Source organism: Petromyzon marinus, unplaced genomic scaffold (assembly GCF_048934315.1).
Source record: "Petromyzon marinus isolate PM22_M1 ecotype Great Lakes invasive population unplaced genomic scaffold, UKy_Petmar_22M1.pri1.0 PM_Scaffold_17, whole genome shotgun sequence".
Lineage (NCBI taxonomy): Eukaryota > Metazoa > Chordata > Hyperoartia > Petromyzontiformes > Petromyzontidae > Petromyzon > Petromyzon marinus.
Window position 1 is genome coordinate 805,935 of NW_027423135.1, and position 144,179 is coordinate 950,113.

Here is a 144,179-nt window from a genome sequence, read left to right on the forward strand (position 1 = left end):
TGTTGTTGATGTCGTTGTCGTTGTTGTTGTTGATGTCGTTGTTGTTGATGTCGTTGTTGTTGTTGTTGATGTCGTTGTTGTTGTTGATGTCGTTGTTGTTGTTGATGTCGTTGTTGTTGTTGTCGTCGTGCGCGTGTCTCGGTCCAGGTCCTGCGGCTGCAGGAGACGGTGCGGCGAGAGTGTGAGGAGCGCTTCCTCCTCACCGAGGCGCTGCACCACGCGCAGGGGCGGCGCGACCGGGCCACTCGCGACCCCTCACCGTGAAACACGCAGAGGGCCGCTGCTGGGCCACCGCTGGGCCACCGCTGGGCCACACGTCTTGACCACCGCTGGGCCACACGTCTTGACCACCGCTGGGCCACACGTCTTGACCACCGCTGGGCCACTGCTGGGCCATCTCTTGACCACCGCTGGGCCACACGTCTTGACCACCGCTGGGCCACCGCTGGGCCACACGTCTTGACCACCGCTGGGCCACACGTCTTGACCACCGCTGGGCCACCGCTGGGCCACCGCTGGGCCACACGTCTTGACCACCGCTAGGCCACACGTCTTGACCACCGCTGGGCCACACGTCTTGACCACCGCTGGGCCACCGCTGGGCCACACGTCTTGACCACCGCTAGGCCACACGTCTTGACCACCGCTAGGCCACACGTCTTGACTACTGCTGGAGCTCCGCTGGGCCACCGCTGGGCCACCGCCGGGCCACATGTCTTGACCACAGCTGGGCCACCGCTGGGGCCATGTCTTGTCCACTGCTGGAGCTCCGCTGGGCCACCGCTGGGACACGTCTTGACCACCGCTGGGCCACTGCTGGGCCATCTCTAAGCTACCGCTGAGTCACCGAAGGGCCGTTTAATCGGCCCCCAGATGAGAACTCAAGTAAACCCGTAGACTCGTAGAGATACACAGAGACCCATAGAGATATGGGTCTCTGTGGGTCTCTGTGTGAGTCGGTATGTGTCTGTGTATCAGTGTGAATGTGTGGGTCTCTGTGCGAGTCTGTGGGTCTCTGTGCGAGTATGTGGGTATTTGTATGAGTCTGTGGGTCTCTGTGTGAGTTGGTATTTGTCTGGGCGAGTCTGTGGGTCTCTGTGCGAGTCTGTATGTATCTGTGTATCAGTGTGAGTCTACGGGTCTCTGTGTGAGACTGCCCCAACAGTCTGTTAAGGCCACACGGTGGATCTCCGTCTTAGGCAGCGGTGGTCTCGAGGCATAGAAGACGAAACACTGGGTTGATTTAGACAGGTACTGTGTTTGATTTAAAGAGGCACGGGCGCAGCCCTGCAAGTGCTGGCTCACGGACGATGCCACCGGCCTTAATCAAGTCAACGGGACTTAGATGTGATCAGTCTGTACAGCAGGAGGGTTGTGGTGTGATGAGGAGGGTGGTGGCACCTGACGAATGCGATGGTGCGTGAAATAAACGATGGTGAGGGTGACGGTGAGTGGTCAGTGATCGGTGAGCGCCGAGATGTTCACTGCAGTGCCTGGGCATGGATCCCATGGAAGGTATATGGGCCCATGTTAAGAGATAGGGAACCGGTTCCCATAGAAAGTCTATGGTTTAAAGCTTTCGTGACTGCAATGATTCATCTTCTTTGGTTCTTTCGGTAAAGTCACGTAGAATGAGAATAAAATAATAAATTGATAAAATAAAATAACACAATAATATTCTCACGACGTTTCGGCCACAACACAAAGGCCGCTTGTGTTGTGGCCGAAACGTCGTGAGAATATTATTGTGTTATTTTATTTTATCAATTTATTATTTTATTCTCATTCTACGTGACTTTACCGAAAGAACCAAAGAAGAAAAGTCTATGGTCCCATGTTAAGAGATGGGGAACCGGTTCCCATAGAAAGCGTATGGTCCCATGTTAAGAGATAGGGAACCGGTTCCCATAGAAAATCTATGGCCCCATGTTAAGAGATGGGGAACCGGTTCCCATAGAGGCATATGATCCCATGTTAAGAGATAGGGAACCGGTTCCCATATAAGGTCTATGGGGCCCATGTTAAGAGATAGGGAACCGGTTCCCATAGAAAATGTATGGCCCCATGTTAAGAGATGGGGAACCGGTTCCCATAGAGGCCTATGGTCCCATGTTAAGAGATAGGGAACCGGTTCCCATATAAGGTCTATGGGCCCATGTTAAGAGATAGGGAACCGGTTTCCATAGAAAGTCTATAGCCCCCATGTTAGGAGATAGGGAACCGGTTCCCATAGAAAGTCTATGGCCCCATGTTAAGAGATAGGGAACCGATTCCTGTAGAAGGTATATGGTCCCATGTTAAGAGATAGGGAACCGGTTCCCATGTAAGGTCTATGGGCCCATGTTAAGAGATAGGGAACCGGTTTCCATAGAAAGTCTGTGGCCCCCATGTTAAGAGATAGGGAACCGGTTCCCATAGAAAGTCTGTGGCCCCTATGTTAAAAGATAGGGAACCGGTTCCCATAGAAAGTCTATGGCCCCATGTTAAGAGATGGGGAACCGGTTCCCATAGAAGGTCTATGGCCCCATGTTAAGAGATAGGGAAACCGGTTCCCATAGAAGGTCTATGGGCCCATGTTAAGAGATAGGGAACCGGTTCCTGTAGAAAGTCTATGGGCCCATGTTAAGAGATAGGGAACCGGTTCCCATAGAAGGTCTATAGCCCCATGTTAAGAGATAGGGAACCGGTTCCCATAGAAGGCCTATGGCCCCATGTTAAGAGATAGGGAACCGGTTCCTATGGAAGGTCTATGGGCCCATGTTAAGAGATAGGGAACCGGTTCCCATAGAAGGCCTATGGCCCCATGTTAAGAGATGGGGGACCGGTTCCCATAGAAGGCCTATGGCCCTATGTTTAGAGATAGGGAACCGGTTCCCATAGAAAGTCTATGGCCCCATGTTAAGAGATAGGGAACCGGTTTCCATAGAAAGTCTATGGCCCCCATGTTAAGAGATAGGGAACCGGTTCCCATAGAAAGTCTATGGCCCTATGTTTAGAGATAGGGAACCGGTTCCCATAGAAAGTCTATGGCCCCATGTTAAGAGATAGGGAACCGGTTTCCATAGAAAGTCTATGGCCCCATGTTAAGAGATAGGGGAACCGGTTCCCATAGAAGGTCTATGGCCCTATGTTAAGAGATAGGGAACCGGTTCCCATAGAAGGTCCTATGGCCTTTTGGCGTCCTCTGGCTCAGAGGCTCAAAAGAAAGCTGTCTGGTGTGGACCAATCAGCTTCAAGGACAATGCATCATATTATCAGAGTATGTTGTTTTGTTTGCATTCTGACCGCAAGTATTGTGGTTAATGCAGTTTCATGATTCCCTGTAAAAGGTTTCAGTTTGGTGTTTTAACATCTTAACGCAGCTGCTTTGTTGCCAGAAAAAAAGGGTTAAAAAAACCTATTATCATATTTTGGTACTGGCAAAGGAGGTCCCATAACGGTATTGATGAATCGATAGGTGCTGTGGCTGGGCATGGATGAAGGCAGGTGATGGGTCGTGTAAAAGGGCAGAGGCCTCGTGGCCAGATATCACAGCGCCCAGAGAATCAGAAGATATACTTTTCGATTTAAAGCTTTCGTGACTGCAATGATTCATCTTCTTTGGTTCTTTCGGTAAAGTCACGTAGAATGAGAATAAAATAATAAATTGATAAAATAAAATAACACAATAATATTCTCAGGACGTTTCGGCCACTTGTGTTGTGGCCGAAACGTCGTGAGAATATTATTGTGTTATTTTATTTTATCAATTTATTATTTTATTCTCATTCTACGTGACTTTACCGAAAGAACCAAAGAAGATATTTATACTGTGTAGGAACCTCCTGGTTACTACACCACCAGCAGCCCACAGGGGATGATTATTGTGGCTGTCCGTCCGTCGTGCATCCAAGAATGGGAGGGGTAGGGGTGGCGCTGGGTGGGGAGGGGAGGGGCTGGGTGGGGAGGGAGGGGAGGGGCTGGGTGGGGAGGGGCTGGGTGGGGAGGGAGGGGAGGGGCTGGGTGGGGAGGGGCTGGGTGGGGAGGGGCTGGGTGGGGAGGGTGGGGCTGGGTGGGGAGGGGCTGGGTGGGGAGGGGCTGGATGGGGAGGGGCTGGGTGGGGAGGGGCTGGATGGGGAGGGGCTGGGTGGGGAGGGGCTGGGTGGGGAGGGGCTGGGTGGAGAGGGAGGGTGGGGAGGGGCTGGGTGGGGAGGGGCTGGGTGGGCTGGATGGGGAGGGGCTGGGTGGGGAGGGGCTGGGTGGGGAGGGGCTGAGTGGGGAGGGGCTGGGTGGGGAGGGACCGGTCACCCCGTGGTGCCCCCCTTATAAAACTCAACGTTTCACCAACTCACGCCGGCTTGTGCCCGCCCTCACAGTCGGGCATATTGTTGCGGAACACACCACGTGGTGGTGCCGCCATTGTTGTTGACCCTGGCCATTGACCGAGCAACCCGACGTTCCTACCAGCTCCCTCCCGCAGGAGGAGGAATCCCATCGCTGTCAACCCATACGGTTTTATAGGGGCCACTTTTTTAAAATTTTCTTGTTGTGGTTTTCACACCTGATGATGATTGCTTGTATTGCAGTCGAAACGTCGTGATAATTTTTATTGTTCTATATTTTTATTGTTTTATTGTTTCCCTTCAACGTGACTTTACCGAAAGAACCAAGAATATTTTGATTTAAAGCTTTCGTGACTCCAGTAATTCATATTCTTAGTTCTTTCGGTAAAGTCACGTTGAAGGGAAACAATAAAATAATAAAATATATATAAAACAATAAAAATTCTCACGACGTTTCAACCATAACACAAACGGTCGTCATCAGGTGTGTCGGTTTGCATTAATTTATTTGTGTTATGGTCGAAACGTCGTGAGAATTTTTATTGTTTTATATATATTTTATTATTTTATTGTTTCCCTTCAACGTGACTTTACCGAAAGAACTAAGAATATGAACCAAGAATATGCTGAACTCAGCCCTCCCACCCACCCACCCACTTTCCTTTCTGGCTCCCACCCCCCCTAACCTAGATATAAACCAGATCGTCTGTGTACTCGACACAGATATTCTTCTGTGACTGTTCCACCTGAAGACGGAAGCTTGTGTTGCCTCCGAAACGTCGTGATTTTATTTTTTTATTTTGGCTTATTTTGTTTTATTTGTTACCTACTACGTGACTTTACCGAATGAAACCAAAGAGTATGAATCCTTGCGGTCAAGAAAGCTTCAAATCTATAAATTTCCCAAATACGCCTTTAAAGATCAGACCACCTTCTAGATTTAAAGCTTTCGTGACTGCAAGGATCCATACTCTTTGGTTCTATTCGGTAAAGTCACGTAGTAGGTAAAAAATAAGACGACAAAAATCACGACGTTTCGGCCACAAACACAAGTGGCCTTCATCAGGTGAAGGGGACCGTACTGTCACGAGGACAGCGCTGGAGTGAAGACAGTCCAGCCCAGGCCGAAACGTCGTGAATTTTGTTGTTTTATTTTTTTACCTACTACGTGACTTTACCGAATAGAACCAAAGAGTATCAGACCACCTGTTAGCCATCGTTGTCAACGCGTTGCCCAGAACCTTCTCCAGAGGGCACATCTCCCGTGGTTATCGATGCAAATTCTCCAAAGTGTTAACATTTTTTTGAAACACACTAACATTTTAATTCTGAAACGACAGCACGACGTCACCGCGCGTTTGTGGTGACGTCACCACGCACGTCGACTCCGCAAACCCCCCCTCTCCCGCCCCACCGATGTAACCGTGCGTGGTGACGTCACCGCGCTGTGTGACCGTGCGCGCTGACGTCACCGCGCACGTCTGACCTTGGCCGGTGGAGGGGGGGGGTAAGGGGGCCGCGCACCAGGGTGCGCGCTGACGTCATCACACGCAGAGTTCTCTGTCCCGGTTTTACGTGATGATGTCATGTGGTCGCGTCACCCACATGCGGCGGGGGGCGGCGGTTTCGCTTAAGTGCAGTGACGTCATCGCGCGTTGGTGATGACGCAACCACGCACGTCGGCTCCGGCCCCCTCCCCCACCACCAAGGTCGGACGTGCGCGGTGACGTTCACGCGCTATGGACGTGGCGCTGACGTCACCGCGCACAAGAGTTGTCCGTCCTGGCTTACGTGATGACGTAGATAGTCGCGTTGCCCAATAGCGGCGGGGGGCGGTTTCGCTTAAGTGTAGTGACGTCATCGCGCGTTAGTGATGACGTAGCCACGCACATCGGCTCCGCCAACCCCCCCCCACCAAGGTCGGGACGTGCGTGGTGACGTCACGCGCAGGCTCAAGAGACGCGCTCCCATTGGCCGGCGAGGACACACCTCCCGGCGGGTTACGTCATTGCGTCGCTTGTCAATGTCTGCCCAGGCGATGTTCGCGTCTCTGTGGAGGTGAACACCACCACAACCACCTCCACCACAACCACCACCACCTCCACCACAACCACCTCCACCACAACCACCTCCACCACAACAACCACCACCACCACAACCACCTCCACCACAACAACCACAACAACCACTATCACCACAACCACTATCACCACAACCACCTCCACCACAACAACCACCTCCACCACAACAACCACAACCACCTCCACCACAACAACCACTATCACCACAACAACAACCACCACAACAACAACCACCACCACTACTACCAACACCACTATCACCACCACAACAACCACCACAACCACCACAACAACCACCACCACTACTACCACCACCACTATCGCCACCACAACAACCACCACTACCACAGCTACCACCACTACCACAACCACCACTACCACCAGCACAACCACCATTATCACTACCACCACTACCACCACAACCACCACTACCACCACAACCACCACTACCACCACAACCACCACCACCACTACTAGCCACTACCACAACCACCACCACCACTACCACCAGCACAACCACCATTATCACTACCACCACAACCACCACTACCACCACAACCACCACCACCACTACTAGCCACTACCACCACCACTACTACCACCACTACCCACCACTACCACAACTACCACCACTATGTATGGCGTATTAGTTGTGGTGTGTGTAGTGCATAGTGTACTAGTTGTGGTGTGTTTGTGTAGTGTATTAAGCGTGGTGGTGTGTAGTGTACAGCGTGTGTAGTGTATGGTGTGTAGTGTGTGTGGTGTATAATGTGGTGGTGTGTGTGGTGTATAGTGTGTGTAGTGTGTGTGGTGTATAGTGTGTGTGGTGTGTAATGTATAGTGTGTGTGTAGTGTATAGTGTGTAGTGTATAGTGTGTGTGGTGTGTAGTGTATTAGTGTGTGTGTAGTGTATTAGTGTGTGTGTAGTGTATAGTGTGTGTGTAGTGTATTAGTTGTGTGTATAGTGTGTGTGTAGTGTATTAGTGTGTGTGTAGTGTATTAGTTGTGTGTGTAGTGTATAGTGTGTGTGTAGTGTATTAGTTGTGTGTGTAGTGTATAGTGTGTGTGTAGTGTATTAGTTGTCTGTGTGGTGTATTAGTTGTGTGTGTGGTGTATTAGTTGTGTGTGTAGTGTATTAGTGTGTGTGTAGTGTATTAGTTGTGTGTGTGTGGTGTATTAGTGTGTGTGTAGTGTAGAGTGTGTGTGTAGTATATTAGTTGTGTGTGTAGTGTATAGTGTGTGTGTAGTGTATAGTGTGTGTGTAGTGTATTAGTTGTGTGTGTGTGGTGTATTAGTTGTGTGTGTGTGGTGTATTAGTTGTGTGTGTGTGGTGTATAGTGTGTGTGTAGTGTATTAGTGTGTGTGTAGTGTATTAGTGTGTGTGTAGTGTATTAGTGTGTGTGTAGTGTATTAGTTGTGTGTGTAGTGTATTAGTGTGTGTGTAGTGTATTAGTGTGTGTGTAGTGTATAGTGTGTGTGTAGTGTATTAGTGTGTGTATAGTGTGTGTGTGTAGTGTATTAGTGTGGTGTATAGTGTATAATGTGTGTGGTGTATAGTGTATAATGTGTGTGGTGTATAGTGTATAATGTGTGTGGTGTATAGTGTATAATGTGTGTGGTGTATAGTGTATAATGTGTGTGGTGTATAGTGTATAATGTGTGTGGTGTATAGTGTATAATGTGTGTGGTTAGTGTATAGTGTGTATAGTGTATAGTGTGTGTGTAGTGTATAGTGTGTGTGTAGTGTATTAGTGTGTGTGTAGTGTATAGTGTGTGTGTAGTGTATTAGTGTGTGTGTAGTGTATTGTGTGTGTGGTGTATTAGTTGTGTGTGTAGTGTATTAGTGTGTGTGTGGTGTATAGTGTGTGTGTTGTGTATTAGTTGTGTGTGTAGTGTATAGTGTGTGTGTAGTGTATAGTGTGTGTATAGTGTATAGTGTACTAGTTGTGGTGTGTGTGTAGTGTATTAAGTGTAGTGTGTGTATAGTGTGTAGTGTATTAGTTGTGTGTAGTGTGTGTGGTGTGTAGTGTATAGTGTGTGTGTGTGTAGTGTATAGTGTGTGTGGTGTGTAGTGTATAGTGTGTGTGGTGTATAGTGATATAGTGTGTTGGTGTTAGTGTGTAGTGTGTGTGGTGTATGGTGTATAGTGTGTGTGGTGTATAGTGTATTGTGTGTGTAGTGTATAGTGTATTAATTGTAGTGTATAGTGTATGTGTAGTGTATAGTGTGTGTGTGTGGGGTATAGTGTATAGTGTGTGTGGTGTATAGTGTATAGTGTGTTGTAGTGTTATTGTGTGTAGTGTATAGTGTGTATAGTGTATAGAGTGTGTGGTGTGTAGTGTATAGTGTGTGTGGTGTATGGTGTATAGTGTGTGTTGGTGTATAGTTTTTGTGTGTGTAGTGTATAGTGTGTAGTGTATTAATTTGTAGTGTATAGTGTGTGTAGTGTATAGTGTGTGGTGTATAGAGTGTGTGGTGTGTATTGTATAGTGTGGTGTGTAGTGTATAGTGTGGTGTGTGTGTATAGGTATATAGTGTGTGTGGTGTATAGTGTATAGTGTGTGTAGTGTATAGTGTGTGTGGTGTGTAGTATGTGTGGTGTATATTGCGTGTGGTGTAAGTGTGTGTGTGTGTATGTGTGTAGTGTGTGTAGTGTATAGGGATGTGGATGTGTAGTGTATTAGTGTAGTGTATAGTGTGTGTAGTGTATTAATTGTAGTGTATAGTGTGTGTAGTGTATTAGTTGTGGCGTGTGTGGTGTGACGCGTGATGTGTTGTGCTGTGTTGCTGCGTTGTGCTGCAGGGGTTGGGCCAGGCGTAATGCAGTCCCATCAAGAGTTCTCTACTCCTCCTCTCCCCATTCCGGTGATGGCTCCACATCACCACTATCACCACCGCCACCAGTATCATCATCACCATCATCTACAGCATGACTACATCATCATCACCATCACCACCACCACCGCCACCAGTATCATCATCATCATCTACAGCATGACTACATCACCACCATCACCATCACCACCACCAGTATCATGATCACCATCATCTACAGCATGACTACATCATCACCATCATCACCATCACCGCCACCAGTATCATCATCACCATCACCACCATCACCACCATCACCGCCACCAGTATCATCATCACCATCATCTACAGCATGGCTACATCACCATCACCACCACCATCACCACCACCAGCATCATGATCACCGTAATCTACAGCATGACTACATCATCATCACCACCATCACCACCACCAGTATCATGATCACCATCATCTACAGCATAACTACATCATCACTATCACCACCACCACCACCAGTATCATGATCACCATCATCTACAGCATGACTACATCATCACCATCACCAGTGTAATGATCACCATCATCTACAGCATGACTACATCATTATCACCATCACCACCATCACACCACCACCAGTATCATGATCACTAACATCTACAGCATGGCTACATCATCACCATCACCACCACCATCATCATCACCGCCACCAGTATGATCATCACCATCATCTACAGCATGACTACATCATTATCACCATCACCACCATCACCACCACCAGTATCATGATCACTAACATCTACAGCATGGCTACATCATCACCATCACCACCACCATCATCATCACCGCCACCAGTATGATCATCACCATCATCTACAGCATGACTACATCATCATCACCATCACCGCCACCACCATCACCGCCACCAGTATCATCATCACCATCATCTACAGCATGACTACATCATCATCACCATCACCGCCACCACCATCACCGCCACCAGTATCATCATCACCATCATCTACAGCATGACTACATCATCACCATCATCACCATCATCACCACCATCACCGCCACCAGTATCATCATCACCATCATCTACAGCATGACTACATCATCACCACTGTCACCATCATCACCGCCACCACCATCACCACCACCACCACCATGACCGTCACCAGTATCATGATCACCATCACCTACAGCAGGGGTGGGGAACATTTTTTTCTGCCAAGGGCCATTTGGATATTTACATAACATCATCCGCGGGCCATACAAGATTATCAACTTAAAAATTAGCCCGTTAGATTTGGTCAAACATTTAATTAAGTCGCCCCTAATGCCATGGGCTGGAACTGCTTCTCTTTGGCGAGGCATAGTGTGATGATGATGATGGTGATGTTAGCCGGCTATTGACGACGATGTTGCCGCTACTCGCAACTGCTTTTCCACGTTTTGCTCTCCTAGATTTGTTGAATTTGGAGTCCCGCCTGCGGTTGCCTTGGCAGCTCCAGAGACCCAAATGATTCCGCGGTGCCTCAGACGGCCCCCACCCCTGATCTACAGCATGGCTACATCAGCTCCACGTGGAGAACGCGTTTCCCCGTGACCACGTGACCACGTGACCCAGTGACCCCTGGTCTCCGCAGGATCGACTCGGCGTTGGTGGCGAACCGGGGAGAGATTGCGTGACCCCGTGACCCCGTGACCCAGGCAGGATCGACTCGGTGTTGGTGGCGAACCGGGGAGAGATTGCGTGACCCCGTGACCCCGTGACCCAGGCAGGATCGACTCGGTGTTGGTGGCGAACCGGGGAGAGATTGCGTGACCCCGTGACCCCGTGACCCAGGCAGGATCGACTCGGTGTTGGTGGCGAACCGGGGAGAGATTGCATGACCCCGTGACCCCGTGACCCAGGCAGGATCGACTCGGTGTTGGTGGTGAACCGGGGAGAGATTGCGTGACCCCGTGACCCCGTGACCCCGTGACCCAGGCAGGATCGACTCGGTGTTGATGGTGAACCGGGGAGAGATTGCGTGACCCCGTGACCCCGTGACCCAGGCAGGATCGACTCGGTGTTGGTGGCGAACCGGGGAGAGATTGCGTGACCCCGTGACCCCGTGACCCCGTGACCCAGGCAGGATCGACTCGGTGTTGGTGGCGAACCGGGGAGAGATTGCGTGACCCCGTGACCCCGTGACCCCGTGACCCCGTGACCCAGGCAGGATCGACTCGGTGTTGGTGGCGAATCGGGGAGAGATTGCGTGACCCCGTGACCCCGTGACCCCGTGACCCAGGCAGGATCGACTCGGTGTTGGTGGCGAACCGGGGAGAGATTGCGTGACCCCGTGACCCCGTGACCCCGTGACCCAGGCAGGATCGACTCGGTGTTGGTGGCGAACCGGGGAGAGATTGCGTGCCGCGTCATCCGTTCGGCGAGGGCCATGGGGGTGCGGAGCGTGGCGGTGTTCAGCGACCCCGACGCTACAGCCATGCACGTCGCCATGGTAACCACAGCTGTGGCGGCGGCGGCAACAGTAACCGTGGCAACCGCCACCACGACCGCCGCAGCCACCACCGCAACAACCACCACCATACCAACAACAACCACCACCACCATACCAACAACAACCACCACCACCATACCAACAACAACCACCACCATACCAACAACCACCACCACCATACCAACAACAACCACCACCATACCAACAACCACCACCATACCAACAACAGCCACCACCATACCAACAACAACCACCACCACCATACCAACAACCACCACCACCATACCAACAACAACCACCACCATACCAACAACCACCACCACCATACCAACAACAACCACCACTATACCAACAACCACCACCACCATACCAACAACAACCACCACCACCATACCAACAACCACCACCATACCAACAACCACCACCACCATACCAACAACAACCACCACCACCATACCAACAACCACCACCACCATACCAACAACAACCACCAACATACCAACAACCACCACCATACCAACAACCACCACCATACCAACAACCACCACCATAACAACAACCACCACCATACCAACAACAACCACCACCATACCAACAACAACCACCACCATACCAACAACAACCACCACCATACCAACAACAACCACCATACCAACAACAACAACCACCATACCAACAACAACCACCACCATACCAACAACAACCACCATACCAACAACCACCACCACCATAACAACAACCACCACCATACCAACAACCACCACCACCATACCAACAACAACCACCACCATACCAACAACAACCACCATACCAACAACAACCACCACCATACCAAAACAACCACCACCATACCAACAACCACCACCACCCCCATACCAACAACCACCACCACCATACCAACAACCACCATACCAACAACCACCATACCAACAACAACAACCACCCCCATACCAACAACCACCACCACCATACCAACAACAACCACCACCATACCAACAACAACCACCACCATACCAACAACAACCACCACCATACCAACAACAACCACCCCCATACCAACAACAACCACCACCATACCAACAACAACCACCACCATACCAACAACAACCACCATACCAACAACCACCACCACCATACCAACAACAACCACCACCATACCAACAACCACCACCACCATACCAACAACAACCACCACCATACCAACAACAACCACCACCATACCAACAACAACCACCACCATACCAACAACAACCACCAACATACCAACAACCACCACCATACCAACAACCACCACCATACCAACAACCACCACCATAACAACAACAACCACCACCATACCAACAACCACCACCATACCAACAACAACCACCACCATACCAACAACCACCACCACCTTACCAACAACCACCACCATACCAACAACAACCACCATACCAACAACCACCACCACCATACCAACAACCACCACCATACCAACAACCACCACCATACCATCAACCACCACCATACCAACAACAACCACCACCATACCAACAACCACCACCACTATACTAACAACCACTACCACCATACTAACAACCACCACCACCATACCAACAACAACCACCATACCAACAACAACCACCATACCAACAACCACCACCATAACAACAACCACCACCATACCAACAACCACCACCATACCAACAACAACCACCACCATACCAACAACCACCACCACCATACCAACAACCACCACCACCATACCAACAACCACCACCACCATACCAACAACCACCATACCAACAACCACCACCACCATACCAACAACCACCACCATAACAACAACCACCACCACCATACCAACAACAACCACCATACCAACAACCACCACCATACCAACAACCACCCCCATACCAACAACACCCACCACCATACCAACAACCACCACCACCATACCAACCACCACCACCATACCAACAACCTCCACCACCATACCAACAACCACCACCACCATACCAACAACCACCACCACCATACCAACAACAACCACCATACCAACAACAACCACCACCATACCAACAACCACCACCACCATACCAACAACAACCACCATACCAACAACAACCACCATACCAACAACAACCACCATACCAACAACAACCACCACCATACCAACAACCACCACCATACCAACAACCACCACCACTTTGTGGCAGTTGTTGTTGTTGTTGGAGCGATGTTGTTGTTGTGACGTCACCACCACTTGGTTGTTGTTGTTGGAGCGATGTTGTTGTGACGTCACCACCACTTGGTGGTTGTTGTTGTTGGAGCGATGTTGTTGTTGTGACGTCACCACCACTTGGTTGTTGTTGTTGTAGCGATGTTGTGACGTCACCACCACTTGGTTGTTGTTGTTGTTGTCGTTGGAGCGATGTTGTTGTTGTGACGTCACCACCACTTGGTTGTTGTTGGAGCGATGTTGTTGTTGTTGTGACGTCACCACCACTTGGTTGTTGGAGCGATGTTGTTGTTGTTGTGACGTCACCACCACTTGGTTGTTGTTGTTGTAGCGATGTTGTGACGTCACCACCACTTGGTTGTTGTTGTCGTTGGAGCGATGTTGTTGTTGTGACGTCACCACCACTTGGTTGTTGTTGGAGCGATGTTGTTGTTGTTGTGACGTCACCACCACTTGGTTGTTGTTGGAGCGATGTTGTTGTTGTTGTGACGTCCCACCACTTGGTTGTTGTTGTTGTAGCGATGTTGTGACGTCACCACCACTTGGTTGTTGTTGTTGTTGTCGTTGGAGCGATGTTGTTGTTGTGACGTCACCACCACTTGGTTGTTGTTGGAGCGATGTTGTTGTTGTTGTGACGTCACCACCACTTGGTTGTTGTTGGAGCGATGTTGTTGTTGTGACGTCACCACCACTTGGTTGTTGTTGTTGTAGCGATGTTGTGACGTCACCACCACTTGGTTGTTGTTGTTGTTGTCGTTGGAGCGATGTTGTTGTTGTGACGTCACCACCACTTTGTTGTTGTTGGAGCGATGTTGTTGTTGTTGTGACGTCACCACCACTTTGTTGTTGTTGTAGCGATGTTAATGTTGTGACGTCACCACCACTTTGTTGTTGTTGTTGTAGCGATGTTGTTGTTGTGACGTCGCCACCACTTGGTTGTTGTTGTTGTAGCGATGTTGTTGTTGTTGTTGTAGCGATGTTGTTGTTGTAGCGATGTTGTTGTTGTTGTAGCGATGTTGTTGTTGGTGTTGTGACGTCACAGGCGACGAGGCACACCACATTGGTTGTTGTTGTTGTGACGTCACAGGCGGACGAGGCACACCACATTGGTTGTTGTTGTTGTGACGTCACAGGCGGACGAGGCACACCACATTGGTTGTTGTTGTTGTGACGTCACAGGCGGACGAGGCACACCACATTGGTTGTTGTTGTTGTGACGTCACAGGCGGACGAGGCACACCACATTGGCCCAGCGGCGTCACAGCTGAGCTACCTGAACATGGACAGAATCCTGGACGTGGCACGGCACTCCGGGTGTCAGGTGAGGGGAGGGGCACGTGGGGGGAGGGGCACGGGGGGGGGAGGGGCACGTGGGGGGGAGGGGCACGTGGGGGGGAGGGGCACGTGGGGGGAGGGGCACGTGGGGGGAGGGGCACGTGGGGGGAGGGGCACGTGGGGGGAGGGGCACGTGGGGGCGAGGGCACGAGGGGGCGAGGGGGAGCACGTGGGGGAGGGGGAGCACGTGGGGGAGGGGCACGTGGGGGGGAGGGGCACGTGGGGGGGGAGGGGCACGGGGGGGGAGGGGCACGTGGGGGGAGGGGCACGAGGGGGAGGGGAGCACGTGGGGGAGGGGCACGTGGGGGGGAGGGGCACGTGGGGGGAGGGGGCACGTGGGGGGGAGGGGCACGAGGGGGGAGGGGCACGAGGGGGGAGGGGCACACTGATTGCTACTCTTCTTCACTGTCTCACCCTTGTTCACACGTCTCACCCCCACGTGACCCCCCCACGTGACCCCCCCACGTGACCCCCCCCACGTGACCCCCCCCCACGTGACCCCCCCCCCACGTGACCCCCCCCCACGTGACCCCCCCCCACGTGACCCCCCCCACGTGACCCCCCCCCACGTGACCCCCCCCCACGTGACCCCCCCCCCACGTGACCCCCCCCCACGTGACCCCCCCCAGGCAGTGCACCCAGGCTACGGGTTTTTTGTCGGAGTCTGCGGAGTTTGCTGAGCGGTGCCACGCGGCCGGAGTTGTCTTCGTTGGGCCACCTGCCTCCGCCATCAGAGACATGGGGTTCAAGAGGTCACCACTCAACACTCACCACTCACTCACCACTCAACACTCACTCACCACTCAACACTCACCACTCACTCACCACCCGCCTCCGCCATCAGAGACATGGGGTTCAAGAGGTCACCACTCAACACTCACCACTCACTCACCACTCAACACTCACCACTCACCACTCACTCACCACTCACTCACCACTCACTCACCACTCACTCACCACTCACTCACCACCCGCCTCCGCCATCAGAGACATGGGGTTCAAGAGGTCACCACTCAACACTCACCACTCAACACTCACCACTCAACACTCACTCACCACTCACACTCACCACTCACTCACCACCCGCCTCCGCCATCAGAGACATGGGGTTCAAGAGGTCACCACTCAACACTCACCACTCACACTCACCACTCAACACTCACACTCACCACTCAACTCACCAACTCACTCACCACCCGCCTCCGCCATCAGAGACATGGGGTTCAAGAGGTCACCACTCAACACTCACCACTCAACACTCACCCCCACCACTCAACACTCACTCACCACTCACCTCTCCTCCACTCACCACTCACTCACCACCCGCCTCCGCCATCAGAGACATGGGGTTCAAGAGGTCACCACTCAACACTCACCACTCACTCACCACTCAACACTCACCACTCACCACTCACTCACCACTCACTCACCACTCACTCACCACTCACTCACCACTCACTCACCACCCGCCTCCGCCATCAGAGACATGGGGTTCAAGAGGTCACCACTCAACACTCACCACCTCACTCACTCCACTCACCACTCAACACTCACCATCACTCACTCACCACTCACTCACCACTCACTCACCACCCGCCTCCGCCATCAGAGACATGGGGTTCAAGAGGTCACCAACTCAGGACACTCACCACCCACTCACCACTCACCACTCACTCACCACTCACTCACCACTCACTCACCACTCACTCACCACCCGCCTCCGCCATCAGAGACATGGGGTTCAAGAGGTCACCACTCAACACTCACTCACCACTCACTCACCACTCACTCACCACTCACTCACCACTCACTCACCACCCGCCTCCGCCATCAGAGACATGGGGTTCAAGAGGTCACCACTCAACACTCACCACTCAACACTCAACACTCACTCACCACTCAACACTCACCACTCACTCACCACCCGCCTCCGCCATCAGAGACATGGGGTTCAAGAGGTCACCACTCAACACTCACCACTCACTCACCACTCAACACTCACCACTCACCACTCACTCACCACTCACTCACCACTCACTCACCACTCACTCACCACCCGCCTCCGCCATCAGAGACATGGGGTTCAAGAGGTCACCACTCAACACTCACCACTCAACACTCACCACTCAACACTCACCACTCACTCACCACTCACTCACCACTCACTCACCACCCGCCTCCGCCATCAGAGACATGGGGTTCAAGAGGTCACCACTCAACACTCACCACTCACTCACCACTCAACACTCACCACTCACTCACCACTCACTCACCACTCACTCACCACTCACTCACCACCCGCCTCCGCCATCAGAGACATGGGGTTCAAGAGGTCACCACTCAACACTCACCACTCACTCACCACTCAACACTCACCACTCACTCACCACTCACTCACCACTCACTCACCACTCACTCACCACTCACTCACCACCCGCCTCCGCCATCAGAGACATGGGGTTCAAGAGGTCACCACTCAACACTCACCACTCAACACTCAACACTCACTCACCACTCAACACTCACCACTCACTCACCACCCGCCTCCGCCATCAGAGACATGGGGTTCAAGAGGTCACCACTCAACACTCACCACTCACCTTGCTCACCACTCAACACTCACTCACCACTCAACACTCACCACTCACTCACCACCCGCCTCCGCCATCAGAGACATGGGGTTCAAGAGGTCAACACTCAACACTCACCACTCACTCACCACTCAACACTCACCACTCACCACTCACTCACCACTCACTCACCACTCACTCACCACTCACTCACCACCCGCCTCCGCCATCAGAGACATGGGGTTCAAGAGGTCACCACTCAACACTCACCACTCAACACTCACCACTCAACACTCACCACTCACTCACCACTCACTCACCACTCACTCACCACTCACTCACCACCCGCCTCCGCCATCAGAGACATGGGGTTCAAGAGGTCACCACTCAACACTCACCACTCACTCACCACTCAACACTCACCACTCACCACTCACTCACCACTCACTCACCACTCACTCACCACTCACTCACCACCCGCCTCCGCCATCAGAGACATGGGGTTCAAGAGGTCACCACTCAACACTCACCACTCACTCACCACTCAACACTCACCACTCACTCACCACTCACTCACCACTCACTCACCACTCACTCACCACCCGCCTCCGCCATCAGAGACATGGGGTTCAAGAGGTCACCACTCAACACTCACCACTCAACACTCACCACTCAACACTCACCACTCACTCACCACTCACTCACCACTCACTCACCACTCACTCACCACCCGCCTCCGCCATCAGAGACATGGGGTTCAAGAGGTCACCACTCAACACTCACCACTCACTCACCACTCAACACTCACCACTCACCACTCACTCACCACTCACTCACCACTCACTCACCACTCACTCACCACCCGCCTCCGCCATCAGAGACATGGGGTTCAAGAGGTCACCACTCAACACTCACCACTCAACACTCACCACTCAACACTCACCACTCAACACTCACCACTCACTCACCACTCACTCACCACTCACTCACCACTCACTCACCACCCGCCTCCGCCATCAGAGACATGGGGTTCAAGAGGTCACCACTCAACACTCACCACTCACTCACCACTCAACACTCACCACTCACCACTCACTCACCACTCACTCACCACTCACTCACCACTCACTCACCACCCGCCTCCGCCATCAGAGACATGGGGTTCAAGAGGTCACCACTCAACACTCACCACTCAACACTCACCACTCAACACTCACCACTCACTCACCACTCACTCACCACTCACTCACCACTCACTCACCACTCACTCACCACCCGCCTCCGCCATCAGAGACATGGGGTTCAAGAGGTCACCACTCAACACTCACCACTCAACACTCACCACTCACTCACCACTCACTCACCACTCACTCACCACTCACTCACCACCCGCCTCCGCCATCAGAGACATGGGGTTCAAGAGGTCACCACTCAACACTCACCACTCACCACTCAACACTCACGACTCAACACTCACCACTCACCACTCACTCACCACTCACTCACCACTCACTCACCACTCACTCACCACCCGCCTCCGCCATCAGAGACATGGGGTTCAAGAGGTCACCACTCAACACTCAACACTCACTCACTCACCACTCAACACTCACCACTCAACACTCACCACTCAACACTCACTCAACACTCACCACTCAACACTCACCACTCACTCACCACTCACTCACCACTCACTCACCACTCACTCACCACTCACTCACCACCCGCCTCCGCCATCAGAGACATGGGGTTCAAGAGGTCACCACTCAACACTCACCACTCAACACTCACCACTCAACACTCACCACTCACTCACCACTCACTCACCACTCACTCACCACTCACTCACCACCCGCCTCCGCCATCAGAGACATGGGGTTCAAGAGGTCACCACTCAACACTCACCACTCACTCACCACTCAACACTCACCACTCACCACTCACTCACCACTCACTCACCACTCACTCACCACTCACTCACCACCCGCCTCCGCCATCAGAGACATGGGGTTCAAGAGGTCACCACTCAACACTCACCACTCACCACTCAACACTCACCACTCAACACTCACCACTCACCACTCACTCACCACTCACTCACCACTCACTCACCACTCACTCACCACCCGCCTCCGCCATCAGAGACATGGGGTTCAAGAGGTCACCACTCAACACTCAACACTCACTCACTCACCACTCAACACTCACCACTCAACACTCACTCAACACTCACCACTCAACACTCACCACTCAACACTCACCACTCACTCACCACTCACTCACCACTCACTCACCACTCACTCACCACTCACTCACCACCCGCCTCCGCCATCAGAGACATGGGGTTCAAGAGGTCACCACTCAACACTCAACACTCACTCACCTAGCTCACCACTCACTCACCACTCAACACTCACCACTCAACACTCACTCACCACTCAACACTCACCACTCACTCACCTAGCTCACCACTCACTCACCACTCAACACTCACCACTCACTCACCACTCAACACTCAACACTCACTCACCACTCACTCACTCACCACTCAACACTCACTCACCTAGCTCACCACTCACTCACCACCCGCCTCCGCCATCAGAGACATGGGGTTCAAGAGGTCACCACTCAACACTCACCACTCAACACTCACTCACCACTCAACACTCACCACTCAACACTCACCTAGCTCACCACTCACCACTCAACACTCACTCACCACTCACTCACCACCGCCTCCGCCATCAGAGACATGGGGTTCAAGAGGTCACCACTCAACACTCAACACTCACTCACTCACTCACCACTCCACTCACCACTCAACACTCACCACTCAACACTCACCACTCAACACTCACCTTGCTCACCACTCAACACTCACCACTCAACACTCACCTTGCTCACCACTCAACACTCACCACTCACACTCAACACTCACCACTCAACACTCACCTTGCACACCACTCAACACTCAACACTCACCTAGCTCACCACTCACTCACCACTCAACACTCACCCTCACTCAACACTCCTAGCTCACCACTCACTCACCACTCAACACTCACTCACCACTCAACACTCAACACTCTCTCACCACTCACTCACCACTCACTCACCACTCACTCACTCACCACTCACCACTCACCTAGCTCACCACTCACTCACCACTCAACACTCACCACTCACTCACCTTGCTCACCACTCACTCACCACTCAACACTCACCACTCAACACTCACTCACCACTCAACACTCACCACTCACTCACCACTCAACACTCACCACTCAACACTCAACACTCACTCACCACCCGCCTCCGCCATCAGAGACATGGGGTTCAAGAGGTCACCACTCAACACTCACTCAACACTCACCACTCAACACTCACTCACCACTCAACACTCACCACTCAACACTCACCACTCACTCACCACTCACTCACTCAACACTCAACACTCACCACTCACTCACCACTCACTACCACCACTCACTCACTCAACACTCACTCACCACTCAACACTCACTCACTCAACACTCAACACTCACCACTCACTCACCTAGCTCACCACTCACTCACTTCACCACTCACTCACCACTCAACACTCACCACTCAACACTCACCACTCAACACTCACCACTCAACACTCACCACCTCACTCACCACTCACTCACCACTCAACACTCACTCAACACTCACTCACCACTCACTCACCACTCAACACTCACTCAACACTCACTCACCACTCAACACTCACCCACTCAACACTCACCACTCACCACTCACTCACCACTCACTCACCACTCACTCACCACTCAACACTCACCACTCACTCACCACTCACTCACCACTCACTCACCACTCACCACTCAACACTCACCACTCACTCACCACTCACTCACCACTCACTCACCACTCACCACTCAACACTCACCACTCACACTCACCACTCACCACTCAACACTCACCACTCATCACTCAACACTCACTCACCACTCACTCACCACTCACTACCACCACTCACTCAACACTCACCACTCACTCACCACTCACTCACCACTCACTACCACCACTCACTCAACACTCACCACTCAACACTCACCACTCACTCACCACTCACTCACCACTCAACACTCACTCACCACTCACCACTCACTCACCACTCACCACCACTCACCACCACTCAACACTCACTCACTCACCACTCACTCACTCACTCACCACTCACTCACCACTCACTCACCACTCACCACTCACTCACCACTCACTCACCACTCACTCAACACTCACCACTCACTCACCACTCACTCACTCACTCAACACTCACCACCACCACTACCACTCACTCACTCACTCAACACTCACTCACCACTCACTCACCACTCACCACTCACTCACCACTCACTCACTCACTCACCACTCACCACTCACTCACCACTCACTCACCACTCACTCACCACTCACTCACCACTCACCACTCACTCAACACTCACCACTCACTCACTCACTCACCACTCACCCACTCACTCACCACTCACTCACTCACTCACCACTCACTCACCACTCACTCACCACTCACTCACCACTCACTCACCACTCAACACTCACCACTCACTCACCACTCACTCACCACTCAACACCACACTCACCACTACCACTCACTCACTCACTCAACACTCACTCACCACTCACTCACCACTCAACACTCACCACTCACTCACCACTCACCACTCACTCACTCACTCACCACTCACTCACCACTCACTCACCACTCACCACTCACTCAACACTCACCACTCACTCAACACTCACCACTCACTCACTCACCACTCACCACTCCCTCACCACTCACTCACTCACCCACCACTCACTCACCACTCACCACTCACTCACTCACCACTCACCACTCACTCACCACTCACTCACCACTCACCACTCACTCAACACTCACCACTCACTCACCACTCACCACTCACCACTCACTCACCACTCACTCACCACTCACTCACTCACCACTCACTCACCACTCACTCACCACTCACTCACTCACTCACCACTCACCACTCACTCACCACTCACTCACCACTCACTCACCACTCACTCACTCACTCACCACTCACTCACCACTCACTCACCACTCACTCACCTCACTCACCACTCACTCACCACTCACTCACCACTCACTCACTCACCACTCACTCACCACTCACCACTCACTCACCACTCACCTCGCTCACTCACCACTCACTCACTCACTCACCACTCACTCACCACTCACTCACTCACTCACCACTCGCCCACCACGCTCACCACTCACTCACCACCCGCCCACCACGCTCACCACTCACCACTCTCACCCCGCTCACCACTCACCTCGCTCACCACTCACTCACCACTCACTCACCACTCACTCACCACCCGCCTCCGCCATCAGAGACATGGGGTTCAAGAGGTCACCACTCAACACTCAACACTCTCTCACCATTCACTCACCACTCGCTCACCCACCGCTCACTCACCGCTCGCTCACTACTCACCACTCACCACCCCTCACCCCCCCCCTCACCACCCCCCTCACCACCCCCCCTCACCCCCCCTCACCCTCCCAGCACGTCCAAGGCCATCATGGAGGCGGCCGGGGTGCCAATCATCAAGGGTTACCACGGCGACGACCAATCAGACGGGCGGCTGAGAAAGGAGGCGGAGCTTATCGGCTACCCGGTGATGGTGAAGGCAGTGAGGGGTGGCGGTGGCAAGGTGAGAGCCTCTCGGGGTGGAGCTCACGGGGTGGAGCTCACGGGGTGGGGCTCACTGTGTAGAGCTCACTGTGTGGAGCTCACTGTGTAGAGCTCACTGTGTAGAGCTCACTGTGTGGAGCTCACTGGGTGGAGCTCACTGTGTAGAGCTCACTGTGTAGAGCTCACTGTGTGGAGCTCACTGTGTAGAGCTCACTGTGTGGAGCTCACTGTGTAGAGCTCACTGTGTGGAGCTCACTGTGTAGAGCTCACTGTGTGGAGCTCACTGTGTAGAGCTCACTGTGTGGAGCTCACTGGGTAGAGCTCACTGTGTGGAGCTCACTGTGTAGAGCTCACTGTGTAGAGCTCACTGTGTAGAGCTCACTGGGTGGAGCTCACTGGGTGGAGCTCACTGTATGGAGCTCACTGTGTAGAGCTCACTGTGTAGAGCTCACTGTGTGGAGCTCACTGGGTAGAGCTCACTGTGTGGAGCTCACTGTGTAGAGCTCACTGTGTTGAGCTCACTGTGTAGAGCTCACTGGGTGGAGCTCACTGTATGGAGCTCACTGTGTAGAGCTCACTGTGTAGAGCTCACTGTGTGGAGCTCACTGTGTAGAGCTCACTGTGTGGAGCTCACTGTGTAGAGCTCACTGTGTAGAGCTCACTGTGTGGAGCTCACTGTGTAGAGCTCACTGTGTAGAGCTCACTGTGTGGAGCTCACTGTGTTGAGCTCACTGTGTAGAGCTCACTGTGTAGAGCTCACTGTGTAGAGCTCACTGTGTAGAGCTCACTGGGTGGAGCTCACTGTATGGAGCTCACTGTGTAGAGCTCACTGTGTAGAGCTCACTGTGTAGAGCTCACTGTGTGGAGCTCACTGTGTAGAGCTCACTGTGTGGAGCTCACTGTGTAGAGCTCACTGTGTAGAGCTCACTGTGTAGAGCTCACTGTGTAGAGCTCACTGTGTGGAGCTCACTGGGTGGAGCTCACTGTAGAGCTCACTGTGTAGAGCTCACTGTGTGGAGCTCACTGTGTGGAGCTCACTGTGTAGAGCTCACTGTGTGGAGCTCACTGTGTAGAGCTCACTGTGTGGAGCTCACTGTGTGGAGCTCACTGGGTGGAGCTCACTGTAGAGCTCACTGTGTAGAGCTCACTGTGTGGAGCTCACTGTGTGGAGCTCACTGTGTGGAGCTCACTGTGTAGAGCTCACTGTGTGGAGCTCACTGTGTAGAGCTCACTGTGTAGAGCTCACTGTGTGGAGCTCACTGTGTAGAGCTCACTGTGTAGAGCTCACTGTATGGAGCTCACTGTGTGGAGCTCACTGTGTGGAGCTCACTGTGTGGAGCTCACTGTGTGGAGCTCACTGTGTAGAGCTCACTGTAGAGCTCACTGTGTGGAGCTCACTGTGTAGAGCTCACTGTGTGGAGCTCACTGTAGAGCTCACTGTGTGGAGCTCACTGTGTAGAGCTCACTGTGTAGAGCTCACTGTGTAGAGCTCACTGTGTAGAGCTCACTGTGTGGAGCTCACTGTGTAGAGCTCACTGTGTAGAGCTCACTGTGTGGAGCTCACTGTGTGGAGCTCACTGTGTAGAGCTCACTGTGTAGAGCTCACTGTGTAGAGCTCACTGTGTAGAGCTCACTGTGGAGCTCACTGTGTGGAGCTCACTGTGTAGAGCTCACTGTGTGGAGCTCACTGTGTGGAGCTCACTGGGTGGAGCTCACTGTAGAGCTCACTGTGTGGAGCTCACTGTGTGGAGCTCACTGTGTAGAGCTCACTGTGTAGAGCTCACTGTGTGGAGCTCACTGTGTGGAGCTCACTGTGTGGAGCTCACTGTGTGGAGCTCACTGTGTGGAGCTCACTGTGTAGAGCTCACTGTGTAGAGCTCACTGTGTGGAGCTCACTGTGTAGAGCTCACTGTGTAGAGCTCACTGTGTGGAGCTCACTGTGTAGAGCTCACTGTGTGGAGCTCACTGTGTAGAGCTCACTGTGTAGAGCTCACTGTGTGGAGCTCACTGTGTAGAGCTCACTGTGTAGAGCTCACTGTGTGGAGCTCACTGTGTGGAGCTCACTGTGTGGAGCTCACTGTGTAGAGCTCACTGTGTAGAGCTCACTGGAGCTCACTGTGTAGAGCTCACTGTGTAGAGCTCACTGTGTAGAGCTCACAGGGTGGAGCTCACTGTGTAGAGCTCACTGGGTGGAGCTCACTGTGTAGAGCTCACTGTGTAGAGCTCACTGTGTGGAGCTCACTGTGTAGAGCTCACTGGGTGGAGCTCACTGGGTGGAGCTCACTGTGTAGAGCTCACTGTGTAGAGCTCACTGTGTAGAGCTCACTGTGTAGAGCTCACTGTGTGGAGCTCACTGTGTAGAGCTCACTGTGTAGAGCTCACTGTGTTGAGCTCACTGTGTGGAGCTCACTGTGTAGAGCTCACTGTGTAGAGCTCACTGTGTAGAGCTCACTGGGTGGAGCTCACTGTGTAGAGCTCACTGTGTAGAGCTCACTGTGTAGAGCTCACTGTGTAGAGCTCACTGTGTAGAGCTCACTGTGTGGAGCTCACTGTGTAGAGCTCACTGTGTAGAGCTCACTGTGTAGAGCTCACTGTGTAGAGCTCACTGTGTGGAGCTCACTGTGTGGAGCTCACTGGGTGGAGCTCACTGTGTAGAGCTCACTGTGTAGAGCTCACTGTGTGGAGCTCACTGTGTGGAGCTCACTGTGTAGAGCTCACTGTGTAGAGCTCACTGTGTAGAGCTCACTGTGTGGAGCTCACTGGGTGGAGCTCACTGTGTAGAGCTCACTGTGTAGAGCTCACTGTGTGGAGCTCACTGTGTGGAGCTCACTGTGTAGAGCTCACTGTGTAGAGCTCACTGGGTGGAGCTCACTGTGTAGAGCTCACTGTGTAGAGCTCACTGTGTGGAGCTCACTGTGTAGAGCTCACTGTGCAGAGCTCACTGTGCAGAGCTCACTGTGTAGAGCTCACTGTGTAGAGCTCACTGGGTGGAGCTCACTGTGTAGAGCTCACTGTGTGGAGCTCACTGTGTAGAGCTCACTGTGTAGAGCTCACTGTGTAGAGCTCACTGGGTGGAGCTCACTGTGTAGAGCTCACAGGGTGGAGCTCACGGGGTGGAGCTCACCGCTGAGACACGCTCACCAGATGGCGCTCACCAGCTCACCAGGCAGACAGCTCACCGCTCAGACACAACGCACCACTCACGCTCACCAGACAATGTGGTGATGATGTTGTTGATGCTGGTGATGATGATGTTGGTGATGGTGGTGATGATGCTGATGTTGTTGATGTTGGTGATGGTGCTGATGATGATGATGATGGCGATGATACACGGGGCATGCGGATCGTGCGGAGCGACGCTGACAGTGTTGACGGTGTTGATGATGATGATGGTGGTGATGATGGTGAATATGATGGTGATGGTGTTGATGATGATGGTGATGGTGTTGATGATGATGGTGATGGTGTTGATGATGATGGTGTTGATGATGATGATGGTCATGGTGTTGATGATGATGGTGTTGATGATGATGGTCATGGTGTTGATGGTGTTGATGGTGGTGATGGTGTTGATGGTGGTGATGGTGTTGATGGTGGTGATGATGGCGGTGATGGCGGTGATGATGGTGATGGTGTTGATGGTGTTGATGATGATGGTGGTGATGGTGGTGGTGGTGATGGTGGTGGTGGTGGTGATGGTGGTGGTGATGGTGGTGGTGATGGTGGTGATGGTGATGGTGGTGGTGATGGTGGTGATGGTGGTGATGATGGTGATGATGGTGTTGATGGCGGGGATGGTGGTGATTATGATGCTGACGGTGTTGGTGATGGTGTTGATGGCAGTGATGGTGATGATGTTGATGGCGGTGATGATGGTGTTGATGGTGATGGTATTGATGGTGATGATGGTGATGGTGTTGATGGTGATGATGGTAATGATGGTGGTGGTGTTGATGGTGGTGATGGTGATGAAGGTGGTGGTGGTGATGGTGCTGATGGTGATGATGGTGATGGTGTTGATGATTGTGATGGCGGTGATGGCGGTGATAGCGATGGTCGTGATGGTGTTGATGATGGTGATGGCGGTGATGGTGATGATGGTGTTGATGATGGTGATGGCGGTGATGGCGATGATGGTAATGATAGTGCTGATGGTGATGATGGTGATGGCGGTGATGGCGGTGATCCTGGTGGTGGTGATGGTGATGGCGGTGATGGTGATGATGGTGATGGTGGTGATGGCGGTGATGGTGATGGCGATGATGGCGATGATGGTTGATGATGGTGATGGTGTTGATGATGGTGTTGATGATGGTGATGGCGGTGATGGCGATGATGGCGATGGTGATGATGGCGGTGATGGCGGTGATGGCGATGATGGTGATGATAGTGCTGATGGTGATGATGGTGATGGCGGTGATGGCGGTGATCCTGGTGGTGGTGATGGCGGTGATGGCGGTGATGGCGGTGATCGTGTTGATGGCGGTGCTGGCGGTGATGGCGGTGATGGCGGAGATGGCGGTGATGGTGGTGGTAGTGATGGTGATGGCGGTGATGGCGGTGATGGTGCTGATGGTGTTGGCGGTGATGGCGATGATGACGATGATGGTGATGATGGTGCTGATGGTGATGGCGGTGATGGTGATGGCGATGATGGTGATGATGACGATGGCGGTGATGATGGTGCTGATGGTGACGGCGGTGATGGTGGTGATGGTGATGATGGTGATGGTGATGGCGATGATGGTGATGGCGATGATGGTGATGATGACGATGGCGGTGATGATGGTGCTGATGGTGACGGCGGTGATGGTGGTGATGGTGATGATGGTGATGGTAATGGTGATGGCGATGATGGTGATGATGACGATGGCGGTGATGATGGTGCTGATGGTGACGGCGGTGATGGTGATGGCGGTGATGGTGATGATGACGATGGCGGTGATGATGGTGCTGATGGTGACGGCGGTGATGGTGGTGATGGTGATGATGGTGATGGTGATGGCGATGATGGTGATGATGACGATGGCGGTGATGATGGTGCTGATGGTGACGGCGGTGATGGTGGTGATGGTGATGATGGTGATGGTAATGGTGATGGCGATGATGGTGATGATGACGATGGCGGTGATGATGGTGCTGATGGTGATGGCGGTGATGGTGATGGCGGTGATGGTGATGGCGGTGATGGTGATGGCGGTGATGGTGGTGATGGTGCGCAGGGCATGAGGATCGTGCGGAGCGACGTGGAGTTTGAGGAGCAGCTGGGAGCGGCACGGAGAGAGGCGATGAAGTCATTCAACAATGACGACATGCTCATAGAGAGATTCCTCCAGAACCCACGGTGTGACGCGGTGTGGTGTGACATGGTGTGATGACGTGGTGTGATGACGTGGTGTGATGACGCGGTGTGATGACGTGGAGTTTGAGGAGCGGCACGGAGAGAGGCGATGAAGTCATTCAACAATGACGACATGCTCATAGAGAGATTCGTCCAGAACCCACGGTGTGACGTGGTGTGATGACGTGTGGTGTGATGACGTGTGGTGTGATGACGCGGTGTGATGACGTGGAGTTTGAGGAGCGGCACGGAGAGAGGCGATGAAGTCATTCAACAATGACGACATGCTCATAGAGAGATTCCTCCAGAACCCACGGTGTGACGCCGTGTGGTGTGACGCCGTGTGATGACGTGGTGTGGTGTGACGTGACGGTGTGATGACGTGGTGTGGTGTGACGTGACGGTGTGATGACGTGGTGTGATGACGTGGTGTGATGACGTGGTGTGATGACGCGGTGTGATGACGCGGTGTGGTGACGCGGTGTGATGACGCGGTGTGATGACGTGGTGTGATGACGCTGCGGTGTGACGTGACGCTGTGGCGTGGTGTGGTGTGACGTGACGGTGTGATGATGTGGTGTGATGACGTGGTGTGATGACGCTGCAGTGTGACGTGACGTGGTGTGACGTGACGGTGTGATGACGTGGTGTGACGTGCGGTGTGACGTGACGGTGTGATGACGTGGTGTGATGACCTGGTGTGATGACACGGTGCGGTGTGACGCTGCCGCGCGGTGTGATGTGGTGCGGTGTGATGACTTGGTGTGATGACGCTGCGGTGTGACGTGACGCTGTGGCGTGGTGTGACGTGGTGCGGTGTGACGTGACGCTGTGTGACGTGATGGTGTGATGACGTGGTGTGACGTGACGCTGCCGCGCGGTGTGACGCGGTGCGGTGTGACGCGGTGCGGTGTGATGACGCTGCGGTGTGATGACGAGTTGTGATGACGAGGTTTGATGACGAGGTGTGATGACGTGTGATGACACTGCGGTGTGACGTGACGCTGTGGCGTGGTGTGACGTGGTGCGGTGTGACGCGGTGCGGTGTGAGGTGGTGTTGTGTGATGACGCGGTGGGTGTGTCGTGGCGCTGTGTGATGACGTGGTGCGGTGTGATGACGTGGTGCGGTGTGATGACGTGGTGCGGTGTGACGTGACGGTGTGATGACGTGGTGCGGTGTGACGTGGTGTGACGTGACGGTGTGATGACGTGGTGCGGTGTGACGTGACGGTGTGATGTGGCGCTGTGATGACGCGGTGCGGTGTGACGTGGCGCTGTGTGATGACGCGGTGCGGTGTCACGTGCTGCGGTGTGACGTGCTGTGGTGTGACGACGCGGTGTGACGCAGGCACGTGGAGGTGCAGGTGTTTGCGGATCACCACGGCAACGCTGTGTACCTGTTTGAGAGAGACTGCAGCGTCCAGCGGAGACACCAGAAGGTCATAGAGGAGGCTCCCGCGGTGAGGGTCATCATCGTCGTTGTCATCGTCGTCATCATCACCGTCGTCGTCATCATCGTCATCGCCATCGTCGCCATCATCACCATCATCACCATCATCATCATTCTCACCACCATCACCACCTCTACCATCATCATCATCGCCATCATCGCCATCATCATCATTGTCATCGCCATCGTCGTCATCGCCATCATCATCATCATCGCCATCATCATCGCCGCCATCGTCATCGACATCAATATCGTCATCACCATCATCATCGTCATCATCGTCATCGCCATCATCATCGTCATCGCCATCATCATCATCGTCATCGCCATCATCATCATCGCCATCATCATCGTCATCGCCATCGTCACCGTCATCATCATCGCCATCGTCACCGTCATCATCATCATCATCACCACCATCATCACCATCATCATCGTCATCGCCATTATCGCCGTCATCGCCATCGCCATCATCATCGTCATCATCACCATCATCATTCTCACCACCACCACCTCCACCACCACCTCCACCATCATCATCGTCATCGCCATCGCCATTATCGCCGTCATCGCCATCATCATCATCGTCATCATCACCATCATCATTCTCACCACCACCACCTCCACCATCATCATCATCGTCATCGCCATCATCGTCATCGCCACCATCGCCATCATCGTCATCGCCATCGTCATCGCCATCATCATCATCATCGTCATCATCACCATCATCATTCTCACCACCACCTCCACCATCATCATCATCGTCATCGCCATCATCGTCATCTTCTTTGGTTCTTTCGGTAAAGTCACCACGTAGAATGAGAATAAAATAATAAAATAACACAATAAAATTATCACGGACGTTTCGGCCACAACGCAAGCGGCCTTCATCAGGTGAAAGGTACAGACCTGTCGGGACGACAGAGCTTCAATGTTAAGATTCGTAGCGACTTTTAAGCTGGTTGGGAGAAGTGAGGCACCTTGACAAAGGGGTTTACATATCAAACAGCTGAGGGATTAGCTTGTGACTGGTCACGGAAATGTTAAAGTCAAAGCTTACACATCCACAGAGGCACCTAGTACAAATCAAACAGGAGAATTTAGCATTGAAATAGCTAAGGGATTAGCTTGTGACTGGTCACAGGAATGGCTATGTTAAAGTCAAAACCTACACATCCACAGAGGCAACTAGTAATTTAGCATTGAAATAGCTGAGTGATTAGCTTGTGACTGGTCACAGGAATGGCTATGTTAAAGTCAAAACCTACACATCCACAGAGGCAACTAGTAATTTAGCATTGAAATAGCTAAGGGATTAGCTTGTGACTGGTCACAGGAATGGCTATGTTAAAGTAAAAACCTACACATCCACAGAGGCAACTAGTAATTTAGCATTGAAATAGCTAAGGGATTAGCTTGTGACTGGTCACAGGAATGGCTATGTTATAGTCAAAACCTACACATCCACAGAGGCAACTAGTAATTTAGCATTGAAATAGCTGAGTGATTAGCTTGTGACTGGTCACAGGAATGGCTATGTTAAAGTCAAAACCTACACATCCACAGAGGCAACTAGTAATTTAGCATTGAAATAGCTGAGTGATTAGCTTGTGACTGGTCACAGGAATAGCTATGTTAAAGTCAAAACCTACACATCCACAGAGGCAACTAGTAATTTAGCATTGAAATAGCTGAGTGATTAGCTTGTGACTGGTCACAGGAATGGCTATGTTAAAGTCAAAACCTACACATCCACAGAGGCAACTAGTAATTTAGCATTGAAATAGCTGAGTGATTAGCTTGTGACTGGTCACAGGAATGGCTATGTTAAAGTCAAAACCTACACATCCACAGAGGCAACTAGTAATTTAGCATTGAAATAGCTGAGTGATTAGCTTGTGACTGGTCACAGGAATGGCTATGTTAAAGTCAAAACCTACACATCCACAGAGGCAACTAGTAATTTAGCATTGAAATAGCTGAGGGATTATCTTGTGACTGGTCACAGAAATAGATGTTAAAGTAAAGGCCTACACATCCACAGAGGCACCTCGTACATGGACGCCAAAGGTGGCTGCAACAACTCAAATGTCATACAGTAAACCGATGTGGACAACCTAATTCTAAATTACATTAATATAATAAATGTACTCAATATATTCTTCAATAAGCTGAGCTATTAACATTAACTGGGTATACACTACACTACATAATGAATACCATATAGTAAACCAATAAAAACTCAAATATAAACTACCTCAATGTTATATCACAATGTTATATGGTGAAAAAACGGGTGGATTCTTACCTTCCACTTCAGCACCACGGACAGCTACGGACCCCGTTCAGACGGACGAGTCCATCCATGGTCGGAGCGGAGGAGGAAGGAGGGGAGAGACAGCTATGAGGCGCTGTTATACTCCATGTTGTAAACCATACCATTAACCGTGGTGTGAGAGGTATTAAGAGTCAGTGCCAGCAAAAGAGCTGCTGTCGGAAGGTCATCGTAAAATACAATTAATTAAGAACCGAAATGGTTTAAAACATCTTTACAATGGTTACTAAGCCAGAATCCATCTTCTCGGTTGAAATTGTCTCTGTGCTTGTATATGTGGAAGGATGGCCTCATGAACGAAAGGAGACCTGATGGTTCAATGAGCCACTCTTGTCTACAGGAAAGCTACCCATACAGATGCTTACTTGAAACCGGATTCCCACCACCATCCATCCCAGAAGAACTCCCTCATCAAGACTCTATACCATAGAGCCCAATGCATTTCCGACCAGGAACACATTACCAGTGAACTCAAGCACGTACACCAGGCTCTCAGGGCTAATGGTTACTCCGACTACACAATCCGCAAAGCCATCACTCCAGTCATGAAGAAGGATCCTCTTGTGGAGCCACTCAAAACCATCACCTTACCCTACATTGCAGGGGTCACTAAAAAGATCTCCAAAATCCTGAATAAACACAAGATCCAGGTCCGATTCAACACATTTCGATTTAAAGCTTTCGTGACTGCAATGATTCATCTTCTTTGGTTCTTTCGGTAAAGTCACGTAGAATGATAATAAAATAATAAATTGATAAAATAAAATAACACAATAATATTCTCACGACGTTTCGGCCACAACACAAGCGGCCTTCATCAGGTGAAGGGGGTGAGACTGTCTGGTAGGACAGCGCTGGAGTGAAAGAGCCACGTTCAGATACGGCCTTTAAGCTGTGTGAGAGGAACAAAGCGCCTTGACAAAGGAATTAGCATATAATTTAGCATTGAAATGGCTGAATGATTAGCTTGTGACTGGTCACAGAAATAGCTATGTTAAAAGTTAAAGCATACACACCCGCAGAGGCACCCATTGTTAAAGGGATTAGCATAGAATTTAGCATTGAAATAGCTAAGTTAAGGCATACACATCTTGACAATGGAATTAGCATAGAATTTAGCATTGAGGTGGCTGAGTGATTAGCTTGTACCTGCTGCAGAAATAGACACGTTAAAGTCAGAGCATACACATTCACCGAGGTCCTTAGTACAAATCAAACAGGAGAATTTAGCATTGAAATAACTAGGCGAATCCAGCATTGAAACAACTGAGTGATTAGCTAGTGACTGGTCACAGAAATGACTGCACATCTGAGCTATTCACAGTACTATATAGTGAACCAATAAACTATAAAATATAAATTACCTTCATATTATCAATAAACTCTATATTGATAACATGAAGGTAATTTATATTTTAGTTTTTATTGGTTCACTATATAGTACTGTGAATAGCTCAGATGTGTAGTCATTTCTGTGACCAGTCACTAGCTAATCACTCAGTTGTTTCAATGCTGGATTCGCCTAGTTATTTCAATGCTAAATTCTCCTGTTTGGTTTGTACTAAGGGCCTCGGTGAATGTGTATGCTCTGACTTTAACGTGTCTATTCCTGCAGCAGGTACAAGCTAATCACTCAGCCATCTCAATGCTAAATTCTATGCTAATTCCATTGTCAAGATGTGTATGCCTTAACTTAGCTATTTCAATGCTAAATTCTATGCTAATCCCTTTAACAATGGGTGCCTCTGCGGGTGTGTATGCTTTAACTTTTAACATAGCTCTTTCTGTGACCAGTCACAAGCTAATCATTCAGCCATTTCAATGCTAAATTATATGCTAATTCCTTTGTCAAGGTGCTTTGTTCCTCTCACACAGCTTAAAGGCCGTATCTGAACGTGGCTCTTTCACTCCAGCGCTGTCCTACCAGACAGTCTCGCCCCCTTCACCTGATGAAGGCCGCTTGTGTTGTGGCCGAAACGTCGTGAGAATATTATTGTGTTATTTTATTTTATCAATTTATTATTTTATTATCATTCTACGTGACTTTACCGAAAGAACCAAAGAAGACGATTCAACACAGTACATAAAATCCGTGATCTGGTTCCATCTGTAAAAGATGCTGTTCCAGACATACAGTACCCGGGCGTTTACAAACTAAAGTGCCTCTGTGGTAGTAGCCACATTGGATAAACCAAACGACATATCTCGGACCGCATCCGCGAACATAAAGCAGACTTGAAACACGGCAGAACGAACTCCTCTGCCGTGGCAGATCACTGTTATAATTCAGTGGGCTCACATGACATTGACTTCTCCAAGACGGAGGTTCTTTGCAAGCCAACCGGCTACCGAGAGATTCGTTCATGAGGCCATCCATCCACATATACAAGCACAGAGACAATTTCAACCGAGAGGATGGATTCTGGCTTAGTAACCATTGGAAAGATGTTTTAAACCATTTCGGTTCTTAATTGATTGTATTTTACGATGACCTTCAGACCGTAGCTGTTTCGCCGGCATTGTCACTGTTTCTCCCTCCTCCCTTCCGAGCAGGGATTGACCCGTCCGCCTGAATGTCACTGTCCCTGGTGCTGGTGTTAAGGGGATGGGGGAAACCCCGCCATTTTTCACCATATAACATTGTGATGTATAACGACTTATTGTTAGTCGCTCAGCTGATTGGAGAAGATGTAGAGTTTATTGATAACATTGAGGAGCTTATATTTTAGTTTTTTTATTGGTTTGCTACGTGGTGTTCATTATATAGTGTGATGTATACCCAGTTGCTGTGTGATTAATAGCTCAGCTTATTGAAGAATATATTAAGTACATTTATTTTATTGATGTGATATAGACTTAGTTTTTTTCTTCACATCGGCTTACTTTATGATAGTTGGTTTAGTTGGAGGCCTTTAGCGTCCATGTACTAAATGCCTCTGTTGATATTTAAACTTTGACTTTAACACGGCCTTTTCTGTCACAAGCTAATCCCTCGGCTATTTCAATGCTAAATTCTCCTGCTCTGATATGTGAACTCCTTTGTCAAGGCTCGCCACGCCTCTCACCGAGCTTAAAAGACGCTGCGAATCTTAGCAGCGTTAATTGTAGCTCTGTCGTCCCGACAGGTCTGTTCTTTCACCTGAAGAAGGCTGCCTGTGTTGTGGCCGAAACGTCGTGAGAATTTTATTGTTTTATTGCATTAATTTATTATTTTATTCTCATTCTACGTGGTGGTGACTTTACCGAAAGAACCAAAGAAGATGAATCCTTGCAGTCACGAAAGCTTTAAATCGAAAAGTTGTTGATGACATTGTTGTTGTTGTTGATGTTGTTGTTGTTGACGTTGTTGATGTTGTTGATGATGATGTTGTTATTGATGTTGTTGGCGTTGTTGATGTTGTTGTTGATGTTGATGATGTTTTTGATGTTGTTGTTGATGTTGTTGTTGTTAATGATGTTGTTGATGTTGATGATGATGTTGTTGTTGTTGATGTTGATGATGTTGTTGATGTTGTTGATGTTGTTGTTGATGTTGTTGTTGACGTTGTTGATGTTGTTGTTGCTGATGTTGTTGATGTTGTTGGTGTTGACGTTGTTGTTGTTGATGTTGTTGACGTTGTTGATGTTGTTGATGTTGTTGTTGTTGATGTTGTTGTTGATGTTGTTGATGATGTTGATGTTGTTGATGATGTTATTGTTGATGATGATGTTGATGTTGTTGATGTTGTTGATGTGGTTGATGTTGTTGATGATGTTGATGTTGTTGATGTTGATGTTGTTGCTGATGTTGTTGATGTTGTTGTTGTTGTAGCCGGGGCTCACTGAGGAGGTTCGCAGGGAGCTCGGGGAGGCGGCCGTGAGAGCAGCGAAGGCGGTGAACTACGTGGGGGCCGGTGAGCTTCACACACGCTTCACACACGCTTCACACACGCTTCACACACGCTTCACCCACGCTTCACACACGCTTCACTCACGCTTCACTCGCGCTTCACTCACGCTTCACCCACGCTTCGCACACGCTTCACACACGCTTCACACACGCTTCACTCACGCTTCACACACGCTTCACTCACGCCTCACTCACGCTTCACTCACGCTTCACTCACGCCTCACTCACGCCTCACACACGCCTCACACACGCTTCACTCACGCTTCACTCACGCTTCACACACGCTTCACACACGCTTCACACACGCTTCACACACGCTTCACACACGCCTCACACACGCCTCACACACGCCTCACTCACGCCTCACTCACGCTTCACACACGCTTCACTCACGCTTCACTCACGCTTCACACACGCTTCACACACGCTTCACACACGCTTCACACACGCTTCACACACGCCTCACACACGCCTCACACACGCCTCACTCACGCCTCGCTCACGCTTCACACACGCTTCACTCACGCTTCACACACGCTTCACACACGCTTCACACACGCCTCACACATGCTTCACTCACGCTTCACTCACGCTTCACACACGCTTCACCCACGCTTCACCCACGCTTCACACACGCTTTACTCACGCTTCACTCACGCTTCACTCACGCCTCACGCTTCACTCACGCTTCACTCACGCTTCACACATGCTTCACTCACGCTTCACTCACGCCTCACTCACGCCTCACACACGCTTCTCACACGCCTCACTCACGCCTCACTCACGCTTCACACACGCTTCACACACGCTTCACTCACGCTTCACACACGCTTCACACACGCCTCGCACACGCTTCACACACGCTTCACACACGCTTCACACACGCTTCACACACGCCTCACCCTTCACTCACACTTCACTCACGCTTCACCCACGCTTCACTCACGCCTCACTCACGCCTCACTCACGCTTCACACACGCTTCACACACGCTTCACACACGCTTCACTCACGGCTCACGCTTCACTCACGCTTCACTCACGCCTCACGCTTCACTCACGCTTCACTCACGCTTCACACACGCTTCACTCACGCCTCACGCTTCACTCACGCTTCACTCACGCTTCACTCACGCCTCACGCTTCACTCACGCTTCACTCACGCTTCACACACGCTTCACTCACGCTTCACTCACGCCTCACGCTTCACACACGCCTCACACACGCCTCACACACGCTTCACTCGCGCCTCACTCACGCTTCACCCACGCTTCACACACGCTTCACCCACGCTTCACTCACCCTTCACACACGCCTCACACACGCTTCACTCACGCTTCACACACCCTTCACTCACGCTTCACACACGCTTCACACACGCTTCACACACGCTTCACTCACGCTTCACACACGCTTCACTCACGCTTCACACACGCTTCACACACGCTTCACTCACGCTTCACACACGCTTCACACACGCTTCACACACGCTTCACACACGCTTCACTCACGCTTCACCCACGCTTCACTCACGCTTCACACGCGCTTCACTCGCGCTTCACTCGCGCTTCACTCACGCTTCACTCACGCTTCACTCACGCCTCACGCTTCACACACGCCTCACACACGCCTCACACACGCTTCACTCGCGCCTCACTCACGCTTCACACACGCTTCACACACGCTTCACCCACGCTTCACTCACCCTTCACACACACCTCACACACGCTTCACTCACGCTTCACACACCCTTCACCCACGCTTCACTCACCCTTCACACACACCTCACACACGCTTCACTCACGCTTCACACACCCTTCACTCACGCTTCACACACGCTTCACACACGCTTCACACACGCTTCACTCACGCTTCACTCACGCTTCACTCACGCTTCACACACGCTTCACTCACGCTTCACACACGCTTCACACACGCTTCACTCACGCTTCACACACGCTTCACTCACGCTTCACACACGCTTCACTCGCGCTTCACACGCGCTTCACTCGCGCTTCACACGCGCTTCACACGCGCTTCACACGCGCTTCACTCACGCTTCACTCACACTTCACTCACGCTTCCCCGATGCTTCCCTGATGCTTCCCTGCTTCCCCCGTGCTGCGCCCCGGCTTCCTGTGTGTGCCCGCGATTTCCCCGGCGTGCAGGCACGGTGGAGTTTGTGATGGACGCGGCTCAGCGCTTCTTCTTCATGGAGATGAACACGCGGCTCCAGGTGGAGCACCCCATCACCGAGCTGGTCACCGGCACCGACCTGGTGGAGTGGCAGCTGCGGGTGAGGGGTCGCGGGGTCGCGGGGTCGTGGGGTCGCGGGGTCGCCACTTTTAATTTTGTATTGCTGCCTTCAAGCAAGTTGCACCGTGTGTCACCGTGTGTGTCACCGTGTGTCTCACCGTGTGTCTCACCGTGTGTCTCACCGTGTGTGTCACCGTGTGTCTCACCGTGTGTCACCGTGTGTCTCACCGTGTGTCTCACCGTGTGTCTCCCCGTGTCTCCCCGTGTGTCTCCCCGTGTCTCCCCGTGTGTCTCCCCGTGTCTCACCGTGTGTCTCCCCGTGTCTCCCACTGTCTCCCCGTGTGTCTCCCCGTGTGTCTCCCCGTGTGTCTCCCCGTGCGTCTCCCCAGGTGGCGGGTGGTGAGCGTCTGCCGCTGTCCCAGTCTGAGCTGCGTCTCCACGGCCACGCTGTGGAGGGCCGTGTCTACGCCGAGGATCCTTCCCGGGGGTTCCTGCCCGTGTCCGGGCGTCTCCACTTCCTGTCCCCGGCACCCGCCCCCGGGGGCCACGTCCGCGTGGACACGGGCGTGAGACAGGGTGAGGCGTGGGACACGCGGGGAGACAGAGAGACGCGGGGAGACGCGGGGAGACGCGGGGAGACGCGGGGAGACAGAGAGACACGGGGAGACAGGGAGACGCGGGGAGACAGAGAGACACGGGGAGACAGAGAGACACGGAGAGACGCGGGGAGACAGAGAGACACGGGGAGACGCGGGGAGACAGAGAGACACGGGGAGACGCGGGGAGACAGAGAGACACGGGGAGACAGAGAGACACGGGGAAACGCGGGGAGACAGAGAGACGTGGGGAGACGCGGGGAGACAGAGAGACACGGGGAGACAGAGAGACACGGAGAGACAGAGAGACACGGGGAGACAGAGAGACACGGAGAGACAGAGAGACACGGGGAGACAGAGAGACACGGGGAGACAGAGAGACACAGAGAGACACGGGGAGACAGAGAGACACAGAGAGACGCGGGGAGACAGAGAGACACGGGGAGACGCGGGGAGACGCGGGGAGACAGAGAGACACGGGGAGACAGAGAGACACGGGGAGACAGAGAGACACGGGGAGACAGAGAGACACGGGGAGACAGAGAGACACAGAGAGACACGGGGAGACAGAGAGACACAGAGAGACGCGGGGAGACAGAGAGACACGGGGAGACGCGGGGAGACGCGGGGAGACAGACAGACACGGGGAGACAGAGAGACACGGGGAGACAGAGAGACACGGGGAGACGCGGGGAGACAGAGAGACACGGGGAGACAGAGAGACACGGAGAGACGCGGAGAGACATGGGGAGACAGAGAGACACGGGGAGACGCGGGGAGACAGAGAGACACGGGGAGACGCGGGGAGACGCGGGGAGACAGAGAGACACGGGGAGACAGAGAGACACGGAGCGACAGAGAGACACGGAGAGATGCGGGGAGACAGAGAGACACGGGGAGACGCGGGGAGACAGAGAGACATGGGGAGACGCTGGGAGACAGAGAGACACGGGGAGACAGAGAGACACGGAGTGACAGAGAGACACGGAGAGATGCGGGGAGACAGAGAGACACGGGGAGACGCGGGGAGACACACAGAGAGACGCGGGGACATGCGGGGAGACAGAGAGACACGGAGAGACACGGGGAGACAGAGAGACACGGAGAGACGCGGGGAGACAGAGAGACACGGGGACACGCGGGGAGACAGAGAGACACGGAGAGACACGGGGAGACAGAGAGACACGGAGAGACGCGGGGAGACAGAGAGACACGGAGAGACGCGGGGAGACAGAGAGACACGGAGAGACACGGGGACACAGAGAGACACGGAGAGACACGGGGAGACAGAGAGACACGGAGAGACACGGGGACACAGAGAGACACGGAGAGACGCGGGGAGATAGAGAGACACGGGGCGACAGAGAGACATGGAGAGACGCGGGGAGACGTGGGGAGACACGGGGACAGGCGGGAGACAGAGAGATGCACTCACTAGCTCGCTCACCCACACACTCACTCACTCACACACTCACTCACACACACACTCACTCACACACTCATTCACCCACACACTCAATTACTCACTCTGTGGGTCTCTATGTGAGTCTGTGGGTCTCTGTGTGAGTCTGTGGGTCTCTGTGTGAGTCTGTGGGTCTCTGTGTGAGTCTGTGGGTCTCTGTGTGAGTCTGGGGCTCTGTGTGAGTCTGTGGGTCTCTGTGTGAGTCTGTGGGTCTCTGTGTGTGTCTCTGTGTGTCTCTGTGTCTGTGTGTCTTTGTGTGAGTGTGTCTCTGTGTGAGTCTGTGTGTATCTGTGTGAGTGTGTATCTGTGTGTCTCTGTGTGAGTCTGTGGGTCTCTGTGTGAGTCTGTGTGTCTCTGTGAGTGTCTGTGTGTCTCTGTGTGTGTCGCTGTGTGAGTGTGTCTGTGTGTCTCTGTGTGTGTCTGTGCGTGTCTCTGCGTGTGTCTCTGTATGAGTGTGTCTGTGTGTCTCTGTGTGTGTCTCTGTGTGTGTCTGTGTGTCTCTGTGTGTGTCTCTGTGTGAGTGTGTCTGTGTGTCTCTGTGTGTGTCTCTGTGTGTGTCTGTGTGTGTCTCTGTGTGAGTGTGTCTGTGTGTCTCTGTGTGTCTCTGTGTGTGTCTCTGTGTGTGTCTGTGTGTCTCTGTGTGTGTCTGTGTGTGTCTCTGTGTGTGTCTGTGTGTCTCTGTGTGTCTGTGTGTGTCTGTGTGTGTCTGTGTGTGTCTCTGTGTGAGTGTGTCTGTGTGTGTTTGTGTGTGTGTCTGTGTGTGTCTCTGTGTGTGTCTCTGTGTGAGTGTGTCTGTGTGTGTCTGTGTGTCTCTGTGTGAGTGTGTCTGTGTGTGTTTGTGTGTGTGTCTGTGTGTGTCTGTACCGGGGGAATCTCCATATGGTACAGATATAATGGGAAGCTAATCGACGCCCGGGTGCGGTCAAGGGATGGCTCCCTATTGCTCAACCACGTTATGTATGCTGATGACTTGGTAATAGCTGCTCAGTCAGAGGAGGAGTTGGAGACGCTGCTGCTGAGACTGGAGCGTGCCACTAAGAGGTGGGGCCTTACCATCAGCCCCACCAAAACTAAGCACCTGCCTGGGTATTTTGTACCATCGGACACTCCACCCCCACAACTCCCAATCGGTGATGGGGCAGTTGTGGAGAGAGTGGAGAGTTTCCCATACCTGGGCAGTGTGCTTATGACTGGCTCCAGTTTAACAGCAGAGGTCTCACTCCGAATCAGTCGAGCGGCAATATCTTTTCATCGGTTGCGTAACGCTGTGTGGAAGCTACCTGGTCTGTCGCTCCGCACTAAGCTTCAGGTCTTCTCGGCCACGGTCATTCCCTCCCTTCTCTACGCTTGCGAAACGTGGACCCCCCTAATGGAACATCTTCGCCGGTTAGAAACATTTAGGCTGGCCTGCCTACGATCCATCCTGGGTTTAACCAGACTGGATTGTGTGAGGAGCTCACAAATCCTTGAAAGATCTGGGCAGGGTCCCATCGGTGAGCTCCTCCGGCAGGCAAGGCTGCGATGGCTGGGTCATGTAGCCCGCATGCCCAGCCACCGCATGCCGAAACAGCTTTTGTTTGGCCGGATTGAGGGGGCTAAGCAGGCGCGGCACGGGCTAGAGAAGAGATGGAGTGATGTGGTACAGGAGGACGTGGAGCTGAGTGGACTTGCCGATGACTGGTACCAACGGTGTCAAGATCGGCCTCTGTGGAGGAGGCTCGTGAAGGATGCTACTGGGCAGTTGGAGGCAGTCGCCCTCCAACAACAACGGAGGGCGGAGGAGCGGCGCTCACAACAGCGAGCGGAGCGCCGGGTGGCTAAAGCACAGCAGGTTGGCACAGTAGGGGGCACAGGTGGTGCATCAGCCAGTCATCTCAGTCAGTCGACCCGTGGCACCTGGGTCTGCCCAGTGACCTCCTGCCAGCGGGCGTTCGACACTTCACGTGGCCTCAGGGTGCACATAGCCTGGCACAAGCGTCGTGGTGACGTCACCGCCACTTAGTGGCGAATGGCGGTTGTTGTTGTTGTTGTTGTCTGTGTGTGTCTCTGTGTGTGTCTCTGTGTGAGTGTGTCTCTGTGTGTGTCTCTGTGTGTGTCTCTGTGTGTGTCTCTGTGTGTGTCTGTGTGTGTGTGTCTGTGTGTGTCTGTGTGTGTGTCTGTGTGTGTGTCTGTGTGTGTCTGTGTGTGTGTCTGTGTGTGTCTGTGTGTGTCTCTGTGTGAGTGTGTCTGTGTGTGTCTGTGTGTGTCTGTGTGTGTCTCTGTGTGTGTCTCTGTGTGTCTGTGTGTGTGTCTGTGTGTGTCTCTGTGTGTGTCTCTGTGTGTCTGTGTGTGTGTCTGTGTGTGTCTCTGTGTGTGTCTCTGTGTGTGTCTCTGTGTGTGTCTGTGTGTGTGTGTCTGTGTGTGTCTGTGTGTGTGTCTGTGTGTGTGTCTGTGTGTGTCTGTGTGTGTGTCTGTGTGTGTCTGTGTGTGTCTCTGTGTGAGTGTGTCTGTGTGTGTCTGTGTGTGTCTGTGTGTGTCTCTGTGTGTGTCTCTGTGTGTCTGTGTGTGTGTCTGTGTGTGTCTCTGTGTGTGTCTGTGTGTGTCTCTGTGTGTGTGTGTCTCTGTGTGTGTAGGGGACGAGGTGACGCCGCACTACGACCCCATGTGTGTGTCTCTGTGTGAGTGTGTGTGTGTCTCTGTGTGTGTCTGTGTGTCTCTGTGTGTGTCTGTGTGTCTGTGTGTCTCTGAGTGTGTCTGTGTGTCTCTGTGTGTGTCTGTGTGTGTCTCTGTGTGTGTCTGTGTGTCTCTGTGTGTGTCTCTGTGTGTCTGTGTGTGTCTCTGTGTGTGTAGGGGACGAGGTGACGCCGCACTACGACCCCATGTGTGTGTCTCTGTGTGTGTCTCTGTGTGTGTCTGTGTGTCTCTGTGTCTCTGTGTGTGTCTGTGTGTCTCTGTGTCTCTGTGTCTGTGTGTGTGTAGGGGACGAGGTGACGCTGCACTACGACCCCATGTGTGTGTCTGTGTGTGTGTCTCTGTGTGTGTCTGTGTGTGTGTCTCTGTGTGTGTCTCTGTGTGTGTGTCTCTGTGTGAGTGTGTCTGTGTGTGTCTCTGTGTGTGTGTCTGTGTGTCTCTGTGTCTCTGTGTCTGTGTGTGTGTAGGGGACGAGGTGACGCTGCACTACGACCCCATGTGTGTGTCTCTGTGTGAGTGTGTGTGTGTCTCTGTGTGTGTCTGTGTGTCTCTGTGTGTGTCTGTGTGTCTCTGTGTGTGTCTGTGTGTCTCTGTGTGTGTCTGTGCGTGTCTCTGTGTGTGTGTGTCTCTGTGTGTGTAGGGGACGAGGTGACGCCGCACTACGACCCCATGTGTGTGTCTGTGTGTGTGTCTGTGTGTGTGTGTGTCTCTGTGTGAGTGTGTCTGTGTGTGTCTGTGTGTGTCTCTGTGTGAGTGTGTCTGTGTGTCTTTCTGTGTGTCTCTGAGTGTGTCTGTGTGTCTTTCTGTGTGTCTCTGAGTGTATCTGTGTGTCTCTGTGTGTGTCTCTGTGTGTGTCTCTGTGTGTGTCTGTGTGTCTCTGTGTGTGTAGGGGACGAGGTGACGCCGCACTACGACCCCATGTGTGTGTCTCTGTGTGAGTCTGTGTGTCTCTGTGTGTGTGTGTCTGTGTGTGTCTGTGTGTGTCTGTGTGTGTCTCTGTGTGTGTCTCTGTGTGTGTCTGTGTGTCTCTGTGTGTGTAGGGGACGAGGTGACGCCGCACTACGACCCCATGTGTGTGTCTCTGTGTGTGTCTGTGTGTCTCTGTGTGTGTGTCTGTGTGTGTCTGTGTGTGTCTGTGTGTGTCTCTGTGTGTGTCTCTGTGTGTGTAGGGGACGAGGTGACGCCGCACTACGACCCCATGTGTGTGTCTCTGTGTGTGTGTCTGTGTGTCTCTGTGTGTGTCTCTGTGTGTGTCTCTGTGTGTGTCTGTGTGTCTCTGTGTGTGTAGGGGACGAGGTGACGCCGCACTACGACCCCATGTGTGTGTCTCTGTGTGAGTGTGTCTGTGTGTCTCTGTGTGAGTGTGTCTGTGTGTCTCTGTGTGTGTGTCTGTGTGTCTCTGTGTGTGTGTGTCTGTGTGTCTCTGTGTGTGTCTCTGTGTGTGTCTGTGTGTGTGTGTCTGTGTGTGTGTAGGGGACGAGGTGACGCCGCACTACGACCCCATGATCGCCAAGGTCGTGGCGTGGGGCGAAGACCGCGACACCGCGCTGGGACGCCTTCACCACGCGCTGAGCCAGTACAACGTACGCTCACCCACACGCTCACCCACACGCTCACCCACACGCTCACCCACACGCTCACCCACACGCTCACCCACACGCTCACCCACACGCTCACCCACACGCTCACCCACACGCTCACCCGCACGCTCACCCACACGCTCACCCGCACGCTCACCCACACGCTCACCCGCACGCTCACCCACACGCTCACCCACACGCTCACCCACACGCTCACCCACACGCTCACCCACACGCTCACCCGCACGCTCACCCACACGCTCACCCGCACGCTCACCCACACGCTCACCCGCACGCTCACCCACACGCTCACCCACACGCTCACCCACACGCTCACCCACACGCTCACCCACACGCTCACCCACACGCTCACCCACACGCTCACCCACACGCTCACCCACACGCTCACCCACACGCTCACCCACACGCTCGCCCACACGCTCACCCACACGCTCGCCCACACGCTCGCCCACACGCACGCTCACCCACACGCTCACCCACACGCTCACCCACACGCTCACCCACACGCTCACCCACACGCTCACCCACACGCTCACCCACACGCTCACCCACACGCTCACCCACACGCTCACCCACACGCTCACCCACCCACACGCTCACCCACACGCTCACCCACACGCTCACCCACACGCTCACCCACCCACACGCTCACCCACACGCTCACCCACACGCTCACCCACACGCTCACCCACACGCTCACCCACACGCTCACCCACCCACACGCTCACCCACACGCTCACCCACACGCTCACCCACACGCTCACCCACCCACACGCTCACCCACACGCTCACCCACACGCTCACCCACACGCTCACCCACACGCTCACCCACCCACACGCTCACCCACACGCTCACCCACACGCTCACCCACACGCTCACCCACCCACACGCTCACCCACACGCTCACCCACACGCTCACCCACACGCTCACCCACACGCTCACCCACACGCTCACCCACACGCTCACCCACACGCTCACCCACACGCTCACCCACACGCTCACCCACACGCTCAGCCACACGCTCAGCCACACGCTCACCCACACGCTCAGCCACACGCTCACCCACACGCTCAGCCACACGCTCAGCCACACGCTCACCCACACGCTTAGCCACACGCTCAGCCACACGCTCACCCACACGCTCAGCCACACGCTCACCCACACGCTCACCCACACGCTCACCCACACGCTCACCCACACGCTCACCCACACGCTCACCCACACGCTCACCCACACGCTCACCCACACGCTCACCCACACGCTCACCCACACGCTCACCCACCCACACGCTCACCCACCCACACGCTCACCCACACGCTCACCCACACGCTCACCCACACGCTCACCCACCCACACGCTCACCCACACGCTCACCCACACGCTCACCCACACGCTCACCCACACGCTCACCCACCCACACGCTCACCCACACGCTCACCCACACGCTCACCCACACGCTCACCCACCCACACGCTCACCCACACGCTCACCCACACGCTCACCCACACGCTCACCCACCCACACGCTCACCCACACGCTCACCCACACGCTCACCCACACGCTCACCCACACGCTCAGCCACACGCTCACCCACACGCTCACCCACACGCTCACCCACACGCTCAGCCACACGCTCACCCACACGCTCACCCACACGCTCACCCACACGCTCAGCCACACGCTCAGCCACACGCTCACCCACACGCTCAGCCACACGCTCACCCACACGCTCACCCACACGCTCACCCACACGCTCAGCCACACGCTCAGCCACACGCTCACCCACACGCTCAGCCACACGCTCACCCACACGCTCACCCACACGCTCACCCACACGCTCACCCACACGCTCACCCACACGCTCACCCACACGCTCACCCACACGCTCACCCACACGCTCACCCACACGCTCAGCCACACGCTCAGCCACACGCTCACCCACACGCTCAGCCACACGCTCAGCCACACGCTCACCCACACGCTCACCCACACGCTCAGCCACACGCTCAGCCACACGCTCACCCACACGCTCAGCCACACGCTCACCCACACGCTCACCCACACGCTCACCCACACGCTCACCCACACGCTCACCCACACGCTCACCCACACGCTCACCCACACGCTCACCCACACGCTCACCCACACGCTCACCCACACGCTCACCCACACGCTCACCCACACGCTCACCCACACGCTCACCCACACGCTCACCCACACGCTCACACACACGCTCACCCACACGCTCACCCACACGCTCACCCACACGCTCACCCACACGCTCACCCACACGCTCACCCACACGCTCACCCACACGCTCACCCACACGCTCACCCACTCACACGCTCACCCACTCACACGCTCACCCACTCACACGCTCACCCACTCACACGCTCACCCACTCACACGCTCACCCACTCACACGCTCACCCACTCACACGCTCACCCACACGCTCACCCACACGCTCACCCACACGCTCACCCACACGCTCACCCACACGCTCACCCACACGCTCACCCACACGCTCACCCACACGCTCACCCACACGCTCACCCACACGCTCACCCACACGCTCACCCACACGCTCACCCACACGCTCACCCACACGCTCACCCACACGCTCACCCACACGCTCACCCACTCACACGCTCACCCACACGCTCACCCACACGCTCACCCACACGCTCACCCACACGCTCACCCACATGCTCACCCACTCACACGCTCACCCACACGCTCACCCACACGCTCACCCACTCACACGCTCACCCACACGCTCACCCACACGCTCACCCACACGCTCACCCACACGCTCACCCACACGCTCACCCACACGCTCACCCACACGCTCACCCACACGCTCACCCACACGCTCACCCACACGCTCACCCACACGCTCACACACACGCTCAGCCACACGCTCACCCACACGCTCACCCACTCACACGCTCACCCACACGCTCACCCACACGCTCACCCACACGCTCACCCACACGCTCACCCACACGCTCACCCACACGCTCACCCACACGCTCACCCACACGCTCACCCACACGCTCACCCACACGCTCACACACACGCTCAGCCACACGCTCACCCACACGCTCACCCACACGCTCACCCACACGCTCACCCACACGCTCACCCACACGCTCACCCACACGCTCACCCACACGCTCACCCACCCACACGCTCACCCACACACTCACCCACACGCTCACCCACCCACACGCTCACCCACACGCTCACCCACACGCTCACCCACACGCTCACCCACACGCTCACCCACACGCTCACCCACACGCTCACCCACTCACACGCTCACCCACACGCTCACCCACACGCTCACCCACACGCTCACCCACCCACACGCTCACCCACACACTCACCCACACGCTCACCCACACGCTCACCCACACGCTCACCCACACGCTCACCCACATGCTCACCCACACGCTCACCCACACGCTCACCCACACGCTCACCCACTCACACGCTCACCCACACGCTCACCCACACGCTCACCCACACGCTCACCCACACGCTCACCCACACGCTCACCCACACGCTCACCCACACGCTCACCCACACGCTCACCCACACGCTCACCCACACGCTCACCCACACGCTCACACACACGCTCACCCACACGCTCACCCACACGCTCACCCACACGCTCACCCACACGCTCACCCACTCACACGCTCACCCACATGCTCACCCACACGCTCACCCACACGCTCACCCACACGCTCACCCACACGCTCACCCACACGCTCACCCACACGCTCACCCACTCACACGCTCACCCACACGCTCACCCACACGCTCACCCACACGCTCACCCACACGCTCACCCACACGCTCACCCACACGCTCACTCACACGCTCACCCACACGCTCACCCACACGCTCACCCACACGCCCACTCACACGCTCACCCACACGCTCACCCACACGCTCACCCACACGCTCACCCACACGCTCACCCACACGCTCACCCACACGCTCACCCACACGCTCACCCACACGCTCACCCACACGCCCACTCACACGCTCACCCACACGCTCACCCACACGCTCACCCACACGCTCACCCACACGCTCACCCACACGCTCACCCACACGCTCACCCACACACCCACTCACACGCTCACCCACACGCTCACCCACACGCTCACCCACACGCTCACCCACACGCTCACCCACACGCTCACTCACACGCTCACCCACTCACACGCTCACCCACACGCTCACCCACACGCTCACCCACACGCTCACCCACACCCTCACCCACTCACACGCTCACCCACACGCTCACCCACACACTCACCCACCCACACGCTCACCCACACGCTCACCCACACGCTCACCCACACGCTCACCCACTCACACGCTCACCCACACGCTCACCCACACGCTCACCCACACGCTCACCCACACGCTCACCCACACGCTCACCCACACGCTCACCCACACACTCACCCACTCACACGCTCACCCACACGCTCACCCACACACTCACCCACACACTCACCCACTCACACGCTCACCCACACGCTCACCCACACGCTCACCCACTCACACGCTCACCCACACGCTCACCCACACACTCACCCACTCACACGCTCACCCACACGCTCACCCACACGCTCACCCACACGCTCACCCACACGCTCACCCACACGCTCACCCACACGCTCACCCACACGCTCACCCACTCACACGCTCACACACACGCTCACCCACACGCTCACCCACATGCTCACCCACACGCTCACCCACTCACACGCTCGCCCACACGCTCACCCACACGCTCACCCACACGCTCAACCACACACACGCTCACCCACTCACACGCTCACCCACTCACACGCTCACCCACACGCTCACCCACACGCTCACCCACACGCTCACCCACACGCTCACCCACTCACACGCTCACCCACACGCTCACCCACACGCTCACCCACACGCTCACCCACACGCTCACCCACACACTCACCCACTCACACGCTCACCCACACGCTCACCCACACGCTCACCCACACGCTCACCCACACGCTCACCCACACGCTCACCCACTCACACGCTCACCCACACGCTCACCCACACGCTCACCCACACGCTCACCCACACGCTCACCCACACGCTCACCCACACGCTCACCCACTCACACGCTCACCCACACGCTCACCCACACGCTCACCCACACGCTCAGCCACACGCTCACCCACACGCTCACCCACACGCTCACCCACACGCTCACCCACACGCTCACCCACACGCTCGCCCACACGCTCGCCCACACGCTCGCCCACACGCTCACCCACTCACACGCTCACCCACACGCTCACCCACACGCTCACCCACACGCTCACCCACTCACACGCTCACCCACACGCTCACCCACACGCTCACCCACTCACACGCTCACCCACACGCTCACCCACACGCTCACCCACACGCTCACCCACACGCTCACCCACACGCTCAGCCACACGCTCAGCCACACGCTCACCCACACGCTCACCCACACGCTCACCCACACGCTCACCCACACGCTCACCCACACGCTCAGCCACACGCTCACCCACACGCTCACCCACACGCTCACTCACACGCTCACCCACACGCTCACCCACACGCTCACCCACATGCTCACCCACACGCTCACCCACACGCTCACCCACACGCTCACCCACACGCTCACCCACACACTTGCCCACACGCTCACCCACTCACACGCTCACCCACACGCTCACCCACACGCTCACCCACACGCTCACCCACTCACACGCTCACCCACACGCTCACCCACACGCTCACCCACCCACACGCTCACCCACTCACACGCTCACCCACACGCTCACCCACACGCTCACCCACACGCTCACCCACACGCTCACCCACACGCTCAGCCACACGCTCAGCCACACGCTCACCCACACGCTCACCCACACGCTCACCCACACGCTCACCCACACGCTCAGCCACACGCTCAGCCACACGCTCAGCCACACGCTCACCCACACGCTCACCCACACGCTCACCCACACGCTCACCCACACGCTCACCCACACGCTCACCCACACGCTCACCCACTCACACGCTCGCCCACACGCTCACCCACACGCTCACCCACTCAACCACTCACCCACACGCTCACCCACACGCTCACCCACTCAACCACTCACCCACACGCTCACCCACTCAACCACTCACCCACACGCTCACCCACACGCTCACCCACTCATCCACTCACCCACATGCTCACCCACTCACCCACACGCTCACCCACTCACCCACACGATCACCCATGCTGTATCTGATGCTGTGTCTGATGCTGTGTCTGATGCCGTGTCTGATGTTGCTGTGTCTGATGCTGTCTGATGCTGTGTCTGATGCTGTCTGTTGCTGTGTCTGATGCTGTGTCTGATGTTGCTGTGTCTGATGCCGTGTCTGATGCTGTCTGATGCTGTGTCTGATGCTGTCTGTTGCTGTGTCTGATGCTGTGTCTGATGTTGCTGTGTCTGATGCTGTGTCTGATGTTGCTGTGTCTGATGTTGCTGTGTCTGATGTTGCTGTGTCTGATGTTGCTGTGTCTGATGTTGCTGTGTCTGATGCTGTGTCTGATGTTGCTGTGTCTGATGCTGTGTCTGATGTTGCTGTGTCTGATGCTGTGTCTGATGTTGCTGTGTCTGATGCTGTGTCTGATGTTGCTGTGTCTGATGCTGTGTCTGATGTTGCTGTGTCTGATGCTGTGTCTGATGTTGCTGTGTCTGATGTTGCTGTGTCTGATGCTGTGTCTGATGTTGCTGTGTCTGATGTTGCTGTGTCTGATGTTGCTGTGTCTGATGTTGCTGTGTCTGATGCTGTGTCTGATGTTGCTGTGTCTGATGTTGCTGTGTCTGATGCTGTGTCTGATGTTGCTGTGTCTGATGCTGTGTCTGATGTTGCTGTGTCTGATGTTGCTGTGTCTGATGTTGCTGTGTCTGATGTTGCTGTGTCTGATGCTGTGTCTGATGTTGCTGTGTCTGATGTTGCTGTGTCTGATGTTGCTGTGTCTGATGTTGCTGTGTCTGATGCTGTGTCTGATGTTGCTGTGTCTGATGTTGCTGTGTCTGATGCTGTGTCTGTCTGCCGTGCCTACGTCCGTGTCTCCGTGTGTCTCTGTGTCTCACCGTGTCTCTCCGTGTCTCCCCGTGTCTCCGTGTGTCTCACCGTGTCTCTCCGTGTCTCCCCGTGTCCCCGTGTGTCTCCGTGCATCTCCGTGTCCCCGTGTGTCACCGTGTATCCCCGTGTGTCTCCGTGTGTCTCTATGTCTCCGTGTGTCTCTATGTCACCGTGTGTCTCCGTGTGTCTCCGTGTATCCCCGTGTGTCTCCGCGTGTCTCCGTATGTCTCCGTGTGTCCCCGTGTGTCTCCGTGTGTCTCTATGTCTCCGTGTGTCTCTATGTCCCCGTGTGTCTCTATGTCTCCGTGTGTCTCTATGTCACCGTGTCTCACCGTGTGTCTCCGTGTCTCTCCGTGTCTCCGCGTGTCCCCGTGTGTCTCCGCGTGTCTCCGTGTGTCTCCCGTGTGTCTCCGTGTGTCACCATGTATCCCCCCGTGTCTCCGTGTGTCACCGTGTGTCTCTATGTCTCCGTGTGTCTCTGTCACCGTGTGTCTCTATGTCTCCGTGTGTCTCTATGTCTCCGTGTCTCCCCGTGTGTCTCCGTGTATCCCCGTGTCTCCCGTGTGTCTCTCCGTGTCCCCGTGTGTCCCCGTGTGTCTCCGTGTCCGCCAGGTGGTGGGCGTGGAGACCAACGTTCCCTTCCTGCTGTCCCTCGCTGCCCACCCGGCGTTCCGCGCCGGCCTGGTGGACACCGGATTCATTGAGCGCCACCAGCACAGCCTGGCCATGGCCACCACCACCACCACCGCGGCCACCACGGCCACCACCACCACCGCTACCACCGCCACCGCCACCACCACGGCCACCGCCACCGCTACCACCACGGCCACTACCGCCACCACCACCGCCACCACCACGGCCACCACCGCCACCACCGCCACCACCGCCACCACCGCCACAGCGGTTTGCCGGGCAGCGCTGGCTGTGATACTGCGGGAGAAGAGGGAGACGCAGAGGTTCAGCTGCACCTCCCGTGGTGAGCGGTGGTGAGTGGTGGTGGTGGTGAGTGGTAGTGGTGGTGGTGGTGAGGTGGTGGTGGGTGGTGGTGGTGGTGAGTGGTGGTGAGTGGTGGTGGTGAGTGGTGAGTGGTGGTGAGTGGTGGTGGTGAGTGGTGGTGGTGGTGAGTGGTGGTGGTGAGTGGTGGTGGTGGTGAGTGGTGGTGGTGAGTGATGGTGAGTGGTGGTGGTGGTGGTGGTGAGTGGGTGAGTGGTGGTGAGTGGTGGTGGTGAGTGGTGGTGGTGGTGAGTGGTGGTGGTGAGTGATGGTGAGTGGTGGTGGTGAGTGATGGTGAGTGGTGGTGGTGAGTGGTGGTGGTGGTGGTGAGTGGTGGTGGTGAGTGATGGTGAGTGGTGGTGGTGGTGGTGGTGAGTGGTGGTGAGTGGTGGTGGTGAGTGGTGGTGGTGGTGAGTGGTGGTGGTGAGTGATGGTGAGTGGTGGTGGTGAGTGATGGTGAGTGGTGGTGGTGAGTGATGGTGAGTGGTGGTGGTGGTGAGTGGTGGTGGTGAGTGATGGTGAGTGGTGGTGGTGAGTGATGGTGAGTGGTGGTGGTGAGTGGTGGTGGTGGTGAGTGGTGGTGGTGAGTGATGGTGAGTGGTGGTGGTGGTGGTGGTGAGTGGTGGTGAGTGGTGGTGGTGAGTGGTGGTGGTGGTGAGTGGTGGTGGTGAGTGATGGTGAGTGGTGGTGGTGAGTGATGGTGAGTGGTGGTGGTGAGTGATGGTGAGTGGTGGTGGTGGTGAGTGGTGGTGAGTGGTGAGTGGTGGTGAGTGGTGGTGGTGGTGAGTGGTGGTGGTGGTGAGTGGTGGTGGGTGGTGAGTGGTGGTGAGTGGTGGTGAGTGGTGGTGAGTGGTTGGTGGTGAGTGGTGGTGGTGAGTGGTGGTGATGATGGTGATGGTGGTGAGTGGTGGTGGTGAGTGGTAGTGGTGAGTGGTGGTGAGTGGTGGTGGTGAGTGGTGGTGGTGGTGAGTGGTGGTGAGTGGTGGTGGTGAGTGGTGGTGGTGGTGGTGAGTGAGTGGTGGTGAGTGGTGGTGAGTGGTGGTGGTGTTGGTGAGTGGTGGTGGTGGTGGTGAGTGTTGGTGAGTGGTGGTGGTGGTGAGTGGTGGTGGTGAGTGGTGGTGAGTGGTGGTGAGTGGTGGTGGTGGTGGTGGTGGTGGTGGTGTGTGGTGGTGGTGAGTGGTGGTGATGGTGGTGGTGAGGCTGGTGAGTGGTGAGTGGTGGTGAGTGGTGGTGAGTGGTGGTGGTGAGTGTTGGTGAGTGGTGGTGGTAAGTGGTGGTGGTGAGTGGTGGTGAGTGGTGGTGGTGAGTGGTGGTGGTGAGTGGTGAGTGGTGGTGAGTGGTGGTGGTGGTGAGTGGTGGTGAGTGGTGGTGAGTGGTTGGAGTGGTGAGTGGTGGTGAGTGGTGGTGGTGAGTGGTGGTGGTGGTGAGTGGTGGTGGTGAGTGATGGTGAGTGGTGGTGGTGGTGTGAGTGGTGAGTGGTGGTGAGTGTGGTGGTGGGAGTGGTGGTGGTGGTGAGTGGTGGTGGTGAGTGATGGTGAGTGGTGGTGGTGAGTGATGGTGAGTGGTGGTGGTGAGTGGTGGGTGGTGGTGAGTGGTGGTGGTGAGTGATGGTGAGTGGTGGTGGTGGTGGTGGTGAGTGGGTGGTGAGTGGTGGTGGTGAGTGGTGGTGGTGGTGAGTGGTGGTGGTGAGTGATGGTGAGTGGTGGTGGTGAGTGATGGTGAGTGGTGGTGGTGAGTGATGGTGAGTGGTGGTGGTGGTGAGTGGTGGTGGTGAGTGATGGTGAGTGGTGGTGGTGAGTGATGGTGAGTGGTGGTGGTGAGTGGTGGTGGTGGTGGTGAGTGGTGGTGGTGAGTGATGGTGAGTGGTGGTGGTGGTGGTGGTGAGTGGTGGTGAGTGGTGGTGGTGAGTGGTGGTGGTGGTGAGTGGTGGTGGTGAGTGATGGTGAGTGGTGGTGGTGAGTGATGGTGAGTGGTGGTGGTGAGTGATGGTGAGTGGTGGTGGGTGGTGAGTGGTGGTGAGTGGTGAGTGGTGGTGAGTGGTGGTGGTGGTGAGTGGTGGTGGTGGTGAGTGGTGGTGGGTGGTGAGTGGTGGTGAGTGGTGGTGAGTGGTGGTGGTGAGTGGTGGTGGTGAGTGGTGGTGATGATGGTGATGGTGGTGAGTGGTGGTGGTGAGTGGTAGTGGTGAGTGGTGGTGAGTGGTGGTGGTGAGTGGTGGTGGTGGTGTGTGGTGGTGAGTGGTGGTGGTGAGTGGTGGTGGTGGTGGTGAGTGGTGGTGAGTGGTGGTGAGTGGTGGTGGTGTTGGTGAGTGGTGGTGGTGGTGGTGAGTGTTGGTGAGTGGTGGTGGTGGTGAGTGGTGGTGGTGAGTGGTGGTGAGTGGTGGTGAGTGGTGGTGGTGGTGGTGCGTGGTGGTGGTGAGTGGTGGTGGTGGTGAGTGGTGGTGATGGTGGTGGTGAGTGCTGGTGAGTGGTGAGTGGTGTGAGTGGTGGTGAGTGGTGGTGGTGAGTGTTGGTGAGTGGTGGTGGTAAGTGGTGGTGGTGAGTGGTGGTGAGTGGTGGTGGTGAGTGGTGGTGGTGAGTGGTGAGTGGTGGTGAGTGGTGGTGGTGGTGAGTGGTGGGGTTGGTGGTGAGTGGTGGTGGTGGTGAGTGGTGGTGTTGGTGGTGAGTGGTGTGGTGAGTGGTGGTGGTGTGTGGTGGTGGTGAGTGGTGGTGGTGAGTGGTGGTGGTGGTGGTGATGAGTGGTGGTGGTGATGATGATGGTGATGATGGTGAGTGGATGATGTGATGATGATGATGTGTGATGTTGGGGAGTGGGTGAGGGAGGTGTAAGAGGAAGATAGTGAGGGGAACGACGAAGCAAGGGGGGGGGGTGGTGAGGGAGTGATGGTGATGATGATGATGTCTGATGATGATGGTGATGATGGTGATGATGATGGTGATGATGGTGATGATGGTGGTGATGATGGTGATGATGATGCTGATGTCTGATGATGATGATGATGATGCTGATGTCAGATGATGATGGTGATGATGGTGATGGTGATGATGATGGTGATAATGATGGTGATGATGGTGATGATGATGATGATGCTGATGTCTGATGATGATGGTGATGATGATGTCTGATGATGATGATGGTGATGATGATGGTGATGATGGTGATGGTGATGATGGTGATGATGTCATGATGATGGTGATGATGATGATGGTGATGATGATGGTGATGATGGTGATGATGATGGTGATGATGATGGTGATGATGATGATGGTGATGATGATGGTGATGATGATGGTGATGATGATGGTGATGATGGTGGTGGCGGTGGTGGTGAGTGGTGGTGGTGATGATGATGGTGATGATGGTGATGATGATGGTGATGATGGTTATGATGGTGGTGATGATGGTGATGATGATGGTGATGATGATGGTGATGATGATGGTGATGATGGTGATGATGATGGTGGTGATGATGATGGTGATGATGATGGTGATGATGGTGATGGTGGTGATGGTCCACACAGAACGGGACCTGTGGAAGTGGAGATCACAGAGCTACCTCTGAGATCCCCTTCAAGTGATTACACTGTGTCTCAGACTCTGTGTCTCGGTGTCTCAGACTCGTGTCTCTGTGTCTCAGACTCGTGTCTCTGTGTCTCAGACTCAGTGTCTCTGTCTCAGACTCGGTGTCTCTGTGTCTCAGTCTCTGTGTCTCTGTGTCTCAGACTCGGTGTCTCTGTGTCTCAGACTCGGTGTCTCAGACTCGGTGTCTCTGTGTCTCAGTCTTTGTGTCTCTGTGTCTCAGACTCGGTGTCTCTGTGTCTCAGACTCGGTGTCTCAGACTCGGTGTCTCTGTGTCTCAGACTCGGTGTCTCTGTGTCTCAGACTCGGTGTCTCTGTGTCTCAGACTCAGTGTCTCAGACTCGGTGTCTCTGTGTCTCAGACTCGGTGTCTCTGTGTCTCAGTCTCGGTGTCTCAGACTCGGTGTCTCTGTGTCTCAGACTCGGTGTCTCTGTGTCTCAGACTCAGTGTCTCAGACTCGGTGTCTCTGTGTCTCTGACTCGGTGTCTCTGTGTCTCAGACTTCGTGTCTCTGTGTCTCTGACTCGGTGTCTCAGACTCGTGTCTCTGTGTCTCAGACTCGTGTCTCTGTGTCTCAGACTCGGTGTCTCTGTGTCTCTGACTCGGTGTCTCAGACTCGTGTCTCTGTGTCTCAGACTCGTGTCTCTGTGTCTCAGACTCGGTGTCTCTGTGTCTCAGACTCGTGTCTCTGTGTCTCAGACTCGGTGTCTCTGTGTCTCAGACTCGGTGTCTCTGTGTCTCAGACTCAGTGTCTCTGTGTCTCAGACTCGGTGTCTCTGTGTCTCAGACTCGGTGTCTCTGTGTCTCAGACTCGGTGTCTCAGACTCGTGTCTCTGTGTCTCAGACTCGTGTCTCTGTGTCTCAGACTCGGTGTCTCTTTGTCTCAGACTCGTGTCTCAGACTCGTGTCTCTGTGTCTCAGACTCGGTGTCTCCGTGTCTCAGACTCGTGTCTCAGACTCGTGTCTCTGTGTCTCAGACTCGGTGTCTCTGTGTCTCAGACTCGGTGTCTCTGTGTCTCAGACTCGGTGTCTCTGTGTCTCAGACTCGGTGTCTCTGTGTCTCAGACTCGGTGTCTCCGTGTCTCAGACTCGTGTCTCAGACTCGTGTCTCTGTGTCTCAGACTCGGTGTCTCTGTGTCTCAGACTCGGTGTCTCTGTGTCTCAGACTCGGTGTCTCGGTGTCTCAGACTCGGTGTCTCGGTGTCTCAGACTCGGTGTCTCTGTGTCTCAGACTCGTGTCTCAGACTCGGTGTCTCTGTGTCTCAGACTCGGTGTCTCTGTGTCTCAGACTCAGTGTCTCTGTGTCTCAGACTCGGTGTCTCTGTGTCTCAGACTCGGTGTCTCTGTGTCTCAGACTCGGTGTCTCTGTGTCTCAGACTCGGTGTCTCAGACTCGTGTCTCTGTGTCTCAGACTCGTGTCTCTGTGTCTCAGACTCGGTGTCTCTGTGTCTCAGACTCGTGTCTCAGACTCGTGTCTCTGTGTCTCAGACTCGGTGTCTCCGTGTCTCAGACTCGTGTCTCAGACTCGTGTCTCTGTGTCTCAGACTCGGTGTCTCTGTGTCTCAGACTCGGTGTCTCTGTGTCTCAGACTCGGTGTCTCTGTGTCTCAGACTCGGTGTCTCTGTGTCTCAGACTCGGTGTCTCCGTGTCTCAGACTCGTGTCTCAGACTCGTGTCTCTGTGTCTCAGACTCGGTGTCTCTGTGTCTCAGACTCGGTGTCTCTGTGTCTCAGACTCGGTGTCTCGGTGTCTCAGACTCGGTGTCTCTGTGTCTCAGACTCGTGTCTCAGACTCGGTGTCTCTGTGTCTCAGACTCGGTGTCTCTGTGTCTCAGACTCGGTATCTCGGTGTCTCAGACTCGGTGTCTCTGTGTCTCAGACTCGTGTCTCAGACTCGTATCTCTGTGTCTCAGACTCGGTGTCTCTGTGTCTCAGACTCGGTGTCTCGGTGTCTCAGACTCGGTGTCTCTGTGTCTCAGACTCGGTGTCTCAGACTCGTGTCTCTGTGTCTCAGACTCGGTGTCTCTGTGTCTCAGACTCGGTGTCTCTGTGTCTCAGACTCGGTGTCTCTGTGTCTCAGACTCGGTGTCTCTGTGTCTCAGACTCGGTGTCTCAGACTCGTGTCTCTGTGTCTCAGACTCGGTGTCTCTGTGTCTCAGACTCGGTGTCTCTGTGTCTCAGACTCGTGTCTCAGACTCGGTGTCTCTGTGTCTCAGACTCGGTGTCTCTGTGTCTCAGACTCGGTGTCTCTGTGTCTCAGACTCGGTGTCTCTGTGTCTCAGACTCGGTGTCTCTGTGTCTCAGACTCGTGTCTCAGACTCGTGTCTCTGTGTCTCAGACTCGGTGTCTCCGTGTCTCAGACTCGTGTCTCAGACTCGGTGTCTCTGTGTCTCAGACTCGGTGTCTCTGTGTCTCAGACTCGGTGTCTCCGTTTGCCGGGAGCTGTGGACATCGCCTCAACTCACAGCAGACTCGGAGACTCTCGCTGAGACACGGGGAGACAGGTACCCACCACTACCACCACCACAACCACCACCACCACCACTACCACCACCACTACCACCACCACAACCACCACCACTACCACCACAACCACCACTACCACCACAACCACCACCACTACCATCACTACCACCACAACCACTACCACTACCACCACCACAACCACCACCACCACCACCACACCACCACTACCACCACCACCACACCACCACAACAACCACTACCACCACAACCACCACTACCACAACCACCACCACTACCACCACTTCCACCACCACAACCACCACAACCACCACCACTACCACCACAACCACCACCACAACCACCACTACCACCACAAGCACCACCACTACCACCACCACAACCACCACCACTACCACCACAACCACCACCACAACCACCACTACCACAACCACCACCACTACCACCACTACCACCACCACAACCACCACCACCACCACAACCACCACCACTACCACCACAACCACCACCACAACCACCACTACCACCACAAGCACCACCACTACCACCACCACAACAACCACTACCACCACTACCACCACCACTACCACCACCACAACCACCACCACAACCACCACCACTACCACCACTACCACCACCACAACCACCACTACCACCACAACCACCACCACTACCACCACCACAACCACCACTACCACCACTACCACCACCACAACATCCACAAACACCACCACAACAACCACTACCACCACTACCACAACTACCACCACAACCACCACCACAACCACCACCACAACCACCACCACAACCACCACTATCACCACAACCACCACTACCACCACAACCACCACGACCACAACAACCACTACCACCACTACCACCACTACCACCACCACAACCACCACTACCACCACTACCACCACCACTACCACCACTACCACCACCCCAACCACCACAACCACCACTACCACCACTACCACCACCACTACCACCACTACCACCACTACCACCACCACAACCACCACAACCACCACTACCACCACTACCACCACCACTACCACCACTACCACCACTACCACCACAACCACCACTACCACCACAACCACTACCACCACCACTACCACCACTACCACCACCACAACCTCCACAACCACCACCACAACAACCACTACGACCACTACCACCACCACCACAACCACCACCACCACAACCACCACTACCACCACCACAACCACCACTACCACCACTACCACCACCACAACAACCACTACCACCACTACCACCACAGCCACCACCACAACAACAACCACCACAACCACCACAACAACCAATACAACCACCACACCCACCACCACAACCACCACCACAACCACCACAACCACCACCACCAGTACTAGCACCACTACCACCACAACCACCACAACAAGCACTAAAACAACCACCACAACAACCACTACAACAACCACCACTACCACCACCACAACTACAACCACCACCACCACAATCACCACTACCACCATTACCACCACCACCACTACCACAACAACCACCACAACCACCACAACCACCACAATCACCACCACCACAACCACCACCACTACCACCACAATAACCACCACTACCACCACTACCACCACCACCACAATAACCACCACAACCACCACAACCACCACTACCACCACTACCACCACAGCCACCACTACGACCACTACCACAACAACCACCACCACAACCACCACCACAACAACCACCACCACAACCACCACCACAACCAACACAACCACCACTACCACCACAACCACCACCACAACAACAACTACTGCAACCACCACTACCACCAACACAACCACCACAACCACCACCACTACCACCAACACACCCACAACTATCACCACTACCACCACAACCACCACCACTACCACCAACACAACCACCACTACCACCACAACCATCACTACCACCACAACCACCACCACAACAACCACCACAACCAACACACCCACCACTACCACCACTACCACCACCACAACCACCACTACCACCACCACAACCACCACCACCACTACCACCACAACAAAGATCCCCCATATAGCCTTAAGATACTGTAGGGGCAAGTGCTGTTAGCGAGCACCTATGAAGGCCGGAACGGCACACGAGGGGGTGGGTGGCCAGCACCACGCCCGACCGCCTTTGTCTCCCTAGTGGCGATGTTTTACACACCGCACCAGGTACTCATTTGAGGCTGAGTCGACCTAGGGGAGGCCCGGGACCAGTTCAGATTATCGTCACTGGTGTTGGCCGTGAGCGGGAATCGAACCCGTGTCGCCAGGTTCATAGCGCAGCGTAGCGCTAACCACTACACTATCACCACCATCACCACAACAACCACTACCACCACAACAACCACTACCACCATAACAACCACTACCACCGCAACAACCACCATGATGATGATGATGGTGGTGTTGGTGATGGTGATGATGTTGATGATGATGATAGTGATGATGTTGATGATGATGTTGGTGATGTTGATGATGGTGGTGATGTTGATGATGGTGGTGCTGTTGATGATGGTGGTGGTGATGTTGATGATGATGGTGGTGATGATGATGGTGGTGATGTTGATGATGATGGTGGTGATGTTGATGATGGTGTTGATGGTGGTGGTGATGTTGATGATGGTGGTGATGATGGTGGTGATGTTGATGATGGTGGTGATGTTGATGATGGTGGTGGTGATGATGATGGTGGTGATTTTGATGATGGTGGTGGTGATGATGATGGTGGTGATGTTGATGATGGTGGTGATGTTGATTATGGTGGTGATGATGATGATGATGGTGGTGATGTTGATGATGGTGGCGGCGGTGATGATGATGTTGATGGTGGTGGCGACGATGATGTTGATGGTGGTGATGTTGATGATGAGGATGGTGGCGATGATGATGTTGATGGTTGTAAAGGTGATGATGATGATGGTGGTGGTTGTGATGATGGCGATGATGGTTGCATTGATGATGGTGGTGGTGGTGATGATGTTGATGATGAGGATGGTGGCGATGATGATGTTGATGGTGGTGATGTTGATGTTGATGGTTGTAAAGGTGATGATGATGGTGATGTTGCTGGTTGTGATGATGGCGATGATGGTTGCATTGATGATGATGGTGGTGGTGGTGATGATGTTGATGGTTGTAAAGGTGATGATGATGGTGATGTTGCTGGTTGTGATGATGGCGATGATGGTTGCATTGATGATGATGGTGGTGGTGGTGATGATGAGGATGGTGGCGATGATGATGTTGATGGTTGTAAAGGTGATGATGATGTTGCTGGTTGTGATGATGGCGATGATGGTTGCATTGATGATGATGATGGTGGTGGTGGTGATGTTGATGGTGGTGGTGGTGATGTTGATGGTGGTGGTGGTGGTGATGTTGATGATGGTGGTGGTGGTGATGATGATGATGGTGGTGGTGATGTTGATGATGATGATGGTGGTGGTGGTGATGTTGATGGTTGTAAAGGTGATGATGATGGTGATGATGGTGATGATGTTGATGATGATGGTGGTGGTGATGTTGATGATGATGATGGTGGTGGTGGTGATGTTGTTGATGATGATGTTGGTGGTGGTGGTGGTGATGTTGTTGATGATGATGTTGGTGGTGGTGGTGATGTTGTTGATGATGGTGGTGGTGGTGGTGTTGTTGTGCTACAGATGTGCAGGTTGATGTCACTTACAACACAGATGGCTCCTTCACCATGCAGGTGTGTGTGTACACTGTGTGTGTGTGTGTACACTGTGTGTGTGTGTGTACACTGTGTGTGTGTACACTGTGTGTGTGTGTGTACACTGTGTGTGTGTACACTGTGTGTGTGTACACTGTGTGTGTGTGTACACTGTGTGTGTACACTGTGTGTGTACACTGTGTGTGTGTACTGTGTGTGTACACTGTGTGTGTGTACACTGTGTGTGTGTACACTGTGTGTGTGTACACTGTGTGTGTGTACACTGTGTGTGTGCGTGTGTACACTGTGTGTGTGTACACTGTGTGTGTACACTGTGTGTACACTGTGTGTGTGTACGTGTGTGTGTGTACACTGTGTGTGTACACTGTGTGTGTACACTGTGTGTGTGTACACTGTGTGTGTACACTGTGTGTGTGTACACTGTGTGTGTGTACACTGTGTGTGTACTGTGTGTGTGTGTGTACACTGTGTGTGTACACTGTGTGTGTGTACACTGTGTGTGTGTACACTGTGTGTGTGTACACTGTGTGTGTGTGTGTACACTGTGTGTGTGTACACTGTGTGTGTGTGTACACTGTGTGTGTGTGTACACTGTGTGTGTACTGTGTGTGTGTACTGTGTGTGTGTACCCTGTGTATGTGTACTGTGTGTGTGTACCCTGTGTATGTGTACTGTGTGTGTGTACCCTGTGTATGTGTACTGTGTGTGTGTACTGTGTGTGTGTGTACACTGTGTATGTACACTGTGTGTGTGTACTGTGTGTGTACACTCTGTGTGTGTGTACACTGTGTGTGTGTACTGTGTGTGTGTGTACTGTGTGTGTGTACACTGTGTGTGTGTACACTGTGTGTGTGTACTGTGTGTGTGTGTGTACGTGTGTGTGTGTGTACACTGTGTGTGTGTACTGTGTGTGTGTACTGTGTGTGTGTGTGTACTGTGTGTGTGTACACTGTGTGTGTGTGTGTACACTGTGTGTGTGTGTACACTGTGTGTGTGTACTGTGTGTGTGTACTGTGTGTGTGTACCCTGTGTATGTGTACTGTGTGTGTGTACCCTGTGTATGTGTACTGTGTGTGTGTGCTGTGTGTGTGTGTGTACACTGTGTGTGTGTGTACTGTGTGTGTGTACCCTGTGTGTGTACACTGTGTGTGTGTACACTGTGTGTGTGTGTACACTGTGTGTGTGTGTGTACACTGTGTGTGTACACTGTGTGTGTGTACACTGTGTGTGTACACTGTGTGTGTGTACGTCTGTGTGTGTGTGTGTACGTCTGTGTGTGTGTGTGTACGTCTGTGTGTGTGTGTGTACGTCTGTGTGTGTGTGTGTGTACGTCTGTGTGTGTGTGTACGTCTGTGTGTGTGTGTGTGTACGTCTGTGTGTGTGTACGTCTGTGTACGTGTGTGTACGTCTGTGTACGTGTGTGTACACTGTGTACGTGTGTGTATGTGTACACTGTGTGTGTGTACACTGTGTGTGTACACTGTGTGTGTGTACGTCTGTGTGTGTGTGTACACTGTGTACGTGTGTGCCTGTGTGTACACGTGCGTGTGTGTGCCTGTGTGTACACGTGCGTGTGTGTACGTGTGTGCGTGCGTGTGTACGTGTGTGCGTGTGCACGTGTTGTGTGTGTGTGTGTGTGGGGAACGGTGTGTGTGGGGAACGGTGGGTGTAGTGGTTAGCGCTACGCTGTGCTCCGAACCTGGTGACCCGAGTTCAATTCCTGCTCACGGCCAACACTGGCGGTGACAATGATCTGAACCGGTCCCGGGCCTCTCCTAGGTCAACTCGGCCTAAAATGAGTACCTGGTGTAGCGGTGTGTAGTAAACATCGCCACTGGGGAGACAAAGGCGGCCGGGCGTGGTGCTGGCCACCCAGCCCCTCGTGTGCCACAGTGCCGGTAGCCTTCATAGGTGCTGCTCGCTAACAGCACTTGCCCCTGAAGTCTGTTAGAGACTACACGGGGGATCTTTGTCTTTGTGCGTACACGTGTGTGTGTGTGCGCGTGCGTGTGGTTTGCGTGTGTATGGTGTGTGCGTGTGCGTGGTGTGTGTACGCGTGGTGCGTGTGTGCGCGTGTGTGTGTGTGGTGTGTGTGTGTGTGCGTGTGTGCGCGTGTGTGTGTGCGCGTGCGTGTGTGTGTGGTGTGTGTGTGCACGTGTGTGTTTATGGTGTGTGCGTGTGTGCGCGTGCGTGTTGTGTGTATGTGTGCGTGTGTGTATGGTGTGTGCGTGTGTGTGCGCATGTGTGCGTGTGTGTGCGTGTGTGGTGTGTGTGTGCGCGTGTGTTTATGGTGTGTGCGCGTGTGTGTGTGCGTGTGTGCGCGTGTGTGTGTGTGCATGTGTGTGTGTATGGTGTGTGCGTGTGTGGTGTGTGTGTGCGTATGCGCGTGTGGTGTGTATGTGTGTGTGCGTGTGCTCTTGTATGGTGAGTGCGTGTGCGCGTGGTGTGTGTGTGTGCGCGTGGTGTGTTAGTGCGCGTGTGTGTGTGGGTGTATGGTGTGTGGTGTGTGCGTATGCGCGTGTGGTGTGTATGTGTGTGTGTGCGCGTGTGTGTGTATGGTGAGTGCGCGTGTGTGGTGTGTGTGCGCGTGTGTGTGTATGGTGTGTGTGTGCGCGTGGTGTGTGTGGTGTGTGTGTGCGCGTGGTGTGTGTGTGCGTGTGGTGTGTGTGTGTGTGCGCGTGTATGTGTATGGTGTGTGTGTGCGCGCGTGGTGTGTTAGTGCGCGTGTGTGTGTATGGTGTGTGCGTGTGTGTGGCGTGCGTAGATCGGTGAGCAGTGTCACCGGGTGAGCGGTGAGCTGCTGGGTGAGGAGGTGATGCGGTGCCGGGTGGACGGCGTTGTCTGCCAGCTTCACCTCGTCTTTCACGAAGACAGCATCCACCTCCTCAGCACCGTTAGTCCAGCAGCAGCATCAGCAGCATCAGCAGCATCATCACCAGTGACATCAGCATCATCAGCATCATCATCATCATCGGCATCATCAGCAGCAGCAGCAGCATCAGCATCATCAGCAGCAGCATCATCACCAGTGACATCAGCATCATCAGCATCATCATCATCGGCATCATCAGCAGCATCAACACCGGGATTACCATCATTAGCAGCATCATCAGCCGTGGCATCAGCTGCAATTTCATCATCATCATCATCAGCAACAATGTTGTCATCATCATCACTATCATCATCAGCAGCATAATCAGCTGTGTGTGTGATGATGCATGCCAGGTGCTACAGGCTCTCTGTGTGTGATGATGCATGCCAGGTGCTACAGGCTGTCTGTGTGTGTTGATGCATGCCAGGTGCTACAGGCTCTCTGTGTGTGTGATGATGCATGCCAGGTGCTACAGGCTCTCTGTGTGTGTTGATGCATGCCAGGTGCTACAGGCTGTCTGTGTGTGTTGATGCATGCCAGGTGCTACAGGCTCTGTGTGTGTGTGTGATGATGCATGCCAGGTGCTACAGGCTCTCTGTGTGTGTCTGATGATGCATGCCAGGTGCTACAGGCTCTCTGTGTGTGTTGATGCATGCCAGGTGCTACAGGCTCTCTGTGTGTGTGATGATGCATGCCAGGTGCTACAGGCTCTCTGTGTGTGTTGATGCATGCCAGGTGCTACAGGCTGTCTGTGTGTGTTGATGCATGCCAGGTGCTACAGGCTCTGTGTGTGTGTGATGATGCATGCCAGGTGCTACAGGCTCTCTGTGTGTGTCTGATGATGCATGCCAGGTGCTACAGGCTCTCTGTGTGTGTCTGATGATGCATGCCAGGTGCTACAGGCTCTCTGTGTGTGTCTGATGATGCATGCCAGGTGCTACAGGCTCTCTGTGTGTGTGATGATGCATGCCAGGTGCTACAGGCTGTCTGTTTGTGTGATGATGCATGCCAGGTGCTACAGGCTCTCTGTGTGTGTGATGATGCATGCCAGGTGCTACAGGCTGTCTGTGTGTGTGTGCTACAGGCTCTCTCTCTGTGTGTGCTACAGGCTGTCTCTGTGTGTGTGCTACAGGCTCTCTGTGTGTGTGCTACAGGCTGTCTGTGTGTGTGTGTGTGCTACAGGCTCTCTGTGTGTGTGTGTGCTACAGGCTCTGTGTGTGTGTGTGTGCTACAGGCTGTCTGTGTGTGTGTGCTACAGGCTCTGTGTGTGTGTGTGCTACAGGCTGTCTGTGTGTGTGTGTGCTACAGGCTCTCTCTGTGTGTGTGTGCTACAGGCTGTGTGTGTGCTACAGGCTGTCTCTGTGTGTGCTACAGGCTCTCTGTGTGTGTGTGTGCTACAGGCTGTCTGTGTGTGTGCTACAGGCTGTCTGTGTGTGTGTGTGCTACAGGCTGTCTGTGTGTGTGTGCTACAGGCTGTCTGTGTGTGTGTGCTACAGGCTCTCTGTGTGTGTGTGTGCTACAGGCTGTCTGTGTGTGTGCTACAGGCTCTCTCTCTCTCTGTGTGTGCTACAGGCTCTCTCTGTGTGTGTGTGCTACAGGCTCTCTCTGTGTGTGTGTGCTACAGGCTGTCTGTGTGTGTGTGTGTGCTACAGGCTCTCTCTCTGTGTGTGCTACAGGCTCTCTCTCTCTCTGTGTGTGTGTGTGCTACAGGCTGTCTGTGTGTGTGTGTGCTACAGGCTCTCTCTGTGTGTGTGTGCTACAGGCTCTCTCTGTATGTGTGTGCTACAGGCTGTCTGTGTGTGTGCTACAGACTCTCTCTCTGTGTGTGTGTGCTACAGGCTCTCTGTGTGTGTGTGTGTGCTACAGGCTGTCTATGTGTGTGTGCTACAGACTCTCTCTGTGTGTGTGCTACAGACTCTCTCTGTGTGTGTGCTACAGGCTGTCTGTGTGTGTGCTACAGGCTCTCTCTGTCTGTGTGCTACAGGCTGTCTGTGTGTGTGCTACAGGCTCTCTCTGTGTGTGTGCTACAGGCTGTCTGTGTGTGTGTGCTACAGGCTCTCTTTGTGTGTGTGTGCTACAGACTCTCTCTGTGTGTGTGCTACAGGCTGTGTGTGTGTGCTACAGGCTGTGTGTGTGTGCTACAGGCTGTGTGTGTGTGCTACAGGCTCTCTCTGTGTGTGTGTGCTACAGGCTGGATGCGTCTGCATCTCGGTTCCCGTTCCGCATTTCGTCTCCGCCACGGCTGCTTCCCCCACCGCCATCGCCGGAGCCGTCGCCCCCATGGCCGGCACCATCGAGAAGGTGACGTTGCCGTGGTTACCGTCGGTGAAGGTGACGTTGTCGTGGTTACCGTCGGCGAAGGTGACGTCGCCACGGTTACCGTCGGTGAAGGTGACGTCGCCATGGTTACCGTCGGTGGTGACGTCGCCGCGGTTACCGTTGGAGGTGACGTTGCCGTGGTTACCGTCGGCGAAGGTGACGTCGCCGCGGTTACCATCGTTGAAGGTGACGTTGCCGCGGTTACCGTCGGCGAAGGTGACGTCGTCGTGGTTACCGTCGTTGAAGGTGACATTGCCGCGGTTACCGTCGTTGAAGGTGACGTTGCCGCGGTTACCGTCGGCGAAGGTGATGTCGCCGTGGTTACCGTCGGTGAAGGTGACGTTGCCGCGGTTACCGTCGTGAAGGTGACGTTGCCGCGGTTTTTCCCGTGTGGTTACCGTCGGTGAATGTGACGTTGCCACGGTTACCGTCGGTGAAGGTTACGTTGCCACGGTTTTTCCCGTGCGGTTACCATCGGTAAAGGTGACGTTGCCACGGTAATACCGCTCAGTCGCGACGATTTTCGTGGTGATGGTGATTGTCATGGTGGTGGTGGTGATGGTGATGGTGGTGGTGATAATTTTTTGGTGACGATTTTCGTGGTGATGGTGGTGGTGATGATGGTGGTGATGGTGGGTGGTGATGGTGGTGATGATGGTGGGTGGTGATGGTGGGTGGTGATGGTGGTGGTGATGGTGGGTGGTGATGGTGGTGGTGATGGTGGTGATGGTGGGTGGTGATGGTGGTGGTGATGATGAACATCTGCTGGACTACATAGTGACGGACCAGCGAATGCGAGCCCATGTCCTTGACACCAGGACCTACCGTGGAGCTGATCTGCCCTCTGACCATCGACTAGTCATCTGTAAGATGCGCCTGCCATTCTTCCACTCCGGTGGTGGGTGTACACCCAGGACCCCATTCCGACCTAAAGTGGCCTGGTCTCAGTTATCTGATGAAAGTTGCAAGCGAGAATTTCATCATGGCTTGCGGCTGGGATTGGCATCGTCCCCGACTCCTCCTGATGTCGAGGGTAAATGGGCGAGGTTTAGGACTGTGACTCATGCAGCTGCAATGGCTGCTTTAGGTACGCGGTCCAGACCTCCCCAGAGACCCTGGCTGACAGAGGAGGTGTTCAGGATGGTTGAGAAAAAGCGACAGGCCCACTGTCATCGGCTACAGAATCCCACGTCAGAGAATGAGGAGGCTTACCGCAGCCTTCGCTCGGAGGTTCGGAGAGCCGTGAGGCGCTGCAAGGATGGGTGGTGGTCACGGGTTGCTGAGGAGATGGAGTCTGCCTCAGTGGCCCGTGATCACAAATCTCTATTTAACTCCATCAAAAAAGTAACCTGCAGCGCCACACCTATTACCATCATTAGGGGAAAAAACGGTGATCCAATCTCCGACCCCCAGGAACAGGTTTGCAGATTTGCTGAGCATTTCTGTGAGGTCCTGGGGAAGAGAAAATCCCTCAGCCAGGAAAACATCGTGGCACAAAGTGAGGATGACCCTGCTGAGGCTGCGGTGCCTCAAATATTGGAAGAAGTCACCCCCTGTGAGTGGCTGGCTGAGGTGCCATCTGTTGAGGAAGTACTGAAGGCGATCCGGAGTCTGAGACCAGGAAAAGGCAGCGGGCAGAGATGATCTCCCAAGCGAAATGCTGAGGGAGGGTGGCGTTTGTGCACAGACTGCCCTATATGACATCATAACAACATTCTGGACCACTGGACGGGTTCCGCAGGATTGGAAGGATGCCCTGGTGGTCCCCCTCTTTAAGAAGGGGGACCGCACAGACTGTAACAACTACAGGGGCATCTCACTCCTCTGTACCGGGAAAGGTCCTGGCAAGGATTATTCAGCATCGCCTTGCCAGGCACGCTGAGGAGAGGCTTGCGGAGCCCCAATGCGGTTTCAGGAAAGGGCGGTCCTGCACAGATGCCATATTTTCTGTCCATCTGCTACAGCAGAGGTGTAGGGAATTCCAACAAGACCTGCATCTCTGCTTTATTGACCTGGTCAAGGCCTATGATACCATCAGTAGGCCTGGGCTCTGGGTCGTTCTTCGTGCTTTTGGAGTACCTGACCCTCTGCTCACTATCATTAAGGACCTTCATGATGGTGAGCGGGCCCGGGTAAAACTACGTGGCCGGGAGTCAGAGCCATTCCCTGTACACCTTGGGGTGCGACAGGGATGTCCTCTGGCTCCCACATTATTTAACATCTATTTTGACCACGTAGTTCGTGAAGCCTTCAATAGCTGTACCGGGGGAATCTCCATATGGTACAGATATAATGGGAGGCTGATCGATGCCCGGGTGCGGTCAAGGGATGGCTCCCTAATGCTCAACCATGTTACGTATGCCGATGATTTGGTAATAGCTGCTCATTCAGAGGAGGAGTTGGAGACGCTGCTGCTGAGACTGGAGCGTGCAACTAAGAGATGGGGCCTTACCATCAGCCCCACCAAAACTAAGCACCTGCCTGGGTATTTTGTACCATCGGACACTCCACCCCCACAACTCCCAATCGGTGATGGGGCAGTTGTGGAGAGAGTGGAGAGTTTCCCATACCTGGGCAGTGTGCTTATGACTGGCTCCAGTTTAACAGCAGAGGCCTCACTCCGAATCAGTCGAGCGGCAATATCTTTTCATCGGTTGCGTAATGCTGTGTGGAAGCTACCTGGTCTGTCGCTCCGCACTAAGCTTCAGGTCTTCTCGGCCACGGTCATTCCCTCACTTCTCTACGCTTGCGAAACGTGGACCCCCCTAATGGAACATCTTGGCCGGTTAGAAACATTTAGGCTGGCCTGCCTACGATCCATCCTGGGTTTAACCAGACTGGATTGTGTGAGGAGCTCACAAATCCTTGAAAGATCTGGGCAAGGTCCCATCGGTGAGCTCCTCCGGCAGGCAAGGCTGCGATGGCTGGGTCATGTAGCCCGCATGCCCAGCCACCGCATGCCGAAACAGCTTTTGTTCGGCCGGATTGAGGGGGCTAAGCGGGCGCGGCACGGGCTAGAGAAGAGATGGAGTGATGTGGTACAGGAGGACTTATAGCTGAGTGGACTTGCCGATGACTGGTACCAGCGGTGTCAAGATCGGCCTCTGTGGAGGAGGCTCGTGAAGGATGCTACTGGGCAGTTGGAGGTAGTCGCCCTCCAACAACAACGGAGGGCGGAGGAGCGACGCTCAGAACAACGAGCGGAGCGCCGGGTGGCTAAAGCACAGCAGGTTGGCACAGTAGGGGGCACAGGTGGTGCATCAGCCAGTCATCTCAGTCAGTCGACCCGTGGCACCTGGGTCTGCCCCGTGACCTCCTGCCAGCGGGCGTTCGACACTTCACGTGGCCTCAGGGTGCACATAGCCTGGCACAAGCGTCGTGGTGACGTCACCGCCACTTAGTGGCGAATGGCGGTTGTTGTTGATGGTGGTGGTGATGTTGGTTATGGTGGTGATGGTGGGTGGTGATGGTGGTGGTGATGATGGTGGTGGTGGTGGGTGGTGATGGTGATGATGGTGGTGGTGATGGTGGTGATGGTGGGTGGTGATGGTGGGTGGTGATGATGGTGGGTGGTGATGGTGGGTGTGATGATGGTGGTGGTTATGGTTGGTGATGATGGTGGGTGGTAATGGTGGTGGTGGTGATGATGGTGGGTGGTGATGGTGGGTGGTGATGGTGATGATGGTGGTGATGGTGGGTGGTGATGGTGGTGGTGATGGTGGGTGGAGATGGTGGTGGTGATGGTGGTGTTGATGGTGGTGGTTATGGTGGTGATGGTGGGTGGCGATGGTGGTGGTGATGATGGTGGGTGGTGATGGTGATGGGTGGTGGTGGTGGTGATGATGGTGGGTGGTGATGGTGGTGGTGATGATGGTGGGTGGTGATGGTAGTGGTGGTGGTGATGATGGTGGGTGGTGATGGTGGTGTTGATTGTGTTGTGTTTATTAATGTGGTGGTGATGGTGTTCATGATGATGGAGGGAGCGGTGGGTGTGGTGGTTAGCGCTACTCTGCGCTACGAACTCGGTGACCCGAGTTCGATTCCCGTTCCCGGCCAACACCGGTGACGATTATCTGAACCGGTCCTGGGCCTCCCCTAGGTCGACTCAGCCTCAAACGAGTACCTGGTGCAGTGCGTAGTAAACATCGTCGTTGGGGGAGACAAAGGCGGCCGGGCGTGGTGCTGGGCACCCACCCCCTCGTGTGCCACAGTGCCGGTAGCCTTCATAGGTGCTGCTCGCTAACAGCACTTGCTCCTACAGTCTATTAGAGGCTACACGGGGGATCTTTGTCTGTGTCTACCTTCACAGGTGCTGCTGCTACTCGCTACTAACAGCACTTGCCCCTGCAGTCTGTTAGAGGCTACATGGGGGATCTTTGTCTGTGTCTACCTTCACAGGTGCTGCTGCTACTCGCTACTAACAGCACTTGCCCCTGCAGTCTGTTAGAGGCTACACGGGGGATCTTTGTCTGTGTCTACCTTCACAGGTGCTGCTGCTACTCGCTACTCACAGCACTTGCCCCTACAGTCTGTTAGAGGCTACACGGGGGATCTCTGTGGTTGTTAGTGATGGTGATGGTGTTGTTGGTGATGGTGCAGGTGATGGTGAAAGTGGGTGATGTGGTTCAAGCCGGGGATCCGCTCATCATCATGAACGCAATGAAGATGGAGGTGAGAATGCACGCACACACACACACACGGGTACAGCCGCAATACTCCACCCAGTGATGGTGCCAGGCTAGGTGCACTTTGATGGAGGCTTTGACGTGAAGTGTGGAAGGCTCTTGCTGCTGGCAGGAGGTCACGGGACAGACCCAGCAGGTGACGTGGGTTGCCTGCTGTGCCAGGCTAGGTGCAGGAGGTCACGGGACAGACCCAGCATGTGCCATGGGTTGACTGCTGTGCCAGGCTAGGTGCAGGAGGTCACGGGACAGACCCAGGTGACGTGGGTTGACTGCTGTGCCAGGCTAGGTGTAGGTCACGGGACAGACCCAGCATGTGCCATGGGTTGACTGCTGTGCCAGGCTAGGTGCAGGAGGTCACGGGACAGACCCAGTAGGTGACGTGGGTTGACTGCCGTGCCAGGCTAGGTGCAGGAGGTCACGGGACAGACCCAGTAGGTGCCGTGGGTTGACTGCTGTGCCAGGCTAGGTGCAGGAGGTCACGGGGCAGACCCAGCAGGTGACGTGGGTTGACTGCTGTGCCAGGCTAGGTGCAGGAGGTCACGGGACAGACCCAGCAGGTGACGTGGGTTGACTGCTGTGCCAGGCTAGGTGCAGGGTGTCACGGGACAGACCGAGGTGCCGTGGGTTGACTGCTGTGCCAGGCTAGGTGCAGGAGGTCACGGGACAGACCCAGGTGACGTGGGTTGACTGCTGTGCCAGGCTAGGTGCAGGAGGTCACGGGACAGACCCAGGTGCCATGGGTTAACTTCTGTGCCAGGCTAGGTGCAGGAGGTCACGGGACAGACCCAGCAGGTGCCGTGGGTTGACTGCTGTGCCAGGCTAGGTGCAGGTCACAGGACAGACTCAGGTGAGCGGTGAATTGAACTCTGGTCGCCGGCTTCGAAGCTCAGCGTAGCGCTAACCGCTGCACCACCGCTCCCGACTCCTTCCCCCGCATCCCCGATTAGCGTGATTGGCTACGTATGGTGCAAAAGAAGTTCAACATACATACACACACACACTCACTCTTCGACACACACTCGCACTCACCCACTCACAGACACACACTCACTCGCCCACACTCACCCACTCGCCCACACACACTCGCCCACACACACTCACACACACACACTCACCCACACACACACACACTCACCCACTCACACTCGCCCACACACACTCACACTTTCCCACACACACTCGCCCACACTCACACACACTTGCCCACTCACACACTTGCCCACACACACACTTTCCCACACACACTTGCCCACAAACACACTTGCCCACACACACACTCGCCCACACACACACTCATACACTTGCCCACAAACACACTCGCCCACACACACACACTTTCCCACACACACTTGCCCACTCACACTTGCCCACTCACACTTGCCCACAAACACACTCGCCCACACACACAAACACACTCGCCCACACACACACATACACTCGCCCACACATACACTCGCCCACACACACACTCGCCCACACACACACTCACACACACTTGCCCACACACACACTCACTCGCTCACACACTCACTTGCCCACTCACACACACTTGCCCACTCACACACTCACTCGCCCACACACACACACTCACTCGCCCACACACTCACACACACTTGTCCACTCACACACACTTGCCCACACACACACACTTGCCCACACACACACTTGCCCACCCACACACTCACTCGCCCACACACACACTCACACTCGCCCACACACACTTGCCCACAGACCACTCATTATTCCCATCCTCTCCCTCTCCCCCATGCCCCCCCCCACCCCCGCAGCACACGATCCGTGCCCCCCGCGGGGGCCGTGTGAAGGCCGTGCTCTTTGCCGAGGGGGCCCAGGCGGCGCGCCACGCCGCCCTCGTGCGCTTCCACGAAGACGCCGAGGCGACGGGGGACGCCGCAGCCCCCCCTCAGGCCTGAAGCCTGCCGCTGCACTGAGTAGCCGAGGCCTGAAGCCTGCCGCTCCACTGAGTAGCCGAGGCCTGAAGCCTGCCGCTGCACTGAGAAGCCGAGGCCTGAAGCCTGCCACTCATCAGAGTAGCCGAGGCCTGAAGCCTGCCGCTGCACTGGGCAGCCGAGGCCTTAAGCCTGCCGCTCTACTGAGTAGCCAAGGCCTGAAGCCTGCCGCTCCACTGAGAAGCCGAGGCCTGAAGCCTGCCGCTCTACTGAATAGCCAAGGCCTGAAGCCTGCCGCTCTACTGAGTAGCCGAGGCCTGAAGCCTGCCGCTCCACTGAGTAGCTAAGGCCTGAAGCCTGCCACTCATCAGAGTAGCCAAGGCCTGATGCCTGCCGCTCCACTGAGTAGCCAAGGCCTGAAGCTCCACTGAGTAGCCAAGGCCTGAAGCCTGCCGCTCCACTGAGTAGCCAAGGCCTGATGCCTGCCGCTCCACTGAGTAGCCAAGGCCTGAAGCCTGCCGCTCCACTGAGTAGCCAAGGCCTGAAGCTCCACTGAGTAGCCAAGGCCTGAAGCCTGCCGCTCCACTGAGAGCCACGGCCTGAAGCCTGCCGCTCATCAGAGTAGCCAAGGCATAAAGCCTGCCGCTCCACTGAGTAGCCACGGCCTGAAGCCTGCCGCTCATCAGAGTAGCCAAGGCCTTAAGCCCGCCGCTCCACTGAGTAGCCAAGGCCTTGAGCCTGCCGATCCACTTGAAGCCAAGGCCTGAAGCCAGCCACTCATCAGAGTAGCCAAGGCCTGAAGCCAGCCACTCATCAGAGTAGCCAAGGCCTGAAGCCTGCCGCTCCACTGAGTAGCCAAGGCCTGAAGCCAGCCACTCATCAGAGTAGCCAAGGCCTGATGCCTGCCGATCCACTGAGAAGCCGAGGCCTGAAGCCTGCCGCTCCACTGAGTAGCCAAGGCCTTACGCCTGCCGCTCCACTGAGTAGCCAAGGCCTTAAGCCTGCCGCTCCACTGAGTAGCCAAGGCCTTAAGCCTGTCGCTCCACTGAGTAGCCAAGGCCTGATGCCTGCCGATCCACTGAGATGCCAAGGCCTGAAGCCCGCCGCTCCACTGAGTAGCCAAGGCCTTAAGCCTGCCGATCCACTTGAAGCCAAGGCCTGAAGCCAGCCACTCATCAGAGTAGCCAAGGCCTGAAGCCTGCCGCTCCACTGAGTAGCCAAGGCCTGAAGCCAGCCACTCATCAGAGTAGCCAAGGCCTTAAGCATGCCGCTCCACTGAGTAGCCAAGGCCTGAAGCCAGCTACTCATCAGAGTAGCCAAGGCCTTAAGCATGCCGCTCCACTGAGTAGCCAAGGCCTGAAGCCAGCCACTCATCAGAGTAGCCAAGGCCTTAAGCATGCCGATCCACTGAGAAGCCAAGGCCTGAAGCCTGCCGCTCCACTGAGTAGCCAAGGCCTGACGCTCCGAGTAGTCAAGGCCTGAAGCCTGCCGTTTTCCTGGGTGGTTTTAGGCCTGAAGCCTGCCACTCTCCTGGGTCACGACAGGCCTCAAGCCTGCCGCTTTCCTTTTAAGCTATGGCCCTGAAGCCTGTCGCTATCCTGGGCAGTTGTGGACCTGAAGCATGTCGCTATCCTGGGTAGTTTGTAGACCTGTGGTTTTGTTTTGTGGTTACTCATTTCAAATTCGTCGTTCACCGATTGAACGAGCAGCTTAGGGAACAAAAGTGAACGCGATTTCTAGCATCGGTGGAACGTTGACTCCATCCGTGCGGGGTTTCTTTCGAGTGCCTGACCCACCCACCCACCAACCAACCACCCAACCATCCACCCACCCACCAACCAACCACCAACCACCCACCAACCCACCAACCACCCACCACCGCTTGCACGTACGCGTGCCCCGCTTTTCTCCGGTTTCCACGCCACGCAACTCCATTCGTTGCGCTTTGCAAAAATAAAATAAAAAAATAAAAGGATCTGGCCGACGGTTTACCCGCACCCTCGCCCCGAACAACGCAACGGTCCGCAGGCTCGGAGAGAGCTCACGATGGGCGGGTTTTTTCATCGGAACGAAGCTCCCCGCTTTAGTTTTAACGCTGAGGCGTACGCGACCAACGTTATTCACGATAAATGTGTTTTTTTTTCATGGTTCGCGCGCGGGAGGTTTGTCGCGCGAGCAAAGCGCCGATTGGTGGGACTACCTTCAGCCCCCCCACCGGGTGCGTTGGGAGAGCAAATCCGCACAGATTCAACAATTTGAGTAACGACGTTGTGGAAAATCGCCCGATCCGATGCTGTGGATGCAATCACCCAGCAACACTGGTGGGGCTAAAGTAGTACACTTGCACTATATATGTACTGCTCCCTACGCTACACCGTATTGGTACACTTGTGGTGGACGTGCAAACCAAAGGTGTTGGCGTGGCTGGGGCCAAGCAATTGAAGGTTGGCGGTGGCGGTCTCGCCGTCCAGGAAATTTTTCGTAATTTTTTTTTTCCGGAGATCAGGGGCCGTCCGTACATGACGTCACGCGATTTTTGACGATTTTTTGACCCCCCCCCTAATTACACGACGTCACAAAAAGTCAGACCCCCCCCTCTCTGAAATATGACATCACAAAGCTCTGACCCACCCCCCCCCCCAAAAAAAAATAATTAAGCATGCTTCAAATTGAATTTTGATTTAAAGCTTTCGTGACTGCAGGGATTTATATTCTTGGTTCTTTCGGTAAAGTCGCCACGCTTTTAAGGTGGCTTTCAGACCGCATCCATAGATGGTGGACTCGTCCATCTGAGCAAACTTGACAAATCGCTCTCCGTGGTGCTGACGTTAAAAATAATTTAAAAAACGCCACTTTTTTTTTTAAACAAATTTTCTTGCTGTGGCTTTCACACCCGAAACGTCGCGAGAATGTTATCGTTTTATATTTGTATTATTTTATTGTTTCCCCTTCTACGTGGTGGTGACTTTACCGAAAGAACCAAGAATGTGCTTCGAGTTGCTTTAAACTATTGTCGTCATTGTAGTGCGTATTTAACGTGGCGCTGTACTTTGATGTTGTAGGAGAAAACATTAAAAAGTCTATTTCATTAAGTAGAACGTGTCGTCTATAGTTATTTGAAGTTGCGCGTTTTGATGTGACGTCACATTTCTCAAAACCCCTCCCCCCACTCGTCACACATCGTCACAAATGTTTGACCCCACCCCTAGGGGCGTGACGTCATTTATGGGCGGCCCCTTAAACTTTACCCGATTCGGATGGATTGTTGGTTTCGCGTGCGTGTGTGTGTGCGCGTGTGTGTGTGTGTATGTGTGTGTGTGCGTGTGTGTGTGTGTGCGCGTGTGTGCGCGTGTGTGTGCGCGTGTGTGTGCGCGTGTGTGTGCGCGTGTGTGCGTGTGTGTGTACGTGTGTGTGTGTGTGCGCGTGTGTGTGTGCGTGTGTGTGTGTGCGCGTGTGTGCGCGTGTGCGTGTGTGTGTGTGCGCGTGTGTGCGCGTGTGCGTGTGTGCGCGTGTGCGCGTGTGTGTGTGTGCGTGTGTGTGTGCGTGTGTGTGTGTGCGCGTGTGTGTGTGTGTGCGCGTGTGTGTGTGCGTGCGCGTGTGTGTGCGCGTGTGCGTGTGTGTGTGCGTGTGTGTGTGCGTGTGTGTGTGCGTGTGTGTGTGCGTGTGTGTGTGTGTGCGCGTGTGTGTGCGCGTGTGCGTGTGTGCGCGTGTGTGTGCGCATGTCTGCGCGTGTGTGTGCGCGTGTGTGTGTGTGCGCGTGTGTGTGTGTGCGTGTGTGTGCGTGTGTGTGTGTGCGCGTGTGTGCGCGTGTGTGTGTGTGCGCGTGTGTGCGCGTGTGTTCCCTGGGTCGACTCCGCCTCGAATGAGGCGGCTGGGGAAACAAAGGCGGCCGGGCGTGGTGCTGGCCACCCACCCTCTCGTGTGCCACAGTGCCGGTAGCCTTCACAGGTGCTACTCGCTACTAACAGCACTTGCCCCTACAGTCTGTTAGAGGCTACACGGGGGATTGTTGTCTTTGTGTGTGCGGTTAATTGGTGACCGGGCTGAGACTGATCAGCTCACTGCACCTGAATACCCATTTTGATCTCAACTCAGTCCGTGGGTCTCTGTGTGTAAGTTTACGGATCTCTGTGTGTGTCTACGGGTCTCTGTGTGAGTCTACGGGTCTCTGTGTGTGGAGTCTATGGGTCTCTGTGTGAGTCTACGGGTCTCTGTGTGTGTCTACGGGTCTCTGTGTGAGTCTGCGGGTCTCTGTGTGTGTCTACGGGTCTCTGTGTGTGTCTACGGGTCTCTGTGTGAGTCTACGGGTCTCTGTGTGAGTCTATGGGTCTCTGTGTGAGTCTACGGGTCTCTGTGTGAGTCTATGGGTCTCTGTGTGAGTCTATGGGTCTCTGTGTGTGTCTACGGGTCTCTGTGTGAGTCTTCGGGTCTCTGTGTGAGTCTGTGGGTCTCTGTGTGAGTATGCGGGTCTCTACAGTGAGGGAAAAAAGTATTTGATCCCCTGCTGACTTTGTACGTTTGCCCACTGACAAAGACATGATCAGTCTATAATTTTAATGATAGGTTTATTTGAACAGTGAGAGACAGGATAACAACAAAAAAATCCAGAAACTATACAGCAGCAGCAGCAGCAGGCGTCGTCAGGGTCGGGATCGAACCCACGACCTCCTGCACACCAGGCGAGGTAGTCAACATCTCATAGCCACCGTGATGATGATGGGAGAGAGAGACTCCAAATATACAGCAGCAGGCGTCAGGGAGGTGGTGGTGGAGGTGGTGGAGGTGAAGTCTTGTTGGTGGTTGTGGTGGTGGAGTCGGTGATTATGGTTGTGGTGGTGGTGGTTATGGTGGTGGTGGTGGTTGTGGTGGTGGTGGAGTCATGGTTGGTGGAGCCGTAGATGGTGGAGGTGGTGGTAGTTATGGTGGTGGAGTCATTGGTGGTGGAGGTGGTGGGGTCTTGTTAGTAGTGGTGGAGGGGGTAGAGTAGCCGTCCGTGGTGGAAGTGGAGGTGGTGGAGTAGGAGGTGGTGGAGGTGGTGAAGGTGGTGGAGTCATTGGTGGTGGAGTGTTGTTAGTAGTGGTGGAGGTGGTGGAGTCGTCGTTGGTGGTGGTGGAGGTGGTGGAGGTGGTGGAGGTGGAGGTGGTTATGGTGGTGGAGTCATTGGTGGTGGAGTCTTGTTAGTAGTGGTGGAGGTGGTGGAGTCGTCGTTGGTGGAGGTGGTGGTGGAGGTGGAGGTGGTGGAGGTGGTGGAGGTGGTTATGGTGGTGGAGTCATTGGTGGTAGAGTGTTGTTAGTAGTGGTGGAGGTGGTGGAGTCGTCGTTAGTGGAGGTGGTGGAGGTGGTGGTGGTTATGGTGGTGGAGTCATTGGTGGTGGAGTGTTGTTAGTAGTGGTGGAGGTGGTGGAGTCGTCGTTGGTGGAGGTGGTGGAGGTGGTTATGGTGGTGGAGTCATTGGTGATGGAGTGTTGTTAGTAGTGGTGGAGGTGGTGGAGTCGTCGTTGGTGGTGGTGGAGGTGGTGGAGGTGGTGGAGGTGGTTATGGTGGTGGAGTCAATGGTGGTGGAGTGTTGTTAGTAGTGGTGGAGGTGGTGGAGTCGTCGTTGGTGGAGGTGGAGGTGGAGGTGGTGGAGGTGGTGGAGGTGGTTATGATGGTGGAGTCATTGGTGGTAGAGTGTTGTTAGTAGTGGTGGAGGTGGTGGAGTCGTCGTTGGTGGAGGTGGTGGAGGTGGTGGAGGTGGTGGTGGTTATGGTGGTGGAGTCATTGGTGGTAGAGTGTTGTTAGTAGTGGTGGAGGTGGTGGAGTCGTCGTTGGTGGAGGTGGTGGAGGTGGTTATGGTGGTGGAGTCAATGGTGGTGGAGTGTTGTTAGTAGTGGTGGAGGTGGTGGAGTCGTCGTTGGTGGAGGTGGTGGAGGTGGTGGAGTAGTCGTTGGTGGTGGAACTGGAGGTGGTGGAGTAGTCGTTGGTGGAGGTGGTGGAGTGTTGTTAGTAGTGGTGGAGGTGGTGGAGTCGTCGTTGGTGGAGGTGGTGGAGGTGGAGGTGGTGGAGGTGGTGGAGGTGGTGGAGGTGGTCGAGGTGGTGGTTATGGTGGTGGAGTCATTGGTGGTGGAGTGTTGTTAGTAGTGGTGGAGGTAGTGGAGTCATCGTTGGTGGAGGTGGTGGAGGTGGTGGAGGTGGAGGTGGTGGAGTTTTCTCCGCAGTGTTTGGATTTCCGGAGTCGTTTTATGTCCCTCTGAGACGCTGCACCCGGACATTCCTCTTCTGCCGGTCGCTTCTGTTCCTATAATGAACCATCATCAGCATCATCATCATCAGCAGCATCGGCAGTACCAGCAGCATTATCAGCAGTATCATCCGCATCATCAGCAGCATATGTACGCGATCTAACAGTTTTTACAACCGCTAACTTGAGTGTGGAGCTAGGAAGAGGAGTGTGGAGCTAGGAAGAAGAGGAGTGTGGAGCTAGGAAGAAGAGGAGTGTGGAGCTAGGAAGAAGAGGAGTGTGGAGCTAGGAAGAAGAGGAGTGTGGAGCTAGGAAGAGGAGGAGTGTGGAGCTAGGAAGAAGAGGAGTGTGGAGCTAGGAAGAGGAGTGTGGAGCTAGGAAGAAGAGGAGTGTGGAGCTAGGAAGAAGAGGAGTGTGGAGCTAGGAAGAAGAGGAGTGTGGAGCTAGGAAGAAGAGGAGTGTGGAGCTAGGAAGAAGAGGAGTGTGGAGCTAGGAAGAAGAGGAGTGTGGAGCTAGGAAGAAGAGGAGTGTGGAGCTAGGAAGAAGAGGAGTGTGGAGCTAGGAAGAAGAGGAGTGTGGAGCTAGGAAGAAGAGGAGTGTGGAGCTAGGAAGAGGAATGTGGAGCTAGGAAGAGGAGTGTGGAGCTAGGAAGAAGAGGAGTGTGGAGCTAGGAAGAAGAGGAGTGTGGAGCTAGGAAGAGGAGTGTGGAGCTAGGAAGAAGAGGAGTGTGGAGCTAGTAAGAAGAGGAGTGTGGAGCTAGGAAGAAGAGGAGTGTGGAGCTAGGAAGAAGAGGAGTGTGGAGCTAGGAAGAAGAGGAGTGTGGAGCTAGGAAGAAGAGGAGTGTGGAGCTAGGAAGAAGAGGAGTGTGGAGCTAGGAAGAAGAGGAGTGTGGAGCTAGGAAGAGGAGGAGTGTGGAGCTAGGAAGAAGAGGAGTGTGGAGCTAGGAAGAAGAGGAGTGTGGAGCTAGGAAGAGGAGTGTGGAGCTAGGAAGAAGAGGAGTGTGGAGCTAGGAAGAAGAGGAGTGTGGAGCTAGGAAGAGGAGTGTGGAGCTAGGAAGAAGAGGAGTGTGGAGCTAGGAAGAAGAGGAGTGTGGAGCTAGGAAGAAGAGGAGTGTGGAGCTAGGAAGAAGAGGAGTGTGGAGCTAGGAAGAAGAGGAGTGTGGAGCTGGGAAGAGGAGGAGTGTGGAGCTAGGAAGAAGAGGAGTGTGGAGCTAGGAAGAAGAGGAGTGTGGAGCTAGGAAGAGGAGTATGGAGCTAGCAAGAGGAGTGTGGAGCTAGGAAGAAGAGGAGTGTGGAGCTAGGAAGAGGAGTGTGGAGCTAGGAAGAGGAGTGTGGAGCTAGGAAGAAGAGGAGTGTGGAGCTAGGAAGAGGAGTGTGGAGCTAGGAAGAAGAGGAGTGTGGAGCTAGGAAGAAGAGGAGTGTGGAGCTAGGAAGAAGAGGAGTGTGGAGCTAGGAGGAAGAGGAGTGTGGAGCTAGGAAGAAGAGGAGTGTGGAGCTAGGAAGAAGAGGAGTGTGGAGCTAGGAAGAAGAGGAGTGTGGAGCTAGGAAGAAGAGGAGTGTGGAGCTCGGAAGAGGAATGTGGAGCTAGGAAGAGGAGTGTGGAGCTAGGAAGAAGAGGAGTGTGGAGCTAGGAAGAGGAGTGTGGAGCTAAGAAGAAGAGGAGTGTGGAGCTAGGAAGAAGAGGAGTGTGGAGCTAGGAAGAAGAGGAGTGTGGAGCTAGGAAGAAGAGGAGTGTGGAGCTAGGAAGAGGAGTGTGGAGCTAGGAAGAGGAGTGTGGAGCTAGGAAGAAGAGGAGTGTGGAGCTAGGAAGAAGAGGAGTGTGGAGCTAGGAAGAAGAGGAGTGTGGAGCTAGGAGGAAGAGGAGTGTGGAGCTAGGAAGAGGAGTGTGGAGCTAGGAAGAGGAGTGTGGAGCTAGGAAGAAGAGGAGTGTGGAGCTAGGAAGAAGAGGAGTGTGGAGCTAGGAAGAAGAGGAGTGTGGAGCTAGGAAGAAGAGGAGTGTGGAGCTAGGAAGAGGAGTGTGGAGCTAGGAAGAAGAGGAGTGTGGAGCTAGGAAGAAGAGGAGTGTGGAGCTAGGAAGAAGAGGAGTGTGGAGCTAGGAAGAAGAAGAGTGTGGAGCTAGGAAGAGGAGGAGTGTGGAGCTAGGAAGAAGAGGAGTGTGGAGCTAGGAAGAGGAGTGTGGAGCTAGGAAGAAGAGGAGTGTGGAGCTAGGAAGAAGAGGAGTGTGGAGCTAGGAAGAAGAGGAGTGTGGAGCTAGGAAGAAGAGGAGTGTGGAGCTAAGAAGAGGCGTGTGGAGCTAGGAAGAGGAGTGTGGAGCTAGGAAGAGGAGTGTGGAGCTAGGAAGAAGAGGAGTGTGAAGCTAGGAAGAAGAGGAGTGTGAAGCTAGGAAGAAGAGGAGTGTGGAGCTAGGAAGAAGAGGAGTGTGGAGCTAGGAAGAGGAGTGTGGAGCTAGGAAGAAGAGGAGTGTGGAGCTAGGAAGAAGAGGAGTGTGGAGCTAGGAAGGAGTTCGTTGTTGAGGGACGTTGTCACCTTGGCCACGCATCGTGGGGAGATTGGTGGTGGTGGTGGTGGTGGCGGTGGGGGGGCGGTGAGCGGGGAGGCCGCGGTCGTGGGGCGCCCGTAGGTCCGCTCAGCCAGAAGCTGGCGGATGGAGGGAAGGGAGAGCTGTGGGCGGGGGAGGAGCGGAGGAGCGGAGGGAGGTTCATCCCGTGGTGGTGATGGTGATGGTGGTGTGATGATGGTGGTGTGATGGTGTGATGATGGTGGTGGTGGTGGTGTGATGATGGTGGTGGTGGTGGTGTGATGATGGTGGTGGTGGTGATGGTGTGATGGTGGTGGTGTGATGATGGTGGTGTGATTATGGTGGTGGTGGTGGTGGTGATGATGATGATGGTGGTGGTGGTGATGATGATGGTGGTGGTGATGATGGTGGTGATGATGTTGGTGATGATGGTGGTGATGGTGGTGGTGATGATGGTGGTGATGATGATGATGGTGGTGATGATGGTGATGATCGTGGTGATGATGGTGATGATCGTGGTGATGATGGTGGTGGTGATGATGGTACCTTGAGGAACTGCAGGGTGTACGGCTCTGGGTGGTTCTTCACCTCTTGAGTAACTCTGTTCTTGAACGCCTCGGGCTCAATGGAGCCCTCCTGGAAATCATCGGTAGTGGTGGTTGTGGTGGTTGTGGTGGTTGTGGTGGCAGTAGTGGTGGTTGTGGTGGCAGCGGCGGAGGCGGTGGTGGTGGTAGCGGTAGTGTTGGTTGTGGTGGTGGCAGTAGTGGTGGTTGTGGTGGTTGTGATGGTGGTGGTGGTCGTGGTGGTTTTGGTGGTTGTGGTGGTTGTGGTGGTTGTGGTGGTGGCAGTAGTGGTGGTTGTGATGGTGGTGGTAGTGGTGATTGTGGTGGTTGTGGTAGTGGTGGTTGTGATGGTAGTGGTAGTGGTGGTTTTGGTGGTTGTGGTGGTTATGGTGGCTGTGGTGGCAGTAGTGGTGGTTGTGGTGGTGGCGGCAGCGGTGGTTGTGGTGGTGGCAGTAGTGGTGGTTGTGGTAGCGGTGGCGGTAGTGGTGGTGGCGGTGGTAGTGGTGGTTGTGGTGGTTATGGTGGTTGTGGTGGTGGCAGTAGTGGTGGTTGTGATGGTGGTGGTAGTGGTGGTTGTGGTGGTGGCGGTAGTGGTGGCGGTAGTGGTGGTTGTGATAGTGGCAGTAGTGGTGGTTGTGGTGGCGGTGGCGGTAGTGGTGGTGGCGGTGATAGTGGTGGTTTTGGTGATTGTGGTGGTTGTAGTGGTTGTGGCGGTTGTGGTGCTTTCAGGATGAGCTATGAGGCGGCTCGCTCGCTCTGTGATGATGCGGTTGTGAAGGTGGTGGTGGCGGTGGTGGTGATGGCGGTGGTTTTGGTGGCGGCGGTGGCTACGCTGCATGGGTGAGTTGCCTGGTGAGTGGTTCGGTTCTGACCAGCAGGGCCGAGACGAGGAGGTGCAGGGTCCGAGACGCCTCGGGGTGCCTCTGCGCCAAATCGAGAACTTTCACGAGGTTGCCCAGGAATCCGTGACTCCGAGATCCACGCTGCACACACGGAGCACACGGTCAGCGCTCAGACCCGGTGGAGACTCTCACCCTGAGACCCGGTCTCCCTGAGTCTCGGTGGAGACCCTGACCCTGAGAGCCGGTCTCCCTGAGTCTCAGTGGAGACTCTGACACTGAGACCTGGTCTCCATGAGTCTCAGTGGAGACTCTGACCCTGAGACCCGGTCTCCCTGAGTCTCAGTGGAGACTCTGACCCTGAGACCCGGTCTCCCTGAGTCTCCGTGGAGACTCTGACCCTGAGACCCGGTCTCTCTGAGTATCGGTGGAGACTCTGACCCTGAGACCCGGTCTCTCTGAGTCTCGGTGGAGACTCTGACCCTGAGACCCGGTCTCTCTGAGTCTCACCCCAGACTCTGACCCTGAGACCCGATCTCCCTGAGTCTCGGTGGAGACTCTGACCCTGAGACCCGGTCTCCCTGAGTCTCGGTGGAGACCCTGACCCTGAGACCCGGTCTCCCTGAGTCTCGGTGGAGACTCTGACCCTGAGACCCGGTCTCTCTGAGTCTCACCCCAGACTCTGACCCTGAGACCCGGTCTCCCTGAGTCTCAGTGGAGACTCTGACCCTGGGACCCGGTCTCCCTGAGTCTCAGTGAGGACTCTGACCCTGAGACCCGGTCTCCCTGAGTCTCAGTGGAGACTCTGACCCTGAGACCCGGTCTCTCTGAGTCTCACCCCAGACTCTGACCCTGAGACCCGGTCTCCCTGAGTCTCAGTGGAGACTCTGACCCTGAGACCCGGTCGCCCTGAGTCTCAGTGGAGACTCTGACCCTGAGACCCGGTCTCCCTGAGTCTCGGTGGAGACTCTGACCCTGAGACCCGGTCTCCCTGAGTCTCACCCCAGACCCTAACCCTGAGACCTGGTCTCCCTGAGTCTCCGTGGAGACTTTGACCCTGAGACCCGGTCTCCATGAGTCTCAGTGGAGACTATGACCCTGAGACCCAGTCTCCATGAGTCTCAGTGGAGACTCTGACCCTGAGACCCGGTCTCTCTGAGTCTCGGTGGAGACTCTGACCCTGAGACCCGGTCTCCATGAGTCTCAGTGGAGACTCTGACCCTGAGACCCGGTCTCCATGAGTCTCAGTGGAGACTCTGACCCTGAGACCCGGTCTCCCTGAGTCTCGGTGGAGACTCTGACCCTGAGACCCGGTCTCCCTGAGTCTCAGTGGAGACTCTGACCCTGAGACCCGGTCTCCCTGAGTCTCACCCCAGACTCTGACCCTGAGACCCGGTCTCCCTGAGTCTCAGTGAGGACTCTGACCCTGAGTCCCGGTCTCCCTGAGTCTCACCCCAGACACTGACCCTGAGACCCGGTCTCCCTGAGTCTCAGTGGAGACTCTGACCCTGAGAGCCGGTCTCCCTGAGTCTCAGTGGAGACTCTGACACTGAGACCCGGTCTCCCTGAGTCTCGGTGGAGACTCTGACCCTGAGACCCGGTCTCCCTGAGTCTCAGTGGAGACTCTGACCCTGAGACCCGGTCTCCCTGAGCCTCGGTGGAGACTCTGACCCTGAGACCCGGTCTCCCTGAGTCTCACCCCAGACTCTGACCCTGAGACCCGGTCTCCCTGAGTCTCACCCCAGACCCTGACCACGAGACCCGGTCTCCCTGAGTCTCACCCCAGACTCTGACCCTGAGACCCGGTCTCCCTGAGTCTCACCCCAGACCCTGACCACGAGACCCGGTCTCCCTGAGTCTCACCCCAGACACTGACCCTGAGACCCGGTCTCCCTGAGTCTCACCCCAGACTCTGACCCTGAGACCCGGTCTCCCTGAGTCTCAGTGGAGACTCTGACCCTGAGACCCGGTCTCCCTGAGTCTCAGTGGAGACTCTGACCCTGAGACCCGGCCTCCCTGGGTCTCACCCAGACTCTGACCCTGAGACCCAGTCTCCCTGAGTCTCACCCCAGACACTGACCCTGAGACCCGGTCTCCCTGAGTCTCACCCCAGACACTGACCCTGAGACCCGGTCTCCCTGAGTCTCACCCCAGACTCTGACCCTGAGACCCGGTCTCCCTGAGTCTCACCCCAGACACTGACCCTGAGACCCGGTCTCCCTGAGTCTCACCCCAGACACTGACCCTGAGACCCGGTCTCCCTGAGTCTCATTGAGACCCGGTCTCCCTGAGTCTCACCCAGACTCTGACCCTGAGACCCAGTCTCCCTGGGTCTCTAGTTCCTGAGACCTAAACCACTTAAAACCCCGAGTCCCTAACCTCTGACCTCTGGGCTGCACGGGAGGCCATCCTCGCAGCACGCCTTGAACGTGACCCCTGACCCCTGGCAGAGGTCAGAGTTGAAAGTTGACGACGCCGTGACCTCTGGGGTCTCTGCCACGGCTTGGGTCTGCACGAAACACCGGGTCAGGGGTCAGAAGCAACAGGTCAAGGGTTGTACTCGTCGAGTGAGGGGTGAAGGTGAGTGGTGAGAGTGACGAGTGGTGAGGAGTGGCGAGCGAGTGGTGAGTCTGGCTCACCGCAAGGTCTCGGACGAGAGTGTGCGCCGCCCGCAGCGATGCGCTGGTGAGCGGCAGTGAGGAGCGGCAGGAGACGTCGAGCAGGGAGCAGACGAGCGCTGAGAGGCGGGCGCGCTCACCACTCGCTCCCTTGCTCACCACACAGACACAGGCGCAAGGTCAACCCAGGGTAGCCCACACAGGATCATGGGGCAAGTGAAATGGTGTTAATCGGCGGAGACCGGCCATTGTGAACCTACAGACCCGGCCATTGTGAACTTACAGACCCGGCCATTGTGAACCTACAGACCCTGGCCTTTGTGAACCTACAGACCCGGCCATTGTGAACTTACAGACCCTGGCCATTGTGAACCTACAGACCATTGTGAACCCACAGACCCTGGCCATTGTGAACCCACAGACCCTGGCCATTGTGAACCTACAGACCCTGGCCATTGTGAACCTACAGACCCGGCCATTGTGAACCTACAGACCATTGTGAACCTACAGACCCTGGCCATTGTGAACCTACAGACCATTGTGGAGCTACAGACCCTGGCCATTGTAAACCCACAGACCCGACCATTGTGAACCTACAGACCCGGCCATTGTGAACCTACAGACCCGGCCATTGTGAACCTACAGACCCTGGCCATTGTGAACCTACAGACCCTGGCCATTGTGAACCTACAGACCCGGCCATTGTGAACCTACAGACTCTGGCCATTGTGAACCCACAGACCATTGTGAACCCACAGACCCTGGCCATTGTGAACCTACAGACCCGGCCATTGTGAACCTACAGACCCGGCCATTGTGAACCTACAGACTCTGGCCATTGTGAACCCACAGACCATTGTGAACCCACAGACCCTGGCCATTGTGAACCTACAGACCCTGGCCATTGTGAACCCATGGTCATTGTGAACTTACAGACCCGGCCATTGTGAACCTACAGACCCTGACCATTGGGAACCTACAGACCCGGCCATTGTGAACCCACAGACCCGACCATTGTGAACCTACAGACCCTGACCATTGGGAACCTACAGACCCGGCCATTGTGAACCCACAGACCCGACCATTGTGAACCTACAGACCCGGCCATTGTGAACCTACAGACCCTGGCCATTGTGAACCTACAGACCCGGCCATTGTGAACCTACAGACCCTGGCCATTGTGAACCCACAGACCCTGGCCATCGTGAACCTACAGACCCTGGCCATTGTGAACCCACAGACCCTGGCCATTGTGAACCTACGGCCATCGTGAACCTACAGACCCTGGCCATTGTGAACCTACAGACCCTGGCCATTGTGAACCTGCAGACCCTGGCCATTGTGAACCCACAGACCCTGGCCATTGTGAACCCACGGCCATTGTGAACCTACAGACCCTGGCCATTGTGAACCTACAGACCCGGCCATTGTGAACCCACAGACCCTGGCCATTGTGAACCTACAGACCCTGGCCATTGTGAACCTACAGACCCGGCCATTGTGAACCTACAAACCCAGGCCATTGTGAACTTACAGACCCGGCCATCGTGAACCTACAGACCCTGGCCATTGTGAACCCACGTCCATTGTGAACCTACAGACCCAGTCATTGTGAACCTACAGACCCGGCCATTGTGAACCCACAGACCCTGGCCATTGTGAACCCACAGACCCTGGCCATTGTGAACCCACAGACCCTGGCCATTGTGAACCCACAGACCCTGGCCATTGTGAACCCACAGACCCGGCCATTGTGACCCTACAGACCCGGCCATTGTGAACCTACAGACCTGGCCATTGTGAACCCACAGACCCTGACCATTGTGAACCTACAGACCCTGGCCATTGTAAACCTACAGACCCTGGCCATTGTGAACCTACAGACCCTGGCCATTGTGAACCTACAGACCCTGGCCATTGTGAACCCACAGACCCGGCCATTGTGAACCCACGGCCATTGTGAACCCACAGACCCGGCCATTGTGAACCCACGGCCATTGTGAACCTACAGACCCCGGCCATTGTGAACCCACCAGGAGGCTGCTGACGGCCGCCCTGGCGCAGTGCAGGGTGTGCGGGGGGAGGCGCAGGGAGGCGGCCAAATCGATGAGCGAGCACAGGAAGTCAGAGAGGGACGCGGGCTCCATGCTGGGGGTGTGGGGGGGGGGGCGAGATTATGGGGGTCGCAGGGGTAGGGGTAGAGTTAGGGCGGGAGGTCCCAAGGGTAGGGGTAGAGTTGGGGGGGTCCCAGGGGTAGAGGGTAGAGTTAAGGGGGTCCCAGGGGTAGGGGTAGAGTTATGGAGGTCCCAGCGATAGGGGTAGAGTTATGGGGGGTCCCAGGGGTAGGGGATAGAGTTGGGGGGTCACAGGGGGTAGGGGTAGAGTTATGGTGGTCCCAGGGGTAGAGGGTAGAGTTAGGGGGGTCCCAGGGGTAGGAGGTAGAGTTATGGGGGTCGCAGCGATAGGGGTAGAGTTATGGGGGTCCCAGGGGTAGAGTTAGAGGGGGTCGCAGGGGTAGGGGGTAGAGTTAGGGGGGGTCCCAGGGGTAGGGGTAGAGTTATGGGGGTCCCAGGGGTAGAGGGTAGAGTTAGGGGGGTCTCAGGGGTAGAGGTAGAGTTGTGGGGGTTCCAGGGTTAGGGGGTATGGGTAGAGTTGGGGGGGTCCCAGGGGTAGGGATAGAGTTGGGGGGGGGGTCCCAGGGGGTAGGGGTAGAGTTGGGGGGGTCACAGGGGTAGAGTTGGGGGGGTCTCAGGGGTAGGGGTAGAGTTGGGGGGGTCACAGGGGTAGGGGTAGAGTTGCGGGGGTCCCAGGGGTAGGGGTTGAGTTGGGGGGAGTCCCAGGGGGTAGGGGTAGAGTTGGGGGGGTCCCAGGGGGTAGGGGTAGAGTTGCGGGGGGTCATAGTGGTAGGGGTAGAGTTGGGGGGGTCCCAGGGGTAGGGGTAGGGTTAAGGGGGGGTCCCAGGGGGTAGGGGTAGAGTTGGGGGGGGTCTCAGGGGGTAAGGGTAGATTTGGGGGGGTCACAGGGGTAGGGGTAGAGTTGGGGGGGGTCTCAGGGGGTAGGGGTAGAGTTGGGGAGGGGTCCCAGGGGGTAGGGGTAGAGTTGGGGGCGTCTCAGGGGTAGGGGTAGAGTTGGCGGGGGGTCACAGGGGTAGGGGTAGAGTTGGGGGGGTCCCAGGGGTAGGGGTAGAGTTGGGGGGGTCCCAGGGGTAGGGGTAGAGTTGGGGGGGTCCCAGGGGTAGGGGTAGAGTTGGGGGGATCACAGGGGTAGGGGTAGAATTAGGGGGGTCCCAGGGGTAGGGGTAGAGTCAGGGGGGTCCCAGGGGTGGGGGTAGAGTTGGGGGGGTCACAGGGGTAGGGGTAGAGTTAGGGGGGTCCCAGGCGTAGGGGTAGAGTTAGGGGGGTCCCAGGGGTAGGGGTAGAGTTGGGGAGTCACAGGGGTAGAGTTAGGGGGGTCACAGGGGTAGGGGTATAGTTGGGGGGGGTCCCAGGGTAGGGGTAGGGTTAGGGGGGTCCCAGGGGTAGGGGTAGAGTTGGGGGGGTCACAGGGGTAGGGGTAGAGTTAGGGGGGTCCCAGGGGTAGGGATAGAGTTGGGGTGGTCACAGGGGTAGGGGTAGACTTGTGGGGGTCCCAGGGGTAGGGATAGAGTTGGGGGGGTCACAGGCGGTAGGGGTAGAGTTAGGGGGGGTCCCAGGGGTAGGTGTAGAGTTGTGGGGGTCACAGGGGTAGGGGTAGAGTTGGGGGGTCACAGGGGTAGGGGTAAAGTTGGGGGGGGTCCCAATTGTAGGGGTAGAGTTGGGGGGTCCCAGGCGTAGGGGTAGAGTTGGGGGGGTCCCAGGGGGTAGGGGTAGAGTTGGGGGGGGTCACAGGGGTAGGGGTAGGGTTAGGGGGGGTCCCAGGGGTAGGGGTAGAGTTATGGGGGTCCCGGGGGGTAGGGGTAGACTTGTGGGGGTCCCAGGGGTAGGGATAGAGTTAGGGGGGTCCCAGGGGGTAGGGGTAGAGTTGGGGCGTCCCAGGGGTAGGTGTAGAGTTGGGGGGGTCACAGGGGGTAGAGTTGGGGGGGTCACAGGGGTACGGATAGAGTTGGGGGGGTCACAGGGTTAGGGGTAGAGTTTGGGGGGCTGCTCTATAGGCAACGATAGAGCGGCGTTGCTAACTGAACATTTAAACAAAGTCTCATTGAAGAGTCACAGCCCATAGACAAACAACATACCGTGGTCTTTCTCTACTTGAACAAAAATACAAACATCAATTTAAACTTCAAACCTCAGCAACGGCCTCCGTCCTCCATCCGAGACACCCGGCACCCATCACGTTGCCTCCGCAGCACAATGCGTGGGGATAGGCGACGTTTCGGGCAACAGCCCTACTTCATGGAAAACGCAGGACCATCGCAGCGCAACTCACCTGCTCCTCGACACGCGCGCCACGGCGTGTGGCTCTGCGTGACCCTGTGCGCGTGTGTAAATGTGTGTGCGAGTGTGTGTGTGTACGTGTGTGTGCGAGTGTGTGTGTGTATAAGTGTGTGTGTGCAAGTGTGTAAATGTGTGTGCGAGTGTGTGTGCGAGTGTGTGTGTGTGTGCGAGTGTGTGTGCAAGTGTGTGTGTATGTGCGAGTGTGTGTGCTCAAAGTTCGCGTGTGTGTGTGTGCAAGTGTGTATATAGGTGTGTGTGTGTGTGCAAGTGTGTGTGTGTGTAGGGAGCGGTGGTGATAGTGTAGCGGTTAGCGCTACGCTGCGCTACGAACCTGGCGACCCGGGTTCGATTCCCGCTCACGGCCAACACCAGTGACGATTATCTGAACCGGTCCCGGGCCTCCCCTAGGTCGACTCAGCCTCAAATGAGTACCTGGTGCGGTGTGTAAACATCGTCACTAGGGAGACAAAGGCGGTCGGGTGTGGTGCTGGCCACCTACCCCCTCGTGTACCGTTCCGGCCTTCATAGGTGCTCGCTTACAGCACTTGCCCCTACAGTCTGTTAAGGCTATACGGGGGATCTTTGTCTTACACACACACACACACAAGTCTCATCGGCAGCAGCACTTGCCCCTACAGTCTGTTACAGGCTACACACACACACAGTCTGTTACACACACACACACAAGTCTCATCGACAGCAGCACTTGCCCCTACAGTCTGTTAGAGGCTACACGGGGGATCTTTGTCTTACACACACACACACACAGTCTGTTACATACACACACACACACAAGTCTCATCGATGGCAGCACTTGCCCCTACAGTCTGTCAGAGGCTACACACACACACACAGTCTGTTACACACACACACAAGTCTCATCGATAGCAGCACTTGCCCCAGCAAGGCACGGCTCTGCCCCACTGCTGCGCTTTCTCCCGCAACACGTGGACGACGCCCACATTCACGGCCCCTCGGCATTGGGATTCCCCGTGGGACCGACGTTTTAGAACTGCAACCACGTGAGCCTGTGGCCCCATTGCTGACCGATGGTGTCATCGTCCGATCTTCAATGTTATTATGATTCTTGTTGTTGTTGTTGTTCTAAATGTTGTTGTTATTTACAAACGGCACGTGGCGCGGACGTCGGCTGCTTACCTGTGGACGACAAGGTGAAGGTTCAGGACGATTCTCTGGGAGTCATCCGCGGGCAATCCCTCGCGAGTGCCAGGAAGTCTCCAAGGGGCTCGCTCTGAGCCTTTCGTCATCTCGTGATCGGGGATCTCTCTCCGCGGATGGAACCGCGCGGGGGGGGGGGGGGGAGTCTCGTTGTGGGGAATCTTGAATGGGGAATCTCGTAGTGGGGAATCTCGTAGTGGGTAATCTTGAACGGGGAATCTCGTAGCGGGGAATCTCATTGTGGGGAATCTCGTTGTGGGGAATCTCGTAGTGGGGAATCTCGTTGTGGGGAATCTCGTAACGGGGAATCTCGTTGTGGGGAATCTCGTAGTGGGTAATCTTGAACGGGTAATCTCGTAGCGGGGAATCTCGTTGCGGGGAATCTTGAACAGGGAATCTCGTAGCGGGGAATCTCGTTGTGGGGAATCTCGTTGTGGGGAATCTCGTTGTGAGGATTCTCGTAGCGGGGAATCTCGTTGTGGGGAATCTCGTTGTGGGGAATCTCGTTGTGGGGAATCTTGAACGGGGAATCTCGTTGTGGGGAATCTCGTTGTGGGGAATCTCGTTGTGGGGAATCTCGTTGTGGGGAATCTTGAACGGGGAATCTCGTTGTGGGGAATCTCGTTGTGGGGAATCTCGTTGTGGGGAATCTCGTTGTGGGGAATCTCGTAACGGGGAATCTCGTTGTGGGGAATCTCGTAGTGGGTAATCTTGAACGGGGAATCTCGTAGCGGGGAATCTCGTTGCGGGGAATCTTGAACAGGGAATCTCGTAGCGGGGAATCTCGTTGTGGGGAATCTCGTTGTGGGGAATCTCGTTGTGAGGATTCTCGTAGCGGGGAATCTCGTTGTGGGGAATCTCGTTGTGGGGAATCTCGTTGTGGGGAATCTTGAACGGGGAATCTCGTTGTGGGGAATCTCGTTGTGGGGAATCTCGTTGTGGGGAATCTCGTTGTGGGGAATCGCGTAGTGGGGAATCTTGCTGTGGGGAATCTTGAACGGGGAATCTCGTTGTGGGGAATCTCGTTGTGGGGAATCTTGAACGGGGAATCTTGCTGTGGGGAATCTCGTTGTGGGGAATCTCGTAGCGGGGAATCTCGTTGTGGGGAATCTTGAATGGGGAATCTCGTAGTGGGGAATCTCGTTGTGGGGAATCTCGTAGCAGGGAATCTCGTAGCGGGCAATCTTGTTGTGGGGAATCTCGTTGTGGGGAATCTCGTTGTGGGAAATCTCGTTGCGGGGAATCTCGTTGTGGGGAATCTCGTGGGGGGGAATCTCGTTATGGGGAATCTCGTGGCGGAGAATCTCGTTGTGGGGAATCTCGTTGTGGGGAATCTCGTTGTGGGGAATCTCGTTGTGGGGAATCTCGTAACGGGGAATCTCGTTGTGGGGAATCTCGTAGTGGGTAATCTTGAACGGGGAATCTCGTAGCGGGGAATCTCGTTGCGGGGAATCTTGAACAGGGAATCTCGTAGCGGGGAATCTCGTTGTGGGGAATCTCGTTGTGGGGAATCTCGTTGTGAGGATTCTCGTAGCGGGGAATCTCGTTGTGGGGAATCTCGTTGTGGGGAATCTCGTTGTGGGGAATCTTGAACGGGGAATCTCGTTGTGGGGAATCTCGTTGTGGGGAATCTCGTTGTGGGGAATCTCGTTGTGGGGAATCGCGTAGTGGGGAATCTTGCTGTGGGGAATCTTGAACGGGGAATCTCGTTGTGGGGAATCTCGTTGTGGGGAATCTTGAACGGGGAATCTTGCTGTGGGGAATCTCGTTGTGGGGAATCTCGTAGCGGGGAATCTCGTTGTGGGGAATCTTGAATGGGGAATCTCGTAGTGGGGAATCTCGTTGTGGGGAATCTCGTAGCAGGGAATCTCGTAGCGGGCAATCTTGTTGTGGGGAATCTCGTTGTGGGGAATCTCGTTGTGGGAAATCTCGTTGCGGGGAATCTCGTTGTGGGGAATCTCGTGGGGGGGAATCTCGTTATGGGGAATCTCGTGGCGGAGAATCTCGTTGTGGGGAATCTCGTTGTGGGGAATCTTGAATGGGGAATCTCGTAGCGGGGAATCTCATAGCGGGGAATCTCGTTGTGGGGAATCTCGTTGTGGGGAATCTCGTAACGGGGAATCTCGTTGTGGGGAATCTCGTAGCGGGAAATCTCGTAGCGGGGAATCTCGTTGTGGGGAATCTCGTAACGGGGAATCTCGTTGTGGGGAATCTCGTTGTGGGGAATCTCGTTGTGGGGAATCTCGTTGTGGGGAATCTCGTTGTGGGGAATCTCGTTGTGGGGAATCTCGTAGCGGGAATCTCGTTGTGGGGAATCTGGTTGTTGGAATCTCGTTGTGGGGAATCTCGTAACGGGGAATCTCGTAACGGGGAATCTCGTAGCGGGGAATCTCGTTGTGGGGAATCTCGTTGTGGGGAATCTCGTTGTGGGGAATCTCGTAGCGGGAATCTCGTTGTGGGGAATCTCGTTGTTGGAATCTCGTAACGGGGAATCTCGTAACGGGGAATCTCGTAGCGGGGAATCTCGTTGTGGGGAATCTCGTTGTGGGGAATCTCGAGAGGGGAATCTCGTAGCGGACTTAGAGGAAGTTCGGTCTTGCGGTCCGATTTACGGATTCTGATTTTTTGTTGTTTAAGCATCGCCAAGCCGTAATGAAGTTGTTATTTTTTAGGTTTTGGGTTTGATCGCGTCGGTATGAATGTTGTGTCTTAACCCTCCACCATCCGGCACAGCCAACTGGTAAACGGGATTGGTCACGTGAACAAGGCACCTGTACGGCGCTTTGAGATCCTTCGTGAAAAGTCGCCCTGTGTACATGGCTCTTCAAAGTTTCGTTGAATTTTGCAAAAAAATATCACGAGAGATGTGGGTCCAGGCTCTGGAGAGCACGTTGGTGATGATTCCAGGCAAAGAGTTTGCAATGATGGTGAACAACGGGTGAGACTCTGACTTTTTGAAGCTTTTAACATTAATTCTAGATTTAAAGCTTTCGTGACTGCAAAGATCCATACTCTTTGGTTCTATTGGGTAAAGTCATGTAGGTAAAAAAATAAAATAACAAAAATCACGACGTTTCGGCCACAACACAAGCGGCCTTCATCAGGTGAATGGACGAGACTGTCTGGAGGACAGCGCTGGAGTGAAAAAAGCCACGCTCAGATCACGACCTTTAAACTGTGTGAGAAGAAACAAAGCGCCTTGACAAAGGAATTAGCATATAATTTAGCATTGAAATGGCTGAGTGATTAGCTTGTGACTGGTCACAGAAATGGCTATGTTAAAGTTAAAGCATACACATCCGCAAAGGCACCCCTTGACAAAGCAATTAGCATAGAATTTAGCATTGAAATAGCTAAGTTAAAGTATACACATCCGCAGAGGCACCCCTTGACAAAGGAATTAGCATAGAATTTAGCATTGAAATAGCTGAGTGATTAGCTTGTAACTGGTCACAGAAATAGCTATGTTAAAGTCAGAGCATATACATTCACCGAGGCACCTAGTACAAATCAAACAGGATAATTTAGAGAAACACAACCACGCTCAGACCGCGGACCTTTAAGCTGTGTGCGAGCAAACAAGGTGTCCTGACAAAGAAATTAGCATAAAAATTAGCATTTGATTGGCCGATTTTAGAAAAGAGGTGGTGTACGTGCCGGTGGACTTGCCATTTGGCGCGGGGGGGGCGGGGGAGGGGGAGTTTACCTATTGATGGTGTGAAAAGGGAATTTATAAGAGCTGCGAAAGTTTGGGGTACCACTACTTGAAAAAATACACTGTACCATTGAAATTAGTTTAATGTTTAGTTCGATTTAGAACATCTTTCCAATGGTTGCTTAATTTGAAACCATCTTCTCGGTTGAAATTGTGTCTGTGTTTGTAGATCTGAATTGCCTCGTGAACAAATCTCTGATAAAAACCCGTGGGTTTGCAAAGAACCTTGGTATCGGAGAAAATTATATGGTGATCACCCACAGCGTTGTAACAGTGAAAAACTAATTATTCTGCCGTGTTTCAAATCTGATTTGTGCTCGCGAATTCGGTCAGAGACATGTCGCTTTGTCTCCCCGATATAGCAATCACCGCAGGTACAACTCAATTTGTAAACCCCGGGGTACTGTAAGTCAGGAATGACATCCTTCACGGATGGGATCAGATCACGAATTTTGTGTACTGTATTGAACCGGACCTGGATCTTGTGTTTGTTTAGAATTTTGGAAATCTTTTTAGTAACGCCTGCTATATATGGTAGTGTGATGGTTTTGACCGGAGTATCAAGTGGTTGTTTCTGTGTGGAGGGAGAAACAGCTTGGCGGATGGTATGGTCAGAGTATCCATTCCTTTTGAGGGCCAGGTGTACATGTTTTAATTCACTGGTCAGGTGGTGTTGGTCCGAAATGCAATGAGCCCTATGGTATAAAGTTTTGATGAGAGAATTCTTTTGGGCTGGGTGGTGGTGGGAATCAGGTTTCAAGTAGGAATCTGTGTGGGTGGGTTTCCTGTAGACAGAATGCCCCAATGAGCCATCAGGTCTCCTCTCAAACAGAACATCCAAGAACGGCAGCTTGCCATCTTTCTCCACTTCCATGGTGAATTTGATGGCGGGATGTCTGGAATTGATGTGGTGTAGGAAAAGGTTCAGAGCTGGGAGGCCATGTGGTCAAGTGACGAAAGTGTCATCCACATATCTCTTCCACAGAGAAGGTCTGAGGGTGGAAGTCTGGATGGCGTCTGATTCAAATTTCTCCATGAAAACATTGGCTATCACTGGTGACAAGGGGGATCCCATGGGGGTGCCCTCATTTTGTTTGTAGAAGGTGCCATTCCAAGTAAAGTAGGTATTGTTGAGGCAGTGCCTAACCAGTGCAGGTGTGTCGGGGTCTAGTCCATGTTGGACCAAATTTTCAATTATTTCAATGGTGTCAGGTACTGGGACCTTGGAGAACAAAGAGACCACATCGAAGCTGACAAGGATATCGTCAGGGGACAGTACAACTTCTTTGACCATAGAGACCAATTGGGCTGAGTTAAGTACTGCTGAGGCGGTCTTGCCAGTGAAGGGCAGCAAAGTATCTGACAGAAAACGGGCTAGTCTATAGGTAGGGGAGTTGATCGTGGATATGATGGGCCGTAGTGGGGTGCCTTCTTTATGAATCTTGGGAAGACCATAGATTCTAGGGGGTCTTGCAGCAGAAGGTTTTAAGGAGGGACGTTTAGTTGGGTCGATTAGGGAGGTCGAAACTTGTGATGATCTTGTTGGTTTTCATCGCTAGGCTATTGGTAGGGTAATTTTTTTTATTTTTGAGTAACTTCCATCGTTGAGCAGATTCTGGATTTTGTTGTTGTATGAATCTTTATCCATAATAACAGTAGCGTTGCCTTTATTGGCTGAGAGGATGACTATATCACTTCTGTTTTTTTTAAATTCGCGAGTTCAGAGCGTTCATTTTTGCTGATGTTACTAATGGGTTTCTTAGCATTCTTAAGAATAGTGGTTATTTCAGCTCTCGCAACGTCTGCTTGGATGTGTCCTACGCCTTTGAGGGCTACATCGACCTGAGAGATGATATCATCTATTAGTATGTGTTTTGGGGTGACAGCAACATTACATTTATCGATTTGATTTAAAGCTTTCGTGACTGCAGGGATTCATATTCTTTGTTCTTTCGGTAAAGTCACCACTTAGAAGGGAAACAATGAAGTAAAAAAATACAAACACAAATTGTTTTACATTATTATCCGATCACTTTCCGCTAAAAACGATAGCCCCATGTAACTGTTAACATTTTTTTTAAGCACTCTGTATATGGAATTAGTATCATTTTTAAGGCCCTGCTTGGGAGTCTTTGCCTTTGTGTGTGGTGCAAGGCCATAATTATAATATATTGGGGGGGGGGGGCACATCCCCCCCCCCCAATATTCAAATATGCTCAAAATGTCCCCCCCCCCAATATATTGCTATTAAAGCAAAATTGCGATGCTTTGTAAATAATAAAAACAACAATTTACTAAACCTTGGCCACACTATCTGGACTTGTCTTCATGTAAATCAACGCATAGATTTATGTTTATGTGATTGTGGTCATGGTTGTTACTTTATTAATCTCTAATCTCTGCCATTACATGCAATGAAACAAGAAATGGTAAAGTAAAAAAAAACAGAGCATGGCAATACAATAACACTATTAGACATTATTGCAAACAATAAATAAAAAAGTTCATCCCGCGTGTTAGTGAATTTGAAAAAAAAATATTTTAGACAGGAAATGAGTTTTAAAATGTTGATATTTTTCTTGGTTGGGACCCCCAGACACCCTGGAAGATTTGGTCCCCCACAATGTGTTGTGTGTGTGTGTGAATATTTATACATTGGGAGTGGTGGTGCAGCGGTTAGCACCACGCTGCGCTTCGAGCCTGGCGGTCCAAGTTCCATTCCCGCTCACGGCCACCAACACCACCAGGGAGGATTCTCTGAACCGGTCCTGGGCTTCCCCTAGGTCGACTCAGCCTCAAACGAGTTGCCCGGTGCGGTGTGCAGTAAACATCGCCACTGGGAGAGACAAAGGCGGCCGGGCGTGGTGGTCCTGGCCAGCCACCCCCTCGTGTGCCACAGTGCCGGTAGCCTTCATAGGTGCTGCTCGCTAGCAGCACTTGCCCCTACGGTCTGTTAGAGGCTACACGGGGGATCTTTGTCTGTGTCTACCTTCACAGGTGCTGCTGCTACTCGCTACTAACAGCACTTGCCCCTGCAGTCTGTTAGAGGCTACACGGGGGATCTTTGTCTGTGTCTACCTTCACAGGTGCTGCTGCTACTCGCTACTAACAGCACTTGCCCCTGCAGTCTGTTAGAGGCTACACGGAGGATCTTTGTCTCTGTTTACCTTCATAGGTGCTGCTGCTACTCGCTACTAACAGCACTTGCCCCTGCAGTCTGTTAGAGGCTACACGGTGGGCATGAGACCTGCGTCTTTATCTGTGTGTAACAGGGCGAGTGTGTAACAGGGGGTGAGTGTGTAACGGGGTTTGTAATTCTCGTCTTAAGACACCGCGGTGGTTGTGACATCGCCCAAAGAGAAGGAAGTTCCAGGGATGTGTCGACATCACCGCATTGCCAAACATTCCACGGACATCACCACCACCGCCACCATCAACACCGCCACCATCAAGACCATCATCAACACCACCGCCACCATCAACACCGCCACCATCAACACCATCATCACCACCACCGCCACCATCAACACCGCCACCATCAAGACCATCATCAACACCACCGCCACCATCAACACCGCCACCATCAAGACCATCATCAACACCACCGCCACCATCAACACCGCCACCATCAACACCATCATCAACACCACCGCCACCATCAACACCGCCACCATCAAGACCATCATCAACACCACCGCCACCATCAACACCACCACCATCACCACCATCATCACCATCAACACCATCACCACTATCATCACCATCATCACCATCATGAACCATCATCATCATCACCATCAACACCATCACCATCACTTGCATAAAAATCACCAACCACCGTCACCACCATCATCGCTACCATCGCAAGAGCGATTGGAATTGTCAACGTTCTAGATTTGAAGCTTTCGTGACTGCAAGGATCCATACTCTTTGGTTCTATTGGGTAAAGTCACTTAGGTAAAAAATAAAACAACTAAAATCACGACGTTTCGGCCACAACACAAGCGGCCTTCATCAGGTGAAGGGACCAGCCTGTCTGGAGGACAGCGCTGAGCTTAGCTGTGTTTCACTCCAGCGCTGTCTTCGAGACAGTCTGGTCTTTTCACCTGATGAAGGCCGCTTGTGTTGTGGCCGAAACGTCGTGATTTTTGTTGTCTCATTTTTTACCTACGTGACTTTACCGAATAGAACCAAAGAGTATGTCAACGTTCTGTTTACGTGGCAAGCACTCTTACTCACTGGCTGTGTGGTTAGGTGGTGGCGGGTTTCACGACACAACATTTAATATTTTACGGGCGCTCTAACCGAGCCACCCATCCACCCACCATCAAACAAAACCCCCTACTCTTTTGTAGAAGAGGGATCGCTTGAGAAATTCTATCACTCTCACGTCGATCGGCAACATTAACCTCATCAGCATCATCACCACCACCACCACCTCCATCACCACCACCACCACCACCTCCATCACCACCACCACCATCACCGCCACCATGACCACCACCACCTCCATCACCACCACCACCACCGCCACCATGACCACCAACACCAGCATCACCACCACCTCCATCACCACCACCACCACCATCATCAATCATCACCACCATCACCACCTCCATCACCACCACCACCACCATCACCACCACCATGACCACCAACACCAGCATCACCACCACCTCCATCACCACCACCACCATCATCACCACCATCACCACCTCCATCACCACCACCACCATGACCAGCAATACCATCACCACCACCTCCATCACCACCACCATCACCACCACCATCACCGCCACCATGACCACCAACACCACCACCACCATCACCACCACCTCCATCACCACCACCACCGCCACCATGACCACCAACACCAGCATCACCACCACCTCCATCACCACCACCACCACTACCATCACCGCCACCATGACCACCAACACCATCACCACCACCTCCATCACCACCACTACCTCCATCACCACCACCACCATCACCACCATGACCAGCAATACCATCACCACCACCTCCATCACCACCACCATCACCGCCACCATGACCACCAACACCATCACCACCATCACCACCACCATCACCACCATCACCACCACCATCACCACCACCACCACCACCATCATCACCACCACCACCACCATCACCACCACCATCACCACCACCAGCGTTGCTACCGGGCTAACCCTCACACGAGGCTCAGCGCGCATCAACTCTGGAGCGACGACCACGGAGCAACTCCGCAAACTCCCCCCCCACCCCCACTAAGCACACAACCCACACACAGCGCGCCCACGTAGTCGTGTCCTGACGGGGGGTGGCCTGGCACATCGGGTTTTAAACCAAAGGGGCCCCTAGAGGGGAGGATCCCACGGTTTCCCGGTGCCAGGAGATTGACCGACCCTCACAGGACAGGTGGCATTGATTGTGGTGCCCCTAAATTGGCTGAAGATGTTACGGGCGCGGAAGGAAAAGATTCACTGGGCCACCCGCATTGAGTCACTCAGTGGGGGAGGCGGAGGGTGGAACATTGGGCCAGAAGGGCAGACCAGTGGGTTAGATTTCGATTTAAAGATTTTCGCGACTGCATCGATTCATCTTCTTGGTTCTTTCGGTAAAGTCACCACGTGGAAGGGAAACAATGAAATATATATTTTTTTACTTTTACTTTTTTATTATTTCCCTTCTACGTGGTGACTTTACCGAACGAACCGAGTAAGACAGTGGGTTGGAGTTAATGAGCACGGGGGGGGGGGGGGGGGGGCGATGGGTGAGGGGCCGCAGAAGCAGCAGCAGCAGCAGACCCCGTGGCCCTCCATGTAGACGGCGCAGGCGAGCGCCCGATTGGCTGCGCCGTACGACGTCACCCTGCGCCTTTGAAGTCAGCGGGTTAGGCCACGGTAAAGACGGTGGAGAGAGATGACGACGGGGAGCACGGGCGAGCGCCCGATTGGCTGCGCCGTACGACGTCACCCTGCGCCTTTGAAGTTCAGAGAAGAGAGACAGGCGCCCCGGGACGGTGAGTTGAGTCGTCGTCAACCTCCGGGCGATGCGGGCCCACTCCCTGCCGTCCTGTTTTCGCTCGTCCCTCTCCCCTTCCGGCTCTCACAGCGTCCGTGAGTACAGCGACGAGGTACGCGGTAGAACGTTCGCGTGACCCGGGGTCAAAAGGCAGAGTTCACGCTAGGCTCCCCGCGTGAAATATCCCCAGCTCCGGGCAATGCGCGTCGGCGCCATTGACAAACTTCGGCACAAGAGAATCCGCGGTGCTGTGATTTCTGTGGGTGCGGGGGAAAGTGTGTATCGTCAACCCCGGCCGTCGTTTTGCCCGCGTGCCCGTGTCCGCGTGGTTGCACAGCGGATTAAAGCCGATCCCACGGGAGATACGGGAGGAGCGCGTGCTTATTCACGTACGGGCTCGCGCGTGCACGCAGCCACCTCCGCATTAGCGGTGGTGTACGTGGGGAGGGTGTGGGATTACTCCAGGCGGTGGGGAGCCAGCCACTAGCCACGTGCGGGGAGGCCGATCAGCCAATCGGCGGCAGCCCGGCGAGAAGGGGCGGAGGAGGAGGAGGAGGGGGGCGTCAGCCCCCACACAAATCGCTCCACCCGGCCAGAACCCCCCCCCCCCTCTGGCCGAGAGTGAGAGCCAGGGTTGACAATCACTTGCTGGGGCAGGTGGGAGTGGGTGGGCAGAGCGAGGAGAGTTCCCCACTCCGGAGGGAGAGCGGGGGAGAGACAGCGAGAGAGAGAGGGCAGGAGAGAGAGAGAGGGGGTAGAGAGAGAGAGGGGGTAGAGAGAGAGGGGGTAGAGAGAGAGGGGGTAGAGAGAGAGAGGGGGTAGAGAGGGGGGGGTAGAGAGAGAGAGAGAGGGGGTAGAGAGAGAGGGGGGGTAGAGAGGGGGTAGAGAGAGAGGGGTTAGAGAGAGGGGGTAGAGAGAGAGAGGGGGGTAGAGAGAGAGAGAGGGGGTAGAGAGAGAGGGGGTAGAGAGAGAGAGGGGGTAGAGAGAGAGGGGGTAGAGAGAGAGAGGGGGTAGAGAGAGAGGGGGTAGAGAGAGAGGGGGTAGAGAGAGAGGGGGTAGAGAGAGAGGGGGTAGGCAGAGAGGGGGTAGACAGAGAGGGGGGTAGAGAGAGAGGGGGTAGAGAGAGGGGGTAGAGAGAGAGAGAGAAGGGGTAGAGAGAGAGGGGGTAGAGAGAGAGAGAGAAAGGGTAGAGAGAGAGGGGGTAGGCAGAGAGGGGGTAGACAGAGAGGGGGGTAGAGAGAGAGGGGGTAGAGAGAGGGGGTAGAGAGAGAGAGAGGGGGTAGAGAGAGAGAGGGGGTAGAGAGAGAGGGGGTAGGCAGAGAGGGGGTAGACAGAGAGGGGGGTAGAGAGAGAGGGGGTAGAGAGAGGGGGTAGAGAGAGAGAGAGGGGGTAGAGAGAGGGGGTAGAGAGAGAGGGGGTAGAGAGAGAGGGGGTAGGCAGAGAGGGGGTAGACAGAGAGGGGGGTAGAGAGAGAGGGGGTAGAGAGAGGGGGTAGAGAGAGAGAGAGAGAAGGGGTAGAGAGAGAGGGGGTAGAGAGAGAGAGAGAAAGGGTAGAGAGAGAGGGGGTAGGCAGAGAGGGGGTAGACAGAGAGGGGGGTAGAGAGAGAGGGGGTAGAGAGAGGGGGTAGAGAGAGAGAGAGGGGGTAGAGAGAGAGGGGGTAGAGAGAGAGGGGGTAGACAGAGAGGGGGGTAGAGAGAGAGGGGGTAGAGAGAGGGGGTAGAGAGAGAGAGAGGGGGTAGAGAGAGGGGGTAGACAGAGAGGGGTAGAGAGAGAGGGAAGGGGTAAGAAGAAGGAGAGCAGAGCGTAAAATCTTTTGTGAAATCTTTCATTTCAAAGGGGGGGGGGGGGGGTACATAAAGCAAAGCATTGGGGAAAAAACCGAAATGATGAACGAAGCAAAGTGCCGACTAGACCGAGCATCTTCTGATCGTAAAATAAAATAAATAAAAAAGAGAAAAAGAGAGAGAGACAGCGAGAGACGCAACGAGAGAGAGAGAGAGAGACAGCGAGAGACGCAACGAGAGAGAGAGGGAGACAGCGAGAGACACAACGACAGAGAGAGAGAGCGAGAGACACAACGAGAGAGAGAGACAGCGAGAGAGAGAGGGAGACAGCGAGAGACACAGCGAGAGACACAACGAGAGACACAACGAGAGAGAGAGGGAGACAGCGAGAGACACAACGAGAGAGAGAGAGACACAACGAGAGAGAGAGAGAGCCAGCGAGAGAGAGAGAGAGACAGCGAGAGAGAGAGAGACAGCGAGAGACACAACGAGAGAGAGAGAGACAGCGAGAGAGAGAGACAGCGAGAGACACAGCGAGAGAGAGAGAGAGACAGCGAGAGAGAGAGAGAGACAGCGAGAGACACAGCGAGAGAGAGAGAGACAGCGAGAGACACAACGAGAGAGAGAGACAGCGAGAGACACAGCGAGAGAGAGAGAGACAGCGAGAGACACAACGAGAGAGAGAGAGACAGCGAGAGAGAGAGACAGCGAGAGACACAGCGAGAGAGAGAGAGACAGCGAGAGAGAGAGAGAGACAGCGAGAGACACAGCGAGAGAGAGAGAGAGAGACAGCGAGAGAGAGAGAGAGACAGCGAGAGACACAGCGAGAGAGAGAGAGACAGCGAGAGACACAACGAGAGAGAGAGACAGCGAGAGACACAGCGAGAGAGAGAGAGACAGCGAGAGACACAACGAGAGAGAGCCAGCGAGAGAGAGAGAGAGACAGCGAGAGACACAGCGAGAGAGAGAGAGAGACAGCGAGAGACAACGAGAGAGAGAGAGACAGCGAGAGAGAGAGAGAGACAGCGAGAGACACAGCGAGAGAGAGAGAGAGACAGCGAGAGAGAGAGAGAGACAGCGAGAGACACAGCGAGAGAGAGAGAGACAGCGAGAGACACAACGAGAGAGAGAGACAGCGAGAGACACAGCGAGAGAGAGAGAGACAGCGAGAGACACAACGAGAGAGAGAGAGACAGCGAGAGACACAGCGAGAGAGAGGGAGACAGCGAGAGACACAACGAGAGAGAGAGAGACAGCGAGAGAGAGAGAGAGAGACAGCGAGAGACACAACGAGAGAGAGAGACAGCGAGAGAGAGAGAGAGACAGCGAGAGACACAGCGAGAGAGAGGGAGACAGCGAGAGACACAACGAGAGAGAGAGACAGCGAGAGACACAGCGAGAGAGAGGGAGACAGTGAGAGACACAACGAGAGAGAGAGAGAGACAGCGAGAGACACAGCGAGAGAGAGGGAGACAGTGAGAGACACAACGAGAGAGAGAGAGAGACAGCGAGAGACACAACGAGAGAGAGAGAGAGACAGCGAGAGAGAGAGAGAGACAGCGAGAGAGAGAGAGAGACAGCGAGAGACACAACGAGAGAGAGAGAGACAGCGAGAGAGAGGGAGACAGCGAGAGACACAACGAGAGAGAGAGACAGCGAGAGAGAGGGAGACAGCGAGAGACACAACGAGAGAGAGAGACAGCGAGAGACACAGCGAGAGAGAGAGACACAACGAGAGAGAGGGAGACAGTGAGAGACACAGCGAGAGAGAGAGACACAACGAGAGAGAGAGGGAGACAGCGAGACACACAACGAGAGAGAGAGACAGCGAGAGAGAGAGAGAGACAGCGAGAGACACAACGAGAGAGAGGGAGACAGCGAGAGACACAACGAGAGAGGGAGACAGTGAGAGACACAACGAGAGAGAGAGAGAGGCAGCGAGAGAGAGAGAGACAGCGAGAGAGTGAGCTCCTTGTGTAATCTCCCTCCCCCATCGATTACAACAGCCAGGGGGGAGGGAGAGGGGAGGACGGGAGAGAGGAGTGGAGAGGGAAGGGAAGAGATGGGGAGTGGGAGGTGATGTGGGGGGGTGATGTGGACCAAAATGTTGCATCACGTGTTGCACACAACTCTCATCATCATCATCCAGGACACTGAGCCAGCGTCCTTTATTTTCAACCATGTGGGCACGGGTCCCCTAATTAAATATTGGGGTATGTGTGCTGTATGTGTGTTTTGTATGTTTATTGTATGCTTGTTGTATGTACAACAAACATGCCTGCCCGCGAAACTTCGGGCATCCCTCGTGAGTTCAGCACCGTGTGGTGAATCGCTCTGCCCAGCTTGAATAACGATCAGAAGTCCATTCTTATTTTCATGGTCACATGTTTATTTTTGTTTTCGTAATCACAAGTTTATTTTTTTTGTTGTTTTCCCAAGGCAAGCCCATGGAGCAAATAAGCTCTTTCGGTTCCGATAGAACGACGCAGGCTCCGCTTTCCTCCCCATGCACTCTTTCAATCGGCTTGTAGAGGATACTCTCACTAGCAACACGCGGAGACATGTCAGGGTTCCAGTCTTTGTATTCTACCTCTGTAATACACAGCTCTCTCCTTCATCCACAGCTCTCTCCTTCATCCACAGCTCTCTCCTTCATCCACAGCTCCCTCCTTCATCCACAGCTCTCTCCTTCATCCACAGCTCTCTCCTTCATCCACAGCTCTCTCCTTCATCCACAGCTCTCTCCTTCATCCACAGCTCTCTCCTTCATCCACAGCTCTCTCCACACGCAGCTCCCTCCTTCATCCACAGCTCTCTCCTTCATCCACAGCTCTCTCCTTCATCCACAGCTCCCTCCTTCATCCACAGCTCTCTCCAAACCCAGCTACCTCCTTCATCCACAGCTCTCTCCACACACAGCTCCCTCCTTCATCCACAGCTCTCTCCACACGCAGCTCCCTCCTTCATCCACAGCTCTCTCCACACGCAGCTACCTCCTTCATCCACAGCTCTCTCCATCATCCACAGCTCTCTCCTTCATCCACAGCTCTCTCCACACACAGCTCTCTCCTTCATCCACAGCTCTCTCCACACGCAGCTCCCTCCTTCATCCACAGCTCTCTCCACACACAGCTCTCTCCTTCATCCACAGCTCTCTCCACACACAGCTACCTCCTTCATCCACAGCTCTCTCCACACACAGCTACCTCCTTCATCCACAGCTCTCTCCACACCCAGCTCCCTCCTTCATCCACAGCTCGCTCCACACACAGCTCCCTCCTTCATCCACAGCTCTCTCCACACACAGCTACCTCCTTCATCCACAGCTCTCTCCACACCCAGCTCCCTCCTTCATCCACAGCTCTCTCCACACACAGCTCCCTCCTTCATCCACAGCTCTCTCCACACACAGCTCCCTCCTTCATCCACAGCTCTCTCCACACATAGCTCCCTCCTTAATCCACAGCTCACACCACACACAGCTCCCTCCTTCATCTACAGCTCTCTCTACACACAGCTCCCTCCTTCATCCACAGCTTTCTCCACACACAGCTCCCTCCTTCATCCACAGCTCTCTCCACACACAGCTCCCTCTTTCATCCACAGCTCTCTCCACACACAGCTCCCTCCTTCATCCACAGCTCTCTCCACACACAGCTCCTTCCTTCATCCACAGCTCTCTCCACACACAGCTCCCTCCTTCATTCACGGACGACCCGGAGAAACATGCGTACGACTCCCGGGGTGAGAGAGAGAGAGAGACACGCAGACTACAAATATACAGCAGCAGGCGTCATCAGGGTCGGGGGATCGAACCCATGACCTCTTGCATACCAGGCGAGGCAGCCAACATCTCCTAGCTGTAGCCTGTGTGAGCTCACCCTGTCATCCATAACACCGTGTATAATTATGCACTCTGTACCATATGGGAAGCTCAGAAACCATTTTGCGCAGACAGGGGCAGCCAGGTGCGTCGTTTTGTTATCATTAACATTATTATTATTATTTAAGATCGGGCATAATGGTGACCAGGGATTGGATCCCCGAACCCCGACGTGCACGGTGGAGTACCGGGCACTCCCGAAATGTAGATTTGGGGCCAGAGTTTTGTACCGAGGAATTCAGCTCGGGTGTCGTGACTTGGCGCGGTTGTCTCTGATCGCTACCGCAGACACGGCAACGTTTGCCCTTTCCGAAGGGGACCTTTTTGAAACGAAGTTTCGCCTATTTTCACAAAGAGCACCCCCTGGCGTTCAGCCGACGTCGAGTCGCCCCCCCCCCCCCCACTTCACTACTCATCGTCTCCAAATGTTGTTATTTTTATCGTGATTGTTTGTCTATTTGGCCGACCTCTTCCGCCCACCCCCCCCCCCCCCGCCACCGAAAGGATTGAGGACAGGAGGAGAAGGGGCGGTGCGGACCGCCTACACAACCAACCGCCGCCACCTCAACCGCGCCCGCAGTTCACCTCCAGCTCCTCGCGGCTCACGTTGACCACGGCGGCCGCCGCCAGGGCCGGAGGCCCCGCGCAGGCCACCTTGTGCGGCCAGTAGACGGCGTCGCGGTTGTCCCGCAGCCAGGCCCAGAGGTACGCGAGGCCGCAGTCGCAGCGCCACGGGTTGCCGGCCAGGTCGACGCCCTGGCCGAACTCCCGGCCGAGCGCCCTCGCCGGCGCCAGCCACCCGTCGGGCAAGGCGGCCAGCTCGTTGTCGGAGAGGTCCAGCATTTCGAGGCGCGGCGTCGGGCCGAGGAGGCCCGGCGCCAGGGACCTCAGGCCGTTGCGGCCCAGGTAGAGGAAGCGGAGGGCCGCGCAGTCGTCGAAGGCCCCGGCCGGCAGGGACCGCAGGCGGTTGCCGTCCAGGTGGAGCCTCTCCAGCCGCCGGAGGCCGCGGAAGGCCCCCGGCCCCAGCGCCTCCAGCCGGTTGTCCACCAGGTGCAGGGCCCGCAGGGACGGAGCGCCGCCGCCCAGGGCCCCGTCGTCGAGCCGGGCCAGCCCGTTGGCCGACGCGTCCAGCCACTCGAGGCGCGCCAGGCCGGCGAGGGAGGCCGCGGTCAGCCGCCGCAGCCGGTTGCGGGCGAGCACCAGGTGCCTGAGGGCCGGCGCGTCGCGGCCCAGGGCCCCGTCCTCCGGCAGGGCCCCGAGGCGGTTGCCGCCGAGGTCGAGGACCTCGAGGCGCGCCAGGCCGTCGAGGAGGCCCGCGGGGAGGGCCTCCAGGGCGTTGTCGTCGAGGCGGAGCTCGCGCAAGAGGCCCCCGCGGAGGCCCCGGAACGAGTCGGGGGCCAGGCACGAGAGGTTGGCGCCGCTCAGGACGAGCTCAGTGGCGTTGGCCGGCAAGGCGGCCGCGGGCCGTGAGGGCGGACACTCGGAGCGGTTGTGGCGAGGAGCGGGGGGAGACGGAGGGACCCGGGGAGGAAGAGAACGCCGGTTCCGCGAATGAGAAAGCCACTGGACCGGATGGGAAAATATAGGAGGCCGCGGGATTTCACGAGGAGGAGGAGGAAAGCGAGGAGGCCGCGGGATTTCACGAGGAGGAGGAGGAAAGCGAGGAGGCCGCGGGATTTCACGAGGAGGAGGAGGAGGAATGCGAGGAGGCCGCGGGATCCGTGAAAGAGGAGAACGCCGGATCCGAGCACGAGAAGACCACAGGACCGGTTGAGGAATTTGAGGAGGCCGCGGGATTTGACGAGGAGGATAGACGGGATGCCACCATTTCCCACGAGGAGGAGGAGGAGGAGGAGGAGGACGAGGAGGCCGCGGGATTTTACGAGGAGGAGGAGGAGGAGGAGGAGGCTGCGGGATCCGTGAAAGAGGAGAACGCCGGATCCGAGCACGAGAAGACCACGGCACCGGGCGGGGAAATTGAGGAGGAGACAGCGGGATCGTACGAGGAGGAAAAAGAGGAAGAGGTGGGATATCACGAGGAGGAGAAGCAGGAGGCCCTGGGTTCTCACGACGAGGCCACGGGTCCCGTGAAGGAGGCCGCCACTGGCTCGCGGAGTTGGCCGTCGCCCCACCGCCACGCTCGAGCAGCAGCGGCAGCAGCAGAAGGAGAAGCCGGACTCTGTGGAACAGCGAGGGCATCGTTGTGGTGAAGGTCACCGATCGGTGACGCAGCCTTTGGCTGATCGGTCTCTCTCTGTCTCTCTCTCACTCTCTGTCTCTCTCTGTCTCTCTCTCTCACTCTCTGTCTCTCTCTCACTCTCTGTCTCTCTCTCTCTCACTCTCTGTCTCTCTCTCTCACTCTCTGTCTCTCTCTCACTCTCTGTCTCTCTCTCACTCTCTGTCTCTCACTCTCTGTCTCTCTCTCACTCTCTGTCTCTCTCTCTCTCTCTCTCTGTCTCTCTCTCTCACTCTCTGTCTCTCTCTCACTCTCTGTCTCTCTCTCTCACTCTCTGTCTCTCTCTCTCACTCTCTGTCTCTCTCTCACTCTCTGTCTCTCACTCTCTGTCTCTCTCTCTCACTCTCTGTCTCTCTCTCTCTCTCACTCTCTGTCTCTCTCTCACTCTCTCTCTCTCACTCTCTGTCTCTCTCTCACTCTCTGTCTCTCTCTCACTCTCTGTCTCTCTCTCTCACTCTCTGTCTCTCTCTCACTCTCTGTCTCTCTCTGTCTCTATCTCACTCTCTGTCTCTCACTCTCTCACTCTCTGTCTCTCTCTCACTCTCTGTCTCTCACTCTCTCACTCTCTGTCTCTCTCTCACTCTCTGTCTCTCACTCTCTGTCTCACTCTCTGTCTCTCTCTCTCACTCTCTGTCTCTCTCTCACTCTCTGTCTCTCTCTCTCACTCTCTGTCTCTCTCTCACTCTCTGTCTCTCACTCTCTGTCTCTCTCTCACTCTCTGTCTCTCTCTCTCTCACTCTTTGTCTCTCTCTCACTCTCTGTCTCTCTGTCTCTCTCTCACTCTCTGTCTCTCTGTCTCTCTCTCTCTCTCTCACTCTCTGTCTCTCACTCTCTGTCTCTCTCTCTCACTCTCTGTCTCTCACTCTCTGTCTCTCTCTCTCACTCTCTGTCTCTCTCTCTCACTCTCTGTCTCTCTCTCTCACTCTCTGTCTCTCTCTCACTCTCTGTCTCTCTCACTCTGTCTCTCTCTCACTCTCTGTCTCTCACTCTCTGTCTCTCTCTCACTCTCTGTCTCTCACTCTCTGTCTCTCTCTCTCACTCTCTGTCTCTCTCTCACTCTCTGTCTCTCTCTCACTCTCTGTCTCTCTCTCTCACTCTCTGTCTCTCTCTCACTCTCTGTCTCTCTCTCACTCTCTGTCTCTCACTCTCTGTCTCTCTCTCACTCTCTGTCTCTCTCTCTGTCTCTCTCTCTCACTCTCTGTCTCTCTCTCACTCTCTGTCTCACTCTCTGTCTCTCTCTCTCTCACTCTCTGTCTCTCTCTCTCACTCTCTGTCTCTCTCTCACTCTCTGTCTCTCTCTCTCACTCTCTGTCTCTCTCTCTCACTCTCTGTCTCTCTCTCACTCTCTGTCTCTCTCTCACTCTCTGTCTCTCTCTCACTCTCTGCCTCTCTCTCTCTCACTCTCTGTCTCTCTCTCACTCTCTGTCTCTCTCACTCTGTCTCTCTCTCACTCTCTGTCTCTCTCTCACTCTCTGTCTCTCTCTCTCACTCGCTGTCTCTCTCACTCTCTGCCTCTCTCTCTCACTCTCTGTCTCTCTCTCACTCTCTGTCTCTATCTCACTCTCTGTCTCTCACTCTCTCACTCTCTGTCTCTCTCTCACTCTCTGTCTCTCACTCTCTGTCTCTCTCTCACTCTCTGTCTCTCTCTCTCTCACTCTTTGTCTCTCTCTCACTCTCTGTCTCTCTGTCTCTCTCTCACTCTCTGTCTCTCTGTCTCTCTCTCTCTCTCTCACTCTCTGTCTCTCACTCTCTGTCTCTCTCTCTCACTCTCTGTCTCTCACTCTCTGTCTCTCTCTCACTCTCTGTCTCTCTCTCTCTCACTCTTTGTCTCTCTCTCACTCTCTGTCTCTCTGTCTCTCTCTCACTCTCTGTCTCTCTGTCTCTCTCTCTCTCTCTCACTCTCTGTCTCTCACTCTCTGTCTCTCTCTCTCACTCTCTGTCTCTCACTCTCTGTCTCTCTCTCTCACTCTCTGTCTCTCTCTCTCACTCTCTGTCTCTCTCTCTCACTCTCTGTCTCTCTCTCACTCTCTGTCTCTCTCACTCTGTCTCTCTCTCACTCTCTGTCTCTCACTCTCTGTCTCTCTCTCACTCTCTGTCTCTCACTCTCTGTCTCTCTCTCTCACTCTCTGTCTCTCTCTCACTCTCTGTCTCTCTCTCACTCTCTGTCTCTCTCTCTCACTCTCTGTCTCTCTCTCACTCTCTGTCTCTCTCTCACTCTCTGTCTCTCTCTCTGTCTCTCTCTCTCACTCTCTGTCTCTCTCTCACTCTCTGTCTCACTCTCTGTCTCTCTCTCTCTCACTCTCTGTCTCTCTCTCTCACTCTCTGTCTCTCTCTCACTCTCTGTCTCTCTCTCTCTCACTCTCTGTCTCTCTCTCACTCTCTGTCTCTCTCTCACTCTCTGTCTCTCTCTCACTCTCTGTCTCTCTCTCTCACTCTCTGTCTCTCTCTCTCACTCTCTGTCTCTCTCTCACTCTCTGTCTCTCTCTCACTCTCTGCCTCTCTCTCTCTCACTCTCTGTCTCTCTCTCACTCTCTGTCTCTCTCACTCTGTCTCTCTCTCACTCTCTGTCTCTCTCTCACTCTCTGTCTCTCTCTCTCACTCGCTGTCTCTCTCACTCTCTGTCTCTCTCTCACTCTCTGTCTCTCTCACTCTCTGCCTCTCTCTCTCACTCTCTGTCTCTCTCTCACTCTCTGTCTCTCTCACTCTCTATCTCTCTGTCTCACTCTCTGTCTCTCTCTCACTCTCTGTCTCTCTCACTCGCTGTCTCTCTCTCACTCTCTGTCTCTCTCTCTCTCACTCTCTGTCTCTCTCTCACTCTCTGTCTCTCTCTCACTCTCTGTCTCTCACTCTCTCACTCTCTGTCTCTCTCTCTCACTCTCTGTCTCTCTCTCACTCTCTGTCTCTCTCTCTCTCACTCTCTGTCTCTCTCTCACTCTCTGTCTCGAACCCTAACGGGGAGTGCAACGGATGATCGAGCCAAGAGGCGACCTACGATCATAGCACTACCATCACCACCGCAGCCACCACCGCAGCCACCACCACCACTTCAACCACCGCTAGCACAACCACCACCGCTACCACCAACTAACTACATCTACCACCACCGCTACCACCGCTACTACCGCTACCACCACCACCACTTGCACCACCGCTACCACCGCTACCACTTCTACCACCAACTACATCTACCACCACCACCACTACCACCACCACCAACACTTCTACCACCACACCACCACTACCACCACCGGCCCGAACACTCACATTGGCGCGGCTGCCATGATGGGGATGATGGTTCGTCTGGGGGCATTCGCTCAGTGACAGTGAATTTATAGAGGTGGTAGGTGAGTGGAGAGCAGGTGGGTGGTGGGTGGGTGGGTGGTGAGTGGGTGGGTGGTGAGTGGGTGGGTGGTGAGTAGGTGGTGGGTGGGTGGTGAGTGGGTGAGTTGTGAGTGGGTGGGTGGTGAGTGGGTGGGTGGGTGGGTGGTGAGTGGGTGAGTGGTGGGTGGGTGGTGACTGGGTGAGTGGTGAGTGGGGGGTGGGTGTGTGTGGTGTTGACCACCACCCACCCATTCGTTCTCCACAGTAGGCGGCCTTCACAGGTGCTGCTGCTACTCGCTACTAACAGCACTTGCCCCTAAAGTCTGTTAGAGGCTACACGGGGGACCTTTTATCTGTGTCTACCTTCACAGGTACTGCTGCTACTCGCTACTAACAGTACTTGCCCCTGCAGTCTGTTAGAGGCTACACGGGGGATCTTTGTCTGTGTCTACCTTCACAGGTGCTGCTGCTACTCGCTACTAACAGCACTTGCCCCCTACAGTCTGTTAAAGGCTACACGGGGGACCTTTGTCTGTGTCTACCTTCACAGGTGCTGCTGCTACTCGCTACTAACAGCACTTGCCCCTGCAGTCTGTTAGAGGCTACACGGGGGACCTTTGTCTGTGTGTTTGTGTGATTGTTTGCGTGACCCGATCACGTTGATTGGGGATTTCTGGGAAGAAACCGCAGATAAGAGACACAAACAGCTGGTTAAATAATAACGCGCGTGAACCAGAGGTACGGGAACCAGAGGGACGGGAACCAGAGGTACGTGGAACCAGAGGTACTGGAACCAGAGGAATGTGGAACCAGAGGAACGAGAACCAGAGGAACGTGGAACCAGAGGAGCAGGAACCAGAGGAACTGGAACCAGAGGGAACGTGGAACCAGAGGAACGAGAACCAGAGGAACGAGAACCAGAGGCACAAGGAACCAGAGGAACTGGAACCAGAGGAACAGGAACCGGAGGAACAGGAACCAGAGGCACAAGGAACCAGAGGAACGAGAACCAGAGGAACTGGAACCAGAGGAACGAGAACCAGAGGCACGTGGAACCAAAGGTACTGGAACCAGAGGAACAGGAACCAGAGGGAACGTGGAACCAGAGGAACGAGAACCAGAGGAACAGGAACCAGAGGAATTGGAACCAGAGGAACGAGAACCAGAGGAACGAGAACCAGAGGAACTGGAACAAGAGGAACGTGGAACCAGAGGAACTGGAACCAGAGGAACGTGGAACCAGAGGAACTGGAACCAGAGGAACGTGGAACCAGAGGAACGAGGAACCAGAGGAACGAGGAAGCAGAAGAACGGGGAACCAGAGGCACATAGAACCAGAGTCACATAGAACCAGTGACACAGGGAACCAGTGACACATGGAACCAGAGTCTCATGGAACCAGTGACACAGGGAACCAGTGACATATGGAACCAGAGTCACATGGAACCAGTGGTCACATGGAACCAGAGACACAGGGAACCAGAGACACAGGGAACCAGAGACACAGGGAACCAGAGACACAGGGAACCAGAGACACAGGGAACCAGAGACACAGCGAACCAGAGACACATGGAACCAGAGACACAGGGAACCAGAGTCACAGGGAACCAGAGTCACAGGGAACCAGAGACACAGGGAACCAGAGACACAAGGAACCAGAGACACAGGGAACCAGTGACACATAGAACCAGTGACACAGGGAACCAGAGACACAGGGAACCAGAGTCACAGGGAACCATAGACACAGGGAACCAGTGGGTACGTGGAACAAGAGACACATGGAACCAGAGACACAGGGAACCAGAGACACAGGAACCAGTGACACAGGGATCCAGAGACACAGGGAACCAGAGACACAGGAACCAGTGACACCGGGAACCAGAGACACCGGGAACCAGAGTCACATGGAACCAGTGACACCGGGAACCACAGACACCGGGAACCAGAGACACAGGGAACCAGAGACACGGGGAACCAGAGACACATAGAACCAGTGACACAGGGAACCAGAGACACACGGAACCAGAGACACAGGGAACCAGAGACACATGGAACGAGTGATACATAGAACCAGAGACACATGGAACCAGAGACACAGGGAACCAGAGACACAGGGAACCAGTGACACAGGGAACCAGAGACACGGGGAACCAGTGACACATAGAACCAGTGACACAGGGAACCAGAGACACAGGGAACCAGAGACACAGGGAACCAGTGAAACATAGAACCAGAGACACGGGGAACCAGAGACACAGGGAACCAGAGACACAGGGAACCAGTGACACATAGAACCAGAGACACAGGGAACCAGAGACACAGGGAACCAGAGACACATCGAACCAGAGACACAGGGAACCAGTGACACAGGGAACCAGAGACACAGGGAACCAGAGACACAGGGAACCAGAGACACAGGGAAACAGAAAAACAGGGAACCAGAGACACAGGGAACCAGTGACACAGGGGACCAGAGACACAGGGAACCAGAAGAATGAGAACCAGAGGCAAGAGGAACCAAATGAACGTGGAACCAGAGGAACGTGGAACCAGAGGAACGAGGAACCAGAGGAACTGGAACCAGAGGGAACGTGGAACCAGAGGAACGAGAACCAGAGGAACGAGAACCAGAGGCACAAGGAACCAGAGGAACTGGAACCAGAGGAAAGAGAACCAGAGGCACAAGGAACCAGAGGAACAGGAACCAGAGGAACGAGAACCAGAGGAACTGGAACCAGAGGAACGAGAACCAGAGGCACGTGGAACCAAAGGTACTGGAACCAGAGGAACTGGAACCAGAGGGAACGTGGAACCAGAGGAACGAGAACCAGAGGAACAGGAACCAGAGGAACAGGAACCAGAGGCACAAGGAACCAGAGGAACTGGAACCAGAGGAACGTGGAACCAGCGGAACGAGAACCAGAGGAACGTGGAACCAGAGGAACGAGGAAGCAGAAGAACGGGGAACCAGAGGCACATAGAACCAGAGTCACATAGAACCAGTGACACAGGGAACCAGAGACACAGGGAACCAGTGACACAGGGAACCAGAGACACAAGGAACCAGAGACACAGGGAACCAGAGACACGGGGAACCAGTGACACATAGAACCAGTGACACAGGGAACCAGAGACACAGGGAACCAGAGACACAGGGAACCAGAGACACAGGGAACCAGTGACACATAGAACCAGAGACACAGGGAACCAGAGACACAGGGAACCAGAGACACATCGAACCAGAGACACAGGGAACCAGAGACACAGGGAACCAGAGACACAGGGAACCAGAAACACAGGGAACCAGAGACACAGGGAACCAGTGACACAGGGGACCAGAGACACAGGGAACCAGAAGAATGAGAACCAGAGGCAAGAGGAACCAAAGGAACGTGGAACCAGAGGAATGTGGAACCAGAGGAACGAGGAACCAGAGGAACTGGAACCAGAGGGAACGTGGAACCAGAGGAACGAGAACCAGAGGAACGAGAACCAGAGGTACAAGGAACCAGAGGAACTGGAAACAGAGGAAAGAGAACCAGAGGCACAAGGAACCAGAGGAACAGGAACCAGAGGAACGAGAACCAGAGGAACTGGAACCAGAGGAACGAGAACCAGAGGTACGTGGAACCAAAGGTACTGGAACCAGAGGAACTGGAACCAGAGGGAACGTGGAACCAGAGGAACGAGAACCAGAGGAACAGGAACCAGAGGAACAGGAACCAGAGGCACAAGGAACCAGAGGAACTGGAACCAGAGGAACGTGGAACCAGCGGAACGAGAACCAGAGGAACGTGGAACCAGAGGAACGAGGAAGCAGAAGAACGGGGAACCAGAGGCACATAGAACCAGAGTCACATAGAACCAGTGACACAGGGAACCAGTGACACATGGAACCAGAGTCACATGGAACCAGTGACACAGGGAACCAGTGACACATGGAACCAGAGTCACATGGAACCAGTGGTCACATGGAACCAGAGACACAGGGAACCAGAGACACAGGGAACCAGTGACACAGGGAACCAGAGACACAAGGAACCAGAGACACAGGGAACCAGAGACACGGGGAACCAGTGACACATAGAACCAGTGACACAGGGAACCAGAGACACAGGGAACAAGAGACACAGGGAACCAGTGACACATAGAACCAGAGACACGGGGAACCAGAGACACAGGGAACCAGAGACACAGGGAACCAGTGACACATAGAACCAGAGACACAGGGAACCAAAGACACAGGGAACCAGAGACACATCGAACCAGAGACACAGGGAACCAGTGACACAGGGAACGAGAGACACAGGGAACCAGAGACACAGGGAACCAGAGACACAGGGAACCAGAAACACAGGGAACCAGAGACACAGGGAACCAGTGACACAGGGGACCAGAGACACAGGGAACCAGAAGAATGAGAACCAGAGGCAAGAGGAACCAAAGGAACATGGAACCAGAGGAACGTGGAACCAGAGGAACGAGGAACCAGAGGAACTGGAACCAGAGGGAACGTGGAACCAGAGGAACGAGAACCAGAGGAACGAGAACCAGAGGCACAAGGAACCAGAGGAACTGGAAACAGAGGAAAGAGAACCAGAGGCACAAGGAACCAGAGGAACAGGAACCAGAGGAACGAGAACCAGAGGAACTGGAACCAGAGGAACGAGAACCAGAGGCACGTGGAACCAAAGGTACTGGAACCAGAGGAACTGGAACCAGAGGGAACGTGGAACCAGAGGAACGAGAACCAGAGGAACAGGAACCAGAGGAACAGGAACCAGAGGCACAAGAAACCAGAGGAACTGGAACCAGAGGAACGTGGAACCAGCGGAACGAGAACCAGAGGAACGTGGAACCAGAGGAACGAGGAAGCACAAGAACGGGGAACCAGAGGCACATAGAACCAGAGTCACATAGAACCAGTGACACAGGGAACCAGTGACACATGAAATCAGAGTCACATGGAACCAGTGACACAGGGAACCAGTGACACATGGAACCAGAGTCACATGGAACCAGTGGTCACATGGAACCAGAGACACAGGGAACCAGAGACACAGGGAACCAGTGACACAGGGAACCAGAGACACAAGGAACCAGAGACACAGGGAACCAGAGACACGGGGAACCAGTGACACAGGGAACCAGAGACACAGGGAACCAGAGACACAGGGAACCAGTGAGACATAGAACCAGAGACACGGGGAACCAGAGACACAGGGAACCAGAGACACAGGGAACCAGTGACACATAGAACCAGAGACACAGGGAACCAGAGACACAGGGAACCAGAGACACATCGAACCAGAGACACAGGGAACCAGTGACACAGGGAACCAGAGACACAGGGAACCAGAGACACAGGGAACCAGAGACACAGGGAACCAGAAACACAGGGAACCAGAGACACAGGGAACCAGTGACACAGGGGACCAGAGACACAGGGAACCAGAAGAATGAGAACCAGAGGCAAGAGGAACCAAAGGAACGTGGAACCAGAGGAACGTGGAACCAGAGGAACGAGGAACCAGAGGAACTGGAACCAGAGGGAACGTGGAACCAGAGGAACGAGAACCAGAGGAACGAGAACCAGAGGCACAAGGAACCAGAGGAACTGGAAACAGAGGAAAGAGAACCAGAGGCACAAGGAACCAGAGGAACAGGAACCAGAGGAACGAGAACCAGAGGAACTGGAACCAGAGGAACGAGAACCAGAGGCACGTGGAACCAAAGGTACTGGAACCAGAGGAACTGGAACCAGAGGGAACCTGGAACCAGAGGAACGAGAACCAGAGGAACAGGAACCAGAGGAACAGGAACCAGAGGCACAAGGAACCAGAGGAACTGGAACCAGAGGAACGTGGAACCAGCGGAACGAGAACCAGAGGAACGTGGAACCAGAGGAACGAGGAAGCACAAGAACGGGGAACCAGAGGCACATAGAACCAGAGTCACATAGAACCAGTGACACAGGGAACCAGTGACACATGGAACCAGAGTCACATGGAACCAGTGACACAGGGAACCAGTGACACATGGAACCAGACACACATAGAACCAGACACACATAGAACCAGTGACACAGAGAACCAGTGACACATGGAACCAGAGTCACATAGAACCAGTGGTCACATGGAACCAGAGACACAGGGAACCAGAGACACAGGGAACCAGAGTCACAGGGAACCAGAGACACAGGAACCAGTGACACATGGTACCAGAGACACAGGAACCAGAGACACAGGGAACCAGTGACACAGGGAACCAGAGACACATGGAACCAGAGACACAGGGAACCAGAGTCACAGGGAACCAGAGACACAGGGAACCAGTGACACAGGGAACCAGAGGCACAGGGAAACAGAGACATAGAGAACCAGAGACACAGGGAACCAGACACACATAGAACCAGTGACACAGGGAACCAGAGACACAGGGAACCAGAGACACAGAGACACAGGGAACCAGAGACACAGAGAACCAGAGACACAGGGAACCAGAGACACATAGAACCAGAGTCACAGGGAACCAGAGTCACAGGGAACCAGAGACACAGGGAACGAGAGACACAGGAACCAGAGACACAGGGAACGAGAGACACAGGGAACCAGAGACACAGGGAACCAGAGACACAGGGAACCAGTGACACAGGGAACCAGAGACACATAGAACCAGAGACACAGGGAACCAGTGACACATGGAACCAGAGACACGGGGAACCAGAGGCACAGGGAACCAGAGACACAGGGAACCAGTGACACAGGGAACCAGAGACACAGGGAACCAGAGACACATGGAACCAGAGACACGGGGAACCAGAGGCACAGGGAACCAGAGACACAGGGAACCAGTGACACCGGGAACCAGAGACACAGGGAACCAGAGACACAGTGAACCAGATACACAGGGAACCAGTGACACAGGGAACCAGAGACACAGGGAACCAGAGAAACAGGGAACCAGAGACACAGGGAACCAGAGACACATAGAACCAGTGACAGATGGAACCAGAGACACAGGGAACCAGAGACACAGGGAACCAGAGACACGGGGAACCAGAGACACAGGGATCCAGTGTCACAGGGAACCAGTGACAAATGGAACCAGAGTCACAGGGAACCAGAGACAAATGGAACCAGTGACAAATGGAACCAGTGACACAGGGAACCAGAGACACAGGGAACCAGTGACACAGGGAACAAGAGACACAGGGAACCAGAGACAAATGGAACCAGTGACACATGGAACCAGTGACAGATGGAACCAGAGACACAGAGAACCAGAGACACAGGGAACCAGAGACACATGGAACCAGAGACAACGGGAATCAGAGACACAGGGAACCAGAGACACAGGGAACCAGAAACAACGGGAACCAGTGACACATGGAACCAGTGACAGATGGAACCAGAGACACAGAGAACCAGAGACACAGGGAACCAGAGACACATGGAACCAGAGACAACGGGAATCAGAGACACAGAGAACCAGAGACACAGGGAACCTGTGACACATGGAACCAGAGACACAGGGAACCAGTGACACATGTAAGCAGAGACACAGGGATCCAGAGACACAGGGAACCAGAGACACAGGGAACCAGTGACACATAGAACCAGAGACAAAGGGAACCAGTGACAGATGGAACCAGAGACACAGAGAACCAGTGTCAGATGGAACCAGAGACACAGGGAACCAGTGACAGATGGAACCAGAGAAACAGGGAACCAGTGACAGATGGAACCAGAGACACAGGGAACCAGAGACACAGGGAACCAGAGACACAGGGAACCAGTGACCCATGGAAACAGAGACACAGGGACCCAGAGACAAATGGAACCAGAGACAAATGGAACCAGAGACACAGGGAACCAGTGACAGATGGAACCAGAGACAAATGGAACCAGAGACAAATGGAACCAGAGAAACAGGGAACCAGTGACAGATGGAACCAGAGACACAGGGAACCAGAGACACAGGGAACCAGAGACACAGGGAACCAGAGACAAATGGAACCAGAGACAGGGAACCAGAGTCACAGGGAACCAGAGACAAATAGAACCAGAGACAAATGGAACCAGAGACAAATGGAACCAGAGACACAGGGAACCAGTGACACATAGAACTAGAGGCACAGGGAACCAGAGACAAATGGAACCAGAGACAAATGGAACCAGAGACAAATGGAACCAGAGAAACAGGGAACCAGTGACAGATGGAACCAGAGACACAGGGAACCAGAGACACAGGGAACCAGAGACACAGGGAACCAGAGACACAGGGAAGCAGTGACATAGGGAACCAGTGACACAGGGAACCAGAGACACAGGGAACCAGAGACACAGGGAACCAGAGACACATGGAACCAGTGACACAGGGAACCAGAGACACAGAGAACCAGTGACAGATGGAACCAGAGACACAGAGAACCAGTGACATATAGAACCAGAGACACGGGGAACCAGATGCAACGAGGAACCAGAGACACAGGGAACCAGAGACACAGGGAACCAGAGACACAGAGAACCAGTGACAGATGGAACCAGAGACACAGGGAACCAGAGACACGGGGAACCAGAGGCACAGGGAACCAGAGACACAGGGAACCAGAGACACAGGGAACCAGTTACACGGGGAACCAGAGTCACAGGGAACCAGTGACACATAGAACCAGAGACACAGGGAACCAGTGACAGATGGAACCAGAGACACAGGGAACCAGAGACACAGGGAACCAGAGACACAGGGGACCAGAGACACAGGGAACCAGTGACACATAGAACCAGATACACAGGGAACCAGTGACAGATGGAACCAGAGACACAGGGAACCAGAGACACAGGGAACCAGAGACACAGGGAACCAGAGACACAGGGAACCAGAGACACATAGAACCAGTGACACATGGAACCAGAGACACAGGGAACCAGAGACACAGGGAACCAGAGACACCGGGAACCAGTGACCCATGGAACCAGTGAGACATTGAACCAGTGACCTAGGGAACCAGAGACACAGAGAACCAGAGACACAGAGAACCAGAGACACAGGGAACCAGTGGTCACATGGTACCAGAGGCACATGGCACCAGTGGTCACATGGCACCAGTGACACAGAGAACCAGAGACACAGGGAACCAGTGACCCATGGAACCAGTGGTCACATGGTACCAGAGACACAGGGAACCAGAGACACAGGGAACCAGAGACACAGGGAACCAGTGACAGATGGAACCAGAGACACAGGGAACCAGAGACACAGAGAACCAGTGACAGATGGAACCAGAGACTCAGGGAACCAGAGACACGAGGAACCAGAGGCACAGGGAACCAGAGACACAGGGGACCAGAGACACAGGGAACCAGTGACACATAGAACCAGAGACACAGGGAACCAGTGACAGATGGAACCAGAGACACAGGGAACCAGAGACACAGGGAACCGGAGACAAATGGAACCAGAGACACATAGAACCAGTGACACATGGAACCAGAGACACAGGGAACCAGAGACACAGGGGACCAGTGTCACATGGAACCAGAGACACAGGGAACCAGAGACACAGGGAACCAGAGACACCGGGAACCTGTGACCCATGGAACCAGTGAGACATTGAACCAGTGACCTAGGGAACCAGAGACACAGAGAACCAGAGACACAGAGAACCAGTGACAGATGGAACCAGAGACACATGGAACCAGAGACACATAGAACCAGTGACAGATGGAACCAGAGACACAGGGAACCAGTGACACAGGGAACCAGAGACACAGAGAACCAGAGACACAGAGAACCAGAGACACAGGGAACCAGTGGTCACATGGTACCAGAGACACAGGGAACCAGTGGTCGCATGGCACCAGTGACACAGAGAACCAGAGACACAGGGAACCAGTGACCCATGGAACCAGTGGTCACATGGTACCAGAGACACAGGGAACCAGAGACACAGGGAACCAGAGACACAGGGAACCAGTGACAGATGGAACCAGAGACACAGGGAACCAGTGACACATAGAACCAGTGACACAGGGAACCAGAGGCACAGAGAACCAGTGACCCATGGAACCAGTGACACAGGGAACCAGAGACACAGGGAACTAGAAACACAGGGAACCAGTGACAGATGGAACGAGAGACACAGAGAACCAGTGACAGATGGAACCAGAGACACAGGGAACCAGTGACAGATGGAACCAGAGACACAGGGAACCAGTGACACATAGAACCAGTGACACAGGGAACCAGAGGCACAGAGAACCAGTGACCCATGGAACCAGTGACACAGGGAACCAGAGACACAGGGAACCAGAAACACAGGGAACCAGTGACAGATGGAACCAGAGACACAGGGAACCAGTGACAGATGGAACCAGAGACACAGGGAACCAGTGACAGATGGATCCAGAGACACATAGAACCAGAGACACAGGGGACCAGAGGCACAGAGAACCAGTGACCCATGGAACCAGTGACACAGGGAACCAGAGACACAGGGAACTAGAAACACAGGGAACCAGTGACACATAGAACTAGAGGCACAGGGAACCAGAGACAAATAGAACCAGAGACAAATGGAACCAGAGACAAATGGAACCAGAGACACAGGGAACCAGTGACACATAGAACTAGAGGCACAGGGAACCAGAGACAAATGGAACCAGAGACAAATGGAACCAGAGACAAATGGAACCAGAAAAACAGGGAACCAGTGACAGATGGAACCAGAGACACAGGGAACCAGAGACACAGGGAACCAGAGACACAGGAAACCAGAGACACAGGGAAGCAGTGACATAGGGAACCAGTGACACAGGGAACCAGAGACACAGGGAACCAGAGACACAGGGAACCAGAGACACATGGAACCAGTGACACAGGGAACCAGAGACACAGAGAACCAGTGACAGATGGAACCAGAGACACAGAGAACCAGTGACATATAGAACCAGAGACACGGGGAACCAGATGCAACGAGGAACCAGAGACACAGGGAACCAGAGACACAGGGAACCAGAGACACAGAGAACCAGTGACAGATGGAACCAGAGACACAGGGAACCAGAGACACGGGGAACCAGAGGCACAGGGAACCAGAGACACAGGGAACCAGAGACACAGGAAACCAGTTACACGGGGAACCAGAGTCACAGGGAACCAGTGACACATAGAACCAGAGACACAGGGAACCAGTGACAGATGGAACCAGAGACACAGGGAACCAGAGACACAGGGAACCAGAGACACAGGGGACCAGAGACACAGGGAACCAGTGACACATAGAACCAGATACACAGGGAACCAGTGACAGATGGAACCAGAGACACAGGGAACCAGAGACACAGGGAACCAGAGACACAGGGAACCAGAGACACAGGGAACCAGAGACACATAGAACCAGTGACACATGGAACCAGAGACACAGGGAACCAGAGACACAGGGAACCAGAGACACCGGGAACCAGTGACCCATGGAACCAGTGAGACATTGAACCAGTGACCTAGGGAACCAGAGACACAGAGAACCAGAGACACAGAGAACCAGAGACACAGGGAACCAGTGGTCACATGGTACCAGAGGCACATGGCACCAGTGGTCACATGGCACCAGTGACACAGAGAACCAGAGACACAGGGAACCAGTGACCCATGGAACCAGTGGTCACATGGTACCAGAGACACAGGGAACCAGAGACACAGGGAACCAGAGACACAGGGAACCAGTGACAGATGGAACCAGAGACACAGGGAACCAGAAACACAGAGAACCAGTGACAGATGGAACCAGAGACACAGGGAACCAGAGACACGAGGAACCAGAGGCACAGGGAACCAGAGACACAGGGGACCAGAGACACAGGGAACCAGTGACACATAGAACCAGAGACACAGGGAACCAGTGACAGATGGAACCAGAGACACAGGGAACCAGAGACACAGGGAACCGGAGACAAATGGAACCAGAGACACATAGAACCAGTGACACATGGAACCAGAGACACAGGGAACCAGAGACACAGGGGACCAGTGTCACATGGAACCAGAGACACAGGGAACCAGAGACACAGGGAACCAGAGACACCGGGAACCTGTGACCCATGGAACCAGTGAGACATTGAACCAGTGACCTAGGGAACCAGAGACACAGAGAACCAGAGACACAGAGAACCAGTGACAGATGGAACCAGAGACACATGGAACCAGAGACACATAGAACCAGTGACAGATGGAACCAGAGACACAGGGAACCAGTGACACAGGGAACCAGAGACACAGAGAACCAGAGACACAGAGAACCAGAGACACAGGGAACCAGTGGTCACATGGTACCAGAGACACAGGGAACCAGTGGTCGCATGGCACCAGTGACACAGAGAACCAGAGACACAGGGAACCAGTGACCCATGGAACCAGTGGTCACATGGTACCAGAGACACAGGGAACCAGAGACACAGGGAACCAGAGACACAGGGAACCAGTGACAGATGGAACCAGAGACACAGGGAACCAGTGACACATAGAACCAGTGACACAGGGAACCAGAGGCACAGAGAACCAGTGACCCATGGAACCAGTGACACAGGGAACCAGAGACACAGGGAACTAGAAACACAGGGAACCAGTGACAGATGGAACGAGAGACACAGAGAACCAGTGACAGATGGAACCAGAGACACAGGGAACCAGTGACAGATGGAACCAGAGACACAGGGAACCAGTGACACATAGAACCAGTGACACAGGGAACCAGAGTCACAGAGAACCAGTGACCCATGGAACCAGTGACACAGGGAACCAGAGACACAGGGAACCAGAAACACAGGGAACCAGTGACAGATGGAGCCAGAGACACAGGGAACCAGTGACAGATGGAACCAGAGACACAGGGAACCAGTGACAGATGGATCCAGAGACACATAGAACCAGAGACACAGGGGACCAGAGACACAGGGAACCAGAGACACAGGGAACCAGTGACCCATGGAACCAGTGGTCACATGGTACCAGAGGTAGGTCCCGAAGCCGCCCGCCAGGTGGCGCTGTGGCCCCACTTTGAGTGGCCACGTGTCCTCACCAATGACCACTCGCAGCGAAGTTGCTTCGGTAAAAGTCCCGCAGAGAGGTTCACGGAAAATCACAAAAACAAAATAACAAACGAAAAATAACTACGACTCACATTCTTGTTTCTTTCGGTAAAGTCACGTCGAAGGGAAATTAAAATTATAATAAAATAATAAAACAATACAATTCTCACGACGTTTCGATCGCAGCATAAGCAATCATCATCAGGTGTGAAAACCACAGCAAGAATTATTTTTAAAAAAGAATCCCTGCAGTCACGAAAGCTTTAATCGAAAAATAAAAATGACGACGTTTCGATCGCAACTCAAGCGATCGATTTTTCTTCTCCTCTTGATGACGATCGATTTTTTTCTCCTCCTGATGGCGATCGATTTTTCTTCTCCTCCTGATGACGATCGATTTTTTTCTCCTGATGACGATCGATTTTTTTTTCTCGTCCTGATGACGATCGATTTTTTTTCTCCTCCTGATGACGATCGATTTTTCTTCTCCTCTTGATGACGATCGATTTTTTTCTCCTCCTGATGGCGATCGATTTTTCTTCTCCTCCTGATGACGATCGATTTTTTTTCTCCTGATGACGATCGATTTTTTTTCTCGTCCTGATGACGATCGATTTTTTTTCTCCTCCTGATGACGATCGATTTTTCTTCTCCTCTTGATGACGATCGATTTTTTTCTCCTCCTGATGGCGATCGATTTTTCTTCTCCTCCTGATGACGATCGATTTTTTTTCTCCTGATGACGATCGATTTTTTTTCTCGTCCTGATGACGATCGATTTTTCTTCTCCTCTTGATGACGATCGATTTTTTTCTCCTCCTGATGACGATCGATTTTTTTCTCGTCCTGATGGCGATCGATTTTTTTTCTCCTCCTGATGAAGATCGATTTTTTTTCTCCTCCTGATGACGATCGATTTTTCTTCTCCTCTTGATGACGATCCATTTTTTTTCTCCTACTGATGACGATCGATTTTTCTTCTCCTCCTGATGACGATCGATTTTTTTTCTCCTACTGATGATGATCGATTGTTTTTCTCCTACTGATGATGATCGATTTTTTTTCTCCTACTGATGACGATCGATTTTTCTTCTCCTCCTGATGACGATCGATTTTTTTTCTCCTCCTGATGACGATCGATTTTTTTTCTCCTACTGATGACGATCGATTTTTCTTTTCCTCCTGATGACGATCGATTTTTTTTCTCCTACTGATGACGATCGATTTTTCTTTTCCTCCTGATGACGATCGATTTTTTTTCTCCTTCTGATGACGATCGATTTTTTTTCCTCCTGATGACGATCGATTTTTTTCTCCTGATGACGATCGATTTTTCTTCTCCTCCTGATGATGATCGATTTTTTTTCTCCTACTGATGATGATCGATTTTTTTCTCCTACTGATGATGATCGATTTTTCTTCTCCTCTTGATGACGATCCATTTTTTTTCTCCTACTGATGACGATCGATTTTTCTTCTCCTCCTGATGACGATCGATTTTTTTTCTCCTCCTGATGACCATCGATTTTTCTTCTCCTCCTGATGACGATCGATTTTTTTTCTCCTACTGATGACGATCGATTTTTCTTCTCCTCTTGATGACGATCGATTTTTCTTCTCCTCCTGATGACGATCGATTTTTCTTCTCCTCCTGATGACGATCGATTTTTCTTCTCCTCCTGATGACGATCGATTTTTCTTCTCCTCCTGATGACGATCGCTTGAGTTGCATATCGAAACGTCGCGAGAATTTTATCGTGAAATTTTTATTTTGTTTATCATCTCCCTTCGACGTGACTTTACCGAAAGAACCACGAATCCGAGTCGTAGGTTTTTTGTCTGTTAAGTTTTTGTTATTTTCTTTAGACCTATCTAAGTCACTTTACCGACAGATCCAAAGAATAAGAATTCCTGCGGCTCACGAAAGCTTCGAGTCAACAAATCAGAAGTCAGAAAGCGGCGTTCCATCGTCGCATCCACAACGTGCAATGCCGGGTAAAGCGGTGAACAAAAACCACAGGACCCAGGTGCCAACCTTCAGGGCGACATGGGTTCGACTCCTGGTCCACGGTGTGTGTCTGTGTGTGTCTCATAGAGGGGATCATCCACAGACTCACACAGAGACCCACAGACACACACAGAGACCCACATACACAGAGAGCCACATACTCACAGAGACCCACATACACAGAGAGCCACATACTCACAGAGACCCACAGACTCACACAGAGACCCGTTGACTCACACAGAGACCCACAGACTCACACAGAGACCCACAGACTCACACGGAGACTCACAGACTCACACAGAGACCCACAGACTCACACAGAGACCCACAGACTCACACAGAGATCCACAGACTCACACAGAGACCCACAGACTCACACAGAGAGCCACAGACTAACACAGAGACCCACAGACTCACACAGAGACTCACAGACTCTCAGAGAGACCCACAGACTCACACAGAGACCCACAGACTCACACAGAGACCCGCATACTCACAGAGACCCACAGACTCACACAGAGACCCGTTAACTCACACAGAGACCCGTTGACTCACACAGAGACCCGTTGACTCACACAGAGACCCACAGACTCACACAGAGACCCATTGACTCACACAGAGACCCGCAAACTCACACAGAGACCCACAGACTCACACAGAGACCCACAGACTCACACAGAGACCCACAGACTCACACAGAGACCCACAGACTTACACAGAGACCCACAGACTAACACAGAGACCCACAGACTAACATAGAGACCCATAGACTCACACCGAGACCCACAGACTCACACAGAGTTCAGCGTTGTTCAACTTTCCTATACTTTGCACTACAATAGGTTTTCATATTGTACCTTGTAACTTTCTGACCGACTCCCACTGGACATCTTTGAACAAGAGCTTCATAGCTCATCGGATTTTTACAACATAAATAAATATTGTGATTCTGACGACTGTTACCCGGCAGGCCTGTCTGAATCAGGATTCTCATTCTAACGCTGATCCCACACATTATACATTTCCCCAGCGCTTATTTTTCACTGTTCACGCCCGCAATGCTTTGTGCTTTTCTGACGCCAATTCACGAGTCTGTGACGTGGGCTAGACAGACCACGTGTTCACGTCACAGACCCGTGACGTGGGCTAGACGGAGCACGTGTTCACGTCACAGACCCGTGACGTGGGCTAGACAGACCACGTGTTCACGTCACAGGCCCGTGACGTCACAGGCTCGTGACGTGGGCTAGACGGACCACGTGTTCACGTCACAGGCTCGTGACGTGGCTAGACAGACCACGTGTTCACGTCACAGACTCGTGACGTCACAGGCTCGTGACGTGGGCTAGACAGACCACGTGTTCACGTCACAGGCTTGTGACGTGGGCCAGACAGGCCACGTGTTCACGTCACAGACCCGTGACGTGGGCTAGACAGACCACGTGTTCACGTCACAGACCCGTGACGTGGGTTAGACAGACCACGTGTTCACGTCACAGGCTCGTGACGTGGGCTAGACAGACCACGTGTTCACGTCACAGGCTCGTGACGTGGGCTAGACAGACCACGTGTTCACGTCACAGACCCGTGACGTGGGCTAGACAGACCACGTGTTCACGTCACAGGCTCGTGACGTGGGCTAGACAGACCACGTGTTCACGTCACAGACCCGTGACGTGGGCTAGACGGACCACGTGTTCACGTCACAGACCCGTGACGTGGGTTAGACAGACCACGTGTTCACGTCACAGGCTCGTGACGTGGGCTAGACAGACCACGTGTTCACGTCACAGGCTCGTGACGTGGGCTAGACAGACCACGTGTTCACGTCACAGGCTCGTGACGTGGGCTAGACGGACCACGTGTTCACGTCACAGACCTGTGACGTGGGCTAGACAGACCACGTGTTCACGTCACAGACCTGTGACGTGGGCTAGACAGACCACGTGTTCACGTCACAGGCCCGTGACGTGGGCTAGACAGACCACGTGTTCACGTCACAGGCTCGTGACGTGGGCTAGACAGACCACGTGTTCACGTCACAGACTCGTGACGTCACAGGCTCGTGACGTGGGCTAGACGGACCACGTGTTCACGTCACAGACCCGTGACGTGGGCTAGACAGACCACGTGTTCACGTCACAGGCCCGTGACGTGGGCTAGACAGACCACGTGTTCACGTCACAGACCCGTGACGTGGGCTAGACAGACCACGTGTTCACGTCACAGGCTCGTGACGTCACAGGCTCGTGACGTGGGCTAGACAGACCACGTGTTCACGTCACAGACCCGTGACGTGGGCTAGACAGACCACGTGCTCCGCCGGAGACGAGTTCCCTGCGCTCAGTTTAAAACCTCCGCCAATCGCTTTGCTGTTGTTACCGATGTCGATGATGTGAATAGCGTTGACGATGGTTCTCTTGGTGAGGTTGTTGGTGACGTCAGTTGCATTTTGATTTAAAGCTTTCGTGACTGCAGGGATTCATATTCTTGGTTCTTTCGGTAAAGTCACCACGTAGAAGGGAAACAATAAAATAATAAAAATATAAAACAATAAAATAATAAAAATATATTTTTTATTTTATTGTTTCCCTTCTACGGAAACAATAAAATAATAATAAATATATAATTTTAATTATTGCTTTTATTTTATTGATTCCCTTCTACGTAAACAATAAAATAATAATAATAAAACATTTTATTTTATTGTTTCCCTTCTACGTGACTTTACCGAAAGAACGAAGAATATGACGTTAGTTGCGTTGATAATTTAGATGTTGTTAATGTCGGTGATGTTGTTGGTGTTGTTTTTGGTGATGTTGATGTTTAGGTGGGTTTCGTTCTATGTCCTTCAGCCTGCACCTCCGATTCGCATGGTTGGCTACGTATGGCGCGAAAGAAGTTCCACATACATACGATTCTGATGATCTTCTCGATGTTGACGATCTTGTTGATGACGTTGCCACCGATGACGTTAATCATGAAACACTTAATGGCGATGTCGGTGACTTTGCTGATGTTGTTATTGCTGATGTCAGTGCTGACGATCTCACTGATCTCGTCACTGCTGTTGATGTTGACGATCTTGCCCCCCCAAAGCCCTGTGCTGCGAGGCCTTCTCGCCGGGCCAACAACTACCGGGAGGTGGACGTGGGCGGACGCGATGCTCTGCCAGGTCAGAGTCGCGTGCGAGGCGACCTCGCACGGGGGCAAAGGCGATTCGTGCAAGGATTGGATGGAGCGGCAGCGTCCTGATGCTCGAACAATTATGGAAAGTTCCTCTCTGTGTGCCACGACCAGAGGCGGAGCCAGGATTTCAAAGGTAGTCGGGGGTGCAATCCCTCCAGCAATGGAAAACGATAGAGGAGTTGTTAGTAAGTAACGAAAATTAAGGGGAAAAAACCATAGTATTACATTTTGGCTCTGGCAAAGGAGGTCTAATGATGATGTAGATGCTCACCCCGAGCCCTCATTACTTTGATAGTGGCATCGTCTTTGAGCTGTGGTGACGCCTTCTGGCGTCATCTGGTCGAGCACCAATTGGGTCGAGGCTCAAAAGAAAGCCGTCCCTTGGTGTGGACCAATCAGTTTCAAGGACAATGCATATATTATCATAGTGTGTTTTTTGTTTGCATTTTGACTGCAGGTATTGTGGTTAATGCTGTAACATGAATCCTTGTTAAAAGGTTTCAGTTTTGTTGCCAGAAAAAAGGGGAAAACCCCTATTATTAAAGTAAGGAGTTAGTAAGTAAGGAGTTGTTAGTAAGTAAGAAGTTGTTAGTAAGTAAGGAGTTGTTAGTAAGTAAGGAGTTGTTAGTAAGCAATGAGTTGTTAGTGAGGAGTTGTTAGTAAGTAAGGAGTTGTTAGTGAGTATGCAGTTGTTAGTGAGCAATGAGTTGTTAGTAAGTAAGGTGTTGTTAGGAAGTAATGAGTTGTTAGTAAGTAAGGAGTTGTTAGTAAGTAAGGAGTTGTTAGTAAGTAAGGAGTTGTTAGCAAGTAAGGAGTTGTTAGCAAGTAAGGAGTTGTTAGTAAGTAAGGAGTTGTTAGTAAGTATGGAGTTGTTAGTAAGTAAGGACTTGTCAGTAAGTAAGGAGTTGTTAGTAAAGAGTTGTTAGTAAGGAGTTGTTAGCAAGTAAGGATTTGTTAGTAAGTAAGTTGTTAGTAAGCAAGGAGTTGTTAGCAAGTAAGAAGTTGTTAGTAAGTAAGGAGTTGTTAGTAAGTAAGTTGTTAGCAAGTAAGGAGTTGTTAGTAAGTAAGGAGTTGTTAGTAAGGAGTTGTTAATAAGGAGTTGTTAGTAAGTAAGGGCTTGTTAGTAAGTAAGGAGTTGTAAGTAAGGAATTGTTAGTAAGTAAGGACTTGTTAGTAAGTAAGGACTTGTTAGTGAGTAAGGAGTTGTTAGTAAGCAAAGAGTTGTTAGTAAGTAAGGAGTTGTAAGTAAGTGAGGAGTTGTTAGTGAGTAAGGACTTGTTAGTAAGTAAGGAGTTGTTAGCGAGTAAGTTGTTAGTAAGCAAGGAGTTGTTAGTAAGTAAGGAGTTGTTAGTAAGTAAGGACTTGTTAGTAAGTAAGGACTTGTTAGTAAGGAGTTGTTAGCAAGTAAGGAGTTGTTAGTAAGTAAGGACTTGTTAGTAAGTAAGGACTTGTTAGTAAGGAGTTGTTAGTGAGTAAGGAGTTGTTAGTAAGGAGTTGTTAGTAAGTAAAGAGTTGTTAGTAAGTAAGGAGTTGTAAGTAAGGAGTTGTTAGTGAGTAAGGACTTGTTAGTAAGTAAGGAGTCGTTAGTAAGTAAGGACTTGTTAGTAAGTAAGGAGTTGTTAGCAAGTAAGTTGTTAGTAAGTAAGGAGTTGTTAGTAAGTAAGGAGTTGTTAGTAAGTAAGGACTTGTTAGTAAGGAGTTGTTAGTAAGTAAGGAGTCGTTAGTAAGTAAGGACTTGTTAGTAAGTGAGGACTTGTTAGTAAGGAGTTGTTAGTGAGTAAGGAGTTGTTAGTGAGTAAGGAGTTGTTAGTGAGTAAGGAGTTGTTAGTAAGGAGTTGTTAGTAAGTAAGGACTTGTTAGTAAGTAAGGACTTGTTAGTAGGTAAGTTGTTAGTAAGTAAAGAGTTGTTAGTAAGTAAGTTGTTAGTAACTAAAGAGTTGTTAGTAAGCAAAGACTTGTTAGTAAGGAGTTGTTAGTAAGTAAAGAGTTGTTAGTAAGTAAGTTGTTAGTAACTAAAGAGTTGTTAGTAAGTAAGGACTTGTTAGTAAGGAGTTGTTAGTAAGTAAGGACTTGTTAGTAAGTAATGAGTTGTTAATAAGTAAGGAGTTGTTAGTAAGTAAGGAGTTGTTAGTAAGTAAGTTGTTAGTAAGTAAGTTGTTAGTAAGTAAGTTGTCAGTAAGTAAGGAGTTGTTGGTAAGGGGTTGTTAGTAAGGAGTTGTTAGTAAGTAAGGAGTTGTTAGTAAGGAGTTGTTAGCAAGTTAGGAGTTGTTAGTAAGTAATGAGTTGTTAGTAAGCAAGGAGTTGTTAGTAAGTAAGGAGTTGTTAGTAAGGAGTTGTTAGTAAGTAAGGACTTGTTAGTAAGTAAGGAGTTGTTAGTAAGTAGTGAGTTGTTATTAAGTAAGTTGTTAGTAAGTAAGGAGTTGTTAGTAAGTAAGGAGTTGTTAGCAAGCAAGGAGTTGTTAGTAAGTAAGGAGTTGTTAGTAAGTAAGGAGTTGTTAGTAAGTAAGTTGTTAGTAAGTAAGGAGTTGTTAGTAAGTAAAGAGTTGTTAGTAAGTAGAGAGTTGTTAGTAAGTAAGTTGTTAGTAAGTAAGGAGTTGTTAGTAAGTAAGGACTTGTTAGTAAGTATGGAGTTAGTAATTAAAGAGTTGCTAGCAAGTAATGAGTTGTTAGTAAGTAAGTTGTTAGTAAGTAAGGAGTTGTTAGTAAGTTAAGACTTGTTAGTAAGTAAGGACTTGTTAGTAAGTAAGTTGTTCATAAGTAAGGAGGTGTTAGTAAGTAAGGAGTTGTTAGTAAGTAAGGACTTGTTAGTGAGTAAAGAGTTGTTAGTAAGTATGGAGTTGTTAGTAAGTAAGGACTTGTTAGTGAGTAAGGAGTTGTTAGTAAGTAAGTTGTTAGTAAGTAACGAGTTGTTAGTGAGTAAGGAGTTGTTATTAAGTAAGTTGTTAGTAAGGACTTGTTAGTAAGTAAGTTCTTAGTAAGGAGTTGTTAGTAAGTAAGGACTTGTTAGTAAGTAAGTTGTTAGTAAGTAAGTTGTTAGTAAGTAAGTTGTTAGTAAGGAGTTGTTAGCAAGTAAGTTGTTGGTAAGTAAGTTGTTAGTAAGTAAGGTGTTAGTAAGTAAGTTGTTAGTAAGTAAGTTGTTAGTAAGTAAGTTGTTAGCACGTAAGTTGTTAGTAAGTAAGGAGTTGTTAATAAGTAAGTTGTTAGTAAGTAAGTTGTTAGTAAGTAAGGTGTTAGTAAGGAGTTGTTAGTAAGTAAGTTGTTAGTAAGTAAGTTGTTAGTAAGTAAGTTGTTAGTAAGTAATTTGTTAGTAAGTAAGTTGTAAGTAAGTTGTTAGTAAGTAAGCTGTTAGTAAGTAAGTTGTTAGTAAGTAAGTTGTTAGTAAGGAGTTGTTAGTAAGTAAGTTGTTAGTAAGTAATTTGTTAGTAAGTAAGTTGTTAGTAAGTAAGTTGTTAGTAAGTAAGCTGTTAGTAAGTAAGTTGTTAGTAAGTAAGTTGTTAGTAAGGAGTTGTTAGTAAGTAAGTTGTTGGTAAGTAAGTTGTTAGTAAGTAAGGTGTTAGTAAGGAGTTGTTAGTAAGTAAGTTGTTAGTAAGTAAGTTGTTAGTAAGTAAGTTGTTAGTAAGGAGTTGTTAGTAAGTAAGTTGTTTGTAAGTAAGGTGTTAGTAAGGAGTTGTTAGTAAGTAAGTTGTTAGTAAGTAAGTTGTTAGTAAGTAAGTTGTTAGTAAGTAAGTTGTTAGTAAGGACTTGTTAGTACGGACTTGTCCCCGGGCGCTTCTGCAGCCATCGATCGAGGGTGGAATTCGCACCGCGTTGTTACTGATCGGCATCTCGCTCGCTGAAGGTGTCGATGCCTTCAGGGGAGTCGTGGACTCTGCAGACGCAGCTGCGCACAATTCTGAGCCGCTTATAACAACCGCTTTGCCGTTACCTACTGCCAAGTATGGACTCAGACTCTTGTCCTATCATCTCGTAGAGTCCCTGGCACCTAATAATCCGCGACACGGTGGCACAAATTGGCGATTTATTACTAACAAACCCCAAGTGATCCGATCGAAATCAGGGGATTTCGATCGAAATCAGGGGATTTCGATGGGATCACTGGGGCGGCACGTGCCACGCCACCCACCGCCCACTGCCACTTGCCACGACAAGAGCGTGGGCGTCGCTGGAAAGCTCGGGGGGTCACGTGCACTGGGAAGGCGGTGGCCTCCTGTCGCTCTGCAGCGGAGACACCGCGCGGCTGCTGCTGCTGCTGCTGCGGCTGCTGCTGCTGCACGCCTTTTACCACAGGTTCACTCGGCCCTCCCTTCTAACCCCGCGCCCAGGGCGTGGTGGAGCCGACTCGGCGAGACGCTGGAGATCGCCGACCTCGAGCGAAACGCGGGCCGAGCTCTCGATCACACGGAGCGCGCGTGCGCACGCGCGCACGCACGCACACACACACACACGCACACACACACACACGCACACACGCACACACGCATGTACACACACACACACGCACACACACACGCACACACACACACGCACGCACACACGCACACACGCATGTACACACACACACACGCACACACGCACACACACACGCACGTACACACGCACGCACGCACGCACACACGCACACACGCACACACGCATGCACACACGCACGCGGAACGCGCGTACACACACTTTGCACGCACACACGCACCTTCGATTAGCACGGTTGGCTGCGTACGGTGCGAAAGAAGTTCAACGTAGAGATATACGTACGCACACACACACACACGTACCATGGCGCTCCGTCTCTTGCCAGCTGTCACAGGCTCACCCTTCACCGGCGTCACTATTATACAGGTCGCTTCGAACAAATTCTAACACTGGTATGGGACTGTGGTTTTTAATGTGAAAAAGAACGGACATAAAACAAAATACTACACTGTAACATGATAACAAATGTAATGTCAATAGCTTCAGAAAGTCAAAGAGTCTCCCACTTGGGTTCTATCGGTAAAGTCACGTTGTTATTTTACTGGTAGGAACGAAGTTGTAAACTGAGTGTACCAGCCTGCAATAGATTAATGTGTCCGTCCGTCTGTCCGTCCCCTTTCAATACTTTAACGAAGTGAAATCTCGTGCTGTTGGGTGTAAAATCAGCAATAGACAGCGCAGAGACTTGAAAAATTCCAATGTCCCTACCAGCCCACCCTGCAGGGACCTGTTTATTGTTTCCCTTCAACGTGACTTTACCGAAAGAACCAAGAATATGAATCACTGCAGTCACCAAAGCTTTTTAATCAAAATTTAACCTCCCACTTGTTCGCCGTCATTGCAAACGCATTGCCTGGAATCTTCTTCAGGTTGTCTCCAGAGGCTGGAGCCACGCTTCTCGTGGTTATTGTTGCGAATTCTCAGCAGTGTTCACATTGTCCTGCAGCACCCTGAAATGTTCGGTCAGCCAGGTCACTCCCGCGTATATTGTGGGTCGAGTCTAGCGGGCAGGCAATTCAATAGGGTTGCCGGAAAGGGGTAAAGCACGATTCTCGTGTTTTCATACTCTGATACTGGCAACACAAAGGTATCCAAGTGATTCATAGTTTTGGTTTTCATAGTTGCATTTATTTGGTATAGCCCTGTGAGCCATTCGGCTCTTGAAGCGGGTGCAGCCGCAACAAACAAAAAAACTAAAACACGAACAAGAAAACATCTTAAAGTGATTATGTGTTGACTGTGCAAACAGAAAATCCATGGAAAAAAAACATAAAAATATTCATGAAATAGCACCGTACACCACCAACGCTGTGTGCAAAAATCCCGGTGGGATGCAAGTCAAACAACAACAACAACAAGACAACTTAGATTAAGGCCAGCAGTCTAACTCCATACTACAATAAACAAAAACATGGACAAACCAAAAAACATTTAGAAATCACCAAAAATAAAGCCATAAATGCAATGTAACAGTGACCATAGGAACTGTGACCGAATTTAGCTGCTCACCCCGAGCTATGAATGCCCTGATAGTGGCATCGCCTTCGTACTGTTCGCCTCTTGGCGTTCTCTGGCCTGACACTGGGAGTGAGACTAGGTCCCTAAAGAAGGCTTCTGTCTCTGGTGCAGGCCAATCAGTTTGAAAGACATTGGCATCAGATATTATCAGAGCAATGTCCGCATGCTCGCCACACGCGGTGCCGTGCGTGTGCGGCTAAAGCGGCAACTTGATTCTATAACTTGAATCTAGTTGGTGTTTGAACATCTGAACACGGCTCCTGTTTGATTGCTGCCAGAAACGCTACGAACCGATTCTCCATTGTTCCGTCTTTTATTTTTATTTTTTAGACGAGCCACTCCCGGCAGTATCTCACGAGGCGGAGTATCTCTACGACGCCACGGCGGTGCACCTCACGACACCTTACGGGATGACCATCCCTCAACCCGCCTCTATCCCGACACTCACACCCAAGCCCACGCGTTCCCGAACACAAGCTCACGCGCGCACCCTTTGAACGGAGGCACCCTTTGAACGGGGGCACCGTTAGCCTCCGAGAGATGGCGGCGTCTGCCACCCACTTTTTGGGCCGCGTTCACAAACAACCGGGCCTGACACCGGCGTCACCAGGGCCGAGGAAGCGAGCCGCCAGCCGCCTGCCGGCTCCTTCCCACCATAGGGTGACGTCGAAGGCAGCTTCCTTGTGCTCCCGCCCACCTTCCCCCACCTTCTGCTGACGTTCCTTCTTTCCCGTCCACCTGCTTCCCACCGTACGTCCACTGAAATTCACGTGGGGGGGGGGGGGGTCTGTCAATGACGGAGACCCGAGTGGAGGAACGGTCTGCGGACAGTCTTCCACCTCAAATTTTGATTTAAAACTTTCGTGACTGCAGTAATTCATATTCTTAGTTTTTTCGGTAAAGTCACGTTGAAGGGAAACAACAAAATAATTAAATATATATAATATATTTTTATTGTTTTATATATATTTTATTATTTTGTTGTTTCCCTTCAACGTGACTTTACCGAAAAAACTAAGAAATAGTCTTCCACCTCGTGCAGGCCCCCGGCAGCCCAAGTGGAAGGCCGCAGCCGAGATCGCCGGCACCGCTAGCGGACTCCGCTCCACGCTCGCCGGGGAGAAACCGCTGCGGGGACGTCGCTCCGCGCCACGAAGGAGCTGCGGTGCCTGAAGCTGGAGGCGCCGGGGGATGGTGGCGACCCTCCACCCTCCACCTTCCTCCTACTCCTCCTCCTCCTCCTCCCCGGAGTTGCGCTTCTCCTGCGCGAAGTCCCCCGGCCACAGCGACTCCGGCAAGCTCCGAGGCTGCGGGAACGTGCCGCTCAAGAGCGCCCCCAAACACAGCGCGCTCCACACACGTGGCTGCGTCAAGGCGATGCATTCCCGGGCACCTGGCCGACCCTACCGGACACAAATCATCATTTGCGGCCGCCCACCAGTGGAAACAAACACGTGCAGAGTCTCTCCCGTTAGCCAAACGCTGCGGTGGACCTCCGGTGGAGGTTGGCACGCCGCACGTTGCCATCGGCCGTGTGGCTCGGCCGAATCTCGCCGGGGGTCACAGACTTGGTACATCTCCTGCTGCGGTGCCAGGGAGGATCTTGCCCCACCGCTACTTACGCTGACAGCGGCTCAAACTCAACGTTCCGCCTCTTGGGGGACATCTTCAGGAAACTGGGGGGCGCCCTTCTACAACAGCAGCTTCGTACATGGGGTGGTGCCTTGCCTGGCTAACAAGCGCCATGACCTCGCCAACTTCGCCTGTGCTCAGGCGAAGTTGGCGGTGTTACAGAACGAGGAGGAAGACGCTGCAAGGTGACACTGACGGCTGCTCTGTGCTGCTTCCGGTGTTCAGAGGCCTGCTCAAGGCGCGGTTCCGGCTGGAGCACGCCACGTACCACACACACGTGTTGTGGGGGGGGGAGGGGGGCCGGACAAGCCCCCCTCTGAACCAGCGTGGACGGCATCCCACGTGTTCACCTTCTGAAGCGCTCGCTCGTGCGCGATGACCACCACCACCACTACCACCACTACCACCACCTCCACCACCTCCACCACCGCCGCCACCACCACCACCATGGTGCATTCGGCGCCGCAGCGCGTGTTTGTTGTGTATTTGTGTTGCTGGTGACTTTGTGTAAGTGTGTTGCTGGTGACTTTGTGTATGTGTGTTGCTGGTGACTTTGTGTATTTGTGTTGCTGGTGACTTTGTGTATTTGTGTTGCTGGTGACTTTGTGTATGTGTGTTGCTGGTGACTTTGTGTATTTGTGTTGCTGGTGACTTTGTGTATTTGTGTTGCTGGTGACTTTGTGTATTTGTGTTGCTGGTGACTTTGTGTATTTGTGTTGCTGGTGACTTTGTGTATGTGTGTTGCTGGTGACTTTGTGTATTTGTGTTGCTGGTGACTTTGTGTATTTGTGTTGCTGGTGACTTTGTGTATGTGTGTTGCTGGTGACTTTGTGTATTTGTGTTGCTGGTGACTTTGTGTATTTGTGTTGCTGGTGACTTTGTGTAAGTGTGTTGCTGGTGACTTTGTGTATGTGTTGCTGGTGACTTTGTGTATTTGTGTTGCTGGTGACTTTGTGTATTTGTGTTGCTGGTGACTGTGTGTATGTGTGTTGCTGGTGACTTTGTGTATTTGTGTTGCTGGTGACTTTGTGTATTTGTGTTGCTGGTGACTTTGTGTATTTGTGTTGCTGGTGACTTTGTGTATGTGTGTTGCTGGTGACTTTGTGTATTTGTGTTGCTGGTGACTTTGTGTATTTGTGTTGCTGGTGACTTTGTGTATGTGTGTTGCTGGTGACTTTGTGTATTTGTGTTGCTGGTGACTTTGTGTATTTGTGTTGCTGGTGACTTTGTGTAAGTGTGTTGCTGGTGACTTTGTGTATGTGTTGCTGGTGACTTTGTGTATTTGTGTTGCTGGTGACTTTGTGTATTTGTGTTGCTGGTGACTGTGTGTATGTGTGTTGCTGGTGACTTTGTGTATTTGTGTTGCTGGTGACTTTGTGTATTTGTGTTGCTGGTGACTTTGTGTATTTGTGTTGCTGGTGACTTTGTGTATTTGTGTTGCTGGTGACTTTGTATATTTGTGTTTCTGGTGACTTTGTGTATTTGTGTTGCTGGTGACTTTGTGTATTCGTGTTGCTGGTGACTTTGTGTATTTGTGTTGCTGGTGACTTTGTGTATTTGTGTCGCTGCTGACTTTGTGTATTTGTGTTGCTGGTGACTTTGTGTATTTGTGTTGCTGGTGACTTTGTGTATTTGTGTTGCTTGTGGCTTTGTGTATTTGTGTTGCTGGTGACTTTGTGTATTTGTGTTGCTGGTGACTTTGTGTATTTGTGTTGCTGGTGACTTTGTGTATTTGTGTTGCTGGCGACTTTGTGTATTTGTGTTGCTGGTGACTTTGTGTATTTGTGTTGCTGGTGACTTTGTGTAATTGTGTTGCTGGTGACTGTGTATTTGTGTCGCTGGTGACTTTGTGTATTTGTGTTGCTGGTGACTTTGTGTATTTGTGTTGCTGGTGACTTTGTGTATTTGTGTTGCTGGTGACTTTGTGTATTTGTGTTGCTGGTGACTTTGTGTATTTGTGTTGCTGGTGACTTTGTGTATTTGTGTTGCTGGTGACTTTGTGTATTTGTGTTGCTGGTGACTTTGTATATTTGTGTTTCTGGTGGCTTTGTGTATTTGTGTTACTGGAGACTAAGTGTATTTGTGTTGCTGGTGACTTTGTGTATTTGTGTTGCTGGTGACTTTGTGTATTTGTGTTGCTGGTGACTTTGTGTATTTGTGTTGCTGGTGACTTTGTGTATTTGTGTTGCTGGTGACTTTGTGAATTTGTGTTGCTGGTGACTTTGTGTATTTGTGTTGCTGGTGACTTTGTATATTTGTGTTTCTGGTGGCTTTGTGTATTTGTGTTGCTGGTGACTTTGTGTATTTGTGTTGCTGGTGACTTTGTGAATTTGTGTCGCTGGTGACTTTGTGTATTTGTGTTGCTGGTGACTTTGTATATTTGTGTTTCTGGTGGCTTTGTGTATTTGTGTTGCTGGTGACTTTGTGTATTTGTGTTGCTGGTGACTTTGTGTATTTGTGTTGCTGGTGACTTTGTGTATTTGTGTTGCTGGTGACTTTGTGTATTTGTGTTGCTGGTGACTTTGTATATTTGTGTTGCTGGTGGCTTTGTGTATTTGTGTTGCTGGTGACTTTGTGTATTTGTGTTGCTGGTGACTTTGTGTATTTGTGTTGCTGGTGACTTTGTGTATTTGTGTTGCTGGTGACTTTGTGTATTTGTGTTGCTGGTGACTGTGTATTTGTGTCGCTGGTGACTTTGTGTATTTGTGTTGCTGGTGACTTTGTGTATTTGTGTTGCTGGTGACTTTGTGTATTTGTGTTGCTGGTGACTTTGTGTATTTGTGTTGCTGGTGACTTTGTGTATTTGTGTTGCTGGTGACTTTGTGTATTTGTGTTGCTGGTGACTTTGTGTATTTGTGTTGCTGGTGACTTTGTATATTTGTGTTTCTGGTGGCTTTGTGTATTTGTGTTACTGGTGACTAAGTGTATTTGTGTTGCTGGTGACTTTGTGTATTTGTGTTGCTGGTGACTTTGTGTATTTGTGTTGCTGGTGACTTTGTGTATTTGTGTTGCTGGTGACTTTGTGTATTTGTGTTGCTGGTGACTTTGTGAATTTGTGTTGCTGGTGACTTTGTGTATTTGTGTTGCTGGTGACTTTGTATATTCGTGTTTCTGGTGGCTTTGTGTATTTGTGTTGCTGGTGACTTTGTGTATTTGTGTTGCTGGTGACTTTGTGTATTTGTGTTGCTGGTGACTTTGTGTATTTGTGTTGCTGGTGACTTTGTGTATTTGTGTTGCTGGTGACTTTGTGTATTTGTGTTGCTGGTGACTTTGTGTATTTGTGTTGCTGGCGACTTTGTGTATTTGTGTTGCTGGTGACTTTGTGTATTTGTGTTGCTGGTGACTTTGTGTATTTGTGTTGCTGGTGACTGTGTATTTGTGTCGCTGGTGACTTTGTGTATTTGTGTTGCTGGTGACTTTGTGTATTTGTGTTGCTGGTGACTTTGTGTATTTGTGTTGCTGGTGACTTTGTGTATTTGTGTTGCTGGTGACTTTGTGTATTTGTGTTGCTGGTGACTTTGTGTGTTTGTGTTGCTGGTGACTTTGTGTATTTGTGTTGCTGGTGACTTTGTATATTTGTGTTTCTGGTGGCTTTGTGTATTTGTGTTACTGGTGACTAAGTGCATTTGTGTTGCTGGTGACTTTGTGTATTTGTGTTGCTGGTGACTTTGTGTATTTGTGTTGCTGGTGACTTTGTGTATTTGTGTTGCTGGTGACTTTGTGTATTTGTGTTGCTGGTGACTTTGTGTATTTGTGTTGCTGGTGACTTTGTGTATTTGTGTTGCTGGTGACTTTGTGTATTTGTGTTGCTGGTGACTTTGTATATTTGTGTTGCTGGTGGCTTTGTGTATTTGTGTTGCTGGTGACTTTGTGTATTTGTGTTGCTGGTGACTTTGTGTATTTGTGTTGCTGGTGACTTTGTGTATTTGTGTTGCTGGTGACTTTGTGTATTTGTGTTGCTGGTGACTGTGTATTTGTGTCGCTGGTGACTTTGTGTATTTGTGTTGCTGG

The 144,179-nt window shown here is 53.4% G+C and overlaps 4 protein-coding genes across 6 annotated transcripts in view; 2 read left to right on the forward strand and 2 right to left on the reverse strand.

Annotated features, from left to right (window-relative positions):
• LOC116937065 (uncharacterized) overlaps positions 1–1,445 on the forward strand; it is a 35,318-nt gene extending 33,873 nt beyond the window's left edge. Inside the window, exon 7 of the mRNA XM_076063685.1 lies at positions 148–1,445. Coding sequence (XP_075919800.1) covers positions 148–264 — 117 coding nt within the window. The 3' untranslated portion in view covers positions 265–1,445. The remainder of the gene's footprint in view (positions 1–147) is intronic.
• A 3,570-nt stretch (positions 1,446–5,015) lies between these two features.
• Positions 5,016–78,040, forward strand: MCCC1 (methylcrotonyl-CoA carboxylase subunit 1). The gene is given in 20 exon segments (XM_076063691.1): positions 5,016–6,380; positions 9,207–9,268; positions 11,588–11,721; positions 15,168–15,263; positions 15,907–15,924; positions 15,926–16,029; positions 23,454–23,601; positions 28,805–28,926; positions 30,272–30,383; positions 36,523–36,604; positions 38,767–38,894; positions 39,244–39,430; positions 45,056–45,165; positions 52,975–53,338; positions 59,346–59,432; positions 63,134–63,183; positions 65,930–66,058; positions 68,228–68,338; positions 72,956–73,027; positions 74,829–78,040. Coding segments are annotated over 20 exon segments (2,295 nt in total). The 5' UTR covers positions 5,016–6,345; the 3' UTR covers positions 74,973–78,040.
• A 1,456-nt stretch (positions 78,041–79,496) lies between these two features.
• Positions 79,497–92,671, reverse strand: LOC142922785 (uncharacterized). 2 transcript variants are annotated; one of them, XM_076063699.1, is made up of 8 exons: positions 91,969–92,671; positions 89,739–89,853; positions 87,727–87,855; positions 87,474–87,596; positions 85,121–85,231; positions 84,232–84,321; positions 83,694–83,828; positions 79,497–81,225 (listed from the first exon to the last, which is right to left on the reverse strand). In XM_076063699.1, the coding sequence occupies exons 2-8, from the start codon at positions 89,850–89,852 to the stop codon at positions 81,028–81,030; spliced, it is 900 nt and encodes a 299-aa protein (XP_075919814.1). In that variant the 5' UTR covers position 89,853; positions 91,969–92,671; the 3' UTR covers positions 79,497–81,027. The 2 variants fall into 2 exon arrangements, with proteins under 2 accessions (XP_075919814.1, XP_075919813.1); XM_076063698.1 differs by having other exon boundaries at positions 92,110–92,670.
• Positions 92,672–107,191: 14,520 nt separating this feature from the next.
• LOC116937747 (uncharacterized) lies at positions 107,192–114,331 on the reverse strand. 2 transcript variants are annotated; one of them, XM_076063697.1, is made up of 3 exons: positions 114,210–114,331; positions 110,377–110,888; positions 107,192–110,298 (listed from the first exon to the last, which is right to left on the reverse strand). In XM_076063697.1, the coding sequence occupies exons 1-3, from the start codon at positions 114,224–114,226 to the stop codon at positions 109,274–109,276; spliced, it is 1,554 nt and encodes a 517-aa protein (XP_075919812.1). In that variant the 5' UTR covers positions 114,227–114,331; the 3' UTR covers positions 107,192–109,273. The 2 variants fall into 2 exon arrangements, with proteins under 2 accessions (XP_075919812.1, XP_032800745.1); XM_032944854.2 differs by having other exon boundaries at positions 107,192–110,888.
• Positions 114,332–144,179: the final 29,848 nt, after the last annotated feature.

Coding starts and splice junctions, on each gene's coding strand:
- LOC142922785 (XM_076063699.1), bottom strand. CDS start 89,852: ATGGAGCCCGCGTCCCTCTCTGACTTCCTGTGCTCGCTCATCGATTTG. Junction 87,856..89,738: donor CGGCCGTCAGCAGCCTCCTG/GTGGGTTCACAA, acceptor GTGGTGAGCAAG/GGAGCGAGTGGTGAGCGCGC. Junction 83,829..84,231: donor ACACCCTGCAGTTCCTCAAG/GTACCATCATCA, acceptor CCCCGCCCACAG/CTCTCCCTTCCCTCCATCCG.